Below are 144179 nucleotides of genomic sequence, written 5' to 3' on the forward strand. Positions count from 1 at the left end.
GAATTTTTTTTTTCAATCTTACCACAAATGTTTGAATGGCATTCCTTCAACAACATAAAAAAAAAAAGCAGCAAAAACTGTTTTCAACATTGATAATAACCAGAACTGTTTCTTGAGCATCAAATCAGCATAGAATGATTCCTGAAGGATCATATATATATATATATATATATATATATATATATATATATATATATATATATATATGTATGTGTGTGTGTGAAATTATTTATTTCAAATATAGCCTTCAAATAATGTCAGATGAGATTTTACATTTATTAATGCAGCAATGGGTTGCAGTCTGGGATGAGGATTTGGCCTGATAGTTAATGATTAAACACAAAGGAGGGTCTTCCCCTCGCAGACGCACTGAGCTGCTGGCCTGAGGGGGGAAACACACACACACACACACACACACACACACCACAAAGCAACATGCGCTCTCTGCATTCCTCCAGTCTCTTTGTCCAAACTGCATACATTAAACGCTCGACGGCACATCCTTCCCGCAGACAGATGCGTGTGTAGCGCCTGCCATGACAAATTATCATCTAGCATTGAAACATCATTCTGACTGGAGGGCGTTAACAGGACGTGTTCTTATGCGTAATAAACATGCTTCAGATGGACATCATTTGGCGTTGAGGTTTGCGTTTTCAAGACGAAAGCAGTTCAAACACGAGTGGATCCCGCGCTCTGTTCTGTCAGCAGCCTCTTCACCTCATAAACATGCCTGATGCTCTCACAACCTTTTCTAATTAATAATTCAAGAACAGACGCAAACGTAGTCAACTGCGGGTCAAATCACAGTGGGCTTATGTTTGGGAACCATTAGGGGGCCCAGCTTGTTTGTCTTCCTGTTCACACTTGAGTTTTGTCCATTGTCCAATTCGCAAATGAATCGTTCTTTTGAACCGATTCTTTTTAATGATTCAGTTGAAAACATTCCAAAAAATTGGAGTTTGGGACAATATTGTTAACATTATGGGGAATGCATAGTATAATTATTAATTACTTCCAGTTATTATTAATATTACAAACTGTGCTTAAGAGTTTTAAGAGTCTAGTGATGCTTATAAACAATACAGTATACAGTAACATCAATTGTAAACAGCAAAAAACGTCTATCTTGGGACAACAATTTGATTAGTGATTGTCAGAACATTTTTAGATTATAAGACAGTAAGGAATTTGGTGATGGGGAAATTTTTTAATAGGCTAATAGTGGATAGGCCTAATAACAAAGCGAGAAATATTTTTTTTCTAAATTTTGGTTAAATTTCACGGGCAAAAAATGTCCATTGTCTGTTGTTATTAGTGTAGCAATAGACACAGAAGTGACTTCACCAAGCAGTTTTTTGATGGTCAAGGCGGCAAGACCAGTTGAACCTGTTGTAAAATTGTGGGTAAATCATTCTCTGCACGTGTAATTCCTGTTTGTTTGTGTGGATTCCTAATGAAATTTTGAAATAATTAAAAATTTGCTGAACAACAGAAAATGTAATTGCTCCTGAAAGTCGACATGAAACAAAAGTTGCAAAAGTCTTTTCTTCTCTCTAGTGACACACTGTATATCCAGTGAAATATAGGGGCGGGGCTTAATCTTGTTGAATTGGATGGTTGAATCGTTGTGGTTTGCTATTGGTCAGTCTTATGTAAATGATATATATATATATATGTGCAGGGATAAGAATTGTATGATGCTGATATTGATATTCGGATTTCATCAAAATATCTTCATTTGTGTTCTGGAGATGAACGGTCTTATGGGTGTGGAACGAAACGAACTTAATTAACAACAGAATTTTCATTTTTTGGTGAACTATCCCTTTAAAGGTGCAGTGTGTGATTTTTAGCGATATCTAGTGGTGAGGTTGCGAATTGCAACTAACAGAAGTTACTGTGGCCGACAGGAGATGTCCTCGTCTGAGACAGCAGAGAGTAGCCAGTTAAGCAATGAGGTTTCTTTACAAAGATAAAGTAAGAAATTATGTTTACTTAATTATTCAGTAAAACTAAACATTATTGTGAATATTATTGTTACTTGTTCATCATTGTGTCAGTGTTTTATTCGCTGACTTTTGCTAGTTTCTTTGCACGAAGAACAACATAGTGACGAAACACGTTTGTCCATTTAGGGCTCCTGTAGAAACATGACGCCGCAAAATGGCGACTTAACATAGAGGCCCCGCTGTGTATGTAGATAGAAACTGCTCATTCTAAGGTAATAAAAACATAACAGTTCATTATGTAATGTCTTTATACACCACTGAAAACATAGTTTTGTATATAAAAGGGTATTGCAATTTCTGTCAACAGATCCTCCTAAATATTACACAGTGCACCTTTAACAGTTCTCAAAAATGACTCGGAATCGATTATTTGAGCCAGTTCACTAAAACCGTCCGAACTTACCGATTCAATTTTAAATGAATCGAATTCCCACCCAGAATTTCCCTTTTCTACAACTGCTACTGCTAGGCTTCTGAGTATTATTTACATCGATAACCCTACTGGACGAGCGTCGCGTTGCGTCATAAATATTCATGAGGCAGGACTGGCACATTCGGGCTCCCAGGCGGCCCCGCCTCCCACTATTCTCAGCGTCTCTCTCTCTCTCTCTCTCTCTGTGTGTGTGTATGTATATATGTGTGTGTGTGTGCGTTTGTGTGTGTGTGTGTGTGTGTGTGTGTGTAAACTCCTTGAGCATTCACGATCGCCTCTAATCACTGATCTCCAATCAAACACCGAAGCCAGCTTCGCAGAAACGCGGCAGAAAACACAGATAATGGAATATGCGTTTTCCGAATCTATGGCAAATGAACACTGATGGATTAATTGGGGAATAATATACACCCATCGCACGGTAAGTTGTTTGAGGAGGTCGGAGGGGTGAAATGATGAAGCATGTGGTAGTTGTTGCGACCTGCTATTGTCTCGTGCGTCCACTGATATTTTGTGTCCGTTTTACATTTGTTGGCAAGGAAACGGCGTGATTTCTTAAACCTCCTTTTATTTAGATATCCAAAATAAATGCGAATAAAAATGCGGTAATGGTGTGTAATAGTAAATCATGTAGAACTTGGGTTGTTCGGACACCTAGTGAAAGCTACATGCTGGAAACAAGTGATCTTCTCATACGTTCTTGAGCTTCATCTTCATGATGATGATTGACACTTGTCCTCATGGCATGATGCATCAGCTATGTAGAATTCGCGTTTAAAATGCACTACTATGGAAGTTTCAAAGATTTTGTGCTTTGGCAAACGAAATAAGTGATGTGAAGACTTGTATTTGATGTTTAGATGCATTTGACATGGTTTATCTGGTTTGTCATCTGGGGTGTCAGTAATGCTGGCCACAGATGGCTCCACATAAGCTCATCGGAAAATGCATTCAATCAGATACACATTTTGGACAGAACAGCATAATTTAGTGATTTGTGTATTGATTCAGGGTCTCCTGCAGAATTTTTGGGATCTTACTGCATGCAAAGAACAGAATGCAGGACTGTAGTATATTCTGAAGACATGAAGTGGTCACATGATGGGGGAACCCTCACATTAGTGGGCAACACATTGCATTGCATGTTTAAAGGATGGTCTCTGGTTGCTGTGGTTCCCCAAATTAGGGGTATGCTAACTTGAAAATGCATGAAATTAAAAGTGATTACATGTATTTTGTGTGGATTTGAGTCAGCTTTACTCTCGCTACCTAATACTGGATTAGTAAATTGATAGAAATAAGGTGTGTTTATTGTATTGGTAAAATATGGGTGTTTTTGAATTCAGTTTGGGCAAGTCTCGGTTCACTGATTTTTTTTTTTACAAAATTAATCTTGTGCATCGGTCCTACATGAATAAGTTAAACAAACATAATTTGTTAATGTAACTTCAACATCATGGAATTAAGTTATTTTAAGTGACCCAATTAAGTAGTCTCAAAGTGAAATTTATATGGCTCCCTGACATGATTCAGGATTTCAGGCATTTGATTTCATATATATTTTAGTGTCACACAACTAAATATATAAGACTGTATTAGCTAGTTAACAAACTATTAGCTAGAAATAGCACATTAGCATCTTAAATGCTAATCAATAAATGCTCCTTCAGCAAAGCAGTTAAGAAACTATAGCAGTATCAGTCCACAGCATACGCAAATGCTCTTCTCCACAATGGTAACCCAGTGTAATTTAAAAGGTTCTAATAATTCCAACATAATTGAACAATAATACAAGTCTTCCCTTTTTCTCATCTTGTTAAAAAAACACATAAAATAACACTTCATTTCAACATTTACTCTCTCTTGATTCAACCATATTCAAAGCAAGCTGGGAACTAACAAGCACCACCCAGTTTCAGTTAATGCAACAAAAATCATTCATGTAATCCCAACACAGACAGATTAAGTAAACTTAATTTTTACATATATTTAAGTGGATTGAACACAATTAAATAAAGTAAGGACAAAATTTATAGCAATTTTGTTGCTTTAGCTCATTTTAACTGAGCAATTTGAACAAGCAGCAAAAATCTTTTTTCAGTGTTGGTTATTCAACCAAATTTGTTTGACTTTTTTTGTGACATGGTAAGATTTTACTACTATTTGTTGTCAATCCGCGTTCACGACTCCGCAGTGACGCTGCTGACGTATGACGCTGCTGATGTAAGACGCTGCTGACGTGTTATCTGGTGTGCCCGAGCTTCATTTACAGTCTGAGGGAGACGCACGCTGTATTCAAGCTATTCTACATTGTTTGTATTTTGGTATTGCTATATTTTTTTATATATTTTTAATGTCAGCAGCGTCTTACGTCAGCAGCGTCATACGTCAGCAGCATCACTGTGGAGTCGTGAACGCGGATTGACAACAGACCCTGAAGAGAATACAATGCTGAATAAAGTCGTAGTTTTTGTTATTTTTGGACCAAAATGTATTTTCGATGCTTCAAAAAGTTCTAACTATCCCACTGATGTCGTCACATGGACTACTTTGAGGGACAGAAAGCTCTCGGACTAAATCTAAAATATCTTAAACTGTGTTCCGAAAATGAACGGAGGTCTTACTTGGAACGACATGAGGGTGAGTCATTAATGACATAATTTTCATTTTTGGGTGAACTAACCCTTTAAACGAGTGTTCTACTGATACGCTTGTTGCAAAGTTTTGACGAGTTTTATAGACTTGATATTGTTTCTTATTCAAAAGTGGTGAACCCTCCCCGCCCTAAAAAACCCCAGACAGCACCCCCAACCTAAAACATCTTCCTGCACCCCTGGTCTCAGTTCTCTTCCAAAGAACTCTGGTGCGGTTCGACTGAAATATGAACGTAACCTGGACATCTATCTATCTATCTATCTATCTATCTATCTATCTATCTATCTATCTATCTATATATCTATCTATATATATATATATATATATATATATATATATATATATATATATATATATATATATATATATATATATATATATATATATATATATATATATGTATATCACTCTCACCTAAAGGATTATTAGGAAGTTAGGAACACCATACTAATACTGTGTTTGACCCCCTTTCCCCTTCAGAACTGCCTTAATTCTACGTGGCATTGATTCAACAAGGTGCTGAAAGCATTCTTTAGAAATGCTGGCCCATATTGATAGGATAGCATCTTGCAGTTGATGGAGATTTGTGGGATGCACATCCAGGGCACGAAGCTCCCGTTCCACCACATCCCAAAGATGCTCTATTGGGATGAGAGATCCCAATAGAGATCTGAGATCTGGTGACTGTGGGGGCCATTTTAGTACAGTGAACTCATTGTCATGTTCAAGAAACCAATTTGAAATGATTCGAGCTTTGTGACATGGTGCATTATCCTGCTGGAAGTAGCCATCAGAGGATGGGTACATGGTGGTCATAAAGGGATGGACATGGTCAGAAACAATGCTCAGGTAGGCCGTGGTATTTAAACGATGCCCAATTGGCACTAAGGGGCTTAAAGTGTGCCAAGAAAACATCCCCCACACCATTACACCACCACCACCAGCCTGCACACTGGTAACAAGGCATGATGGATCCATGTTCTCATTCTGTCTGCCAAATTCTGACTCTACCATCTGAATGTCTCAACAGAAATCGAGACTCATCAGACCAGGCAACATTTTTCCAGTCTTCAACTGTCCAATTTTGGTGAGCTTGTGCAAATTGTAGCCTCTTTTTCCTATTTGTAGTGGAGATGAGTGGTACCCGGTGGGGTCTTCTGCTGTTGTAGCCCATCCGCCTCAAGGTTGTGCATGTTGTGGCTTCACAAATGCTTTGCTGCATACCTCGGTTGTAACGAGTGGTTATTTCAGTCAAAGTTGCTCTTCTATCAGCTTGAATCAGTCGGCCCATTCTCCTCTGACCTCTAGCATCAACAAAGCATTTTCGCCCACAGGACTGCCGCATACTGGATGTTTTTCCCTTTTCACACCATTCTTTGTAAACCCTAGAAATGGTTGTGCGTGAAAATCCCAGTAACTGAGCAGATTGTGGAATACTCAGACCGGCCCGTCTGGCACCAACAACCATGCCACGCTCAAAATTGCTTAAATCACCTTTCTTTCCAATTCTGACATTCAGTTTGGAGTTCAGGAGATTGTCTTGACCAGGACCACACCCCTAAATGCATTGAAGCAACTGCCATGTGATTGGTTGATTAGATAATTGTATTAATGAGAAATTGAACAGGTGTTCCTAATAATCCTTTAGGTGAGTGTATATATCTATATATATCTATATATTAGGGCTGTGACAATAACGTGTTAATTTCGATTAATTAATCTGAGAAAAAATAACGCGTTAAAAAAAATAATGCAGATTAATCCATTCCATATTGACCTTTGAACCTGGAGCCGTTCTAGCCACCATTCGACTGTAAAATGAAGGAGGGAGACGAGAACGCGCTGGCGCTGGCGCTGCCTGGATCATTGATTGGAACATTTACTTATAAAAAAAACAGCCGGCATTTCAACGTTGATTCACTGGTGAACGTAAGGGACCAAGGTCGAATCAATGTTGGATTATGTTTCGATTGTGCAAAACGAATCAACGTTGAAATCGTGACGTTGTTTCACCGTTGATGTCGTGACGTTGTTTCATTGTTGATTTCGTGACGTTGTTTCACCGTCTCTTCTTTCAATATGGATGAATAAAGATTGCATGTCGACGTATGAAAAAACAAAAGTCTAAAAATACTTTCTAAAACAGATGAAAAACATCTCAAACTTTATATTGCAGCATTTTCGAAAAAAATGATAAAAACCTGTAAAGCAAGTGTAAATAATGTTTATAATTTAATGTAAATATTAAATGTATAATTTAATAATGTTCAATTGTATTGTATTGACTATTTGCTAGGCACAATTATTTCAATGCTCACCCTTTGAACATTTGAACATTATTTCAATAACATGTTCAACACAATTATTTTTAATTGATTGACAGCCCTAATTTATATGCAATTAAAATGCGATTAATTTCGATTTATTAGTTACAAAGCCTCTAATTAATTAGATTATTTTTTTTAATCGAGTCCCGGCATGTCCACTGTGAGAGACATAATCTAAAAAAAAAAAAAAATCCAGAAATCACAATGTATGATTTTTTAACTATTTATTTGTATGATACAGCTGCAAATAAGTATTTGAACACCTGAGAAAATCAATGTTAATATGTGGTACAGTAGCCTTTGTTTGCAATTACAGAGGTCAAAAAGTTCTATTTTGGTCTCATCTGACCACATGACTTTCTCTCATGACTCCTCTGGATCATCCAAATGGCAAACTTAAGACGGGCCTTGACATGTGCTGGTTTAAGCAGGGGAACCTTCCGTGCCATGCATGATTTGAAACCATGACGTCTTAGTGTATTACCAACAGTAACCTTGGAAACGGTGGTCCCAGCTCTTTTCAGGTCATTGACCAGCTCCTCCCGTGTAGTTCTGGGCTGATTTCTCACCTTTCTTAGGATCATTGAGACCCCACGAGGTGAGATCTTGCATGGAGCCCCAGTCCGAGGGAGATTGACAGTCATGTTTAACTTCTTCCATTTTCTAATGATTGCTCCAACAGTGGACCTTTTTTCACCAAGCTGCTTGGCAATTTCCCCGTAGCCCTTTCCAGCCTTGTGGAGGTGTACAATTTTGGCTGCGTTCACACTGCAGGGCTTAATGCTCAATTCCGATTTTTGGAAAAAAATCGATTTTTTTGCAAGGCCGTAGTGCTGGGCGGTTTGACCAAAAATCCACATCACGGTTTTTTTCTAAATTAAACCGGTTTCACGGTAAATGACGGTGTTTTTTTTTTGTTTGTTTTTTCAAGCATGATGGGTGTTAACCACATTTTCTACTGAGTGAGAGAGGAAATACTGCAGTAGATTAACTTATAATGCCCTATTTTATTGTCATGAGTGAATGAAAAAATCCACACTAATATTAATAATACAGGTTTGCAAGGCTGTTTACAAAGAGGTGCCAGCAGGACGCGCTTTAGGAGCGGCAGAAATAATGGTTTCCCCAGCAACGCTGCTTTATCAGGAAAGATAAAGAAAGATTCAATCGTAATAACAAAGAAACTTTTCTAAAGACCGTCAGTTCACTTCAGATATGTTCATACAGTATAAAAACACGCGCGCCGCGAGAAAAAAAAAAACACTCTCACCCCCACACGGCTGCGACACGGCTACCGGAGCTGATCGCGCCCATTCTAGTCAATGCTTGTGTTTCAGATCGAAGCTTCCCAAAAGCAGCTCTCCGCGCCGCTTCGCTAAATATAGGCGCCTAGTCTATTTTGACGCACGCGTGTGGAGGACGGAATAAAACCTTGTCGCAGACGTGTGTTCTGTGTTGTAAATGAGGTGCGAGACAGTGTCGCGCAACGCCGCGTTCCAATTAAAGCGACATACACCGGTATTGCGGTTTATTAAAAATTCATATCGTAACAAAAATAAACACCGGTATTCGGTTTGAACCGGTAAACCGCCCAGCACTACAAGGCCGTTCACATTTCCAATTAAATGCGACCTCTTGTGATCTCCTGTGTGAACGTGAAATGACCCAGAAGTGACCTGCATGCGCAGAAGAGTACTCAACGGTCAACTACGTCACTTGTTGTTTGCGGAAGTAGCTAAACTTCAACTAGCTGTGATTCACTCACATACACACACACAAAACACACGAGCGTGCGCAGCGACCGTTACACAAGAGCCAGACAGCAGCCGCTGACCTATCTAATATCAGCACAAACAAGTTAACATAACGTTAGTCATTGGATATATAATGATGCTGGCCGTGGGCTTTTTTTTTTTTTTTTTTTTTAATTAACGGGCTCGTCGAGGTCGACCCGTTCGGCAGATTTACCTCAGCTCGACGAATATGCAGTCCGTTTTCAAACCGACGACTACTTCAACGCAGAATTATGACATTTGTTGCGGATCAATGACGTGCGGGTCGGATACATGCGACCTGGCCGTTCAGACTGAAGTCGCATTTCAAAAGATCGGATACGTATCGGATTTGGGACCACATACCCAAGTGGCCTGGGTCGCATTTGAAAAGATCGGATCTGTGTCGTTCAGACTGTCATGAAAAGATCAGATACAGGTCGCATAGGGGCAAAAAAATCGGAATTGGGTCGTTTCAGCCTGCAGTGTGAACGTAGCCTTTGTCTCTAGTGTCTTTGGTCAGCTCTTTGGTCTTGGCCATGTTAGTAGTTGGATTCTTACTGATTGCATGGGGTGGACAGGTGTCTTTATGCAGCTAACGACCTCAAACAGGTGCATCTAATTTAGGATAATAAATGGAGTGGAGGTGGACATTTTAAAGGCAGACTAACCGGTCTTTGAGGGTCAGAATTCTAGCTGATAGACAGGTGTTCAAATACTTATTTGCAGCTGTATCATACAAATAAATAGTTAAAAAAATCATATATTGTGATTTCTGGATTTTTTTTTTAGATTATGTCTCTCACAGTGGACATGCACCTACGATGACAATTTCAGACCCCTCCATGATTTCCAAGTGGGAGAACTTGCAAAATAGCAGGGTGTTCAAATACTTATTTTCCTCACTGTATAAGTGAGGAATATATATATATATATATAGGATATATATCCTGCTCTTGGAGCAGGAGAGCTACTCCGGCTGCTACTCGCAGTAGTGTTGCCATCTTCAGTTCAGCGACATATTTCCCGCCGCACGCTCTCTGTCCGCTAGTGCTCGTCTGTATTTGACGCAAGTGTTTGTTTGTGTCTGAGTGTGCACGCACTCATTGGGATAATTGTAAACGCGCAAACACAGACAGAAAAGACATGCCATCGTGGAAATAAGGTAAATAACATATTACTTAAGGGCTATTTAGTTTTTGTAATAAAATAAAAAAAATTAATCTGGCGCTTTAAAGAAAATCAAATCAAATTTACTTGTCCTTCAAGGGGGGCGGGGGGAGCCGTTAGGAGGGCGGGGCGCCCCCCTTATATAATGGTAGGGGAAACACTGTACTTAATATTTATTTATTTACCGCTCATATACTAAATATGTTTTTGAGCTTTTTGGAGCAAAAAGTCCACCGTTGTCTGTGATTTTTGCTAAGTAGGACATCTTCTGTCATTCCTTCAATTCTCTCAAATCACAGGGAAATGATAATGTTGTTGAAGCCACATCGCCAACCCTAACCCTAAAATCTGATTGGTTGATAGGAATTCCTGGACAAACAAGGATGTTGATGAGCATAGCCTGTCCTAGGACAAGGAAAAGCCTACAGAGGGATTCATTTAGTAACATCTGTACATGTGCGGAGAACACATGGCTGATAGACGGATTCAGACTGCCTGCGCTATCAAAGAGGAGATAGTTCCTGCTCCTGGATTATTCATGGCAGTTGTGAAGAAATGTCACAATTTTCTGTGATAAGAGAGCTTACAAATATGATTTATATTGGTATTTATCTGCATTTTTCCCCCGAGAGGCAGTTAAAGCTGCTGTGTGTGATTCCAAACATTGCTCTGTTTGTTTGATCATCCTGACATGTTCAATTTTGGCTCATCCGATGGTGGGAGTTTGAGTTGGGACAAACCGTTTGTTGAACAATAGAAGAATGTTTTCTTGTCTGATGTTTCAGAAATTTAATTTATGATGTGATTGAATGTATATAGTCACCACTTTCAAACAACTACAGAACTTACTAATATTGTCCAAGTAATTGTATCTAATTTATAAGTTCATTAGATGTAATGGTAGTGTTTTTCCATCTATCAGAAGGCTGGTGTAGGGTTTCCAGAGCCGTAGAAAAAACCTGGCAATTTAAAAATGGAAAAAGTCACAAAATTCATAAATGTAATAAATGTTTTTGAAAGAAGTATCTTCTGCTCACCAAGCCTGTAATTTATTTGATCAAAAATAGAGGAAAAATGGTAATATTGTGAAATATTACAATTTTAAATAACTTTTAATCAAAGCTGAATTTTCATCATCATTACTCCAGTCTTCAGTGTCACATGATCTTTCAGAAATCATTCTAATATGATGATTTGATGCTCGAAACATTTCTTATAATCAATAAGTTGTGCTCTTCATATTTCTGTGGACAATTTTTCCAGAATTCTTTGATGATTAGATAGTTCAAAAGAACAGCATTATTTAAAATATTAATCATACAAAATTTATTTTCTGTCACGTTTAATCAATATAATGCATCCTTGCTGAATAAAAGGACAAAAAAAAACCAAAAAAAACACTGCCCACACTTTTGACCGATATTGTGTGTATATTATCTGGACTTTATATAGACTATTGCGTGGATACTGCAAAACAGCACAAAAATGCAGCAAATATCATGTCATTTGTTCAGTCAAAAAGAAAAGAAAATATTGGGACTGCCTAAACCTCTTTCCTGAAGATCTGATGGTTCAGCAAATGTGAAGCGCCACACATGATGAATGCTAACTTCAGTGGGAACATCTGTGAGACTGAGACGCGTGCTGTGTTTGAGCACATTGTGTTTGACAAGGGCTTATTTGTAGATTTACATTTGGAAAGTGTCCTGGCAGGGTATGAGCAACATGAATATATAGACATCTACTTGATTGTTTAGTTGTAAAAGCACCGTTTAATTGAAACTGCTAAGAACTGTGCCAGGTCAGATGTCCGTCAGATGTGAAGTCGGCTGGAATGGAGAGAACAGGAAGATGAAGAATACTGAGATCCGCTGTGACCCTTTTCATTCCTCTGAAGTTTCTTTCTGAAACTCTGTCCAAGTGCTGTGGTTAATTCTCTAATCGGAAACGCCTCAGTCAAGATTTTAATTACCCAGCAGTTGAAATTTGAAGGAGAATCACGGTTTCCCCGTAGAACAACTGCGGACTTTCCTGTGTGCAAGTAATGGATTTTCTCCGTCTGTTAATTGCTGGTGGATTGGAAAAAGGATATAGCGCAGAGCTCTTGAAGTGTTTGAAGAGAGAATTATCCACGCGAGACGCTTTGGATTTATGTTTTAGTTCCAGAGAACACATTTAACTGAACTCTGCTTGACTGCGCTTCATTTGCTCATTTCTGTGCTGGCGTTTTTAAAACGGGTTAGATGAATACTTAACCCTTCAGAGTTAAAAACATAATGTAGTGTCACAGTTAATATACAGTATGTCAGAGCGCTGCTCCATGTACATGCTAACAGTAGTTTGTAATGTTTTCTCCTGAAAATGTGAGTGGCGTTTCCCATTCAAGGCTTTCTAGGGAGTTGTGGGTGGTTATTAGGTGTTCTGTGTGGTTCATAATGGTCACTAGGGTGTTGCTTACAGCATTAGCATTATTGTTCTGCTTTCTAGGGTAGCATCTCTTGACCAAATTTCCATACCTAGTAGGGCTGCATGCCATTTAAAAAAAAAAAAAACTGACATTGCGATATTTTGTTTTTCTGTAGCTATATTTCAATATGAAAATACTGGAATTTTCACCAGATAACTTGAATAATATTTGTATAGAATTATCCACAAAATAAATTTCATTGATTTTGTTGGGAAGCTAATTTTTTTTTTTTTTATGAAAAACTTGTGTGTTCACACTTTTGGCTCATTCTTTACAAGAACCAGCTCAAACCCCTTTCAGTTACTATAAAGTGAACTGAGTCAAAGACTTTAGATATACAGATGGTGTATATCTATTTTTATTTTTTTTTTAAAGTCAGAATTTTTTTTGTCGGTTGAGTTGATTGAGTTGACCAATGAAATCGGCTGTGGGGTGGGTTTGCGTATGAACGAGAAATGTTCATTAGAATTTATTCCATTCTGAAAAATATTGATAAAATAATTCAATGATACAATTGAATAAAATTATTTGTATTCTATGTGAACATGCAACATCCAAGTGAAACGGATTATCGGAAGAGAAAAAAAGTAGGGAGGGGGGCTTTGTTGTTGATTGGTTGGATGCAGATTGCTGAATGCGCGCTTGCTGTGAGAAAGGGGCAGAGTTTTTGTGGACGAAATGATTGGAGAAGTCCAGGACAAGTCACCATAAGTCTGTCGTTTACCAGAAGTTACAGTTATGACATTTTGATTAAACATTACGGGGTCAAAAAAGTAAAAAAACAATATGACGGATGAATTGTTCACAATAAGATCATTAAGGCCACATTTACACTGTAGGTCTTGATGCCCAAATCCGTTTGTTGACTCTATTTTTATTTTATTTTTTATGACCAGCTGGCATCTTCTTCTTCTTCTTCTTTTAAAAGTGACCCATATCCAGGGCCAGATCAGAGGCCTTTGGGCTCTTAAGGGGCCCTTTATCCACAGAACTATTATCTACATTCACTCAATCCTCTTAATCACAAATTGCAAGTTATCAGCCTTTATTTTGCAGGAATAAATGCCATTAACAAAACATCCGAACCAATGAAGATTGTGTATTGTGCATCTTTTAGCAAAACTTGTCTTTCTGTATCTTAATGAATGAAGCTATGCTTCATATAGAGAGATAATAATATAGATTGTGCTTTTTCTTTCCGTTTGTTCTGTCTCAAACACAGAGCTTATCGACGCCACTTCTTGAAATGAACTTTTGCATGTTTTGTGATTAGATGTGGACTGCGGTCTTGAACTGAATGTGACGAGTCCGGTGTGCGATACCTGTGAGTTGCTAGATGGGGTGCGTCTTGACACTTCTCTGGACACATGCATTCAAAGCAAAGCGATAAAGTGCAATTTTAAAGAGACCGTCAACTCATTATAAAATGTGGTTGTAATTTTTTTCCGGCGTCACCATGCATTAATGCGGCCCTGCCCATATCTGATACATGCATGTACACAATACACTTTTCAGACTTTTACCTTCTGGAAGGCGTTACAGTCTGGTTAAAACAAGATCTATGAAATAGCTTTTTTCCAATAGCTATAAAGACTTTAAAAACTATTTAATTTTATAGGTTACCTCTGTTCTTCTCTCTTGTGTATTATTGAAACTAAGTGTAAAATTATGATTTAACAGTCTTTGTTGTTGTTTTGTAAAGCATTGTATTTGGTACCTGCAATTCTTATAACACATTGCGTATACATGTTGGACGCCTTATACCAGTAAAACAACCCAAGGTAGTCATTGTAGCCAATCAGAGACATATGTTGAGCGCGTGAAGACGATGGCCAATCAGAGACAGATGTTGAGCGCATGAAGACAATGGCCAATCAGAGACAGAGATGTTGAGCGCGTGAAGACAATGGCCAGTCAGAGACAGAGATGTTGAGCGCGTGAACACGATGGCCAATCAGAGACAGAGAGGTTGAGCGCGTGAAGACGATGGCCAATCAGAGACATATGTTGAGCGCGTGAAGACGATGGCCAATCAGAGACAGAGATGTTGAGCGCGTGAAGACGATGGCCAATCAGAGACATATGTTGAGCGCGTGAAGACGATGGCCAATCAGAGATGTTTATGAATTCGTTCAACAGCACTCAAAATGCTAGAGGGAAATCCTGGTATCGTCACATTTTTTTTTATATTTCAGTACCGACTTGTACCAAAGTAGGTACAGTACTTTTGACAACACTAAAGAGTTGACGTCATTCGCCACTATCGCTTTTTCAGTGTATTATACGACTCGCATTGACAGGGATATCTGATCTGTCTGCTTACATGGCAGACAAAAAGGCACATTTTTATCGTATCTGATTCATATTATATTTGTTTCTTCATATGAATGAGGCCTGAAACCATTCTGAAAATATCGGAATCCATGTGCTTTTTTTCCTGCTCACACATTCGTGGGTCATATCCCATCTGTGCCATATGGGAGGAAAAATCAGAATTGGGTCACTTGAACCATATAATGTAAATGCGGCCTAAGATGCATTTAGAAAATGGAGGAATTTCCATTTAATGCCGACTTTAAGCTTAGAGTATCAAGCCGTTAGCTTAGCAACATGCTAACACTTGTATCTTTGTTGAAATCAATAGCATCTAACGCACATGAGGAGCACTAATTGAGTTTTTCTAAAGAGTTTGTGCCTATGAAGAGCGCTCAGTTCAGCTGTGAACAGGAGGCAGCTTTCTATGTTTTGCAGTCTGTGTCTACCAGTTGGTGCTTCATCATTTATCTGAGCTGGGCCTCATGAACCCCCAGTCCATTAGTGGCTTCTGACTGGTATCACATTACACTGATGGCAGTCAGAGAGACGTTGTGCTGGAGAAATGTCACAGTTTGTCCCTCGGGACAGTGCTTGGATCACAGGCTCAGATACAGTACACATGAGCTGGACAGATGCTGTGTTGGCTGGGATGGACACAGCCAGAGGACATTATCTGACATCAACATAGTTCTGGAGGATTTCCTACACATTCATGCAGATGTCTTGCAAACAGCTAGTTTGTCTTATATGGTATTTATGCATGCGGCATCTCATTTTGCTTTTCCTAAAGGATGAAATAAAACAAGCTAGCTATTTTTATCTCTTTTTTTGAGCACATAAGCAAAGGAGATCAAGCCTGTTTTAAGTATAAGTAGGGGTGTTTGCTAAGGCAAGCATTACTATTAATATTGTTCATATGTTCAGTTATTGCAATACAGGGCGAGCACATTAAAATATTTTAAGGGGCATAATGAAAATGTATTAGAATACAAAAAGTACACTAGGATTTAAAATATTTACACACACACACACACACACACACACACACACACACACACACACACACACACACACACACACACACACACACACACTATCTTGCCGATACTAGTAAACTTTTTATATTGAATAATGTGTTAAATGATGTTCTTAGTCTCAGCCCAAACAGAAACTACAGTTTACTTTGAATGAAATGCCCGATATAGTTTAATAACCAGGAGAAAAAAAAATCTTTATGCATAATGCATGACTTTTAAGTATAAACAAACCTGAAATAAACTTGAAATGTCTATGCTTTACTATTGCTGGCTTCTCTTTAAAAAAAATAAATAAATAAAAATAAATGATAAAAATAATATGCAGTGCACTCTTGCAATCATCTGCTATATATTACAATACAAATGCCATAAAGTAAACATTGTTATATTACATCATCAGCATATCATACGCAATTTCTTGGCATCCTTTTAAAGTTTAATATTTTAAAGTTTCAAGTTCAATGTTTTATTGGAGAAATATTAGGCTACGTTGCATTATTGAAAGTGAAAACACTTTCAATAATGCAACGTACCTTAATATTTCTCCAATAAAACATTTTTTTTTTAATTTTTTTTTATTTGCACAAATTAAAAGAAAATACAACACCAAGGACATACTAATGCATATACAGTGCCGGAGAAGGCAAAAAGCCAGTGTGGCTTATCTAAAGCCTCCACCAAAGAAAGATAAAAAATAACCAAAGAATGCAAACACAATATAATACAACTCATACAAACATTAATAAAAAAAAAAAACCTTTATTAAAACACTTAAATTAGCTCATGTCTCAGCATATATTAAATTGTTTATTAATATTACTTAACATTACTTAAGACAATAAATTAAAGTTACAAAAATATAACATAACTGCCTTTTTCATTATACAGATATGAGTTTAGTAAACTTATAATTCTGTGAACGAAACCAATTTAGTGGCATCCCCAGTATATTTTACATTCTTTTTGTAGTTAAATTTATGAGATATAATACCGCTAAGATGACAATTGATGCACTTGATTAGGATAATATGATTATTTAACCCCCCCCCCCAAATATGAATGTAAGACTAATTTTGTGTTCGTGATTTTAACACATAATGGCATTTTTTTTAAATATATAATTTCATACACATTTTTGGAAGTCTGGTTGTTTTTTGACAACATTTAAAAATCTTGTACTAAAACTCAACTGTTTAAATGTACTTAACATGGGGTGATTTTTTTTGTGTGTGTGTGTGTGTGTGTGCGTTTGTAAAATGCTGTGTTGTTATGTTAAAAGGGGCATATAATACCCATTTTTACAAGATGTAATATAAGTCTATGTCCCCAGAATGTGTCTGTGAAGTTTCAGCTCAAAATACCCCACAGATAGTTTATTATACCCTATTGTAAATGCCCATTTTTGAGTGGAAGGAAAAATATGCTGTTGCTTGTATCTTTAAATGCAAATGAGCTGCTGCTCCCCACCCCGCTTTCCAGAAGAGGGTGGAGCCTGTGCTGTTCGGCATACTCTGCCAAAAACTAAAACATCTGTTAGGTTTTGATTACCATCTCTATCGCGGTCATGCTCACGTGATATTGCAGTTCTTCATCATCATGAAAGTTTATTATCTGCATGCGTTTTAAAGTCCGCACAGAGAGCTGGATGTCAGATGGGAATAAGTCTGACATCTTCCCTTGAGTATTAAACTAAGTTCTTTCACGTCTTATTGCGCATAAACTGTCAAATACACACAAGGATATGTCAAAAACACACAAAGTTCACATAAACACAGACATGTTTGTGAATGTAAACAGCAAGTAAAGAAATTTCATGTGTATATTAGATCTGTGTATTAAAGTGAAAGCAGCGTAATATACAGTACCTACTGCTATATATGCTGTATTTATGAATCAAACAACAAAAGAAAAACAGAAAATCACTCACTCCTCTTGATTGAATAACTTTAGTAGCTTTAAAAAGAATATATTTCTTCGGTGAAGAAGAAAAAATGCTGTTAAATGCTCTGGCAAGGAGATAAACATGGCGGACTGTGTACAACTCACTGAGGGCGGGGTCTGTGGTAATAGGGCGGAGTCTGTCAGCAGTTGTGGGCATGGCCTAAGCATGTGTGACATCACAAAAACTATAATCTGCAAATGGCTTGTTCTGAGACACTGCTTATGTTTTATGTGGATTAAAAAAAGAGGAGTGGGTGGATTTTTATCATTATAGGATGGTCATGTACACAAACTACAGACACACATTTATGTTCAAACACCATGTAAAAGGGAATTTTGCATAATGGGTCTACTTTAATGTGTTAACGTGAGTATTGAGGAACTTATAGGCACCCCCTCCAGCTTGTGATGCCATTAGCGACTGCCTAGTTTGCCTATGCCTGGAAACGGCCTGCTATACATGAGTGATGGCTCAAATTGTGTGGCTTGTTGAAGAGAGGGGTTCTGATGCTAATTCTAATGCTAAGCAGTTGGAATTATGGATGATAAAGCAGAAAAACTCATATACTTGGTCTGAAGGAAGGACCCCAAGCGATAGAGACTTGTGGGTGGACTCTTTCGACTTGGGGCGGTAAACAACAACCTAGCAATGCTCTAACATCCACCCACAATACCCTACAATAGCATCATTGCAACAAGTTTGGCACAGGCAAGTGCAAATCCTTCATACACATACAATAGTAATGTGTGCAAGTGAAGAGGACCAAATGACCACAGATGGAAATCTGAGCTACACTTAAGTTGAAAAAAAAAATTGCCTTTAGACACTTTGGGTCTAATGAATAAATATCTAGAAAATGTATGAAATTAGTTATTCTATTAGTTATTCGCAAACATGTCATAAATGCTGACAAAAGCCCTATTTTTTTTTTTTTTTTTTTTTTTACAAATTCTATGTTTTCAGTTTTATTTTATTTTTGCATTTTGAAAAGTATGAAAAAAGCAGTTAATTAATATAAATTAAGAATGCACGATATATATCGGCCTCCGTATCGGTATCGGCCAATATATGTTCATTTTTAAGGTTATGATTATCGGCCCAAAAAGAAAATTTGGCCGATATTTTAAAGCCGCTAAATAATGTATTATTTCCTTCAGCTGAGACACTTCAGATGCACACTGTTCGCCATGATGCTTTTGAATGGCTTGAAATATGACTGTAATCACTTCAAAAAGGAAAATACAGTAAAGTGCAACATGTTCTGTCAAATAGGCTGCATAAAATTATAATGAGAACATTATAATTGTGTGCTTGGGACATGGCTTTTAATGGTGAGAGTTTTGTTTTTGTAATCAGGCTTTCAAAAATTATATAAAATTTGGATTTAGATTTATCAGCCAATTTATCGGTTATCGGCTTTCAAATATAGATTATCATCGGTTATCTGTATCAGCCAAAATGTTCATATCGGTGCATCCTAATATAAATACAATAATGCTGCATTTTTATTTTTATTATTTATTAAATAAAGTGTTTCAGAGCTTCACAGCATATTTCAAAACAAAACATTGCATTATTCTTTTTTTGCCAAATAAAGTCCCACACAGCACAGCAGAGCTTCAAAGTAAAAGTAAGACATGGAAAAGTATTGGATAAAACTTAAAGTGATAATTATGATAGATAGATGGATAGATATCCATGATAAAAGTGCATCCCACACGGCTAGTTATTTTAGTTGATAAAGTTTTAAATAAGGATATTTTTCTTACACAAATGCATCGCTTCAGTTCAGAAGGCCTTTATTATCCCTAAGAGGAGCACTTTAATCATGGATAGATGCACTTTGATGGACTTCCAAAGACATACACCCATTCAATCCCATTATAAAGCTTGGAAGAGCCAGGACATTTTTTAATATAACTCTGATTGTTTTTGTCTGAAAGAAGAATGTCATATACACCTAGGATGACTTGAGGGTGAGTAAATCATGGGCTACTTTTCATTTTTGGGCGAACTATCCCTTTAAGGAACAGTTTGATGAATGCAGCTGTTTTCCATCAATCAGAGATATATCAAGAGACAACATCTAACTAGTTGGCAATGTAAGACTTCAAGCCTTGCTGTTCTGACAATGTGCTTGCACTTTGTGAAGATGGACTATTAGGGTTTAGCTTCTCCTGAAGGTGTGTTTTTGATTTTAAGTGGCCATCATAGATCTTCTTTCAAGTCCATTCAACTGTGTTTTGATAGGACTTGCAGAGCAGTTGCTGTCCGGATTCATAGAAGTCCTTGGGATGCTGCTCTGCTCCTACCTTACATTTCAGAAGGCTTCTTTGACAAGCTCTCAAAATCCAGGTACTGTGAAATGTATTCATGTAGCACCAGTCAAAAATCCTACAGTACTTACTTGCTCGGGCGACATATTTGAATATATGATTTGTAGGACGTTCTTGCTGTCAGTGAGTCTTGCTGTAGAATGAAGAATACGCTCTGAAACTCGAATCATACGATCTGACTTTGTTCAATTTTTTTTGGAGTTGTAGGTAAAATCTCTGCAAGCAAATTTCTCATTTTTATAGCCTACCTGCTGTTGTTATTATATGCAGAAAAGCTTCAGTATATTGGTAATTAGTAGGGATGCACTGATATGAAAATTTTGGTGATACAGATAACCGATAATAATTTATATTTGAAAGCCGATAACCGATATATTGGCCGATAAATCTAAATCCAAATTTTATAACATTTTTGAGAGCCTGATTACAAAAACAAAACTCTCACCATTAAAAGCCATGTCCCAAGCACACAATTATAATATTCTTATTATAATTTTATGCAGCCTATTTGACAGCACATGTTGCACTTTACTGTATTTTCCTTTTTGAAGTGATTCCAGTCATATTTCAAGCAAATCAAATCCATCATGACGAACAGTGTGCATCTGAAGTGTCTCAGCTGAAGGAAAATAATACATTATTTATCAGCTTTAATATATTGGCCAAATGTTCTTATTGGACCAATAACGATAACATTAAAAATGAACTTATATTGGTTGATACCGATACCGATATTTTTTTGAGTACATGTAACGCTATCACTGCAGGTACACTCACTGTAACTGTAACATTGGAATTGCTCAAAGCAAAACAATACTGTGTTGTTTCGCCACAGAAATCAGAAGGGAGAAAATTGTTCATTTAAAAGTTAAATTGAATGTATAACTATGTAACAAAATATCGTGGTAGTAGATGAGGTTTATTTATGTGGATATGTGGGTTGTTTCAGAAGAAGCGATTGTTTTACCAAAATATATTTTTCCACTCTTATTCCCAGGTGTCTTGAAAGCTGTGAACAATTTGACAATGTCCATTGAGATGTCAAGCATTTGACAATGTCAAGGTGAATAAGCGACGCTAGCAGTAAGAAATGGAAATGCACTATTCCAGATCTGCTAGATTTGAGGGAAACAAGACCCAAGTGGCAAGTGTTGGCAAGACCGTCACGTTGACGGAGGTGTTGGACCTACAGCAAAGTCAGTTTGATGGAAGTATTAGTATCATGAATCATTGTCTGGGCCCGAATGAAAGGATGTTTAGTATTGCATTGATGCAGCAATTCAGCACAGGCTAAAGTGTGATCAGGGCTTCAGTTTTTCCAAGAACAGCAGATGGAGAAATATGTAACTGCTCCATGACAAGAGCATATTTATTTCCAGGAATGTTGGTTGGTTGTTTCTTTGAGTGACCATTATGGGGTGGAGAAAATTCAGGACTTGGTAAAGCCTTTCATGTGTGGATAGATGGGTAAACAGGGATGTCCATAGTATGCTGTAAGAAAATTTCAGATTTAATCCAATATGTTATTTGTCCTTTCTTTGTAATTATTTGTGAAATTAAGTAGTAGTTAGTGAGTGAAAATTTTGTAAATCCCACACCAGGATTCCTCAAATCTGGTCCTGGAGGGCCACTGCTCAAACCCTGATCAAATTTACTTACCTGTGATTTTCTAGTAATATATATATATATAATAATTTATTTATTTTTTTTTTTTTTTGCTTGCTCAGGTGTGTTTGATCAGGGTTGTTATTTTCCACCTAAAAGATGGCACTTGTTTTGATGTTTTGATATTTTGATATCTAAAGCAATGACGTTCAGACATGTTGAAATGTGGCTTAAAGTCGTCATGAAAGGGAAGTTGCGATTAGTCTTTTCTTCCCTATTGTGACGTATGTCTCGGGCTGTTTCGGGGGCAGTTTTTTGGAAATGGAGCATTGGCGGTGGTGTCTAAATACATTTTAGGCCATTGTTTATTCAGAAGAGAGGTGGCAGACTGAACAACTTCACATGAAGCTCACGAAAGTACAGGAGCAGCACAAACATTTGTAATACATTGAATTATGATGCAGTAGTTCATTGTGAATGTGTGTGATGTGTATTTGCTCTAGAAATCATATAGAGGTACTCAGTTACAGAGTCTCCATGGAAAACAATTGGCAGTTCTGATATGTGGCTTTAAATTTGCTATGGAAAGAGTTTGGATCCTAAACTCGCTGGTCATTGTCTCAGCCACAAGAGCTTGACCCACCAACTACCTCCTGTCCTTTCAAATAGGATGGAAGTTTACCTCAGGTTGGTGGAGACTGTTGATTTCTTTGCCACTATAATGGAATTACAAAAACAATAAATGATTTAAAACAAGTTCCCCAAACAGTCTCCTAGTCTTCCATCGGTTAGTCAAAGGGCCCATTTACACCGTTAGTCAAAGGGCCCATTTACACCGTTAGTCAAAGGGCCCATTTACACCTGTCACTTAATGCTTTTTTTTTTACTGATCTGGGGCCGTATTCACAAAGCATTTTATCTTACCAGTAGGAGTACTCCTAAATCGCACTAAAAGATTTTAGCTAGGAGTTTTCTCCTAAAAGTTATTCACAACGCCTTTCAGACCTACTCTTAGTAAAGAAAAATGACAACTCCTAAACTAAGAGTGAGTCTTTGTTGCTATGGATGACGTCATTACTCATGCACGAGCTTGACTGAAGTGACCACCTTGATTGGCTGATGATTGTAACGCGGGAATGATTCCAAACACCTCCCCTACGATGATGAGTGACAGGTCTGAGAATGCGTGCGCTACACAAGTAGTGTGAAGGACGGAAGATGATGAATAACTGAATAAATAGCCTAAAGGAATAAAGAGTAAGGCAAAACAAATTGCCTAGTAGCCTAATGAAACATATGGATTGATGCAGTATCTTTGCAACATTATTGAGTTAATCTGTCACTATATGCCTCTGCCTACATTTGCAAAGAGAAGAACATTTTAATTTGATTCACAATGAAACGTTACAATTAGTTTACATGCAATGAGTAGCCTAGTTTTGGTTGTTGTTGGTGGCGTTATTGCATCCCTAGTTATCCCTAGTTCCCTCGCGATTGAAGCTCCTGTAGCCGCCGCATACGCATTTCAAAACATCACAACGTGAAATGCCACAAAAAGCGGTTTGTGAATAGGTCTCAGTGAGTTAGCAGTCCTCTCGACTTCTTTTAAGCTGTCCCAGGCTTAGGTGCTACTTTAGGGCTAAAATGCTTCGTGAATTACTCTTAGTCCAAAAAATTAGGAGTCCTAAAGTTACGAGTGACGCCCATTATTTTTAGGAGTTGCACCTAAATTCGCCAGTTAGGAGCTACTTTTAGCCTTAAAATTCTTTGTGAATACGGCCCCTGATTTGTTAAAATGGATCCATTTGCAAACAAAATCCGATCTTAATTTCCAATGCTGTATGCAAATTTAACTGAGTTCACGTCAACCAAAGCAACAGAAATGAGCTTCATTTTATCTATCATCAGCTAATTTCAAGATCAAAGACCGTAAAAGGAGATAGAGTGGTATCAGCACTGGTAAGATAATTTAGTTTAATTACTTATAATGAAGATAATTGTGTGTTGAGTGTTCGCATCTTACTTCCAGTTATTATTTGCGGCAGTTTGTGCTTTGGCTGGCTGAAGAGATACTCATCTGCTCGTCTCGTTCATTTTTTTAACATTTTGGGAGGAGTAAAATTCACATATGTGGTTTCAACAACCAGATGCATTTCCACTTGTCCAGTTTCGTCTGGAATGGGTTTCAGATCACCTCCTGAAGTGGTTTGAGCGTTTCGGAGGGCATTCACACCTGGTCTTTTCACGACCGGATAGATATCCCAACAGAGGAAATGCATGAGGGGACCGGGTGTAAACGGGTCCAAATATTTCCACCCCAAACCTACGCCATGTGTTCAAACGGCTGGTTCAAACGTTCAACCAGAGCAACGTTTAGATAGTGCCACAATGCCAGTGTTTAGACTTTTCTGAGAATAAACTTTAATGTCTTACTGCAGATTAAGCTGGGATAGGAGAAAACATTTTGACATAAAAATAATACACATTTCTGCTTTGATTGCTGCCCTAGGAGACAGCACATTTGCATTATACATTTCCTGTGTAAAAATGTTTCTGTGTGTGTGTGTGTGTGTGTGTGTGTGTGTGTGTGTGTATGTATGAATGATGTATGAAAAGAAAATCAGAAAAAGTGTGTTTGTTTAACCTTGTTTTGCTCTAATGAGAATGTTGCACAGTTAAAGTCTTTTATCTGTCATTGTGTCTTTGTTCTGTTTCCTTTCCACTGACTGGATGCCCTTCAAGAGCCTGAAATCCTCAAACTCTTTCTGGCTGCTTTTTTCAGGTCCTCGGGGTGTTTGTTGTGAACTCATATTTGTTTTGGTTGTGGCATATACTGTTTGTGTATTCCACAATTCATTTTAAGACACTCAATTGCTGTGCAATATTAGCAGTTTAGTCACTCTCAGTCGCACAGTTTTGGTCAGAATACCACAATTTAAGTAGTCAATTCAGTAGAGCTGTGAAGTTTTGAAGCCATAAACCCAGAGGAGAATTAGCATTTCTAAGACACGGGTTTTCTCAGGAATTTCCTTACAATTTAAAATAATTGTTTTCTATTTGAATATATTATTTAATTAATATATTGCAATTTATTCCCGTGATCAAAGCTGAATTTTCAGCATCATTACTCCATTCTTCAGTGTCACATGATCCTTCAGAAATCACTCTAATATGCTGATTTGATGCAAATTTTTGTGTAAACTGAGATTATTTCAGGATTCTTTAATGAATAGAAGTTCAAAACAAAATGATTATTTGAACACGTTTGTAACATTATAAATGTCTTTGCTGTCTCTCTGATCATTTTAATGTGTTATTTGCTAAATAAATATATACATATGTATAAAGTTTTGGTTTCAAACTAAATAAAAAAATCGTACCGCACCAACATTTTGAACAGTAGTGTACAAATTTTGTATTTTAAAGATTCTTTCTCCTGTTTTTGTTTGTGCATTTCACAGAATGGTAGTAAATTCATGATTTTTCTTAAATGCTCTATTAATTTTTTATTTTTTTTACTTCCTTCTCTTTTAGATTGCCAATTGTGGAACTTAAACTGAATTGATGCAAAATGGCTTCAGATAATACACACCGTAGTTACTCCATCATACCATGCTTCATATTTGTAGAGGTAAGTTTCTTTTACAGCCAAAACGGTAATATTTAACTGCATTTTTTCCCACTTGCTATCATATTCTATTCTCCATTTATTGTGCTGTTCCTTACTCTCTGATACGGCTTTAAGACGCCCTTTCTTTTCTGAAACTGGCTGGAAATTTAATTTAAATTTCTGTCCAATCCAGTTTAATCACAGGGAACTGTGTGTCAGCACTTCAAAGCGCTCTTCTCCCTCCGCGAGACGAGTTGTGCGTATCTCCCAGACAGCACTGTTGGGTTTGTGAGATGAACCGCTGTGCCATTTGCCTGAACATGAGAACATTGGATGCCAGATATCCAGAGCTGTGTGTTGCTGATACTGTGGAAAAGTATTTAGGACATCCAGCTTTGTTCTACAGCAGAATTATATGCTAGTATGGGATCATAAACCATGTGGTGGAGTTGAAGCCTAGTGGTCAAATATCTATTTTTTTTTTAAAGCATGCAAGGGTTAAGCAATGAACTGTCATCACCATTGGATCTTTGATCATGATGCCTCGGGTTACTCATGGAGTGCTGTGCAGTTGGGTTTAAAACAGCTGGAGTTGTACTACCTATACACACTCACATTCATCTCAATGGCAGTTGCTTGGCTGGATCAGGAAATATTGAATGCTTGTCAAAAGGATACCTCTTTCTCAACGGACAGTGGGTTAACGTCAACCGTGTACTGTATACATCCTACTTACCTGAGTACATACTGTATACTCGCATAAAAACAATATTATATAGCAAATCTATCTCACAGCTCTGTATATAAATAGGGATATATATATAAAACTTTATAACCACATATATCCAACTTTATTTGCATACATACAGTACAATCCCATAAAGCGATATATACTATATAGCAAATCTCAACTATAATATATTTTAACTTTATTATCACCCAGCTATAAGTATGGCCAACTTTATTGGCATTTATAATATCTCAATTGTTTTATCGCTTACATCATTGCAAAATGTAAACTGTATCATCGCTCAGCTCTAATCTGCTAAATGTGACTTTAGGGCATGAAGATATTGAGATTTTATAAACATTGACGTCATGATTTTCTGTAAAGCTACTTTGAAACAATTAGCATTTTCTCAGTTAGTATAGGGAGCTATTTTTCTTCTGTTGCGTTGCCCCTAATGTGTGGGGTTGCTCAGGGCTCAATTTTGGGACCAGTTTTGTTCTCCCTTAATATGCTTCCATTAGGAACAATTTTTGATAAACATGGCATTCATTATTCATTTGTATGCTAATGATTCTCAAATGTATCCTCCAGTGAAACATGGAGAGCAATTTTCTATCCATTCTCATTATGAATGTCTGGCTGAGGTGAAGTAAAGGTTGGCAAACAGTTTTCTTCAGCTGAATGAAGTTAAGAGTTTATTCTATTTAGTAAAAAGGGATGTGTGAAGGACGTTAATGATCATCTGGGGTTGCTTCCAGGAAACAAACAAACAAACAAACAAACCCTTCAAGTGTAAAACCCTTGGTGTCATTTTTGACACAACTGTTAGACCCACCTGAAAAACTTAAAGCTGTGCTTATTTCATTTGTCGCTTTATTCCATTGTATTTATTTGTGCTATTGTTTGCAATGTGTTTATTTTTTTCTTATTTTATTACTGATTGTTTACTTGTTTTTTTTTTGTGTACATTTAGTTAAAAGTTTCAGATAAAGCCTCCCTGTGCTGTGTGTAAACTGTTGCAACATCATTACCCAAATTATAAAAAAAATGAGATGAAAAAAGAAAGAAAGAAAGATCAGCATCGCAGTATATGTGGCAGTTTTCCCTGTGGTATCAAAAATGGTATCAAAATATCAATATTTTTCAAGGTATCATTTCAAAGTTAGAAATTCCAGTACGTGACAACACTATTATTAATATTATTTATTATAATTTGTATTACACTTGCAAGAGTTAATCTTGAATTCATTTAGAAAAATATGCCACAATAATCAACAAATGATTAAAAAAATCCATGTACACATTTAGAGAGAGAGTAAAATAAATAAAATACCCGGCTCTGTAACAACACCTTGTGATCTCCGTGACTCTTGCACTCGAAGCCGCGTGCCGGGCTGCAAACCAGTGTGGTTTGGCCTATTAATAGCTTTTTACGTGTAGACAGAGAGGTGACTGGATCTTCTCAATGTGCTGTTGGTTTATATGCTGCATCAATGCATCATCTTTGTTGTGCTATTAGTTCATATCAACATCTTTTTGCAGTATTCACTTTCATTTTGTGTCTTAGGAAAGACAAGTTGCTGTCTCTCCTCTAATTTGAATGAGGATGGTCAACATCTACTGTTTAACGCAGGAATTGCACTTAGGAAAATTTTCACAATCTTCTTAGAATTTATCTTTTGAACTGCATCGTTTATCCTTTTGATCTTTCATTCAAAAAATTTGCAAAATTCTAACCTTTCATTGAAGTAAAAGCATTGAATGTGGGGGGGGGAATCACATTATGAAATAAATGTTTTTCTCCAAAACACGTTAGCCACAATTATTGGCACCCTTTTATTAAATACTTTTTGCAATCTCCTTTTGACAAGATACCAGCTCTGAGTCTTCTCCTATAATGCCTGATGAGTTTGGAGAACACCTGACAAGAGATCAGAGACCATTCCTCCCTACAGAATCTCTCCAGATCCTTCAGATTCCCAGATCCATGTTTGTGCTTCTCCTCTTCAGTTCAGCCCACTCATCAGGTCAGGGGACTGGGACGGTCATGGCAGAAGCTTCATTTTGTGCTCCGCAACAAATTTTTGTGTTGATTTTGATGTTTGTTTTGGATTGTTGTCCTGATGGAAGATCCAACCACGGCCCATTATAAGATTTCTAGCAGAAGGCATCAGGTTTTGATTTTTTATCTGTTGATATTTGATAGAATTCACGATGCCATGTATCTGAAGAAGTCCAGGACCTCCAGCAGAAAAATATGGCCACAACATTAAAGATCCAACGGTATATTAAATTGTACACATGGGGTACTTTTTATCCTTGTGTTCACCAAACCCATCTAGTGTGTTTGCTGCCAAAAAGCTATTTTTTTTTTAGTCTCATCTAACCACAGAACCCTGTGCCGTTTGAAGTTCCAGTCATGTCTGACAATTACATTTGCTGGAGTTTGTTTCTGGAGGAGCGAGGAGGATTTTTCTTGAAACCCTCCCAAACAACATGTGGGGATGTAGGGTTTATTTTTAGTTTTTTTTTTTTTTGGCTTTCTGACCCCAAGACTCAAACTAATCTCTGCAATTCTCCATCTGTGATCCTTGAAGAGTCTTTGGCCACTCAAACTTTCATCCTCGCCGTGCATTAAGACAGTATAGACACACGTCCTCTTCCTGGCAGATTCGTAACATCTTTAGTTGATTGGAACTTCTTAATTATTGCCCTGATGGTCAAAATGGGGATTTTCAACTCTTTAGCTATTGTCTTACAGCCACTTTCTATTTTGTGATGGTCAACAATCTTTTGCTACGCATCAGAACTATATTCTGTGGTTTTACTCATTGTGATGGATGATTAAGGGGATTTGGCCTTTGTGTTTCCTCATATTTAAACTCCTGTGAAACACGAAGTCATAGCTGGACAGTTTCATGTTCCTAGTCACCCTGGTGTACTAAAAAAGGTAAATATTACTGGGAATATACTTCAGAGATATTTTACTCGTAAAAAATTCTAGGGGTGCCAATAATTGTGGCCAATGTGTTTTGGAGAAAAACATTTTTCATAATGTGATTTCCCCCCACTTTCAATTCTTTTACTTCAATGAAAGGTTAGAATTTTGCACATTTTTTGAATGAAAGATCAAAAGGATAAACGATGCAGATTTATTTTTTACAGCCAGTTTTGATCATATTTACCAGGGGTGCCATTAATTGTGGAGGGCACTGTATGTATGTGTGTGTATATATATATATATATATATATATATATATATATATATATATATATATATATATATATATATATATATATTTTTTTTTTTAATTCATGTCTCATAATCTTGAATCACAATAACTTCCCCTCCCTCTTGCAACTCTTCTCTTCTCAGATGATGAGGGCGGGGCAATAACCTGTCAATCACAAGAGATCCACCAATAGCAAACTACAACCATCCAATCAATTCCCCACAGACAAAATCAAAGCCCTGCCCTACATTTGTTCCAAAAGCCGTTTCACTCAGATATACATCACAATAGAGAAGAAAAGACATCGCAACTTTAATGTCGATCAAAAATACTCAATGTTTACGTTCGCATGGTGAGCTTCATGATGATTAATGTCAGAATGTCGCATTCCAATATGTGACAGAGAAATGGTGAGCAATTGTAACTCTTCAAGTAATCATCCATTGCTAAGAGCACAATCTGATGCTTTACTCAGCAAACACCACTAAACTTGTGATAGTGACTAGAGATATAGAGTCTGCTATTGCATGCTTGTAACTTTTTTTGATTTTTAGTTGCCAACTGAGTGTGCATTTGAATGACAGCTAACTTCCCCTTTTAGTGCCGGTGATTCTTTCCTTTTGTGACTGCATAAAAAAGAGGGATTTCACATTGGCAGCAAAGTGCCAGACCACTTGCCAGATGGTGTTCGAGATAAATAAAAATGTGCATCTATACTAGTAGGTTCTCAAACAGACTACAGTTGGGACTTTCATGCAAAGAGAGATGAAATGCACTTGAAAACACAGCTTGTCACAGAAATTCCTTTTACGGGGCGAACCCTCAATTCCACAGCGCTTTTCACTAAATGGACGTGTGTGTGTGTGTGTGTGTGTGTGTGTGTTTCTGTTCCTCTGCCTCTGGATCTGCTTGAAGCTTTCAAGACACATCAGAGACGGAAACTAGGCCACACAGAAACAATCATGCAGTCTAATGCTTGCTTAGTGAAGATGTGAAGGCGCTGAGAAATACAGTCATGCGTTCAGTTTCTGTAGAGAGATTATTCCTGCGAAAAGGCTCTCGATCTGAGAAGCGTATCCAATATGGTGACATATGCCAGCTACCTTTCTCTTCCAGCTACTGACTGTGCAGGAACTGGACACTGGCCATCTTCTGATCATGTTGTTCCTGTTTATGTGGTCAGTGATTTGGCCTGTTTTTCACTGATCAACAAATAACAAGGCAAACGAGCAATGAATAATTGGCTGCCACTACAAGATCTTGTGTCTAGTACAAATAAATTGGTGGGGTTTTCTTGGTTATAATTTTTTGTTAGACTGACTTATTTGAGGCAAACTCCACATCTATCTTCACCAGTAATGATGACCGTGTACCTGGACCACACCACAACCATCTGTTGACCTATTTTCAGTGTTAGCTCTCATCAAAGTAATATTCAGGCATGCAGGCTAGAATTATATAACGCATGCATAGTTACTGTGTTGGCTTCAGAGGCAGTTTCATGAATTTATCAAAAAATCGATGTTTAACCATGATGCATCACACACACCTTCAAGACGAATGCTACATTTGAGCAGTGTTTGACGACTTTGCGATGAGACGGCATAACTGGACTTGCCAGCGGACCGGTCTCGTTGCACAGCTTATGAATTTGTTGTTCTGGTTGTTTTGAAATGCCCGAGCAAAGTCTGTCGTCAGAGTGGTTCAGTGTAATTCCCTCCCAGAACTGTCTAACACGACTGCGTTCTCGAACAGCAGCATCTGCCTCCAAAAGCAGGATAACTTTATTGCGTTTCAGAGCGTTGTGCTCTGAGGTGCAAGTCATTTATGATATATGAAATTGTTATATACAGTGGCTTCTCCTGCAGCAACTTCCATATTTCTTAGTGATATTTAGCACCAGGAAGTGATTTTTTTTATTTTTTTTTCTCTTCGAGTCACTAGATGAAAACGGTGCTTTATTCGCAAATGCTATAAGCGATATTCCAATTTTGCACTTAAGTTAAATTCGCAATGTCGGATGGAAACATAGATGGTGACTGAATTTTCCAGCAATCCATGTTTTTACTGTTATACGGTAGGGGGCGCTATTACACATCTTCTGGATGAGTACACAATCTCCGGGTCAAAATACATATGAAGAAGAACAATTTTCTCAGCATTTTGTTCAAAATGTTGCTTTTTTTTTATTAAACTTACCCTCATTCAAGTAATAAAATTAATAAAAATAAAATGGGTTTTGTTATTTAAAACCAGCAGCTCTTTTCTTTCTTTTAATATATTGCATGTTCAGGTATAGACCTTGTCTGGTCAAGTGGATTTACTTAGAGTTAATGAAAGTTATCATGAGCATTGTAATGTTTGAAGCGGATGTCATAACAAATGCCAGTAGACCGGGAAGATTTTAAAACTAGCGGTTCATTCATAAATCCATAAGATCTTCCCTTCATACTGTGGAAATACAAACCGTAAGACAGAACACAACGAGGGCCAGGGCTACATAAGGTCTATTCATACAACAAAATATTCTGAGGGCCATGATCATAGTTTTGTGAAAATTATCAAAAATGTATTGATTGATTGACCAGTGCGATCTATATAATTCACCTGGGCATTGTGGGAACTGCAAGTAGATAATTGAAATTAAATTTGCTCACCATTTTGTAAAGTTCTATGTTCAGTAGGAAATAAAAGGCAAATAACGATTTGCTTGTGCGTATTTTACGAGTAAAATAAATGATTTTGTGCAGTGAATTATTGGCTGCTGAGAGTATGAGACTTGTGAAATTCCAAAAACTTTTAGAAACTTAACACCCAAACCATCAAGACTGTTAATCACATCTTTTTTTTTTTTTTTTCAGCCAATAGGTCAATGACGTGACGTACACATTTTTTTGCCTATATATATATATATATATATATATATATATATATATATATATATATATATATATATATATATATATATATATATATATATATATATATATATATATATATATATATATATATATATATATATATATATATATATATATATATATATATATATATATATATATATATATATATATATATATATATATATATATATATATATATATATATATATATATATATATATATATATATATATATATATATATATATATATTTTTTTTTTTTTTTTTTTTTTTTTTTTTTTTTTTTTTTTTTTTTTTTTTTTTTTTTTTTTGAGGGCATCAAGTAAAAATCTCCACATGATACTAAAGTCCTGATACCATGAAGACATTTTTGAAAAGAAACCTTTTCTGATGGAAAAAAAAAAATGGATAAAACTTTTGTCCACAAAATCAAAGTCATGTGCTGCAACTACATGTGGAAAAATAGACGATAATTTGACCTTTTGTGTATTTTAGTGAATGTATGCATTATATAACAATGCAAAATATTGTTTTATAGTCAAAACTAATTTTGGCTCGCAAATTTTGGACCCTGCCTTAGAGACGGCACTTCTCGAGGTCTGCTCCCTGTTAAGAAACCACCTATTCCCCTATAACATCAGACACAATTAATTATTCATCCTAAAAGTCCAGCCACAAAGTGCTGTGCTCTCCAGCCTTCCACTACAGCTTTGATCTGTAGTTTTGTTTCTCTCTGTCTGTCTGCAAGAATAGTTGACATTTTTTAAAGCTGATTTTTTATCTGCAAATTAATTGGACAAACTAAACTGAGAACCTAAACAATGTTTGAATGGTTAACATTATCCACTTTTCCACTGTCAAGCCAAACCATTTCTTTGCTTAATCGGTTTCGTTTTCCACTGTGGGGCTGATGACAGAGCTCTTTCCAATGTAATACAAATGCGTCAGTCGTTGCCTTGTTGAGTCAAGCGCTTACAGACTGTATGAGATGTAAATAACAACCCTGTTAAGGGAATGATCAGGTATTGTTCTTGACTTGTTTACTTTGCTCAAATAGCGCGCTCTGCCAGCTAAACAGAAATTGGTAGCCAGGCAACAGACAAGTGACCAATCCTGAGTGCCGATGTCACTACACGCATTCTACCAGCAGTTAGCCAACCGTGATGGGAACGCTGGGCCGAGAACGCTTTGTAAACATGCCGAGCTTAATCAAGCTCAAGTGGAAATATAAATAGAACCTTTCCTTAGCGTTCTTGGAACCGTTCGGCCCGGTGGTGGAGAAACGGCTATTGTAGGGCTCAAGGTAGAATATGGACTATCCAGCAAACTGTGGAAGTCAGTAGGAAACTGCATCCTGACTTAAATGTTTCCCCCCAATGAACACACTGAAAAACAATTGTGTAGAAACAATTGTCACTCAGAAATTGCTAGTAAATCTCGCAAACAATTACCAAGAAATGGCAAGTAACAGAATAAATTAAACAAAGTTTTAAAGTAGAAAAACTGAAATATTATTTTCTTTGTAAAAAAAAAAAAAAAAAAAAAAAAAACTACTCCGAAATATAGCTGCAAGCAGTAATTAAGTAAGGGATAATGTAGAGCGAGGCGGTTGTTATAGCGAATACAACCCCGACAGGCTGATCGGGACCCCGACGCGAAGCGGAGCTTGAATCAGCCTGAAGGGGTTGTATTCGCTATAACAACCGCCTCGCTCTACATTATCTCGCTTATTACATGGCTACCCACCAAATAAATCAATAATTTGACACAAAATATTGATTTAAAAAGGAGTTTATTGATTTAAAAAACGATTGTATTGCTTCCGCTAAAGAAAATAGTCCGTTCCGTCTCTACGGTTAGAATCCTGCGTCCATAGCAACGCTCTGTTTTTCATGGCAACGGTGTGTTATACTTAGCAGCGGTCTGATATCAAGAAATAACAGACTGCATTCTACATTAGAATTCAACCAAGCCATGTAATAATGGGTTTTAAGCGTTTTAAGGCCTTTACGTACATATGTAAAAGGTATTGTTTTATTTAGCTAGGATGCAACTAGATGGAAAAGACAATTTACAGCCAAAACAGACAATTTAATAAGGAAATATGTTTTAAAACTTTTTGATAGTTATTGAGGTTGAGCCAAAAAGTCCGCGAAAGGACTAGTTCGCGAAAGTAAATTTTTTAAATAATCTCTGATATTTAGTGATATAACAGTTTGATTGACAGTGGCACAAAGTTGCTCATAATGAGGAGTTCTACCATGTGTTATGAATGTCGAGGGCATGTGCGAAAAATCACACGATTTACAATCATTTATGCACTCGAAAAGGTGCCCCCAGTGGCCAATTTCTTTCGAATTTATCACAGGCATCTAAGGCTACTTTGAACATTTTGGCGTCCCGTCACGGGCGCCAATAGGAATTTTGACTTTTTTTGATAATTATTGACAATCAGGTTCCAGATAATCTTTATGTACTGGATTGGTTCCAATTAGGATTCCAAAATACCCGAAAATTTTGCCAGAGTGACGTTCGAATCCAAGATGTGTGTTTTGTTGTTGGGCCAAGGATTTCAACGATATAAGAAACTTGAGCCTACACCGACAGTTCAGGAGGTATGAGCGGTTCGTACTTTTGCTGTCGCTGTAGCGCCCCCTTCAGGCCGATTGGGGCGAGCCTTGGTGATGTTGTAGATGCGGTGGGTACTGACATCCCTCAAAGTTTCAAGTCTCTACGATTAACGGTATGGTCTGGTCGATCACTTTTAGGGGAGAATGCTGATCCTTGGAAATTCAATCAATTACTATAGGGTTTCAGCGCTACGTGCTTGAACCCCTAAAAAGCATTTTATTACAGTGAACCTTCCAACATCAACAAATAGTCTGCTTTATCCACACTATTGTAGACCGCTTTCAGCATGAACTGCATGTATTGTGCTGTCAGTTGATACTCAATTGCGTATGATTTCAAATGCATTGCGTCAGAAGATGCAAGAATGATAAGAGGATTTCTGTTCTTTTAAACCCCACAGAGAGTCAGAGATATACTGTCAAACTGTCTCAGTTTATTTGTTATTTTCATGGAAGAACGTAGTGAAGCTGCTCAAATCCAGGCGTATAGACATGATTGACACCTGCTCTAGAAAAATGTTGGCGGCCTTGACAACAAATCTGAATACTAAAAACAGCAAATGCTTTAAGTGCTGCCTGTCTAATTATTTGTACGAGAGTTTAGGACAGGCCTACTGGTGAACATTTTTGAGGAGACGTAATTAAACCATTAAAATAAATGAGCTGAGTAAACAGCTCTCTCTTTTTCCACAAGCACTCATTAAGCCCAGAATCTTTAACCCAAAAATGGAAAATGCCATTTTTTATACTCTATTTCATGTAATTCTAAACTTTTATGCTGTTATTTATACAAAAGGAGAATTTTGGATGATGAAGGTAGTACCAAATAAAACTATTTTTTTTTACACCCAACTAGTCTGCTCCTCCACTAAACCTCTGAAATCTCATCCAGATTCAAAAATGATTTTGAATTTAATGAATAATTACTTATGACTCATTATGGTTATTGTATATGTCGTAACTTATCACAAAGTGCTAAAAGCAAATGTCTTTACTATGACTTATGATCAATTTAATGTGTCTTAGCTGAAAAGTATTCACAAAAATTTGTTGGTCACAATCAACTGTCATATGTGGAAAAGAAGAGTGTGAATATTCTTTTCTTTTTGTGTGTTTTATAGAAACCGCATTAAAGTTTGAAACAATATAAATAAACAAAAACATAATTTACATTTCCTTGTGAATTATTCCTCTAAGCATGTGATCGTTCTTATCTTCTGAAGTCTGGACACATTAGTTAGTAGGTCATGTCTCTTTGAATATTTTATTGTTTGTGAGCTTCTTTTGATGTTTATTTTAGCAAAAATTATCATTATGCAAATATTTTTTTTCTTTTCATTTGCTTTAATTTGTAACCAGCAAGAGCTATTTCAATGAACTACCCAATTAACAGAACATATGAATAAGTTGATGTCAAAGTTGAACACAGGTTCTGTCTCCATTGTGTCATTAGTAAGAAAACAGTATTTTTGCAATTTTGCATTTTAAATGGATTGAATCTTTAAATTCATAGGAAAAAAAGATGATCAGTTATTATAATATCTGCCTAATCTTCAAAAATAGGCCTTGTTTGATCACGCAGTGTCAAGCACACTGCCACACTGTAAACTATTTTTACAGCACACATTGCGAAAATAGAGTGAATCATCTCCTCATGTAATTGTTTTGATGCAGCGGTGAACAGAATGATGAATCATGGTTCTCTGAAGTCGTTCATCATGTGTGTTTTAGGGCCGTGTCCCACTGAACCGCTGGTGTTGTAAGTTGGCTGACTGGTCGTGTTTATGATGCATACAGCCTGTTATGATTTATTCTGGTTGTCTGGAACAGCTGTAGTGTTTGGTTTTAGATTTGATCTGCTCTGGCTGGAAGTGAAGCTGATGGGATGTGCTTTCGTATCTATAAAACCCGGGATACACCAAGCGGATGTCAAAGAACTAGTGGCGACGAAAGCTGACTGTGTTGTCGCCTCTTGTCGGCTGGGTCTCGGTCATAAAGCTGCGCTTGAACACACCAAAACGACTAAAGGCGACTGTCAACTAGCACAAAAAACTCAAAAACGGCCCTATGGCTGACCGTCGGCTGGGTGTGGACTGGATTTTTGCCATCTTTCTGAGGATATGTGAGTGGTGCTTGTCCACAGTGCTCGGCTGTTCTGAGTGGTTGTTAGTGTGTTGCGAGACGGTTGCTAGGGTCGTCTGGGTAGTTGTTAGGTAGCTTATTGCTGGTCCAATCGAAAGCCTATCCAGTCTCAGTGATTTTTTGTTTTGTTTTGTTTGTCTATTAAAGAGATTCACTCGAAATTGTAAATTCTATCATTATTTACCCACCCTTAGACCGTGTGTCCACCAAAGCGTTTTTATTCGCGGCTGGCGTGTTTTTTCAATTGTTTTCAATGGGAGCGCCGCGTTTTTAACCCTTTATGACCTACCATAGAACAGTTCTGCCAGAGTATATCTTTGTATTTTTACATGCTGTGCTGTCATTCTTTTGAGCATTTTCATATGCCATACATCAAAATAATCCTTACTCTCCCAATTTGAAGGCTATATTTGTAATAAATCAATAGTATCTAGATAAATATCTCAAAAGTGCAATAAACAAAAGGAAAAATTAAAAATTCATTTTTTTTCCTACATATTTTATTCAATACAGAAATTTGATAAATGCCAACCTCAAACTTGTCAATGTGAAAAACGTGCATAAAACAATTTAAAACTATACAGAATTGATTTGAACTGTTTACATTAATTAGTTTCTAAGATAGTTTCACTCATTTGAAGGTCTGTACAAATTGCGTAATATGCGTTTACAAATACAAAAGAAAAACAAACAAACAAACAAAAAACACAAAAATGCATTGCATATCATTTCTTTCTTTGGCTGCATACCTGGCTTTCTTCCTGATAAAACAATTTAAAACTATACATAATTTATTTGAACTGTTTACATAAATTAGTTTCTAAGATACACTCATTTGAGTCTGTACAAATTGCGTAATATGCGTTTACAAAAACAAAAGAAAAACAAACAAACAAAAAAAAAAAACACAAAAATGCATTGCACGTCATTTCTTTCTTTGGCTGCACACCTGGCTTTCTTCCTAGGACGGATCTATTCCTTCAAGAAAGTCGGCTTCGTCCTTGAAACGGAATCTGGAGCCGATAAGCAGACGGACAGTTCATCTTCATCGGACGCAATTAGTATTGCAAAAAACATCCGCGTCCGTGTACTTTCGTTTAGACTAGACATAATGCTACGTGCGCGCGCGCGCGCGTGTGTGTGTGTGTGAATGTGCTTGCATTTGTAAAAGTGTATTTGTGACTGTGTAAAGGAGAAATAAATGATAAAATGAAGCAATGATAAAAAGACAATAACGAAAAGAAAAAAACATACCGGTACAGCAAATGGGAGTCAAACGCATGGTCAAATGACGCAGCTTGTGACGTCACAACATGTGACAACCTTTGGGGTCATAGTGCACAGAACGTGATACGTCAATGAGCATCGGAAGACGTAACTATCAATCGCAGATCTACAGAACATGTGTGCAAAGACGTGCAATGCATTTTTGTGTTTTTTTTTTTGTAAACGCATATTACGCAATTTGTACAGACTCATTAGTGGGTGAAAAGAACGCAACAGGAGCATGTTGGAGGCTTGATCTGAACATGTTACATCTCTGGTTTGGTATGCAAAAAGAATTATTGAGCTAGCGATTTGGTTTCAGTTTCTATAGGCTCTTTAACAGACACACGCAAACGAGAGCGCCGGCGCTCCCGTCGGTTTTTAAAGGGTTAAAACGCCATGAGCGTAACGAGGCGCTGAGCGTCTTTTTCACGCTGAAGCGCTGAGCGTTCGGCGGTTTTTACTGGTCGCCGAGAGTTGAATAATGTTCAACTTTTGGTAAAACGCAGCGCTCATCAGGCCGTGTGTCCACCAAAGCGTTTTTAGCCAGCTGAAAACGCTAGGCGCTCTGCTACAAACGCTCAGCTGTGGGCGCTTGAGAGCGTTTTGGCAGCGCAGCGTTTTTTCAGTTGAGACGGTTGAGACCGAGACACTGTTGTTATGATACGGAATATCCGCGAAAGTCTTACTATCTCATTTCACACATATTTTGTTTCTGTGTTGATTCTATATTAAAATGTAATGTATTTTCTCTGGCTCTTGATTTTGTTCCGTTATTATGCTTGTTGTCATCTGTTGACGTTGTACAAGCAGAATCATGTGGCGTACGCGGTTGGTCGGTGTGGTATTAGTCCCGCCCCTCCTCCACTGTGATTGGTCGGTTGGGTAAAAAGTGACAGTGATGAGCGCAGCGTTTTACCCAAAGTTGAACATTCTTCAACTCTCGGCGACCTGTAAAAAACGCCGAGCGCTCGGCGCTTCAGCGTGAAAAAGACGCTCAGCGCCTCGCTGCGCTCATGGCGTTTTAAAAACGCGGCGCTCCCATTGAAAACAATAGAAAAAACACGCCAGCCGCGAGTAAAAACGCTTTGGTGGACACACGGCCTCACTGTCACTTTTTACCCAACCGTCCAATCACAGTGGAGGAGGGGCGGGACTAATGCCACACCGACCAACCGCGTCCGCCACATGATTCTGCTTGTACAACGTCAACAGATGACAACAACAAGCATAATAACGGAACAAAATCAAGAGCCAGATAAAATACATTACACTGTATTGACATTTTAATATAGAATCAACACAGAAACAAAATATGTGTGAAATGAGATACTAGTAAGACTTTCGCGGATATTCCGTATCATAACAACAGTGTCTCGGTCTCAACCGTCTCAACTGAAAAAACGCTGCGCTGCCAAAACGCTCTCAAGCGCCCACAGCTGAGCGTTTTTAGCAGAGCGCCTAGCGTTTTCAGCTGGCTAAAAACGCTTTGGTGGACACACGGCCTTATGTCGTATTTCCTGTAGTTCCCACCCCCCATCCCATCTATACAATAAAAATCAATGGGATTCAGTGTTGTTTGAACCCAATATCTTCTAAATATCTTTTGTGGTCAGCGGCTGTTTACTGAGTGAAAATAGCGATAGATTATATTTACACTATGTAAATAGCAGCATTTTCTTTCCAATAGACTGTATAGATATAGTTAGATGCTATTTATACTTATAAATAGTGGAGGATATTGTTTGCACCTCAGTGTTGTTGGACATTAAACGTATTCATTAATAACATTGTAAATGATTATATTTATTACAATTATTAAATGGATGCCAACTTATTGGAACATTAAATCCCTCCCTAACCCTACTCGTTAAACACTTGAATTGTTAAACGCACATTAGACGCTTTATCAACTTTTAGAATATTTTCCTAATTTTTTTTTTTAATAAATGCCTTTCCAATCTGATATGTGATGGGAAAAGTATGAAAGCTTGTTTCCGCCACAGAATGAAAAATAAACAACGTAATTGTGACTTTTTATCTCACAATTCTGACTTTTTATCTCACAATTCTGACTTTTTTTCTCACAATTGCGAGTTTACATCTTGCAATTCTGAACTTTTATCTCATACTTGATATCAAGTCGCAATTGCGTGTTATAAACTCAGAATTCTGAGGAAAAAAGTCTCTAAGTTCCTTAGAATTGGACTCTATAACTCCCAATTGAGAGTTTATATCTCACAATTCTGAGAAAAGATGTCCCAAGCACACAGTTCTAATGTTCTCATTTTATGCAGCCTATTTGACAGAACATGTTGCACTTTACTGTATTTTCCTTTTTTTGTGGATTCCAATCACATTTCAAGCAATTCAAAAGCATCATGGACAACAGTGTACATCTGAATTGTCTCAGCTGAAGGAAATAATCCATAATTTATTGACTTTAATACATTGGCCAAATTTCCTTATCGAGCCGCTTACGGTAACATTTAAAAATTAATATATATCGGCCAATACCGATATGGAGGCCGATATATCGTGCATCCCTAGAACAACATGAGGGTAAGTAAATGATGACTGAATTTTCATTTTTGAGTGAGCTACAGTATAACTCTGGTCCTTCATTTACTGTAAAGTAAAGGGGATTTTTTTTTTTTATTATTATCCACATGGCAAATCACAAGTCCGACTGCTTAGAAGAGTAATATCATCGGTCCTTAGCAACCCCCATGATTTGCACCATCAGCACAAAAATACAATGCAGGACAAAACCTAAACCTATGAAGCTTAACTGAGGATTTTATGGTCTGTGGTGGAAGACAAGTTTATCTGTGAATAATTTATTCACCCCCCCCCCCCCCTAAGAATTTTCATTTTTAGATGAACAATTCCTTTAAAGCAGCTTGGTATCCATTTTGATTTGGCTATTGTGTCGAGGGTGACATTCAGATGCTGTATGTGGTGGCAGTTTTAAGGGCTGATGACACAAAGTAGGGCTGCATGATTTGGGCATAAAAGATCTATTCTCGGTAACATTGCGATAAAAACAAACCTTTTTTTTGCTGTAATTGTTTATAGGGCTGCACAATTTGTCAAATGTTGTGATTTATATATAATAAAATGTATTAAGAAAATAAAAGTACTAAAAAAAAAATGACTAAATAAAAGTACACTGGAAACACCATCATGAGCTGCTCACGGGTAAATGAACACAGTATCGCGCTTCACTCTGAAACACGCAGCACATATATTTTTTTAATCAAAAGGCATCCTTTGTGATTTGATAATCGCACTAAGATGTATCTTGATACTGGTTTTATTTTGATTAATCGTGCAGCCCTAACACAAGAGATGCAAGTTGGATTCTAAATATTAAGGAATTCCATCTATTTGTCTCATTTTTTTCTCTTTCTTTCTTTCTTTCTTTTCCATTCACTATGGCAAAACTTGCATGCTACTCTTACTATTTCTGCAGGATGTATACTATGCAAAATATGCAAATAATCTATATGCATGGAATACCCGGATGACCTGCTACAAAATGTGCAGAATAAATGTACATGCTCCATAAAACTGTACTGTATCCCATAATGCAATGTCCTCCATAAACTATGGTCAATGAGCTGTAAGTAATTACACATTTTAATATGTCTTTCTTTATTGGATCAAATAAAAATGTAAGACCAGATGTCACTCACAGACAAGGTTTTGTCAAAATTGTAGCATGGTACTGTTTGTAATGCCTACTGCTTAGTAGACATGCAGTGATTTCAGATCAGTATGTAGTAAGCAAGCATCTCTCTCTCTACACACATTCTGTCGGTCTTGTCCTATTTGTTCCCGTTTGTAGTCGCGCACTGCCCTCTGTAGGAGAGCTGAGGCAGTGTTTGTTTTGTATCATGCTGATTATTGCAGTGTGTTGGGAAATGATCACGTGTTCTCAAGGACTGAGCTGTTGATTAGTGTATCCAGCATAAAATCACTTTAACAGTGGAACAGATTTGGTCTTAATCATCCCCCCTTTACGCATTAAAAATGTGATGAGTGTGTTGGCATGAGATACTAATGACTCTATTGTATCAAAGACATGAGAAAGAACATTTAGTTGTTGGCCAAAATTGTACTAAATTTTACAATTGTTGTTGTGCAAATCTTTATTAACAATGTATATTAACTGTATAAACGAACAAAGCTTTGTTTTTGTTTCATTACTCTTGAAAAAGAAGTGCATTTAATTGTGTTGAATGTACTTTATATCTTAAAAGTACATTTAAAAAAACTGTACTAGCAGATAATATAATATTAATGAAATACAAGGCCACTTTCATGACTGTTTTTTTTAAATACACTTTAAAATGCATATTGTAGTTTTAAAGTTTAATTTTAAAATACATTTTTAATCATGTTTTAATCTTTTGTCATACTTTTCTTTTGTGTTGACTAACATTCTAAAGCACATGTAAAGTACTTTTTTAAATTGTGTGTTATTTGATATTACATTAAAAGGTAAAAGATACTGTATTTAAAAATGACTAAATTGAAACTTTATCATTACAAATGTTTAATTAAAAATAAATTGAAAAACATGACATTCAAAGTTCAATAGACATAATGTTATATTTTAGTTTACCATAAATGCTTGTCAGTACAGTAACTTTAACCATATTTCAAATATAACAGAAGTAATAATTATGAAAATTATGATGTCCCACTTAATGGGTCAAAAAAGCAGTCTAAATTTCAGCTAATTTCATTTAATATAAATGTAAACTATAATACATTTTAATTTAATTGCATGCAATTGTCTGAAAACATTACATTTATTTTGCATTTAAGTATATTCTTTTCTATATTATTTTTATTCCCATAAGTAATTTTATTTTATTATTTATTTTATTTTTTGCAAGGTTATCGCTTAGTCTTTCAAATGAATTGTCATTTTAAATTACTAAATATGTTAATATTGGCTCTATCATGACAATATCAAATTGACATAATACACAGATGGAATGACATATTTGCAAGTGCAGAAAATGAAAAGAAATAGACTGGACAATAAACTGAGCAGTTTCAATAGGGTCCTCAGTTGCTCGGGCCCTAAAATTAGACCATGTCGGAAATGTTAAAACTCAGTCCATGAGAGTGACGGATATTACTTATTTGTAGGGCAGCCTTTCCTTCCGCCATATAAAAGCCTGTTTAATAAGCTCTAGGGAGAGATCTTGGTGTTGTTTGTAGTGCAGTGTTTTTCTGGATTTTCATCTTCATGGGATTTGCTCAGAGCTCTTTGTTGCAAAGCGCTATTAAGTGTACTGTGTTCAGTCCTTAGGGTTTACGTGGTTGCTGTGGTAGTTTTGAGCGGTGTTGTTTGTAAGGCAATTTTTTTTCACATGGATTTGCCTACATTCATAATAACAATCTTGTGTGAATTGAAAAATATTTATGTGGAGAGAGTCATGAGTGTATAGTACAGACCTTTTCAGCGCTGCGCTCTCTGCGACTTCCGGTCTGTATTTTCACAGCGATATTGCGTATTTATGAATGAACGGCTCGTTTTAAAATCTTCCCGGTCTACTGACATTTGTTAAGACATCTGCTTTAAACATTACATCCCTCATGATAACTTTCGTTAACTTTTACATTTAGTAAATCCACTTCAAAAGCTAATTACTCCTGGACAACAAAGCCATAGGAATACAGAGCGACCACAAAAACGGAAGTTCAGAGACAATATTCTAAAGATGGCGGCGCCCTCGTTTCTCTGGCGCATAAGGTCTATATAAGTATATAAGTAAAGCAACTATTGCCACCTGCCAGCGTAGCCACATGGTAACGCTAATTAGAAAATCCACGCCTACAACAGCGTATTCTTCAAATTACATTTAAAGCCTCGTTTTTGTCAAACAATTCGAAAACTGTAAAGAATGTACCAACCCAAGTAACATTAACTGTTACTTTGCTAACTTTATTCTTACCTTAAGGTCAGTCCGCGTGTTCCTCTTCGTTTGGAATGCGAGGGGTTTCCAGACCAACAAAACAGGAAGTGGAGTAATTTGTTTGTACTGAGTAAATAAAACATGGTATTGTTTGTCATGTGTGTGTACCTAATAAGATTGGCTGGGATTACTTAGATTAATTTTGTAAAGGAAAAAAATGCACATTGTCTTGTGTTTTGAACAAATGCAGATTAATTAAAAACTAGATATATTAATGTAAAGATTCAAACTTAACATTTTATTGTTAATATCACACATTTGAATTGCATAACATTTACATCCACTCAGATTTATTTTTTTCAGTGCTACAGACTAACATTTGAGAGCAGTACAACCAGTGCCTCTGAGTTCTACAATATTTATTTTTTATTTTTTTATTGCTTATTTTTGGTCAAGAATTTGTAAAGAATTTTATGAGCTTATTCTACTCATCACATTAAAATAACATTTAGAGCTTTGAAAGTGCTGGAAAAAGTATCAAGCACTTGGAAGTCCTTGAATTTCACTTTTTTAAAAGGTTGTACAAACCCTGAAACTACTTCATAGATTTGAGTTATATTAATTGAATGGACTTAGTACTATTAACTTTATTTACCCATGTTATCTTAACAATAAGTTATTGAGTTACTTGGACACAAATCAAATATTTTTTTATGCTTAAATTGTTTGAGTTGATAAACTTAAATGATTTAAGGCAATTGGTTTCCTCAAACGGTTTTACAGTGTACAGTAATCAAGTAAAAACATTAACTATTTCTGCCACAATACCATGGTTACAGTTAGCGTTACTACATTAAATCCATGGTGATTGTTGGTGATTTATGAATTGAAAAGCCTTCTATAACTCGTTCATGGCACAATTTTTCTCCTGGTTTCCACATCAGCTCTGTTTAATCTGATATGATTTATAACAGATAATTCTGCACTGAATTTGAATGCTTCCCACTAGATCTCGCTACGATGTTATTAATGCTGCGGTGAATTAAAGCACTTTCTCACGGGATCTCCAGCACGGTGTAGTAACGGTATCACGGCCCGCGAGTAAACCTGTTCTGAGCTCGAGCTGCGCTCTCTATTATTGCTCCAAGCTGATAAACTGTTGACGCTGCGCTGCTCAAACAAGAAGTGCGCTTTTGTTTCCTTTACCGTTTGATGTTTTTCTTATGCAACAAAAATGGCAGCTCTAATCAGTTACACTGTAAAAAGTGATCAGTTGACTTTACTTACATTTTTTTTTGAGGAAACCCGCTGCCTTAAAATGATTAAGTAAATACAATTGAAAAAAATAAGTAATGTGGATTTTGATATTTCCAAGTTACTCTGGCAAGTAAAAGTTAATGAAACAAAAGAAAATGTGTTGTGATAACTAGTTATTTTAAGTTGGACTAACTTAATCTAATCAAATTGCAATTACTTAATTTCAATCTACTTTACTTAAAACTAACAAGTTTTTTTGAGTTCTGTCTACTCAAATTGAGGAAGCTTGTTGCATTGAAAAAAATAAGTACCCCAACTTATCGTACATGAGTACTTTTAATTCACTTGTGACTGATTTGATGTAATCTCATTTTATTAATTTCTTTAAAGGCCTTCACAAAAATTGTAGGCTATACAATTCTTAAATATAAAATTGTTCAAAACAACATTGTGTTTATTCCTGTACTTCCATAAACCGCACAAAAAAAAAAAAAAATCTCTTCTCTGAGAATAGATAACATTTTAAATTGTCAATCTTACTTTTAATTTCAATATATTCAGAAAAGCAAAAATTGTATTCAAAGCTACATCCCCCTTTGACTAAGTGGAGAAAGCACTTTTTCCACATTAAAACTCAGAGGGGCGGTTTCCCGGACAGGGTTTAAATTAAGACAGGAGTAGGCCTTAATCTAGAATAGTTAATCGTGTCTTAAAAAATGGCTTTCTGTAACACAGATTAAGTACGGATTAGTTACACCTGGACTATGGAGTCCTGAACTAAAATAAAAACCAGATTAATTTAAAACCAACTGTGCTTAGCATGATAGAGGTTGCCTATAAAACATGGAATGAACCAAGAAAAGCTTAAAATTGCATGGAACTGAGAAGCAAATCCAAGGAAACAATGGAATCAGAAAAATCACCTAAACAAGAAAATTATTTTAAGCAAGCTAAATAAACTACACACACCAGCTATGGAATAAAAGAAAAGAAATTACATACATAGATACATACATACATAGATACATTACATACATACATACGCACATACATACGCGCACACACACACACACACACACACACACACACACACACACACACACACACACACACACACACACACACACACACACACACACACACACACACACACACACACACACACACACACACACTACTGTTCGGGGTCAATAAGATTTTTAATGTTTTTAAAAGAAGTATCTTCTACTCACCAAGGCTGCATTTATTTGATAAAAAAAAAAAAAAAAGTAATATTGTGAAATATTATGACAATTTAAAATGACTGTCCTTCAGAAATCATTCTAATATGCTGATTTGATGCTCAAGAAACATTCCTTATTATCAATGTTGAAAACAGTTGTGTACAAATTTTCAAAATTATAAAAAAAATGAATAGAAAATTCAAAAGAACAGCATTTATTTAAAATAGAATATTTTCTAACATTATAAATGTCTTTACTGTAACTTTTGATCAGTTTAACTCATCCTTGATGAATAAAAGTTTTTGATTTATTTTATTTCTTTCCTCCAAAAATAAAATTAAAATTCTTACTGACCCCAAACTTTTGAACGGTAGTGTTTAATGTTACAAAAGCTTTAGATTTCAGATAAATGCTGTTCTTTTGAACTTTCTATTCATCAAAGAATTTTGAAATTTTTTTGTACACAACTGTTTTCAACATTGATAATAATCAGAAATGTGCATCAAATCATCATATTAGAATGATTTCTGAAGGATCATGTGACACTGGAGACTGGAGTAATGATGCTGAACATTCAGCTTTGATCACAGGAATAAATTACACTTTACTGTATATTCACATAGAAAACATCTGTTTTAAATTGGAATAATATTTCAGTATTACTGTTTTTGTTTGTTTTTTTAGTCAAATAAATGCAGCCTTGGTGAGCAGAAGATACTTCTTTTAAAAACATTAAAAATCTTACTGACCCCTAACTTTTGAACGATAGTGTATATATATATATATGTGTGTGTGTGTGTGTATCCAAGTAATACACGTGTCCACTTTGAAACACATGTTAATCTGAAGTTTAACCTGCCTCCTGGTAGGTTTAATTTAAGCCTCGATTTAGTCCTGGAGTAACTCTAGTCTTCCTTTCAGGAAATCAGCTTATTAAACTCTGGACTAAACTAAATCTAGGACTATTTAAAGCCTTGACCGAGAAAGCAGATTTCTGTTAATCTGGTTCAAAGGGCAATTTTAGTCTAGGATTAGGCTTAATCTCTGTTTGGGAAACCGCCCCAGAAGGTTCTGCTGATGCTGTAAAATGTTGGCACCAGTGCAACCACAGCAAAATTTACTCGTACCAGCAAGAAAAAAGGTCACAGTCTGGAGCCCTGCAATCAAACTGATATAAAAATGGATCTATTTAATCTGGATTAGCCACATTTAAAGCCATTGTAAAGTAGCCAATATACACAGATTTGTAACTGCATATAAGTGGAATACTTTGAAAATGCACAACACTCATGGCAATCTGTAACTATTTTATGTTTTATATTTGGCTAATTTGTATAATGTTGTCATCTCATTTGTACACCCCACTGATGATTATTCTTAGGGGTGGAACCTCATGTACACTTTTACAGTTACATATAAATCACCTGAAATTCATACAAAAATTCATACAAAATTGTCACTCCATAAAATAGTTTCTTTCTTCACATGAGATTCTTTTAAAATGCACCAATTTACAACATTGCTGCTCAACTGTAAAGGACTACACTTCATTACCTGACTTAAACACTGATCTGTACCCGTTCAGGCCGAATGGAAGTCAAGAGCAAAGCACGAAGCTCAAGAAATAGAGATGGTAAACAAACACTCAAATTGGTGTGCATGCCACAATGGTGGAAAAGACTTGAATAATTACACTGGCCAGCTGGCTATGTAACAAAAATGTTTGCTAGCGCTAGCTGTTAAAATAACTAGCTAACAACACTGGCAAGCTAGATAACATTGAATCCTGTATCTAACAAACAAGCTAATACTACTTCCCTCCAACTCGCATTGCAGCACTGTTCCGAAATCCTTTCAAAGTAATGTAGCTAAAGACACTAAATGTCGCTAGATGACTGCGGTAATCATTCAGTACCATGGTATGTATCAAAGCAATGTAGCATAGGATTGCTACCTAATATTACCTCAAGTGCTTTTTTGTAAGGCTGTCTATTCCAGTGAAGTATTAATTTTATACTTACCTTGAATAACCCTTATGTTCCACCTATAGTTTGAGGCTGATTTTCTGAATTCAGCTACTAAAAGAAAAGTGCCATGTCAGTGAATAGCGACTGTAATTGGGTTAGACGTGCTTCCTTTCCGGCACTGTATGATGCCCTTATGTTATCGCTTAAGGCAAGCATGAGGAATCATGCTACATCGCTCATGAAATACTAATGAGGTGCTGACTCAGTACATTGAGTCTGAAACAACACAAACTCAACATTGCAGCAGAGTATGAGAATTGCAGTAATTCCATATTCAACCTGCTTTCAATATGCTCTTCTTCTGTCCTGATATGACTTCTGATGTGGTGGTGTGGCCTATGATTTGATTTAGAGGTTGGTGTTGTTGCCTAGTGGTTAAAACAATTTCATGCACTTGCTGGGGAGAACTATGGGGCAGCATATGAGTAAGAATAATGTTGAAACAGAACTTATTGCAGTAAAGAATTGTGTACTTAAATCCCATCGTTCATCTTAGACCGTTTTCAGACTTGTTGATCTTTGTTCTGAAACAGGGACTTGAAGAATTGATTGAAATGATTCTCATTTTGATGAACCGATATCGATTCTTAAATCACAAGAATTACTTTTTTTCTATACTGTGATTACATCTATAATTACACTTTTGAGACTTCCCTTTCACCTTAACCCACCCTTAAACTTCAATAACAGCAAAAGTGTTTTACAATACCTTAAAGGTAGACTGGGTAAACCCAGCCTGATCTGCCGGCGATTTGATTTCGCCCTGCAGCTCAGGCTGGAGACCTGTACTTTTATCTCTGCTGCTTCCTTTACAAATTTGTGGGAACCAATCACAAACCGGCTTATCCACATGGCGCACTATTGGCGGGTTTAATCCTATCCAATCCAATTCCAAAACCGTTATGGCTCTGTCCAATTTCTTTTAACCTCTCGACGATGCTCAATGGCTTCATTTTAGCAAACAAATCGCTCGAGTGGGTGTAAATACCACTAACTTTCATGTTTTGTTTTTTTGCATAACCTGCATAAATCGCTCGATTCCATCGCTGCTTCTGCAAACCGCTGATCAACACGTTTGGTTATACATTTCCTGCTTGGAGTTTTTCGCGTTGCTCTGGAAAAAAAAGTATGTCACCCGGATCGTTGGTCTGATTGGTTGAAGGACTATCCAATTGCGTACGGAGTCATTTGATCTATGCCCGTTGATCACGCCTCTTGTGCAGTAGAAAATACAAAGCAGAATCCCAGACTAATGTTCAATCTTAAAAGATTGAGCTTGGTCTGGTGATAGCCAGACTACCTTAAAGGGTAACTAAATCCTAAAGGGCCGTACACACCGGGACGAATATCGGTACGCGTTATTCGCCAGCGTTTTTCAGTGCGTTTTTTGTGTTCACACCCAAGCGATTTCGCTGACGATGAGCCGAGTGAACATGCAAATTCATTCCCTGACATTAGATGGCGCTTAATTTAAAACAGAAATACTCCATAACAGTTCTCTTTTATCAAGATTTTTGTAGTCGCTGTCGCGTTTGTCATATAGTTCTTCATGTTCCGACACCAATGAGACCAACAGCTCTACATTCATCTTGCCTTGCATCTTCCTCGTCTTATTTCTTCCCGGCAGTCTAGACGCTACTCGGCATATATCTTCTTCGCCGTTACGTATGTGTGCTCGGCAAGACCGTTTTGTGTTTGAGCGCCCGCAAGTTGTGTTTTACTGTAACTTCAGAAGCTCCAGACACGTGAGTAAAAGCGCCAATCTCATTGGTCGGATAGTTTTTGAGCAAAAAAACGAACCCGAGGCGTTTTTTTTAAAAATTACGCTTTTACGCGTGCCGTTTTTCGTGTCGGTGTGCACACTCACATTGGCGCCCATTGTTTAGTCACGAGGCATTAAACGTCAGCGAATATCGCGCGCAAAATTTGTCCCGGTGTGAACAGGCCTTAAAACAACTTTTTTTTAGTTAATGATCTGTAAGACTGGGGCTTTATTAGTGCTGTTTATTGATTCAAGTAAATTTTTTGACATTTGGGTATAAAGTGTTTTAATTCTACAATATATGGTGTAAAAACGAGTGGTGCCCTCTTCAGGTTGAACGGTGGCTACTGCAGTTGAATTTTCCTATTGGATGTTGTGGTACTGCGTGACGTAAGCAGGTACCAGCTCACCACGCCCTTGCCCACAGAGAGACCGGTCTCAGGTGCACGCCTCCCCTCTGCTGGGCTCTGCCCACTTTTCCAGCATTTTTCAAATATTGCCAGTGGGTGGAGTCAGGCTTTGACCAGGGGTTGAGTTAGGGGTTGATAGTTCACCCAAAAAAAAAAAATTGTCAACATTTACTCACCCAGGGTGTTCTAAACCTGAGCTTCTTTGTTCTGTTGAACACAAAAGAAGATATTTTGAAGAATGCCAATTGACTTTCATAGTATTTTTTTTGGTAACTTTATTTTAAGGTAACGCATTTACACATTACTACATGTACTTACTATAGTATTAACAGTAAATTATGCATAATTACAAGTAACTAACCCTAAATCAAACTCTAACCCTATTCATAACTATATAGTAAGTAGGCTACATGTAGTTAAATATTTCTCAGTACTTATTTGAGTAAGTACTGCTTCACAGTAAAAAAAGGTGTAACCATTTTTTTCATACTATGGAAGTCAATAAAAGCCATGTTTCCACCACAGGAACTTTACCCAGGAACTAGGAACTTTGGGGTGGTACTCCGTGAGTTTCGACCACAGGAACCAGGGTCTAAATTAAGTTCCGTTTAAAAATGTCCCCCTCAGAAAGTCCCTGCTTGTGAGGTAGTACTTTTTCAAAGTTCAGGAACTCTCGGGGGTGGGACTTGGCGCTGAACATGCTGATTGGTTGACTCCACGCAGCATTTCATTTCATCCACCATTTTTAAAAATATTTTGTGGTGCGTGGAGTCCTACGTCACCGGACTAATTTGCCTAATCTTCAAGTTACTTTAGACCACGGTGGGAATGCAGAAAGCAACAGATCTGGGGGAAAAAAAGTTCCTTGAACAAATTGTTCCGGGTAATTTCGGTGGTAACATGGCTAAACTGTGCCTTCAGCTGGACTCTCTGCAATGCTGTCTCAAATATTTCATGAAAGGCCCTTTATGCAACCCTGCTGGAAATGAAAGAGGATACAAATATGGCTTCCAAGTGGGGCTAATGCAAACAGAAAAACAGATGGACACAGCTGCTTACAAGAGGTTTTCCAAGCGGAGATGAGACCAATTTTTGAGAAGTGTCGGTGAAATCTCGACAGATACTTATGTTAAGTTTGTTTCTTTTTGTTGTCTTTCCAGTTGGTCATCATGGCCGGGACGGTGCTGCTGGCGTACTACTTTGAATGCACAGACACGTTTGGGATCCATGTGCAGGGCTTCTTCTGTAATGATGCTGACCTGATGAAGCCGTACCCCGGGCCGGAGGAGACAAGCTTCATCCCTCCTCTCATCCTCTACTGCGTGGTGGCAGCGGCGCCCACTGCCATTGTGAGTAGACATGGCTCAAGATCATCCAAGACTAGTCCTCCAAACTAGTTAACTGACTAGCTAATTACTGAGGTCTACTTTTTTTAGTTTTTTTTTTCCATACATTTTGGTTCTTAGTTTAAGTAAGTCATTTTAAGGTTGAGGTAGAGGTAATGAGGTAAGGATCAAGTTAACTAATATTAACAAATTAAACCTTATTGTAAATTGTTACCTTTTAAATTATTATTTTTTTCTTCAATAAAGTGTATGTTTTCTTGTATGTGTTGGACATGAACACCAGAGGGCACTGCAATACCAACACACACAAATACTACATGCATGCTTTTTTGTGTTATAGTGTAAAACATAAATGGGAATTAAATGTAATCTCCAGAGTGGGGTTTCTGTGCAGTGGCCCAGATCCTTTTAATAGGCACATGGGCCATAAATCATCAACCACTAAAGAAAATTAGAGTGAAATATATTTAATTTTTGCTGAAAATGATGATCTCAGTTTCACAGCCTTTGTTTGGGCCAAATGTGCTATGAAGCTGTTAGGAGTTATACAGATTAGACACACCATGAGGATGTGTATAATAATTTAATTGTACATTTTATCAAGAATAACTACAGTCCACCGCTGAAATTTAAGTCATTATTCTTGACGTGCTGTATGCTGAAATGAACATATTTAGTGTTGATTCTTGTCATGATTCTGACTTTGGTTTGGTCAGTCAGTCTCCAAAAAATGAAGGAAATTAAGCTTTTATTTTTAAACTGTTATGATTTATTTTCCATTCTGAGGTTATTTTCACTGCAGAAGAAAATGTGAAGTGTGTTTCCAGAATCTGAAGCTCGGGTGTTTTGGGTGGGCGGTTACTGGCTCAAAAACCCACTGTCAAGTCTCTGTAATATTCATGTGAGGTTTATTGCTCGTTTTATTGTTGTCCAGGCAAAAATCTGATGGTCTAAGTAACACACCTCTCCTCAACAAGCCTCATGATCTCCTTAGTACATAAATTAAATCAGTACAACAAATACTACTACCATACTTTATAAACATTTTATTTTTATTATTATTTGTGTTGTTTTTTTGTAATTGTGGTAGGAGGAAAAAGTCAGCGTGAAATTGCAAGAAGTAAAGTTACTGAGTTTATTCTGAGTTTACAGCTCACAGTTCATACTTTTTTTCACAAATATGATATATAAAGTCAATAATATAGAGAAATAACCCTGCAATTGAATTGCGAGAAAAATCAGCACTGCGAGACATAAGCTGGGAATTGCGAGGGGGGGGAAAAGTCAGAATTGTGAGATAAAAAGTTGTTTTTTTAAATTAGCTTTTTTAATTTATTCTGTGGTGGAAACAATTTTCCGTAGATATGCATATTGTAAGTAAAAAAAAAAATATTTATTTTTGCATAATTTTATATAACAATTGATTTATTATATGGCATATGGCTCATGATAGCTTTGATGACATTCAGGTTGAACATGTATAAATCTATATCCAACCTGTAGGTTTCTTGTACTCTTTTCAAACAGTTTTGGACATTCCTAGTGTAGTTATTAATCTTTATAACCCTGCCTATATCTCAAGCAACGGACTGGAGTTTCATCTGTACTGTACTATTCTAAGAGATGAACACTGCAGTCCAATTCCATCATTCCCAGCACAGAAAACAGCTTTAAACAAGCCAGAGTTTTACTCTAGAGATAAAAAGAACTGCAGCAGCTGCATCTGGTCTTGATTTTTTTTTTTCCCCTCCTTGTGACACAAACTTTATTTCTCCTCTGTATGGCAGAAAATAGAAAACCTCTTGCATTTGGTAACTTGAGAATTGGTCAGTGGCTGAGTAATATCTGACTTCAAAGTGGCCTGTGAAATGCTGTATCTTTTAGGTGAAAATTCCCCAAAAGGCTCCACTTTTGTCATTATCATTCTTTTCAGCTCAAACACACTTCCTTTTTATGCAAATTTATTCCATGAACAGGTTTTTCTTAGTAAATTCCGTCTTTTAACTTTGCTATTATGTTTTATGTTTTGCCGTTTGTATAGAGACGTACACATGTGCAGTGTGACTGATGCTGTGGGAAACATGTATCCAATTTAGCAAATCTACTTTATTAAACTGTCAAATTGAGATGTTTTTAAGTTTCGAAAAGAGTCTACACTATTTATATTGATTTTCTCATGATATATGTTAATGGATATGAAACTTGTATAATTCCTTTGAAACCTTGGGTGAAGAAAATGTACATGCAATTTTATCATTGACGTTCCCAGCATAGATAAATAAATAAAACACATTTTTGTGTGAGGAACAGAAAATTTATTTAAAGTCAGCATGAAACAGAAGTTGCGATTAGTTTCAATTGATTAGTTCAAAATGGCATATTTAAAAGTTTGTTTTTTTCTTCCTGTGATTTGTTTATTTATTCATGCCTTAAGTTAAAATAGCTTTAATGTAACTACACCATTACCTCATTTAGTAAACGTGGAACCATGAATATTCAAATTAGCCTCGCCTCCACTCACTCACACCAGCTTAGAGATCCACTCAGTCAACTCTACTGAGCTAAACCAAAATCCCTTTCTATATCTATAGTCTTTGGGTAAATGCTGCATATGGCAAGTGGAAATATTGGTTTAATTTAGCCATGCATGTTTGAACCAGAAACTGATTCAGAAGAAGAGGAAGAGTTAATTATACAGGCTTGTATGCAAGTATGTATGTAGGGGTTGTGCCGATGGAGATAGTATCGTTTATCGACGATAGTCATTCTTGATGATTTCACCAGGAGTCCGCTGAAGTGTTTGTTTGGGTTCTTGGGGTAGTCCATGTTGAATCCAAAGAAGTTAACTTGAAGATGAAGTTGCCGGAAGAAGACAGGAGAATGTTGTCTCAAAGAGATTGAGCGAAGATCTGAACTAATCAGACACTCTTAAAGGTCCTATCAGTTCACACCCATTTGGTGAGGTGACCAACCAAAGATGACTGGGAGAAAGTTTTTGTCCCATCTGATCCCCGTTTGCATGTTCATTCTGGCATGGAGAATTTGTGCAGTCTTTACACAAAAGTATGGTAAAAATATCATGATGCAATTTATCATAACATATTGTACACCATTGATTATAAAATCAAAAGAGCATTCTTTTGATACCAAGAAAGAGGGGATTTGAAGACGTTAAAGCAGTGATACATCATCTTTGGATATCAACATTTGAAGTTACTCTAAACATAACTAAAGAATCATAACTAGGCTAATAAAACATAGGGACATGCATAAAATACAGGAGAAATGCTATAAACATTTGGGAAAGTTTGTGGGTAAGAATGGAGTAAATTTCCTTGTGTATTGGAGTTTATCTCTATAGTCTTTGACCAAATGGCTCATGCCGTCTGGTCTGCTGTGCTGTCTTTAAGGGTTGCAGGCACAGTCTCTTGCTGAGATCATTCAGGAGAGCAGAGGTGATAACGGCCTTTGAAGAGAACTGGTTTGAGGGGGAAGGTTTTATGATGTCTGGAGCATTTGGATTAAGTCCATTCGTTACAGGCATTTGGTTCTGAATGATGCACTTTGTTGTAGCCAACACAATCTGCTATTTTGATTATGCATAATTAAGGATGAGATTTTAGAGATTTGAGGAAAGTGCGGAGAGAAAAAAAGAGCTGTGTAAAGATTCTTTGAAATGCTACTATTGTGTGCCACAAATAAAAGAACAGCTTACGGGTTTGGAACAACATGAGGGTGAATAAATTATGACAATATTAATTTTTTGGTGAAATATTGCTTAAATGTGTTTATAATATTTGATGTTTATGCCTTGAATATTGCTACTTTTCATCAAATGAAATCTGTGCCAGTTGATAAAGTATGAATTTCGTTTGCACATCGTCATTATTATTACCATTAGTGCGAAACACCATGTTTAGTCACAGTTGGCTTAATACAAATAATACAAGGGCGAAGTGAACTGATCATTAGAGGTTCACTCAATTTCACGGCACAAAGGACTTCTAAAACCTGATTTTGCTCGTAAAAGGAGATAGAAACTCTTAGTACAAACTCTTTCAACAAAGAATTTCTAAACATGTCATTCTAACATTCACAATGTCCCAGAACATTACCTTGAAACTTCCAAGAAATCATCACAGTTATGATATCACGATGTGACTGCCCACATTTATACATTGTATACATGCCCGTGTGACAGTTCAGCGACCCGTCCTGATATACAAAGTTTTGAACTGCTCCTGTTTTCACATGTGAAAACAGGACCTCACAGACGACTGCCTCTCATATAAACACCAACATAAAGTCCAGGCCTGGTCATCTCTCGTCACGTACTGTCATCACTCCTCCTTTTATCCTTCCGGATCTCCTTCCATGAGACTTAAGGCCATGTGGCACGCAGGAGACACTCATTAGCACTCACGCTCTGTTCCCAAGGCTCTCGGCCCCGCCCTGCTTGCCACATACATGTTGTGGCATTACTGTCAGGTCCATATCTTTACTGTGAAAGTCTGTTCGCAAAGCTTGCGCCAAAATTGCGACTGATTTACCATATATAATCCACAGTGAAATGTACCAAACAAACAAATAATTCTAGTACTGAGACGTTTGCATAAATAAGCACTCCCCAAGCATTAGGATCCTTGGGAAGGTAATGACATTTTTGTCTTGCGATCCTGTATCTCCTCTTCTCTCATCTCACTAACGTGTCAGTGGGTGGGGCCAAAGATGTGATGTAGGAGTAGGCGTTGATCTGATTCCCCAGAGGTGGTTTTTCGTTGCACTATTACGTCATAATGTGACAAAATCCGAAACTAGTCGACTTCGAAGCTTGGTTTCAATAAAAGCTGTTTTTGGACTGAGGAACTGAGTTGCCATGACCCCTTTAAAAGTACATTAGCAGAAACTAAATGATGACTACACTTAGTTAGACTTAGATTGAAATTTTGAATGATGTCAGTAGCTGCTTTTTCACTGTCAGGCCAAACCATTCTTGTTTGCTTAACCTAGCCGATGCGGATATGGTTTGATTTTCCACTGTGGAGCTGATAACAGAGATCTCTGGAATGTAATACAAATGTGCCAGTCGTTCCCTTTGTAACGAAAAAGTTTACAGATGGTATGAGATTTTAATAGTGACTGCGTTATGGAGGATGATCAGATATTTCTGTTTTAAACTTGTTTACTTTGCTGAAATAGCGAGCTTGGCCAGCTACAGAGAAACTGGCAGCCAGGCAACAGACAAGTGACTAATCCCGAGTGGTGATGTGACATCACTACACACGTTCAACCTGCGTGTTCATTTTTGGGGTGGTTTTCATTTAGTGCATGTACTTATCTTATCCACTGACAAACCTATTTTGACACTTAAGCCAATGCAGATTATTTCTTAATGGCTGATTAATCAACTTGGCTTAATACTAATTATATATTAAATAGAATAAAAATCTAAGCAAACATGACTAGTAATTCTTTAGTGAGCTCTCAGAAGTAAAAGTACAACACAGATCCCATGCGACACGCATTCGAACAGCACAGTTCAGCATGGTGAGCCAACCGTGATGAGAATTCTGGACCGGGAATGGTTTGTAATCGTGCCGAGCTTAATCAAGCTCAAGTGGATAAATCTGGAACCGTTCCTTACCGTTCTGGGAACTGTTCAGCCCGACATTGGGAAAGTGACCATTTACACCAAAGTGTGCAAGACAACTTGAATAACATAATGACTTAAGAATATAGTTCCTCCAATTCAAGTAATGAGCAAAATCCCCCCAAAATATAATAGACATGAATCTCACATTATGCATTAACTGCTTAAATCTATTTTTTTTTTCTGTCTGTAGATATTTGTTGGGGAGATCTCCATGTATATCATGAAGTCCACTAGAGAAGCCCTAATAGCCCAGGAGAAAACCATTGTGACTGGAGAGTGCTGCTACCTAAACCCTCTCATCCGCAGAATCATTCGGTTCATTGGTGAGTCTTCTGTTTTCATTAGTATTAAATCTGTATCTCATTAATGTTAAACATTTCAGCTCAGTATTGTTTGGGTCCAGTATGGATTTTCCAGTTGTCACAACTGATGGCACCATGGTGAGATAATGCATAGTTGGGATTTTTGCTAATGCAATGACAGTGATTTCTTATAAATAAAGGCAAAACAAAATGCAACGTTTATTATAATGGGTTTAAGGGATGATTGCTGTAAATTTCTTGACATTTTTGTTTATCATTAACACAAGTTAATGATAAACAAAAACATTAGTCTGCAGTTTTCTTATTGAATGTTAAAAATTATTCAAATATGTTGAAGTAATTTTATTCTTAACATTTGAAAAAAATATGTTATTGGTGTTGGCATTGATAGTACTTAGTAAAAATATGATGTTAAACACATATCATTTAAAATAGACTTTGGGAACACTGTGTAAACATATTTATGATTACAAATTTGAAAGGGTGATGAAATCCTAAACTTAATTTTTCCGTAATTTTAACAGTTATGTGTGTTGAACATCATACCTTCCTTTAGTTTTAATAGTATGAGAAAACTAGTACATTTTAAGCTTTTTTGCGTTATTTTCATCTTCCGGGTTCAAATTTGTCTTCGTGTCAACATCACAGGATCGATGACTCAACTAGTGTTGTCAAAAATGTCAATAATTCGATATGTATTGTTACTGAAATATCTATAATTGTTACAATACTCCTTTTCTGCAGTATTGATACACAGAGACCAGCTGCTCTGTCTTGCTCTCTCTCTCTGACGGCGAATTGACATACCTTGCATTACCACAGGTTTCGTGCTCACACCAAAAGCATGCGCACCACTGAAGCCGCTTCTCAAATTGAGTGGCTTACTGCGCTTAAATGGTCAAATACACACAAAATTGTGTGTTTGACCGTCTTGGCGAGTATTCAGTTAAACGCAGTCAGTTTTGGAACTTAAATAGTTGAGAAAAATAACGCTTGTTGTGTAACGGTATATTGGATCCATGCATAATCTCTTAAAGTGACAGCAGTCTAATAAATCTGCTGCAAAAGAGAAAATCACATTTGTAGCTTTAACTGGAAACATTAATATGTATTTAATTTTACAATGAAGAATACCCAGTGTTATTTTACATTTTATTACTTTAATAGTATTTCTGAATACTGAATACTACAGTTAGACCCACCTGAAAAACTGTTTTACACTTTCTATTTATTCTATTGTATTTATTTGTGCTATCATTTGCAATTTGTTAATTTGTTCTTATTGTATTACTAACTTTTTACTTGTCTTTTTTTCTGTAAATTTAGCTCAGAATTTCAAATAAAACCTCCCTGTGCTATGTGTAAGCTCTATAATTATGAGATAAAAATAAAAATATCTGTATGGCAGTATATTATGGTATTGAATATCAATGTTTTTCAAGGTATCTGATCGAAGTTGGAAATTCCAATATTTTGACACTGCTAGACTCAACATTGTGTCTCATAATTAATAATGAGACTGCTTGTGCTTATCTTATGAGAAGATGCCTTGCTTAATTATTCATGACAACATGTGTTGACTTCCTTTGACAGACGCTTGAGATTGCATACAGAACAGTGAGATCGCATACAGTAAGCAAGAGATGCATTAATGAGGCAAAAATTAGTTTTTGCTTTGTAAGTTTCTGCATCACACAAATTCTCTTCAGTAGATCCTGAGTCTTTGACACAAACACGATTCATCCACACTTTGAGAGTAACCGGTCTTTACAGCTTATAAAAATGCCACAAAATAAGCCGAAAAAGTTATACATTTTCAATGCATTGCAGAGTACGTATGCGAATGGTTGTGCGCTTATTTGTGCATTACATTATAGCTGTCACAGGATATGTATTTGACATTTTGGCCAATGCAGATTATTTCTTATTGGCTGATTAGTCAACTTGGCTTATGATACAAAAAAAAAAACCCTAAGCAAACACCACTAGTAATACTTTAGTGAGCTCTCAGAAGTAAAAGTGCAAGACACATCCAATAAATCTTTGACTTTGTTAGGTGGTATGATTTACCTGGAGATTTTAAAGTAAAACCGCAGAGCTGTGGCTGTTTTATTGATTGGGAACAACACCACCTCCAAAACACATCAATTTTAAATGTTTTCTATACAGACATAATGAGAGACACAATCAACAAAACTTTCTATGAAAACTTCCACTCACAGTTTTTCTTTTATGCAGTCATATTTATTTTAGTACACATTTCCATGTTCCCAACCAAGTGCTTGATGTAAAATGAAAGTAAAAGCATGGGGAGCACTTGATTTAATGGATGTGATGCATAATGTAGTGGAGATTCTGGTAATGGTGTCCTCTGAGGCTTGGGATTGCAGTGATATGGACCATCGTATTGCAGCCTTTTTACAATATTGAGCAATTGTGGCTGGACAGAATCCCAGCACTCTTTTCTTTTTTTTCACTCCAGCGGTGGTCTTGTTTTCAGTAGCTCAACTTTTTGGTCATATAGGATCCCTTCATACTTTAAGAGGCACCATGTATTGTAATCTAGTTCACTCCAAGACACATCATTTTACAGTGAAACAAGTGCCACGGTAAAGTCCACTGTCGGTGAGTTTAACAAACCCAAGTGCAGTTAAAGAGAGAGTTCACCCCTCAAGCCATCCTAGGGTGTATATGACTTTCTTCTTTCAGACCAACACAACACAATCGGCAACACAAAAAAAAAATGTCCTGGCTCTTCCAAGCTTTATAATTGCAGTGACTGGCCGTTATCTTCATGTGCAAGGTGTCTTCTTCTTTGACGGAGTGACTTCGGTTACGGCCACTGAGTGGCAAAAAGCCATTTGTTTTCAGCGTGAATGCTGCGAAAAACCCACAAAACATCTAAAACGGGAAAGAGCTTTGCGATAGACTGTACAACTAGATTTGACAAGAAATCTGAGGTATATTTTTACAGACTGCGGAAGCAAATGGATCGCTGCAATTCACAGAAACAACTGGACTCCAGGCAGCGAAAGGTGGATTTGCAGTTATCATGTTGTCAATTTGCTGAATTTAAGGGTAAAATCATACCTTATATGTTGTATTGTTATAGATTGTATTGACAACTCATCAATTAAATATTTATCGTCGTATATTCTGCATAATTGGATGTTTTTAAATAAACACTGACAACAAACTACAAGTTGTAGTGCTGGACGATATGATGATATACTTAGATATAAGTGATCACCCGGATTTAGACCTACTGTACTTATATTGTATTTGTATAAAGCGTTCACAGGCAAATTTGCTTTGTATTTCCCCGGCGTCGAAATCAGGCACATTTAAATGTCAGGAAAAACAATTCCTGGCTGCATGCCAATATTCATGGATCACTGGATCTTTGGTAAGCTGTAAGGAACACTATATCGAGTCCAACCTTTAGTTTAAACTGGTCATCGTTCGTTTTACTGACGTTTTCACAGTTTCCCCTATTAAATCCAGTCACACAGCAGCTCTTTTGCCACTCAGTCCAGCTGAGGGGTGTGTTCTGGCGGGAAAGTGACGTCAACGCATACCCTCTATAGTGCACGATACTGAACTGAGTTCTCTTCCAAGTCTTTTTGTACTTAAACGGACAAATACACACAAAAAGATGTCAAAATATCCCTGTAAACACAGTCGGTTATGTCTTAAGCATAAACATAAACAGTTGACAGAGAAAATACATGTAAAAGTATATTGGATCCATGCAGCTCTTAAAGTGACAGCAGCCTAATATTACTGCTGCCGTCTCTGTTAATCAATCAACAAAAGACAAAGAGAAAATTCACTCACTCTTCTTGACTGAATAACATGTTATTACAGTTTCTGTACCTGAATAATACCTGGAGAACTTTTAGTTTATACAATAATAGTTAATTTCAATAGTATCTTTGTTCAGTTGTATTTATTGGAGTGATTGCTAATTTGTTTATTTGTTCTTTTTTTGATGTTTACTTGTATTTAATAATGCTTGAAATTTAGTTAGGCTGGTTGTTTTTGCTTTGGTATTTTAAAACCATAGGCAAAAGTTCCTTGTATAAGTGTTCTTTAGCCGTGGAATTTTGTACATGGTATTCAGCTACAATGAAAAGACTTTGAACTAATGTGAATGATATGATATCTAAGTTTTTTTTTTTTTTTTTTTTTTTTTTTACTCATTGGAATAAAAATTAGGAATCCATAAGAATTGGAATTGATAAGCAGAATCACAATTGGAATTGTTAAAATTCAAACGATACCCAACCCTAGACAAGATCACATGAGGGAAACAGGGAATCACATGAATCCCAGTAAAAGACATGACATGATAAACACAAATTGAAAACATGAAACAAGAACCAAAATCTAGCCCGACATGACAACATGTTGGTTAACATTTTTTTCCTTGCAAGGTCACAAAATCATCTGGAAAAAAGTCAGACTGATAGAGTTCACATAACTAGAGGACATCATAATTACATGCATAAGATGTTAAGCTTAGTAGAGTAGTTTTGTTTGTGCCAAATGGTGTATGCAAATGTAGCTTTTGCTCTAGTGGGCATTTGTAATTACATCTGGATGAAGATAAACATAACAATGTTCCATCAAGACTGCATTGGTATTCATGGGCGTCCTCCAAACCCTTGTCTGATTTGCTTATATTTTCAGAGCTTTGATTGGGAGTAACAAGCTGAATATATTTTTGCCTTTTTTTTTCTTCTTTTTTTTACCGCAGGTGTCTTCGCGTTTGGCCTGTTCGCCACCGATATCTTTGTCAACGCCGGCCAGATCGTGACTGGCAATCTGGCACCATATTTCCTGAGCGTCTGCAAGCCAAATTACACTGGGTTGGATTGTCGCTTCAGCCACCAGTTCATCGCCAATGGAAACATCTGCACTGGGAACCAGGTGGTCGTGGAAAGAGCCAGGAGGTCTTTCCCATCCAAAGATGCTTCGCTCAGTGTCTACTCTGCCGTCTATGTTACTGTAAGACACTAGTGTGCATCCTAAATAGACTGTGGTTGCGTAGTTTCATTTGACTTTTATGTGTTGACTTGATTTCAACTGGCCCATATTTCATGAGTTGTTAACTTTGAAATTGAAATTTGCTTTACACAACCATGTCCAGTGAAATAAAGTGGCAAGCGATAAGTCTTGAAATGCCTGCCACTGGAAACTTGAAACATACTAAATTGTTTGAATACGTTTTATACAGGGAAAACAAGGTGAGCTACAGGTGAGATCTAAAGAATTTATTAGGTCCCACTATATTATATACTACTATGTACATTATGACATTTAAATTAACCATTTTATACAATGCACTTATTGTGTACATACATGAATTTACATTGTACTTATATTTAATATTATTTGAATGTAATTACAGCTGTAATTGATTTCTGTGATTACATCTAACAGCACAACATAAACACAATAAGTACATTAAACTTAATAATTATTTTATTAAAAAAGTCTATAGTAGTTAAAGTTGCCTAATATAAAGTGTGACTGTTTATTCTTGTGCAAAGTTGATATCTATATAGAAATATATATATACATACATACATTATTAATATACACAACTAATATGTAATGTAAATAAACTATTAATACTCACAATATTCTATAAATGTTATCAAAATAAATTAAACAATGGCATGTATCCTTCAAATATTTCTCAATTATGTAAGGTCATAAAAATAAAGAACAATGGAACAAATCAGAAGTAAAACAATAATAGAAGATACAAATGTAGTATTTTGCTTGATGTTTTTCACGTGTCTAACATAATTATTTAAGTAAACATTTTAGTAAATAAAATGAAAATGCAATACAAATACAAAAACAACAAAGTACAAACGTAAAATACCTAAAATACTTAAGTAAATGATTGATTTTATTGAATAAAAAAAAAAAAAACATTTACATATGTATTTACTAAGATCACTGACATTACCATACAAAGGCAATTAGTGTAACTACACATTTTGTCAATTTATTTTATTTCTCACTCTCTCACTGATTCCTGCCTTTAATGCGTTTCATTTGTTTGATTAGTGATGTTGAATTGCCAAGGCTTGTGTTTTTTTCTTTATCTCTATTTCATGGGTATGAGAGGTTATTTACTCGGATTCTGTTCCTTATAATTGGCCATAATTTCCCTGAGGTGGAGCAAGCGCTGTGTGTTTATTTAAGCTGAATCTCCTCACAGTCACCTGCTGCTGCACGACAAATCCAGTGAATTAATCGTCTCCTTAACGAGTGTGTGTGTGTGTGTTTGTGTGTGTGTTTGCCTGTTTCAGATGTACATCACAAGCACCATCAAGACGAAAAGCAGTCGTTTGGCCAAGCCTGTGCTTTGTCTGGGAATCATGTGCGCTGCTTTCCTCAGCGGCCTGAACCGGGTATCAGAATATCGCAATCACTGCTCTGACGTTATTGCTGGCTTCATATTAGGAAGCTCCGTAGCTCTTTTTCTGGTGGGTTTCATAGTTTGCTGTCATTGTTTAACTCAAATAATTAAAAAAATCTATATTTTCTCATTTTTAAATAAGTATTTTATTGTCTCTGATTGTTTTTTTTAATGCTCCCCTGTATTGATATACAAAATACAATATTGTGCTCTGTAGCGGTTTACTTGTATATGAAAGATATCTTTAGTAAATAACATGATGCATCATAAAATAAAAAAAATATTACTTTTGTTGTCATGATGCTTATTTTCATGATAAAATATTTTGATATGCAAGTATTTGGATGAACACTTTTTTTAACATTTCCTTTAAACTTTTTGTTCATCAAAGAATCCTGAATACATACTGTATATACTGTATAAGAAGCAGCACAACTGTTTTCAACTAATAATAATAATCAGAAATGTTTTTTTTTTAAGCAGCAAATCATCATATTAGAATGATTTCTTAAGGATCATGTGACACTGAAGACCGTAATAGCTGTCACATGATTCTCGGCTGCTGAGAATTCAGTTTTGCATAACAGGAATAAAATGCATTTCAAAATATATTAAAGTAGAAACCAATTATTTTAAATTGTATTTCACAATATTACAGATTTTACTGTATTTTTGAAACGCAGCTTGTTTCATAGACATTAAAATATCTTACAACTCCACGTTTTTTGAACGTTATTGTACATTTAGTATTATTAATAATAATCGTTAAGCTCCACCACATTACCGACCAATGCTAACTTAGTTTTCTGTTCGCCATATTTTTTGACTGAAGTATTACTGAAAATCTTCCCTTCCACTGTAACTTTCAAAATCCTTAGGTTTCACTTTATTATTTATTTCCACAAATACATTTTTTTTTGGATCAATTTTATTTTTATTTTATTTTTATTTTTTTTATATTGAGAAATTTTTTCAAGACTTTGCTTTAGTCGGTATGATAACCATCCCAATCTTCAAAAAGTTCATTTCTCATTGTAGGGAATCTGTGTAGTGAACAACTTCAAAGGGACCCTCTCCACTCCTACCAAACAGAAGCAGGAGGATTACCGCGGTCTTCCCTTGATGACATTCCCTCGTGTGGAAAGCCCTCTGGAGACTCTCAGCGCACAGGTCTCAGCTCAGCACAATCAGCTCTTGCTATTTTACACACACTCTAAAAATAATGTGTTGGCTCAACAAAAAAAATTTTACGCAACAGTTTGCATCAATGTTTTTGAGTTATGACAACTTTGAGTGAATTTATGTTCAACCAACAAGTTACATTGAGTTAGAGGAACTTAATAATTTGTAGCATAAACACAGATTTTTAAGTTGATTACTCAAAAAAATTAAGTCGTTTCAACTACTAGATTTGTAGCCCTGGAACCATTTGACTGTATCCATTTCAGTTCAAATCAACAGCTATCACAGCACATGCTAACATAACTTATTTAACATGTATATTTAATGAACAAGTTAGATATTACTTGTCACTGGCATTAGCGCAGTCTTTGCTTATAGAGTCAATGTAGTGTATACCTTCATGTATCTACTCTTCAGCTACAATGGTAACCACAAAAACTTCTACATTACAGAATTAAACTCAAACAGATCTTTCCCTTCACTAAAAACAAATAAATTAACACTTCATTCCAACATTTATTATCCTTATCCAGTCCTATGCAAAGCATACTGGGAACTAGAAATCCACTGCCTAATGTCCAAAGTTATCAATACAATTTCATTACGTTACTACAACCTAATAACAAAAAAGGCGTAAAAATAAATAAATTTGAGTTTAAATTACAGACTATATTAAGTTGATGTAATGATCAGCATTATTATGTCAACAGACCTCGATAAAATAATGTTTGCAACTTAAAAGGATTCATTAAAACAATAAATTAGTAAATTACAATAAATAACTTGCAACCATTCGTTTATTTAAGTTTTGGTAACCGGTCCCCTGAATTACTTTTTAGAGTGCATTTTTAGAGTGCATTTTATAATAACTTGCATTAATAAGTAATTTCTTTAAGGATGTCGGCATCGTTAGAATGAGATCATGCTGATATTCAGTACAACAGCATGAACGTAATGTAACCGTTATGTAAACAATCATTTAATATAGAGTCACTTACATTGCAGGCACAATGTGGTTTAGTTATTTTCACTTCGCTAACATGTCGCGTATATCAATATTTGCTGAGAAAAGCCAGCAAATTAAGCTAAATTATTATTATTAATGACTACATCATTGTGGCATACTAGTAACTTTCCATATCCATTATCACTGACTTTCAGTCCACAGCAATACGTTTTGCTATCAAGATGCTTTGGTTGAGTTAGTTGTTCACACATGACAAGTTCTGTTTTGTCTGCAATTGCTTTATTTCTATATTATTTATTCTATATTATATTTTTTGTTGTTGTAATTGCTGGTATATATAAATATGCAGACTGACATTTTTTTAGCCATTGTGTCATGCCAAGCTGTTTTTTCAGTGTCTTACGCCATGAGCCATGTGTGAAACTTTTCAAAACTCTATAGAACCCAATAACCTGCATGTTTTTTATCAAATTTATTACACAGTTTTCTAATACACATTTTTCTTTTAAACATTTTTAGTTAGTTAGTTAGTTTTATTTTAGTTTAAGTTAACTATAATATCCTTGGTTCCGAGACTAAATGATGTATAAATTGAGAGGGATCTGATAACGTCAGGATATTACACAATAATTAGTGATAAATTAATTTAGTAAATTTGTAATCATGAAATATGTATTTCCTGTATTTACCTTCAGCAGTATTCCCAACATAAGTTTCAATCTGGCTGGAATATGCCGACTGAAATTTTAGGCCCCACCGCAAGTTGTTCCATTATTTAGCTCCTATATAAAAACCCTAAATTGCTTTGATTTTGCAGTTTGTCCATTTAAGATGCATTTTGTCACATTATACAGCAGGGAGTTCCAATGCTGCTTCATTCCGACACTGTTTTCAGCAGGGAATGTCTTGTCAGACGATTCTATTGACAGCCAGCCAGTGAAAAACCTGGAGCGCCTGAGCAACAGATGTGGGTTAGAGTAATCCTCCTTTGCTTTGGACACCCGCTTAACACCCTAGAGCACGTTAGAGCTGGCTATGCAAGTCACTGTGTTTGGGAAACAAGGAAAATCATGTGTTCAGTCACGATCTGGACAAGTACAATAATTGAAGGAAATGGCATTGAGAAATTACACGTGTCTCTCTGGTGTTTCAGTTAAATGCGCCTGATGGGTAATAAGCATTTAAGTGACAAGCCAAATGTGTATTACCGTCTGCAACGGCACAGCACGACTCTGAATCCAATTTTGTTTGTCTTTCAGAACCATTCGGCGTCCATGACTGAAGTCACATGACTAAGGGGGCAGCACAGAGTCACTTTCGCTTCACCTCAACACTTCTAGGCACAAAAAGTTTTTTGTACTGTGGCATACTGTAAAAAAAAAAAAAAGGAAAGAAAGAAAGAAAAAAGACAGTATTATGTTGTAACTAGTTGTACCTAGAAGCAGCTGTTTTGTACATTTTGTATAAGAGAGTGCTGTAGCTTTCCCTCATAATGTCAACACTGCTCAATTCATGTCCAGATTTCTGCCTTCTTTGTCATGTTTTACATCACAAAGTAAATATATACAGTCTATATATATAATGTAATTCAAATATCGATGTTGTTATGTGGTATTTGTACAAAGAATGATTTTATTTAGATTTTTTTCCTGTACATTTTTGGACAAAGATCATTTTGTATTCTTTTTGTTATCTGTATAAAGCATTTTGATCGACTTTGCCTGCTGATTTTCCAGGAATGTTTTTGGTATACCTATTTTTTGGTGTGAGTTTGAAAGAAAACCTGTTGAATTGTTACACGTCGTTGTATCGGATTCTCTTCGGGCATCTTTGAATGGCCATGTACTCAGCATGTAATACACAACACTGTTTGAATAACCTGTTATTCTCGACTTGTGTTTTGTTTTTTCTTTAAAGTTGGCATTTCATTTGAAATGCTAAATATATTTTCCTGAGTAGTCTGTCAAATAAATAGTCTGTAGCTGAGTCCAATAACTTGAGTTGGCTTCATTTTCAAGAATGTTAATATAGTTTGTGAAAATTATGTGATGACAAGAATGCTTTTAATCTTATTACTACCACTTTAGTTAAAAACACTTTTTTTTCAGCCAAGTGGTGTTTAAAGGTGTCCTATTACACATTTTTTTTGTACAAATTATTATTTTTTAATACTTCTGCTGCTGTTTGAGCATGATGTCTGCAAAGTTACAAAGCACAACATTCCTCAAGAATGATGTATTGGTTTCTAGTAAATGCATACATCTCAAGAAGACAAAAAAAAACCCATAAAATATGAACTGATATACATATACTGTACATGTTTTGCAGATCAGATACAATAATTTTGGCCCTCTAGCGGTTGAAGCAGAAAACTACACGTTTCTTGCGGATGAACATTGTTTTGGTCATTACGTGAGTAGTTCGACTCCTGCGCGGATTAATCTGAGGGCTTGATCGCTGTGCTCATGGTTACATGCTAATCTCACCAACGACATCAAGACTCATTAAATAAAATAATTATACAAAGACGGATCTTAAAATAAATATCTCTTGTGAGCAGGTAAGTGTTTTGATTTAAAAAAAAAAGTGTTTTAAAATAACATTACAAAAGTTTGAAAATGCTGACATTAGACATAATGATTGCAATTAGCAATCATTATGTCTGACTAATTGACACAATTAACTTGACCATTTTATAGGCAAATAGACCAGAGTAGAGATTGACATTGTTACCAACATAAGCATTGTTTTGTGAAACAAGCAATGGACATCAAATCTGATATGCAAGCTAATTTCTGAAAAGGCAAGACAATGTTGATTCGTTTTTTTATCACAGTTTTGCTTTTGCCTTTTGCTCATTATTTAAATTGTTAATTTCGAACAAAACTGTACATTATGTAGCTTTAATAAACCCAAGTTAATTTAAATGCTATATTCAAATTATATCTTTTATTGCAATCCAGTCTGCCCAGTACCTTAAGAAGCTTCATAAAGCTTCAATAAAAATTGGTCTTCTACTGTGTGGCTCTCTGGGCAAGACCCATGTGCCTAAAATAAATGTGTGAGGTGGGAAAAATCCATTCCACACTCCTGAAAATTTTACTGTCATGAGATACAAAGTTTTCAAAAAGTTTCTTAGAAAACGTCTCGGTTACTGATGTAACCCTCGTTCCCTGAAGGAGGGAACTGGAGACGTAACGTCGACGTGACGACGTAATTGGGATCACTTCAGGGAGCCCTATCAACTTCGAGTGTCTACAGAACGAGCCAATGACCGTTGGCGTGCGTGAATGCGTCACGCGCCCCCGCCGCGCCGCGCGGGTATAAACAGGAAGCGGGCGCACGCACACATTGTTTTTTGCTGAGGAGCCGAGATTTGTGACGGCCATGCAGCGATGGTCAGCAACGGTGGCGACGGGACGTTACGTCTCCCGGTTCCTCCTTCAGGGAACGACGGTTACATCAGTAACCGAGACGTTCCCTTTCAGTCGCTCACGTTCGACGTAACGTCGGCGTGATGACGTAATTGGGATCCCATGGAAGACGCCACGGTTGCTGCCACATCCAGCGCCCTACGCAAGACTCTCAGACCCCCAACTGCTGGGGCGGAAGACCTGCGTAGAGGGAGTTCAACTGCTGTTCCATTATACCCCACACAGTGGAACTCTTGGAAAACACTGGGAAAGCGTACCTTTCCAGGGGAAAGAACGCTGCGGAGCCACATCCTGCCCGAAGGGAGGTAACATGTGGAGAATACACATATGGACTGGCCGAACTGGCAGTGCGACATATGGAATGTCACTGGGGTGGCACCACCCGAAGGGGAAGACACACCGGACAGTGACGGCAGAGCAGACTCTGCCAAGGGAAGACACGGGCTCACCGCAGGGAGCTGGTCGTGGAAGAATACACATATGGGATCGCCGCAGGGATCGCACATATGGACCCTAGGCTAGCACAAGTTACACAAGCATACGAGCACTAGGCCTGGCGTCGGACGCTCCGCAACGTCCGACTGCCGAAGGGGTGCGGAGGAACTCACAGGGTTTGCCAAGTGGGGAACTCGACTGGAGTAAAAAGCGCACGTATCCGTTTCTAGGAAGGGAGTGGCGCAGCAAGCCGACACTAGAGCGGGAACTTCGGTGTTACCGGCTAGTAGAAGCGAAACCGGCTCAACACGTAAGCTATAAAACCTAGCGAATGTGTTAGGTGTCGCCCAGCCCGCAGCTGTACAGATGTCTGTCAGCTGTGTGCCAGCGCCCAGGAAGAAGCGACACTCCTAGTGGAGTGGGCTTTCAACCCAGGCGGGCAGGGCACGCCTTGGGCTTCGTAAGCCAAGGCAATGGCATCCACTATCCAGTGGGCCATCCGCTGCTTGGAGACAGCCTTCCCTTTCTGCTGGCCTCTGTAACAGACGAAGAGCTGATCTGAGGTCCTGAGGCTTTGCGTTCTGTCCACGTACAGACGCAGAGCGCGAACGGGACAGAGAAAAGCCAGGGCTGGATCTGCCTCCTCCGAAGGCAGCGCTTGCAGGTTCACTACCTGGTCCCGGAAGGGAGTGGTAGGAACCTTGGGCACGTATCCGGGCCGGGGTCTCAGGATGACGTGAGAGTTATCCGGGCCGAATTCTAGGCACGATTCATCGACCGAAAATGCATGCAGGTCCCCTACCCTCTTGATAGAGGCCAATGCAACCAGGAGAACTGTCTTACAGGACAGGATTTTTAATTCAGCTGATTGCAGAGGCTCAAAGGGTGGCCTCTGAAGTGCCGAAAGGACCAGAGACAAATCCCAAGAGGGTATAGAAAGTGGGCGAGGAGGATTCAGTCTCCTCGCTCCCCTCAGGAACCTGACGATCAGGTCGTGCTTCCCCAAAGACTTACCATCAACAGCATCGTGATGTGCGGCAATAGCGGCAACATACACTTTAAGGGTGGAGGGAGACAGCCTTCGCTCCAGCCCTTCTTGCAGGAAGGAAAGCACGGCTCTGATCGAGCAAGATCGGGGGTTCTCCTCGTGAGAGGAGCACCAGTCAACGAACAGGTTCCACTTCAACGCATAGAGGCGCCTCGTAGAGGGGGCTCTAGCGGAAGTGATGGTGTCAACTACCGCAGGGGGTAGGTCACCTAGAACCTCCGCGTCCCGTCCAGGGACCAGACATGGAGTTTCCAGAGGTCTGGACGCGTGCCATAGGGTGCCCCGTCTCTGAGAGAGCAGATCCTCTCTCAGAGGAATGGGCCAGGGAGGGGCTGTCGCGAGGAGCACTAGTTCCGGGAACCAGGTCTGGTTGGGCCAATACGGCGCAACTAACAAGACCTGCTCCTCGTCCTCCCTGACTTTGCACAAGGTCTGTGCAAGAAGGCTCACTGGGGGAAACGCATACTTGCGTAGGCTCTGGGGCCAGCTGTGTGCCAGAGCATCCGTGCCGAGGTTCCCCTCGGTCAGGGAATAGAATAACTGGCAGTGAGACGTGTCCGGGGCGGCAAACCGATCTACCTGTGCGGTCCCGAAGCGCCTGAAAATCAGCTGGACCACCTGGGGATGGAGTCTCCATTCTCCCGGTAGCACCTGCTGCCGTGAGAGCTCGTCGGCTGCACGGTTGAGCAGGCCCGGAATGTAAACGGCACGAAGCGACCTCAGATGCTTCTGACTCCAGAGGAGGAGATGGCGGGCGAGTTGTGACATGCGGCGGGAGCGTAGACCACCTTGGCGGTTGATGTACGCAACGGTCGCAGTGCTGTCCGTACGGACCAGTACATGCTTGCCTAGTAGTAGCGTTTTGAAGCGGCTCAGCGCAAGACGTACTGCTAACAACTCGAGGCAGTTGATGTGCCAATGCAGTTGAGGCACTGAAGCTGAATGCAGACCTGAAGCTGCATGCCCGTTGTACGTGGCCCCCCAGCCGGTGGTAGAGGCATCTGTGGAGACCACAGAGTGCCTGGACACTTGTTCAGGAATGCAGGGACCCGACTCGGACGGCACAGTGGCCCGAAGTGGGGTCTGAGTGTGTGGTGCAGCACATACCTGCTTCCGTCGAAGGGCAGAGTGAGTGTGCGGAGGCGTCAGTGCGTCCGGAACACAGCCACTGCTGCTCAATGGCGATGAAAGAGGGGCTCGGGAGTGACAAGGCATGGCGGTGTCGTCGACTGCCAAGGGCGCCCTCTTGGGGCCCAGAGGTTTCAGAAATTGCTCTTTTTTTGAAAATGTGGGTACCACTGACCCGTTTGCACCGTCGCTTGCCTCCTGGTTTGGCAGCGGCCTGGACGGGCGGGGTCGGCTTCCTACGGCTTGCTCCGCGCTGAGGCCTGGATGGTTGCTGCTGCTGCTGGAGCTTAGCGGGAGCGGAGGACGCCGCAGAAGGTCGACCTCGGCGACGAGTAGACGGAGGGTCTGCGGCCGGCGGACGGGTGGGAGCAGCAGCAGTCCGCCGGGGCAGGATGTGCCGGATGGCGCCTCTGTCTGCTTCTGTGCGGCCGAGAACTGTTGGGCAAAACTCTCGACCGCGTCGCCGAACAACCCAACCTGGGAAAGAGGGGCATCCAGGAACCGATATTTATCGGTGTCCCTCATATCCGCCAGGTTAGGTTGAGCCAAAGATGGCGCTCCTGGACCACCAAGGTGGACATCGCCTGACCGACTGAACGTGCGGTTTCCTTCGTCGCCCGGAGGGCGAGGTCGGTTGCCACACGGAGCTCCCGGAGGAGCTCTGGGTCAGAACCACCCTCGTTCATGTCCATGAGCGCCTGGCATGGAGGGCGGAAGCAGCCTGTCCACAGGCCTTGTAAGCCTTCGCCGTTAGACCGGACGAAAACTTACAGGCCTTGGACGGGAGGCGTGGATTACCCCGCCAAGAGGAAGTGGACGCCGGACACAGCTTCCGGAAAGAAAAGTACCGGGGCAGCGCACTGAGAACCAGCACGGCCCGCCCAGCGAAACCAATCGTCCAACCGAGAAGGTTCGGGACGTGGTGGAGGGTTCCACGCAAGCCCAACCTTCTCGGCGGCCCGGGAAAGCATAGCCGCCCATTCTGGATCCGTCTCGGACAACGCTACACGCCCCGAGGGGGGCAACGCAGCCGAGTCTTCATCTCCAGAGGACTGAAGCTCCCCCTCCGATGCTGCGATCGACATCTGATCGTCAGCCGGAGCCCCAAAGGAAACGGTTGGTCGTTCCGGAGAAGGACCAAGACGTTCACTAAGGAGCCCCAATGGCGACAGCGCTTGTGAGGCGTGAGGGGCCCGCGGAGGATGACTCGACGGGGAAGCCCTCACGGTAATCCTCAGATCACCCTGGTCATGCACCGAAGTAGGTCTATTCTGCGGTGCAGAATAGACACTAGATCGGGGCATAGGCGAGGGGACTGCACCTCCCTTGAGGTAAGCGAGTCTCGATCTAAGCGCTGCGATAGTCATATTCCCGCAATGGGAACATGAACTATCCACAAAAGCTGCCTCAGCATGTTGAATGCCCAAACACGAGAGGCAACTTCTGTGGCCATCTGCTGGCGCCAGGGAACGACGGCATCCAGAAACGCACAAGCGGAATGACATCTTGAAAAAGACGCAGGGTCATGCTTGTGTTGCTCTTTTAGTAAAAACAAAAAAGTTTGAAAAATACTCTCTCAGTGCTGAGGCACCCAAGGGTAGCCGCGGTGTGAATAAACGTTACGTCGAACGTGAGCGACTGAAAGGGAACTGTGGAACCCAGGAACTGCATACCTGCTATATGTTATCGGAAAGAAATAAAGAAAATAGTGCTTCTTAGCAAAAAAGATTAAATGTAATTTTCATGTTGGTTATGATGAAAATGAAAGTAATGAATTGTTTTATAAACTTATTGGGCCTTGTTTTAACGATCTGAAACGCAAGTGTCAAGCACAAAGCGCAAGTAACTTTGTGGGCGGGTCTTGGGCGCTGTTGCTATTTTCCCGGCTGGATAAATGACTCTTGCGCCAGGCGCAAATCTAAAAGGGGTTGGTCTGAAGTAGCTTCATTATTCATAGGTGTGGTTTGGGCGTAACGTGAAATAAACCAATCAGAGAGTCATCTCACATTCCCTTTAAGAGCAGACGCGCTTTTTCCATGGCGGATAGCTATTGTAACGGCGGATTTGCCAGGCGCGCGCCAGGAGCGGTTCACAGCCAAGGAGAGCAACGCTCTCATCAGGGACGTTGGGGATGGAGAAACCCACCCAAATTAACTTCGGTTAAACAAGCGTATGATAAATTGGGTAAATGTGTAAGCTAGATGTATGCTTTTATAATAAATTGTCTATCTATCTATCTATCTATCTATCTATCTATCTATCTATCTATCTATCTATCTATCTATCTATCTATCTATCTATCTATCTATCTATCTATCTATCTATCTATCTATCTATCTATCTATCTATCTATCTATCTATCTATCTATCGTAATAATGTATGATTTGCAAAAATGAAAACTGCTGCTTCTGTGTAGATGAGAGAATCAAAGTGTATGCGCGTTGTGCACACGCTACATTGATTATGGCCAAGCATGCGCCCTTAAAATATGGCCAAGTCATGCGCCACTGACTTTAAACTATTTTTTCCTGATTAGTGGCGCAATTGTTTTCTAAACCTGCAAAATAGCATGAAGGAACGTTTGCGCCGGAACACGCCTCCTTTTTGCGCTGAACCCTATAGCTTTTACTTTATGCTTTTCTGGCCAAAATAACTTTCAGGATTGCAGTCTTAAATCCAGCAACTGCTCTTTTCATATCTATCACCACCACCTTTGTCTGTCGTTTTTCCTCCAAGCAATAATAGGATTATTATGAAAAACGTTCCAGCATTATAGATGGTATTAAGCTTTTGCTTGAATAGCTCTCTTCTTGATACACCAGTGCTCTGAACAGCCGTCAACTGTAAATTTTCCAGAAAGTTTCTCTTTTGAACTCTTGGAATTATCCAGTTGAACAGCTACTAAAACATGACCCCATTCTTCATCAAGTAACATTAATGATGTGCTTTTAATGAACACCACACTTTAATGAACAACATTGAGCACATGGTTTACTCAATCTACTGATGAGAAACAACTCATCGGATCTTGAACTCTTTGAAAGTTAACTTCCCAGTGAATGCAGGTTTCACCTGCCCTCTTCACAATAGATCTATATGCCAAATAAAATACATTTCAGCAGAACAGTCTGTAAAAAAGTTTTATTCTCCAGTTATATGGGCGAATAAATAACAAAAAGTTGAATACATAGCAATACGTTTGGAGTAAACAAATCATTGCCCACCAGCATCAAATCCTCATGCCAGCTGTGCGTTGAGTTTGAGAGAATTGTTTTCTGCTTCAGGGTTTGAATGACTTGCAGTCATTAACGGACCAATGAATCACAATGTCAGTAGATCTGTGATTTAAAACAAAAGTTATCCAATCTGACAATGCCAAGCAAAGGCATTAACAGAGGTTTAAACAAGGAATTGACAAACTTTTTCATTTTGAGGTGAACTATCATTCTAAAGTATTATAGCAGTGTTTTTTTTTTCTGTCAGAGAAACACAATCATGTTACTTAGAGCCTGATTTCAGTATCTTCAGCCTCAAGTCATTATTATACAAAGAGAATGAAAAGTTTACTTAAATCTCTAACAAATAACTCGAGGGGTTTAGATACAGACAGTTCATGCACGAGGGCTCTGAAGCAGCAGTGAGCTGTAGAAGGGTTAGGAATAGGGTGGTTTAACTATGCCACAGAGGAGCCATCTTTGCCTTCAGTCTATGCGATAATTAACATCTGCTGAAAATCATATCTTGCCTGCTTGTGTTCTTACGGTCTTTGAAGCACCATAAAGTTTTACAGAATAAGACTTGTATGCATTATTATACATACAGTGGCACGAAAAGGTTTTTGATATTTGATATTCTCTTTTGATTTATATTTGGAGAACAAAATGGTTGTTCATTTTCAAAATGAAATGTTGCACAAATGAAAACATTTAAATTAAAATAGTTAACATAGACTCCCTATAATTAACCCTGTGAAAAAGTAAATGAATATTTGTAAAACTAATAACTGGCTAGACAGACACAGACATCCCCATAGATTCACTCTGCCAACACTGCAGTTTTTGGAACTGACACATTTTCTGGAACTGACTCATTTTCATCATGTGTACTTAATTTAGACTTAAAATTTAGATATTTTTTAAATTTAGATATATTCAAAGTTTTGTTGTTTAGTGGTAAATATTACTGTAAAGAAGTTTATAGTTCAGGGAAGGAGGCGGCGGGAACCGCCGAACATTCAACATAACTTTAATGACAAAATAAAGAAATCACAAAACGAAAGTAAGGTGGCAGCCCCTCATGGATAACTGCTGCATAAACAGAAACAAAGCAGCAACACAAATGTCCCAGGCCTTGTCCTCTCTCATCCTTCACTGTCATCACTCCTCCTTTTATCCTTCCGGAGCTCCTCCGTGGATTTCAAGACCGGTGTGACTCGCAGGTGTCGCTCCACGCTCTTCTGGCCTCGCTTCGCTCCCACGGCTCCCTGCTCATCACATATACCCCATCGGCCTTCGCAGACTGCGCTTCATGGCCTTCATGGTGGCCGCAGTACCTGGGGGTAAGTATAGACGAAGAGAGAGAAAAGGAGAAAGAAGGATACAGAGAGACAGAGGAAAGAAAAAGAAGAAAACAAATCTTGGTCCCGGTCCTTGGTCCTCCACCAGCTGGGTGAAATCCTCTGCAATGGTGGTGGCACTGGATATCTCTCTGTGGACAGCCCTTAACTCCACCGTCTTCTGACTGGAGGCGACCACTCCTTCCATCTCGGTATCCGGCAGTGAGTCCCGCTCCATTCTGCCTGCTCTTCCCCATATGGCGGACAGGAGCAGACCCCATCAAACTGTGGCGACTCCTCTCGCTCCTTCTGATGGCAGCCGTCCCTCTCATGCTCAAGCAGAAAGCAATGATTTCATCCATCCCTCTCGGCAAGTCACTCCTCGATGGCACCACAGATTTCCCACAGCAACAAGGGCTCTTTGACAGCGCATTCCTCCTTCCTCCCGTGTTTCGGCACCAGTGTAGCCAAGTTCAGGGAAGAAGGTGGCGGGATGGTTGAATGTTCAACGTAACTTTAATTACAAAACAAAAACAAAACAAAAGCGGCAGCCCCTCATGGACAACTGCTGCCTAAACAACAACATAAATATCCCAGGCCTGGTCCTCTCTCCTCCGTGGGACTCGAGATCGGTGTGACACATTAACGATCGCTCCACTGGCTTTGCTCCGCTCCCACGGCTCTCGGCCCCACCCTGCTCATCACATACACCCAATCGCTCTTCGCTAAACAAAAACAAAACAACAACATAAATGTCCCAGGCCTGGTCCTCTCTCATCCTTCACTTAAAAAAAAAAAAGGAACTGGAAATGTTAGTTGGAATCAGAATTGGAAACCAGGACCATTAATTTCCTTATGATTCCTATCATGGTCACACCAGATCTCATCCAAATTAATTCATTATATTGAAAAATACACTTGAAACTAATTTTTGAAGATTTGAAAGCAATAAATCTCACACAAACATATCTCAAAGACATTTTAATTTATAGAAACATAACCATTCAAGGTTAACAGTGTGTGTTCAAGGTTAACTCTTTCTTGTTACAACTCCAGAGACAACGGCGTGGCTTTCTTCTTAGAATCAATATGCAGGAGACGCTATCATACATCACAGTTTGACACCTAAAATAAATGTCATTTTGACACATGAATGTCTTCCCTTTAGGCAGTTATGCACTGTCTTTTTCTCGTCCCCACATAAAAACAAGGTATCCTCAGAATTTAACTTCTGGGAATACAGAAATACACACTGCTTATATCCAATTTGACTTCCTCTGTCCCTTTTTCAGGTTCTGTTCAATGAGGAATAAAAAATAATAATAAAAAAAACGAAATAAAAAAGGACTTCAGAGAATGTGTTGAGAAAGTCTTGCTTCCCTTAGGAGCCGCAAATTGAAATAATCACCCAGTAGGCCCAAGCCTTTGAACAATGTAACCAATAAAACTCCAGCCATATTTCCCACAAGTCTAGGACTCGGTCGAAGTCTCTGTCTTCTGATACTGCTCCAGATCTTTTTTCTTCTTCATGGCAAGCTGCAGTTGCTTTTTGATAAGCTGGATTTGTGTTTCCAGATCTGTCAATTCCTGTACTATTGGGTTCTGGGCAAGGCCCAGCAAGTCGGTTCTTCCGTTAGATGTGGCCTGTAATGGAAGCTGTCTCTTCTCCTGTGGGGACAGCAGTTCTTTACAATGTGAACATTCCAGGTCATTTTGTTGTCCCTCTTGGTTGGACAGTTTTTGCCTGTTGCTGTTGGAAGTTCCCAAAGAGTTCCATGGCATTTGTTGGTTGTTTCCAACATTGCAGCTTAGTCAGGACAAGAATGATATCACAATATCAGTATATTAATACACATTTTAGGAAGCATGTTATGCAAAGTAATAGTTGTATTCATTTACTCAAACTTATGTCATTCCAAATCCATATGACTTTCTTCCGTACAACACAAAAAGAGAATTTTTGAAAGAAGGGTTGCACTTTTCCATGCATATGCAATAAAATGAATTTATTTTTTACTTGTGTGCTATTTTAAGTGTTCTGAAGGAATATTATATCTTTGGGTGAGAAACTGTCAATGAAAATCTTCAAATCTAACCTGGCTTTCCTTGTCGTGTTCATGAGAAATGCAGAAATCATGAATGAATTGTTCTTGTGGGTCAAATCTTTTAATGAACTGCCTGATCTGTTTCACAAAATTGGTCTAATAAAAATCAGAACAACAAATAATGCCTTCAAAAGACTTATACTAATATTGTAGCACACAAAAAAGTGTGAAAGCTCCTATTTATTGTAATTACAAGAAAAAGACGAACAAGAACATTCTTCAAAATTTCTCTTTGTGTCCTGGAAGAAAGAATATCATATCGATTGCAGAGTTAACTAAAACTATGAAAAAACTTGTTTGTTAATAGAAATAAAGCTGATAAAGCTGAATAGAAAATGTTTACTTAAATTGAAAGTAGCACAATTATCCGAGAATGACACTACTTCAGGACTTGAATTCAATGTTGCTTGAATGCTAGACAGTATTTAAAAGCAGTTTACCTTTTCTCCGGTTTTGCAACAGTCTGTAATTTGTCTTCTTTGAAAGTCGGGTTAATTGCTCGATGTAATCTCTGAAAAACAATTAAATTAAGTATTATTCAGGGAAGAAGTGCTGAGAATTTCAAAGTGAATAAATGAGGAACATCATTCCCTTACTGCTACAACGTGTCACCAAATTTACATGTAATTATGTTTAATAAAACCAGCCTATAACTCTACAAATGCACATACTTGACTGGTGTGGAGCCAGTACTTATAATGTGACGACTCCGGTATTCTGGGTATCAGCCAGCGATGGACAATGTGTTCACCCAGTGTGGTGAGGAGAGACAGGGCCACTCCAATGCATAGCATGACAAATAACCCTGAGAAGTGCTTTATCCCCATCTGTAAAGTCTGGGAATGACAACGGAAAGTCAAGGTTAGAAAAGAGGAATAGTTCACCCATGAATGAACTTAAGCATTTAGTCACCCTCACAAAGAACCCCTTATTATTTAGCAAAACACAAAAGGAGATTTCTGCACAACTTAAGTAGCCAGGCATTTTTATTGGCAAACAAACACACACACACACACACACACACACACACACACACACACACACACACACACACACACACACACACACACACCAAATTATAGCATCATAAAAGTAGTTTAAATGACTTGTGTGCTATATTCCAAGTCTTGTGTGTGAGGAACAAATCATTGCCATTATTCTCTGAAAATGTTCCTCTCCAGCCAATCTCTGAAATCCCTTAAACTAAATTGAGCGAACGATACATTTCTGATTGAAGAAAGAAAATAACGCATGATTATGAGGGTGAGTAAATCATAACGAAAGTGAGATCTGAAATGTTTCAGTAGGATAAAATGCTGTTGGTTGTTAAATGTAAGTTTTAAAAGTAGCTGTATTTAATCCTACTTGTACCACAAGTTGTTTTTCTTTTGAAATAATTTTAATACCTTTATTCACCAAGGACGCATTAAATTGACAAGTGACAGTAAAGACTTTTATAATCTTACAAAAATATATATTTAAAAAAAATAAGGATCTTTTAAACTTTATTTATATCAAAGAATCCTGAAAAAAGTATGCACATTTGAAGAATATAAGGCAATGAATATATTCAAATAGAAAACAGGTATTTTAAATTGTAATAATATTTCACAATATTACTGTTTTACTGTATATCTGATCAAATAAATGCAGCCTGGATGAGCATTAGAGACTTCTTTCAAACACTAACACACACACACACACACACACACACACACACACACACACACACACACACACACACACACATGCACACACACTCATAAACAAATGTCAGAAAAATGATTTAGTTGATTTAGGTTTTTTAGTTGCAGTCCTAAAAAAGACAGGCCCTTCCATAAGTATCAATATCAATAAAATATCAATCCTTTATTTTAACAGCTTTATTGAGTGAACATCAAACTGAATGCATTTCTGATTTTCAGTTTGTATCATGACTTACCTCTGTGACTGCAAAGCTTCTTTTACCACAGGGTACCACCTTGTACCACTTATCATGTAGCGTGTCCATAAATCCATCAGATTTGTACTGACTGACCAACTCAGAGATATTTGAAGTCAGAGGAGAGTTCTGTTTGAGCCCAATGCCATAGCCTGTGAACAGAAGGACAATGTTTTATTTATTTATTATTATTATTATTATTATTATATTAGCTATTAGAGCAGCATGTGCACAATAGTTCATTTACTCTGTAACACATAAACAAATACCAAGCGAGTAAGAAACGTTAATTTACTTGCCTTCAATTGCAAATGGCTTTCCCACTGTCAGCATTTTGCAGTCTGCATCAATAGACACTTCATAGTCTAAAAGAGCTTTGTCCATTATAAAAGCATCCAGCTTTTGGGGATCATCCCTGGAATAGTATTAAACAGTTTGCTATTATACAGTGACACACAGACAATATTTGCTGCATTCAGGTTTTTTTTTTTTTTGTTTTTGTTTTTTTTGGATGTACAATATCATGTAGTCACAATCTGAACTTTTGATCGTTGAATCAGTCTATTAGTCCTGAAGTCCTCACAATGAATTAAAACTACTAGAACCAACTACCTATTCATCCTCATAGAAGGGAACATATAAAGTCTATAACCTGACTTTACTACTAGCAGTTGCATCCTTGTTTATCCTATGCAATTCAAAATGTTATCTTGCAAAAACACGTGTTGGATTGATTGAAAAGGAGAGACCTTGCTAACCTTCTTAGGGAAATGTTGCAAATTTCATCTACTTCTCCTGAAATCTATTCATTCTGCCCTGCTTGAAGGAATTATACACTGTGGCAATATTTTGGAGTATGTGGTCTGATTTGAGGGCTGCATCAAATCATATCCTGAAGGTTGTGGAAACTCAAGAGAGAAGTTTCAGACTTGCAACAGAGGATACGAAAGGAGGAAAACTTCTTTAAAATTGAGTTAAGTGTGGCCTGTCGAACACTTATGTGACGTCTGAAAACTCTTGCCATTGACTTATTTGCTTTGGTCATTCCTACAATTAAATGCACATGTATTACAGTTTTTCTCCATTGGTTTAGCTCATTTCTTGAAACAGAAATTACATTCTCAAAACTCTAAGATCATTTGGCAAAACAGTCTTACAGTTCAGCACAACACTATAGCTCACTTGCAAAAGCTCATATCTCTCCCAAAACTGTTCACTCATGCTTCAAAACTAAATCTGTTTCCCATATAAAGAGTCAGTGCCACGAAAATGGCAAAGATCCTTCTCAATTGCTTTGGCTCATTTCTTGAAACAGACCGGACGTTCTCAACACTCTTGGTGCTTTTGCCAAAATAACGTGGATGGTTCGGCACAACACCATGGTTCACCTGCGAAAGTTCATACCTCACCCAAAACAGTTTACTCGTGTCAAAACTAAATTTCCTTCTCATTTAAACAGTCAGTGCCCCCAAAATGCTTCGTCCCTTTGGCATTGTGTAAGCACTGCATGTCAAAATGTTTAGATGTTTTGTCACAATGGCAGAGGACCATTAAAATATCCCTCATGTCCACCTTTCAGTCTTAGCCCAGTCCTTCATTGACAGTGGTTACTGTACTGTTTTTTGTCTAGCTAACAGAATACAATTGTGTATAAAACTGAAAAAAAAAAAGAAATAGGATTTTAGGATAAGAGTAGCCTCCAAGGTTTGACATCACACATTGCACTCATACTGCCAAGGAAATTGTATCATTCACACACATAAAGTAACTTCCATACATCAGAGTAAAAAGAAAATGTATACAGCATAATATACTGTAATATAAACACACAAACAAAAAACAATGAAAATTTTATGCAGGCTACAGTGCTGTAAATAAAGCTGGAGTTTTACAACTAACAATTCTTCACCGGCCACCGTCCTCACCCTCCTCATCCACACGCTGCTGTCTGTCTGGCCACAGATTCTCGTCCACATCACAGCGTATATTCTCCCTTGCGATGCAACGAGGGAAGAAACGGCGTGCATGTCGCAACCATCCCCTACACTGATCTCCTGTAATATCCTCACACGCAGCGTCCATTGAATGGAGCAGGGACCTCTGATCTTGAGCCCGATGCTCATACACTCTCCACCTCCAAGCGGACAAATACTCCTCAATAGGATTGAAGAAAGGAGAGTAAGGTGGTAGGAACACCATGACCATCCTTGGATGAATAGTGAACCAGGCCCTGATGAGCGGGCCACGGTGGAAATTCACATTGTCCCATACAATGACATATTGTGGTAGGTGAGGCCCTACGAGACCTCTCTCATTTTCAGGGATCAAATCAAAATGCGGTCCAAGAAGATGAAGAGCTTCTGTGTATAGTATGGGCCAAGACTGGGGATGTGAGTGGGGATTTCAGGATTTCAGGATTTCAGACTCCACACCATTCTCAGATATGGCAGCACACATAGTTATATTGCCCCCTCGCTGGCCTGGGACATCCACCGTGGCCCGGTGGCCAATAATTTATTTATTAATTAATTAATTAATTAATTTATTTATGAACATTTATTAGAGGATCAACCCCATGAGATGAAACATCTCGTTTTCATGGGGGTCCTCAGGATCATGTCCAAACAACATAGAACAGCAGAACAACAGAGTAGATACAATCAAATAAAAGCAAAAAAAAAAAAAATCATAATAATAATCATAATAAAAAATCATAATATCTTCATAATATTATATGGTATATATATATGTTCTTGACTAATTTTGACAATTGAACAGACTATTGTGCATGTGATGACTTACACAATGAAATGACGCTGACACGTTTTGGAGCGAACAACCATTAGACTGAGAATCAACAATCAGTTTAGATCAACAAGATCTATTCACTTGGAAATTGTGCTAAATGTAGGCTACCTGTACTTAATCATTTGCAAAGATGTACTGAGACATTGAGACATGTACTTAGACATTTGCAATTTGATGAAATGAATGAGAAATTCAATTCTGTTGTGAACAATTCGCCTTTGGCTAAGCCACACCCTAGAATGTAGATTGACCAATCACAGCGCAGCCAAGAACGAACTCCGACAGAGGTCCGACACTTTCTCACAGCGCTCCATTGACTTTAACGCAGGCGTCTCATATTTTTGGTCTCGGCAGGCTATTACCGTCGTAGTTTTATCAAAAATATGGTTAAACGTTGTGCCTGGGGCATTTGTAACACAGATACGCGTTTCCCAGAGAGGTTGGAGGGGGGTGTCCGTTTTGTTCCCTTCCCAAAACCGAAGTCAAATCCTGACAAGTGTCGTCTTTGGATTAAACTGTGTGTGTGGACGTCCTCACAGTCAGCTAAACCCCTCAAGGATCAACAAGCACACTTGTGTGTGCTCTAAGGTAAATTTTGCTTTTAACCTTACTGTGAAGTTATACTAGTTAGACAGTTTTAAGCTGTTTGTTTTAGCTAACTTTGTTATTCAAGATACGTTGTTATTCAAGATAGGATAACGTTAACGTTATGTGTTTGTATCTTGAATAACAAAGTTAGCTAACATCCAGCCGCTAGTTAAAACATACAATCCTTACTTAACTTACGTGATAACTAAACTATCGCTAAGCTTGCTTGCTACTAGGACCTTGATTCTTCATTAATTAGGTAGAGAACCGAAATCATAACCTAAAACTGTTTAACTAGTATAGTTAAAAGCAAAATTTACCTTAGAGCACACAAAAGTGCGCTTGTTGATCCTTGAGGGGTTTAGCTGACTGTGAGGACGTCCACACACACAGTTTAATCCAAAGACGACACTTGTCAGGATTTGACTTCAGTTTTGGGAAGGGAAAAAAACGGACACCCCCCTCCAACCTCTCTGGGAAACGCGTATCTGTGTTACAAATGCCCCAGGCACAACATTTAACCATATTTTTGATAAAACTACGACGGTAATAGCCTGCCGAGACCAAAAATATGAGAGGCCTGCGTTAAAGTCAATGGAGCGCTGTGAAAAAGTGTCGGACCTCTGTCGGAGTTCGTTCTTGGCTGCGCTGTGATTGGTCAATCTACATTCTAGGGTGTGGCTTAGCCAAAGGCGAATTGCCAAGTGGTTTGGAGGTTTGTCCATGTTGTTTTGAGAATGTCATTTCTGTTTCAAGAAATGAGCCAAACCAATGGAGAAAAACTGTAAAAAGCCCAATTGTACAACTTGTTGGCCATAACTTCTAAAAAAACAATGACAACAACAAAATAGGATTGTGTATGTATAGAGAAAGTATCAACAAATAAAACATGTTTTCTTTGAATATATAGCTATAACGGCTGGACGGCTAGATAGATAGATAGATAGATAGATAGATAGATAGATAGATAGATAGATAGATAGATAGATAGATAGATAGATAGATAGATAGATAGATAGATAGATAGATAGATAGATAGATAGACATAATGAGAGAGAGATAGACACAGACGATAGATTGAAAATAGACAGACAGACAATAGACAGATAGATACATAGATATAGACAGATAGATAGATATAGACAGACATATAGATAGACAGACAGATAGACAGATAGATAGATAAATAGATAGACAGACAGATAGACAGATAGATAGATAAATAGATAGACAGACAGACAGACAGATAGATAGATAGATAGATAGATAGATAGATAGATAGATAGATAGATAGATAGATAGATAGATAGATAGATAGACAAACAGACGATAGATAGATAGATAGATAGATAGATAGATAGATAGATAGATAGATAGATAGATAGATAGATAGATAGATAGATAGATAGATAGATAGATAGATAGATAGATAGATAGATAGATAGATGTGCTTATAATGTGCTAAATTCCTGCAAATAATTATTTACTATAGCAGTTAATTGCTAATTAAGAAAAGTTATTTTGTTATCCTAGGTAAATCAATCAATCAATCAAAAATAATAATAATTGTGACTTCTCACAAATGCAAAAAGTTTTCATCTCGCAATTTGGACTTTATCACTCACAATTGCCAGTTAATATCAGAATCAGTATTGTGGGATAAAAAGTCACAATTAATACCTAGGATATCAAAATCAACTGTGGGTGGTAGATCCTTTTTCTTAAGCACCCTAATATGCGAGAACATGCTTTACACACAGCTCATTACGCATGAAAGAGAGGGAAGACGCGTTTGCACTCGGGTGCATTCATTCATGCTGTTTGTGGAGTTACAGTCTGACAGCAAGATTTTTCAATTATTGATTCAATCTGTTCATCTGGATAAATTACTTTACTCATTTAACCTGCATGCTAATAAGAAATTTAGCACATTATAAGCTTGGAACTTGTTGGAATGAGTAAAAGTATGAGCAATATTTACAATCCTGTGCTAAAATTCAGGCCATAAGTAGACATATGCATTTATATATTTAGGATTTATAAATATACATTCTTCCTTATACAATATAGACTTATATCTTAGACTTACAACTATATATTCAGGAATACGAGTAGGGATATGCGTTTTTTCACAGTTCAAACATCAGTCAAACAAGTCTATTCATTCCTAGTCTTGTCCGGTGAAACCACATGGATTTGTACAACATAGCAAGAAGGAAAAGCCATCTAAAGAAGGACATGGTAGAGGGCATCCAGTGAATTAGTGCTGCTTCAGTGGTCGATGCCACTCTGCAATAACGATTACGACTTACTTAAGATGATCTATTCCATCAGGGGTTGTAGGGACATTGTATCGTCTCATGTATTCATGCATCTCTGGAAAGCTTTTTTTCACATAGTCCTCAGCGCTGCTCTCCCGAACAGTTCCAAAGCGGAAACCTTGTGATGGATGGTGGAGCTTGAAAAGCAAGAGGACCATATTCAGCAACCAGCAAGTATATTTTTAACCTCTTAACCATTTGAAATACACAAGTTACTCTTACCTTGGGATCATGTATACCTGAGAGTTGCTCATAGGTTTTCTCACCAACCATTACAGCAGCGAGATTAGCTGTGTACGTTGATAGGCAGAACAAACAGAAAATGGCCCAGAGGTTCATGAGGAATCTGCCGGTCCAACACTTTGGCGGCTTAATGGCGGCAGTCCTGCCGAATAAGATTGAGTAGCAAACGTTTAGCGCAGAGGAGAAAGAAAAGACACGCTCCCTGTTCCTCCCCCTTGGGGTCATCCCGAAAGGGCTTTTCCACTCGTACAAGGTCAGGAACACGGCCGTCAGATGTAAAGACACAAATATTCCCAGCCACATACTCCAGTGCAGAGGCCACATGAAGGCGCCAATGGGTGCAGCAGTATCCATAGTCCTGACAAGGATTCCCAGGCTGGTGGAGAAGAACGGGCTGGTGAAGTCAATGACCTGACTGCGTGCCGAGTTGATGCTGAAGGAAGTGACAGCCAGATGTGCAGCCCCGCTCATGAGGTCCCCGACCAGCCCCGACCAGCGACCGCTCTTGTAAGCTCCGTATTTCCCATCTCCCACAATGTAAAGGTCAAACTTAAACCCCATGTCCTCTGCCAGCTTCTCTAAAAGATCAATGCAATAGCCATAGCAACATTTTTTAAACTCCATGGGCACGGTGTCATTGGCACTTTGCAAACCCTGAAAAAGACTTTCCAGCAAGGCTGTGTCGTTTGTTTGGGGGTCAAGGCACAGCTGGCCAGCCGGGCACAAACCTTCTTCATCAACATCTCGGGTGAAGACAAACGGGTGTTCTACCAGGGTGACGACTCGCAAGTGCAGACGTGAGGAATGCCGCCAGTCTCCCCCTGGCAGAGACTGTCTCTTATTAGGCCAAACACCGTAATCCATTACCACTTTGCCTTGCTTCCAGTTGCCGAGACGCGTCCACATGGGCTTGCCTATTGGGTCATGCTGTAGATTCCATATGAAGTGATGGCTTTCAGAGATGATGGTAGATTCCTCTTGAACACTGATGTAGCCGCTCAGGCCGTCAAACAACGTGTTGGCCATGTATCTGAAAATCAAGAGAAAATAGATTTTATCCAATTCAGTCTAATTCTAAAGCAAATACAACGTCAAATCAAAATAAAACTAATTTGCTTTTATGACAAAACGCCTCTGATCCAAAGGCCTGTTCACACCAAGGGCTATAACTATATCTGTATCATTTTAATAATCATTTTATATGAGAATAGCAGAGTCCACACCACAACTATAACAACACAGAGAAATTATATTGCTCATTTTCAGAATCATTTTTCCCAGTTGAGGAACGATAAAAGCTTTGACAGCAAAATCAGAATCCATCTAAAGGGGCTTTCGGGTAGCATCGGGTAGTTCTATGAGCTTAGTTCTTGGAAGTAGCCACCAGGGTGGTTCCCCGAGAACTAATGGTTTCCTTAGGAACCTGGTTGCATTCGTAGTACCATCAGTAGGAACTCTTAAGTGACTTAAGTCAAGCTTGTTGTTGTAACTTTTATTTTGACTGCACGGCAGACCTTTATTTGACAGCGCTCCCATTCTCTGTATTCATTAGTTTACGATCTGTCTAACAGTCCTGTCTAAAGCTGCGTTTCCACCGATATTACCCGGAACAATTTGTCCCAGGAACTTTTTTTCCCCTAGACCTGTTGTTAGCCGCGTTTCCACCGCGGTCTAAAGTACCGTGAATAATTAGGCAAATAGTCCGGTGACGTAGGACTGCGCGCGACTTTACAGTTCCCACTGGATTTCATCCTCTGAATTTAAAGGGGTCATATAATGCCATTTTTGTACAAGTTAATATGATTCTTTAGGGTCTAAATGAAAAGTTTGTAATATACTCTAATTAAAAATTCTCATTAGTATTGTAAGAAAACACTAATTTTACCTGGTCAAAAACAGCTCTGTTTTCAGCACGCCATTTAACCCTCTGGGGTCGACAAACGCGAAGAAAATAAACAGGGTGTGCTTTCTGCCTCCCCGTCGCGGTGAACTTTTTTTTCTTGAGCACGTCTATAAACTGAAACCAAACTCAGTGAATACTTGTCACACATTTATGAGCCATATACCTTTATAAACATTTAAGTGTGTACTTTTAAATGATCGGATTCAAACTGAAAACAAATATTCTCTGTTTAAGTAATTTGTATAAAACCAACAAGATGTCCAGCTTCTCAAACGCTTCCTCATTATTTTTAATTTGACCACGCCCACGCGCGCAAAAGAGATTCACATGCAAATCTCCACATGGAACGCGAACGCACTCGTTACCTCAAAAACTAAGCACGAAAAAACTTCACAAGTCTTTGCTTTTCGTCGAGTTTGAAAGACACGCCGTGAGCTTACATTGGATTTACCTCAGAAGAAGAAGAACGCGATTTGAAGACAAGAAAGATGTAAGGTAAGAAATTCTTACATATTAGTTTGTTATTGTTGCATAAATTTCACATTGCAGTTGAACTGTTGCTAGATGTATGTTGAATATTATAATATTTAGACCCGTGTTTACTGTTACTGTGTTTGTGGATATCTGCTCAAACATAGATATGTATATATCACACATATCGACGCTTCGCGTCGGGGTCCTGTTCAGCCTGTCGGGGTTGTTATTCGCTATAACGACCGCCTCTCTATACATTATCCCGCTTATTACATGGCTACCTACAAAATAAATAAATAATTTGACACGAATTATTGATTTAAAAAGAAGTTTATTGATTTAAAAACGATTGTATTGCTTCCGCCAAAGAAAATAGTCCGTTCCGCGTCCATAGCAACACGCTGTTTTTCATGGCAACGGTCTGTTATACTTCGCAGCGGTCTGTTATCAAGAAATAACAGACCGCATTCTACATTGGAATTCAGCCGAGCCATGTAATAATGTTGCATAAATTTCACATTGCAGTTGAACTGTTGCTAGATATATGTTGAATATTATAATATTTAGACCCGTGTTTACTGTTACTGTGTTTGTGGATATCTGCTCAAACGTAGATATGTATATGGTAACCATAATGTTTCATATTTTGGATCATGATCGCGTTTGAATGTATCATATTTTGGAACACGATCGCGTTTGAAAAGCAAAACGCACCAAACGGCTTCATGTTTTTACTATTATCTCATTTCATATCATCACAATGAATGGAAAAATTTGAAGTAACATATGATAATCAATATATTTTTCTCTAGCTTAGTTGTTACTGAAATCTTTTGGAAGATTTACAGGCTGCTATAGGTTATTGTTATTATTATTTTATGCAGCACTGCGCATAGCCTATGCCTACAAGGCACAACAAACCTGGTGTTCATTATACTATATATTGTTGGAAACATTTGTGTGTGTGTGTGTGTATTCTGTGAATTTTAAAAAGCAATTTTAACCAGAAAAATCTAAAATTTATTCCCAAAATCGTGCAGGCCTTTCTCTTGATACAGTGCTATGCATAAGTTTAGACACCCATACTAAAGTTGACTAAAAAGAGGAATAAAAAATCATCTTTTGGAAATTGAACTTAATGCCTTAATTTAAAAAATTAGGAAAAATCCAACCTTTAAGGACACCAATTTTCTTTGTGAATGAATAATGTATCGTAAATAAATAAATGTTCTTCCTTAAAATACAGGGTGCATAAGTTTGGACACCCCTATGTTAAATTCCCATAGAGGCAGGCAGATTTTTATTTTTGAGTATTTTTTTATTATTATTTTTTTAGGATACTATGCATCCTGATCAAGTTCCCTTGGCCTTTGGAATTAAAATAGCCCCACATCATCACATAGCCTTCACCATACCTAGAGATTGGCATGGTTTTATTTCATTTAGCCTAATAGCTAGTTTGATTTGCATTGAGAGATGATCTAATGGAAAGTACCCCATGCCAATCTCTAGGTATGGTGAAGGCTATGTGATGATGTGGGGCTATTTTAATTATATTTTAATTACTTATGCATAGCACTGTATCAGTATGTCCACTTTTTTTTTTTTTCAGGGCCCAGATGCCACTGAGTCCTGCTGACTTCAACATTCACATGAGTCTCTGTACATGAACATGGTAAAGTGAAAATCAAACACCTTGGAAAGGAAAGGTATGTACAATGTTTTTAGGAAAGGCACAAAGGTATCTGTCTTTGGATCACCGTTTTCAATAAGTGTTTTTTTTTTTCATTTGTTTTGTATCTTTGGATTATGTTGTGTTGTAAATAAATCCAAACAATCAAAAAGCCATTCTTTTTTAAATCTCCTCATTCTTTGTGCAAGGTTGCTCAGAATGATAGGGCCTGATGGCTCCTAATAGGGTCGTTAGGGGAGGGTCTTTGTCTTTCTCAGGTGTGAAAAGCTTACATATTAATGACGTGATCACACCTCCCGCATAGAGCGTTCTCACACAAAACACGTCACACAAATTTTAAATCAATATATTGTCTTATCTGAATGAGCTGTCAGGGCGATTTTCACATCGTTTTGGAGCAAATATTCTAGGCTACATGATACAATTTTCAAAAGTCTTGTGAAGAAATAATCAGTATGGGTTTTATGGCCTTATTTCAGTGAGATTTTTTTTTTGTATTTTCACAAACCACGCATAAATGTCATTATCTCAAAACTACAAACTTTTACATACATGCTGCTGATATATTATTGTAGCAGAGTTTGTGCTGAATACAGTGTAATCAGACTTTAGCCATGAAAATGTCACAAGTAACAGAAATAAGCACAAATGTCAGAGCATGTCAGAACACCTCCAGGGCCCAGAAAACAGCTCAGACCCCAGAGGGTTCAGTGCATGTGTCTTTAAATGATAATGAGCTTTGCTCACCCCGCCCCTCTGTTCTGTGGGGCGTTTTGACACAACACGCGTGAAGTGTTGCCTTGACAACAGTTGAGGGTATATTTTGGAGAAAGAATGGCAGTGGGAGTCTCTGAGGAAACATCTGTGCAACCACATCAATTTGAACCGGAGTCGGACCCGGAACAAGATGACGGCCCCGAAAAAGTTTGTCAATTAAGGCTCGAACAGGACATTCTGAATGGTTGGTTAACGTAATGTCACTTTGATCTATCTTTGTATGTACTGGCAGGGTAGAGTGTTGAGGTACGAACGCTATGTGTTTACTGATGTATACGTTAGTTCATTGACAGATTGATGTTACAGCTAATGGTCATGAAAAACTTTTTTTCCGGTAAATGTAGGCTACCACTGCTGCTTCAATGTATGTAATGAGTGATTATAATCAAGGTATTAATTAATCAATATTTCTTCCTTCTAAATATCAAATGAGTTGAATGACTTCTCTAGAGATTTTACTTTGTTATAGAAGTTACCAGTGTGATTACTGAAATGTTCTTTTCATGTATTCTTTAATGTCTGTATTTGATATCTGAATGCAGTAACAGTACTTGCTTATTTATCCCGGCTTCCAGAAATGAAATAGGGACTTGTTTTGTGTTTGAGAAAGGTCTCCAACGTATTAAAACATATAGGGGTCACTGAAGCCAATAGTTTAAGGGACCATTTCTTTGTTAAAGCCTTACTTTCCAGTTAGACTAAAGTGTAGCTCTCCTTGAGAGAAAGAACGCATTATCTTGATGTTTTGAGAGGACCCTCCTGTTTATAGTTAGAGCCTGGCTAAATCCAACCTTGGAAAAGCTGTGTGTCGGTGTGTGTGTGTTAGTCTTCTTGGTTACAGGTTAAGGAACCACTGGTATTATTGGAGTTGTTGTTCTGGACATGCTGGCGGCCAGCAACCCAAATCTGCCAGCTGGAAGGTCACGACGATCCCAAGTTCAGGGTCCGAGTGTCAGCGGCATAATCGATGGAGATATGCTTCAGTCTATCTGTATATGTGTGGAAAATTACTATGTTTATCTTTTTCTTAGCCAATCAGAAACTGCAACCTGAAGCAAGGACATAGCTTAGACCTTGGTGAAGGGTATAACTGCTGTGATCTTTGTAACTGTAAGCGGGGCGGCCTATGAACTGCTGTGTGAGTCTTGAAGCTGACTTCTACTGATGAAACTGCAAACTATCTTCAGTAAAACTTTTCTTCAATTATTTATAATTCTGACTCCGGGTCTTCTTTCAAACATCTTGTCCTTGGGTCCCAAACAATATATATTATATAAAAAAAATATACAGCTATATAATCTGTGTTTACATAGCTTTTTTAAAAATGACGGGTGTTGGTGTTTTCGCGTGCGTTCGGCCAATCAGTGTACACTAACGTCACTGGTAGTTCCTATAGTGCTGGTTTAGTGCTGTCAATTAGTTCCTCCAAAAGGAGTTTCTAGAACTAAAATCGTTCCTAGTTCCTGTGGTGCGAATACACCAAAAATTCTGGTACTTCCACCAGCAGTTCTAGGAACTATGAAAAGGATCCTCCGGTGTGAAAGCCTCTTAACTTTAAACAGCTCGAGGATTTAAAGCAGCAGACGACATAGCAGTGTGTGCTTACAACAAACAGAACATTGTCATGTGTTGGTGTGGACGCGTATGTAGTTGCCTTTATTTTGCATGATACATCCAAGAAAGATACTTACACTTAAAATACCACAAAACACAAGGCCTAAGCCAACTTGCACTGATATATCTTAAAATATGTCAGTGCCATTGTTTTGTCTCAAGATGCACACCAGTAATGTATTTTTCTAAGGCATGTTTATAAAAGCTACTTAAATATTCTAAATGAACCAAGGCCTAGTCTTGGCTCAGGGTGCTTTCACACTGGCTGTTTAGTTGGGAACGGGGCACGGATCGCATGAAAAATCGCTAATGTGAACACTGTCATCTGGACCCGGGTGCGCACTGGGGTACCGATCCCGAGACTACCTGGAGGAGGTGGTCTGAGTTGGGTTGCACTCGAACCGTGTTGTGGTTCACGTGAATGTGTAAGCAACACGGACTCGGGTGCGCACTTGTTCAGGAAGAAAAGTGACCTGCGCATAGGTTTTGGCTGATTATGATGTATTTAGTTAAATAAAACGCATGTAAGGGATGATAGTGATGATGATTTACTCTGGATACGAGCAAGAGTGAGCCTGCAGTGTATTCGTGCATAGCGCATGGAATCAGGACAACAAATTAATGGAAATCCACTGTCTCTTCAAAAGAGTTTGTTTGCAAGCAGCAGAAAACCACCTTATGCGTCTCACAGACACACACACACACACACACACACACACACACACACACACACACACACACACACACACACACACACACACACACACACACACACACACACACACACACACACACACACACACACAGTAAACCTGTGTTGTTCACTCAGCTGTGCGTAAGAGCACCAAATTAATAAAAAAACTGGAAACAATCACGCTTGGGCTCGGACCGCAGCGAACGAGCACAGTGTGAAAGCACCCTAAGCCCTGTCTGTGAAACCTGGCCTTAGAGTAAATAGCTGCTTTCTAATAATGAAGCCCAATATTTTATAATCAAATTAAATCCTGATAGATATAATTTAAGTCCGACCCTACATTATCTATAGTTTGGGCAGTAAATATAAAATGGCATTACTGACTTTCATTGACTTCACTTTCCCGATGCATTGCTGTTTCTGTCACATTTTTGTTTTAATGAGATCCTTATTTTGGGCCATATAAATACTGCTCTAATTGCAAAATATAAAATTGACTATATCATATGAAATGCTTAAAAGATACTGCCCCTTAAATGGCTCCTATGTAGTTAGCTGCGTTTTCTTAACATAAGCATCACAGCATGGCTTACTACTTTTCTTCAAAATGTAATTTTTAAAATTAGCATTTATCTGCAGATTGACCATCTCAAATGATTAGCAACTTCAGTAAATTCAGTAAGATTAGTAAACTGTACTATTTAGCCTTCTTGACTGACCTTCCAATTTAGGGAAACGGTATTGTTGTGTATTTTTCTCTCTTCGATTTAGAGGTTTTTTTTTCCTGCAATGGTGTGGCTAACGGTAACCCTGTTAAATCAGTAATGATAGGAGTGCTGAGCATGTGAAATTTAAGCCCTGAGGCAGTTTGGTTAGAAGTTGGTGAAGTTGTTTCCTGACAGTGCAGTGTTGGAGAAAACACTCTTGATATGCTGTCTTAAAAAGCTCTCCTCGGCTGTGGATGAACGGGATAATCCTTATAGAATATGCAGACGTGCTGTATAGTCACTAGTCACAGATTATCAGAATTCTGACATGGTTCATTTGGTCTGTCAAAAATGGTCAAATTTTACATCATGTAAAAACGAACCTTTCTGAAAGGTTGGTGGAAAGTGAGAGGGTATCTCTCTTCCTACTTTCTCTGCTGCCTTCTAAGACAGCATTCGAAATGAAATTGAACCTCATAAGTGACTGATTTGGAATTATGGATTACTACTTCCTCAGCAATTATGTGTCTCGTACATCTCGTACTCCTTAAAGGGTTAGTTCACCCAAAAATGAAAATTCTGTCAGTAATTACTCACCGTCATGTTGTTCCAACCATGTAAGTCTTTCGTTCATCTTCGGAACACAAATTAAGATATTTTTGATGAAATCTGACAGAATTCTGACTCTTCCATAGGCTTCCAGTGTGACCGAAACTCACCGGCCCAGAATAGTTATTAAAACATCGTTAAAATAGTCCAAGTGACTCCAGTGGCTCAATCTTAAGTATATCAAGCGACGAGAATACTTTTTGTGCGCAAAAACAAACAAAAATACCGACTTTATTCCACTATTCAATTCCTTCTCTCTGGGCCTCGTAGTGTTTTTGCGTAGCGCGTCTGTGTTGCACGTCATCACGCAACACACACATGACCTTCTTCGGCCAATTGTGAGCCTACGTGGTGACGTGTAACACAGACGCGCTACGCAAAAACACTACGAGGCCCAGAGAGAAGGAATTGAATAGTGGAATAAAGTCGGTATTTTTGTTTGTTTTTGCGCACAAAAAGTATTCTCGTCGCTTGATATACTTAAGATTGAGCCACTGGAGTCACTTGGACTATTTTAACGATGTTTTTAATAACTATTCTGGGCCGGTGAGTTTCGGTCACACTGGAAGCCTATGGAAGAGTCAGAATTCTGTCAGATTTCATCAAAAATATCTTAATTTGTGTTCCGAAGATGAACGAAAGACTTACATGGTTGGAACAACATGAGGGTGAGTAATTACTGACAGAATTTTCATTTTTGGGTGAACTAACCCTTTAAGTGCAGGAAACTTTACTTCCAATGGAGTTTAGTATTAGCATGTTGCTAAGCTAATGATGTGACACTCTTATAAGCATAAAAATATTAAATATTTTCTTTAACTAATCTATTTTAGTCATTTGAAACTGACACAATGCATTATGAGATTGTCTTCTCTACTCATTGTAAATGTGATGTTCTCTAAGAATTTGGCCGAAAGAATGTACACTCTTATTTTTTTTATTTTCACAGTGATGCCTACAAGAGCAATTTTTGGTTCCCCAAAGAACAGTTCTTGGTTACCCAAAGAAAATATCTATTTTGTTTAGTTCTTAAAAGAAGAATTTAATAATCTAAAGAGCATTTTTCCACTATAGGTAACCTTTAGTGAAATGGAAAGATCCCATGGCAGTTAAAGGTTCTGCATGGAACCATAGAGGCAAAAAATTACTTTTTTTGTTAAGAGTGCAGCCCTTGTATTCGGGGCATGCCAGTCATGCTATTTAAATAACACAAATATTACAAATACAACATCAACAATACCTGGACAGAAAGGTTCCTGATGTGAGATTTTTAGTCTCAAGTGTTGCCATACAGTTTGTGATGCCAGGAATCAGTGCCAGCTCTGGAGACACAGTGGCAGCTGTTCCCACCGCCCGCGCCACCAGCTCCAAAGCATCCTGGACATAATGATCCAGTGAGGGCTCACCCATACGACCATGTGCAAGAAGACCCAAGGGTAGCCCCTCTGTCCGTAATTCCTCCACGTTTTGAGAGTCTCCTATAATCCAGCGGTAATCAGGAAGGATCAGTCCAAACTTTGCAATGGTGGTAAAGATTCTCCGTATATCCCTGATGTCACATCCAAAGGTCACTATAGTAGATGTTGAGTCTTTGATGGACTCCAGTTGACCTTGAAGGGACGTTTGAAAGTCACTTTTGGAGCTGCTGTTGGTGGATATTTTGAGAACTGTGCCCAGATGAAATTTGGAGCTGTTATGGAGCAAGAAGACAAAGTCTGAAATGTTCATCTGTTGACACATCACCAAACTGACATCATACCAGTTATTCATGGACAGCAGGGAGAAGATGAGATCTGCTTGAGGGGTTTGAGGATTTTGCATGGCCATCTGGAAATGGAGTGGGTTCTGTTGGGAAGAAACAAATGAGGATATCATTACAGAGAAATTTGTGTAAGGATGGATCACATTGGTCAACAATCCATCATCAATTGGTCAATAAGTGTATATTATTTATACATGTTAGCTTTGAGGTCGTCTATATGATACTGGGATTCTAAAAGTTGTTGAAACTACCCTTTAGCAGACACACATTTTTTGAATTTACAATCCCTTACTTTTGGGAAAATTAACCAGAAATATTGATGACTTATCTTGCACTACACTAATTGAGAATGTCCCTGCACCTAACATCTGCCGCTGACAAGCAAGAATGAAATCATAAGGTGCATAACAATTGGCATACTTATGCCATTTTGTAGTATAAATAGTTTGGGAAGTGTGTATGCACTCAACATTAAGAAGTGCACTTATTTAACTGGAAAAACAAAGGTGGAATGTCGGACACATTTGGACAACTGTTGCAGCCATCAGACTCAGATGCTGGATGACAAACATGCCATCTAAATGTCATATACTAGACAGTAGAGTGCATAGTGAGTAGTTTAAGTACATTGTGTATATAGTGTATAATTTGGGACACAACAATGGTTCATGGCTGTGCTGCATCAAATCATAAGTTCAATTCCCAAGTCTCACCCAAACCACCCAGTTTCAATAGAAAATATGTCAAGGCAAGAAAGACATCAAACAATTTCATAAGCCACTTTTAACATGCAGACGGGTTGTATTTAGGAGTCAGATGAATCTAAAACCTAGCCTGCCTAATTATACTTGTGTAATTATATATATATTTTTAAACAGATTGATCTACTGCTCGTTCAGGCAATTCTCCATTAAAAAAAATGGGCCAAGCCAAAACTGTCAAAATATTTAGTGGTCTTTTAATGGTCTTAATCATTTTAATCACAAATCACTGGCCAGGAGATTAGAAAGAATTGCACAAAGACTGTAGACAAAGTAACAGCACAGAATATCTTTCTCCAACTTGCAGATAGCTTTTTACTGGAAGAAGAGTCAGTGTTGTTCCACTCGATGTTGATGGCTTCAAACAATGGAAGCTTGTTTCCGCCACAGAATAAAAAATAAAAAAGGTACTTTTTATCTCACAATTCTGACTTTAGTTCTTGCAATTGCGAGTTTATATCTCACAACAAGCATTCATATCTGTCACGTATAACTAAAGAAAAACTAAAGGAGAGGACTCAAGTGCAGAAAGAATATTTATTAAATAAAAGAAACATGAAATGAAACAAAAACCCTCAAGGGGGAAAACATGAAATAACCAAAAATACAACTACAAAGCAACATACCGGGGTTTCACGGGAAAGCGGGAGACGTAAACAAGACAACGATCCGACACAGACTGCAAACACAAAGGAACTTATAAAAGGGACAAATCAGGCAGGTAATAAGGAACAACAGGTGGGGCAAATGAAACCAATAATGAGATAACAAGGAGGGTGGGGTCAAACAGTGACAGGAACACAAACACCACATGTGCTACACAAGACAGGACAGGCATGTGACATTACCCCCTCCTTAAGGAGCGGCTACCAGACGCTCCACAAGGGACGGGAGGGACAGACCAGGGCGGGACGGGAGGGACAGACCAGGGCGGGACGGGAGGGACAGACCAGGGCGGGACAGGGGGAACGGGAGGGGCGGGACAGGGGGAACGGGAGGGGCGGGACAGGGGGAACGGGAGGGGCGGGACAGGGGGAACGGGAGGGGCGGGACAGGGGGAACGGGAGGGGCGGGACAGGGGGAACGGGAGGGACAGACCAGGGCGGGACGGGAGGGACAGACCAGGGCGGGACGGGAGGGACAGACCAGGGCGGGACGGGAGGGACAGACCAGGGCGGGACGGGAGGGACAGACCAGGGAGGGACAGACCAGGGCGGGACAGGGGGAACAGGAAAGACAGACCAGGGTGGGACAGGGGAAACAGGAAAGACAGACCAGGGGGGGACAGGGGGAACAGGAAAGACAGACCAGGGTGGGACAGGGGGAACAAAAGAGACAGACCAGGGTGGGGCAGGGAAAATGAACAGTTCTGGAGGCCAGGGTGGAGCCGAGAGTCCATCGGACGGCCAGGGCGGAACAGAGAGTCCATCGGACGGCCAGGGCGGAACAGAGAGTCCATCGGGCGGCCAGGGCGGAACAGAGAGTCCATCGGGCGGCCAGGGCGGAGAAGACCCCTCGGGCGGCCAGGGCGGAGAAGACCCCTCGGGCGGCCAGGGCGGAGAAGACCCCTCGGGCGGCCAGGGCGGAGAAGACCCCTCGGGCGGCCAGGGCGGAGAAGACCCCTCGGGCGGCCAGGGCGGAGAAGACCCCTCGGGCGGCCAGGGCGGAGAAGACCCCTCGGGCGGCCAGGGCGGAGAAGACCCCTCGGGCGGCCAGGGCGGAGAAGACCCCTCGGGCGGCCAGGGCGGAGACGACCCCTCGGGCGGCCAGGGCGGAGACGACCCCTCGGGCGGCCAGGGCGGAGACGACCCCTCGGGCGGCCACGGCGGAGACGACCCCTCGGGCGGCCACGGCGGAGACGACCCCTCGGGCGGCCAGGGCTCAGGCACAGGAACTGGCACCACCGGCTCGGGCACAGGAACTGGCACCACCGGCTCGGGCACAGGAACTGGCACCACCGGCTCGGGCACTGGAACTGGCACCACCGGCTCGGGCACTGGAACTGGCACCACCGGCTCGGGCACTGGAACTGGCACCACCGGCTCGGGCACTGGAACTGGCACCACCGGCTCGGGCACTGGAACTGGCACCACCGGCTCGGGCACTGGAACTGGCACCAACGGCTCGGGCACTGGAACTGGCACCACTGGCTCGGGCACTGGAACTGGCACCACTGGCTCGGGCACTGGAACTGGCACTGGAACTGGCACCACCGGCTCGGGCACTGGAACTGGCACCACCGGCTCGGGCACTGGAACTGGCCCCACCGGCTCGGGCACTGGAACTGGCCCCACCGGCCCAGGAACAGACATATACTCAGGAACAGGCTCAGGAACAGGCTCAGGAACAGGCTCAGGAACAGGCTCAGGAACAGGCTCAGGAACAGGCTCGGCGGCAGCGACGACCATCTTGTCCGAAGACATAGGCTCAGGAACAGTCTCTGGCTGGGCAGACGTGACGTGAACAGTCTCTGGCTGGGCAGACGTGACGTGAACAGTCTCTGGCTGGGCAGACGTGACGTGAACAGTCTCTGGCTGGGCAGACGTGACGTGAACAGTCTCTGGCTGGGCAGACGTGACGTGAACAGTCTCTGGCTGGGCAGACGTGACGTGAACAGTCTCTGGCTGGGCAGACGTGACATGAACAGTCTCTGGCTGGGCAGACGTGACGGATCGCTGAGGTGGTGCAGGCAGTGCGAGCAGGATCACCGGAACAGGGACCACCGGAACAGGGACCACCGGAACAGTCACGGAGGGAGTCTTCCTCTTCCTCCTCCGTTTCGAGACCACTGGAACTGGGGCCACTGGAACTGGGACCACTGGACTCGGGACCACCGGCACTGAGGCCACCGGAACTGGGACCCTCTTCCTGGCCTCTCGCCCCTGCAAGCGAGCGAGACCCTCCACCATAGCCTCAAACGTACAGCCATCATACGCCCTCCTGAGAACCCAGTCCATGGGCTCATTGAGTGCGTAAAAGAAGAGGTCCTTTAGAGGCCCGTCATTAAGTTTTAAACCCTCCGCCGCTCCAAGGAATTCACCCGCGAACTTCCTCAGGTCAGCCCCTTGTTGGCGGAGGGCACTTAGTGTCTGAAAACGAATAATGCGATCGTAGTGGGGGCACGAGACAGGAGGGCCTGGTGGGTGTCGTGAATCTTTCTGCTGAGTCCTTAACATGGTCGGATCGTTCTGTCACGTATAACTAAAGAAAAACTAAAGGAGAGGACTCAAGTGCAGAAAGAATATTTATTAAATAAAAGAAACATGAAATGAAACAAAAACCCTCAAGGGGGAAAACATGAAATAACCAAAAATACAACTACAAAGCAACATACCGGGGTTTCACGGGAAAGCGGGAGACGTAAACAAGACAACGATCCGACACAGACTGCAAACACAAAGGAACTTATAAAAGGGACAAATCAGGCAGGTAATAAGGAACAACAGGTGGGGCAAATGAAACCAATAATGAGATAACAAGGAGGGTGGGGTCAAACAGTGACAGGAACACAAACACCACATGTGCTACACAAGACAGGACAGGCATGTGACAATATCAAACAGTTCATGAGTAATTGAAAAATGTCTCCCAGTTAGTTTGAGTTTAATGTGAGACCAAATATTCACTATATGGTTAAAATCTGTACTCTGACCAGGCCAAAACATGTTCTCAAGCCACTTCTTGGTTGCCTTTTCAATTTGTCTTGTTGAAAAATAACATCTGATCATTCCTCTTTAGATAAAAACTTTTAATTTGTGAGAAACAAGCCATTTTGCAATAATCTCCTGTACTCTAAAGCATTAAATGAATATACAAAGTGAATTTGCTCACCCATACCAGCAGCTAAAAAGGCTCTCCACACAATGGCACTCTTCCTCCATGCTTCACTGTGATAGAGATGCATTTATTATTATACACTTCCCAGCCAAAACGAAATTGCTTTTTGGATTTAAATAGGCGGATGTTTAAGAGTCAATGATTGGATCAGTATTGCTGTGATTATTATGTTTCTAGCATGTTATATGTTTGGCAACAGTTTTTCTAACCCTAATTGATCGAGTAGCTTTTCATTTCTTAAACAACCATGTAGGAAGACACACCATGGCCATATTTCAGGATGACATTGTCAAGAGTCATCAGGCTCAAACTGTGAAAGAATGGTTGTGAGGGAGCATGAAGAATATTTTTCACACATGAATAGCGACATCTGAGTCCAAATCTTAAATTCATTGAAAGTCTCTGGGATGTGCTGGAGGAGACTTTACAAAGTGCTGGACTCTTTCATTGACAATACAAGATCTAGACCAAACATTGATGCACCTCTTGATGGAAATATCATCACAACATTTATTTCTATTTAGAGGTGCATATATTTTTGGTCAAAAATAGACCAAACATAATAATCACTGCAATAATGATCCAATCATAGACTCTTTGCCGATTTAAATCTAAAAAGCGATTTATTTGTTGTTGTTGGTCAAGGCAGTGTATTTCTCACCAGCTTTTCGAAGACACCACTGGAACATCACCATGCAACTTGTGTTTTATTGTGATTCATCACTACACACACACACACACACACACACACACACACACACACACACACACACACACACACACACACACACACACATATCTATATTCTAGCCAAAAACTTCCAAAACTCATTTCCTGACCAATAATATTTGGGCTTTGCACATCTTTTCCTGACTGCCAAACAAAGGGAAGGCATGAGTTTTAGGTCCAACAGATATTTATCGTAATGCATGATTTGATGGACTGTCTCCTTCTGTTTGCAGATTGAGTTTCTGAAGTGGATTCTCCTTTGGGGAAAACAAATATTTTGATTTTCAACATGATGTCCAATTGTGCAATTTTCTGTCCCTGAAAACAATTACTTTAAGCGGCCTCTGCTCTTGTTCAATTTGTGATGCATTGAAATATAATTGTATCTAGAGGGGCAAAAACTTCAAAACTAATTTAAAGCATTTGAAACTTGAAGTCCTTTGAAAATAGTCAAATCGGGTCTGATTTTTGTTTAATTTTTGTTTAGCATCTCCATGCTATATTTCACTGCATCATGCTACTTTAAAGACAAAGGCCAGGTTTCAGGAAAAAGTGGCTTAGATTAAGCCAGGATTAGGCCATGGTTCAATTAGGATATTTAAGTAGCATATTTTATACATATTTTATTTACATATTTTAAAATATCTCAGTTAAAACAGCTTAAACATGCATTTTAGTCTGGGACTAGGCTTAAGCCTTGTCTGTAAAACAGGGGGGAAATGTATACAAATAGCCTAAATGATTTGATTTTCATTTCAGAAATGTTGCTCAACATTCCTGTACCAGTTTTGCTTTGTGGCAGGGCACATTATAGCAGCATGGGCACCCTAACTGGTCTGCGGCTATGCAGCCCCATACGCAACAAACTGTGATGCACTGTGTATTCTTGCACCTTTCTATCAGAACCAGCATTAATGTCTTGAGCAATTTGAGCTACAGTAGCCCGTCTGTTGGATCGGACCACACGGGCCAGCCTTCGCTCCTCACATGAATCAATGAACCTTGACCGCTCATGACCCTGTCGTCGGTTCACCACTTCCTTGGACCACTTTTGATAGATACTGAGCACTGGCCCTTGTCAAACTTGCTCAAATCCTTACACTTACCCATTTTTCCTGCTTCCAACACATCAACTTTGAGGACAAAATGTTCACTTGCTGCCTAATATATCCCACCCACCAACAGGTGATGTGATGAAGAGATCATCAGTGTTATTCACTTCACCTGTCAGTGGTCATAATGTTATGCCTGATCGGTGTATATGAGATGTGAAGAGAGCTTCTAAACATTTTCCCACTAAGTACATTGGAGATTCAGCAACATTTATTACATGAAATCTGGAATCTCATTGTTTTAATTATATAATAGCCATTAATAACATGACATTGTCCTGCAAAGGAAATCAAGACCTTAAAAAACCCTGGCAGATGAAATGCTTAGCGGAGCCGTTTAATTTCCCCTGGGGCTGCAATTATGTGATGGCAGAAAACAGGCTAATCAGAATTGATTAAGGAAAAGCTGTCCAGGGATTTATTTCAAGATGTCTTAACGAAGTCAGACTTATTTTGAGTTGTCATGAGATCTCAATGACTTAACCAGTGGGAGAGCAATAAGTACCACTAACAAGTTAAGAAGAGACACTTAGGGCCCTATTTTAACAATCTAAGCACATGGTCTAAAGCACACAGCACAAGTCCACTTTTGCTAGTTTAACGACAGAAAAAATGGTCGGCGCACCAGGCGCATGGTCTAAAATGGTTGTCCCTATTCTCTTGAGTAAATGGGTGTGTTTTGGACGTAACGTGCAAAAAACAATCAGAGTGTAATTTCTCATTCCCTTTAAAAGCCAGTTGCACTCACGCCATGGCGGATTAGTTATTTACTGGCGGAATTTGCAAGCGGAAAAACTGAACGCTTATTTTTATGTACACAATATTAATCTTTTACATTGTATTCCTTTTATTGTTAATATTTGGCATGTTTGTGTGCTGCTGTGTGTCCCTGTGTGAGTTAATAAGCAGAGTGTACGTGCGTTGTGGACCCGCCTATAGGCTCATATTACTAATGTGCCCTTTAAATAAAAAAAAAATAAATAAATACTGCACCACTGACTTTAGACCAGGTTTCAGTTGGTCAATGGCGCAGTCTATTTCAGTTCCTCAAAATAGCAACGCACCAACAATGCGCCTGAACACCTCGTTTTCAGACCAGCAGCCCATGGGCGCACAAAGGGGCACAAATGCATTTGCTATTTAAACAACGTGAAGCAGGACGTGAAAATGATAACTGCGTCGGGCTGAAACTAGCAAAAACGCTTGCATCGCACCTGGCGCTGCATTGCACCAGGTGTATGATAGGGCCCTAAGAGGTTTTGAGTGGCTACATCATCCGGAATATGTTTTATCTTGAAGGAGCCTGTGATTTGCAAGCTGGGATACAGCCAGATATTACCACTGTGTCATAAAAAAGCACTGGAGGGTGATGCAATTATGTGCGTTTCAAGCAGTTTTGAAGATGAATTGTTAAAAATGGCTGATCTGATAAACCCCAGTTCTTCGGGCCAGTGGAGAATAGCTTGTCTTTTCAACCTTGAATCCTTGTTCTGAAAGGTATTCCGAATGACAAATGATAAATCAATCAAACGGTGTAAAATAATATAGTTGTCATTATGGTCTGATATAGGCGTGTTTGCTTGTTTATAACAGGTTTATAAACACAACATACTTTTTATGAAGAAATCAATACATTTTAAATCAGTAAACCTTCAGGAAGGAATTTAATTGTAAATTGTAAGTGGGCTACAAACCTTTTAAACGGTGTTAATCTTACACCGTTTACTTTCTCAAAATGAGATTATTATTTCCTTATTCTAGGATCTTGATTGGCACACAACAGGGACTGAAATTAATAGAAGCTCGTGGCAAAAATGCCATCAAAATAAACAAACATTCCCTCAAAAATTAAGTAATGCGGAAAAAAATGCCCCAATACGAGTCCCTACTTATATTTATAACAATATAGTTAAGCAATAAGCTATCACACGAGCAAGAGTGCTGTTTCCCCCTAAAAAGCATATATTGCAAATGTGATATTGATATCACAGTTAAATAAACAAGAAGTTAATAAACATTTTAGACAGATATTGTCTGTTTTTGCTTCTTCAACGAAAATTTCTCCAAACAAAGAGAAATCTGACAGGATAAATCTCCATGTAAACAAAGACCTGACCAGAAGATGGTGCTAACTTCAAAAGATCAGATATAAAACAGCTCAGCCCTCAGGGCGTTTAGCAAAATGCATTTTTACAAACACCATGTGCCACAGGTATCTAAATTTATGTTTTGTGATTCACTTGGTTAACTGTTTTGTGATAAACATATTCATTTAATAAAATATATCCAACCCCAACTGACCTCAATCACCATCAGTGCTAGTTCGATCCAGATACTTGTAGGCAAATGTATAGTGAACATTTGATAACAATCCTTAAAAAATCAGTTGCAATGGAGATATTTATGCACTAAATGTGAAAGATGCATCAAAATTTACCCTGGCATTTGTTTTACTGTTTAGTTTTTAAAAGTCACATTACAATTTCACTCACACCACCAAACACCACCTGTCATCAGACTGCAACTTACAAATATAAGCCTATAATATCAAATTTGAGAACATATGAAAACAGACATACAGTATGAAAATGTATTTTCTTAAAATTATGTATTTAATTAAACTGACAGGAGGAATATGCTAATTTAAAAAAAGAAAATATTTTACAGCTGTGTTATTTAAAATTGTATACATTTTCTGTCTGATGATGGTGACAATTCTTAAATAAGCGTTTAAAATGATTCTATTTTTTCAGTTCGTTATTAATATAAATTGAATCAACACTATTTGTAATAATTAGGCTATTGTACACGTTATTTTTTGTATCTGATATGTATTAAGTAATCCAAGGGAAAATACATTTTTGAGAAGCAAAGTGTAATCAATGAGTGCCATCACGCATTTATACTCTCCATGTTGCATAAACCCCAAACCCTTAAATAACTACTAAGAGTGTATTCATTAATGCTTCCAACGAATCCAACAATCCCATTCCTCAATTGCAAACATATCAACATGTTTCCTCTAATTCCACTAAAGCAGTTCACCAACATTGCAGCATTTATTTACATTTCTACATGAAAAAGAAAAAAGAAAAATGGTGCTGAATAAATTTGCAGCAGCATTTCCTGAATAGACAGTAAAAACATTATGATTTATTATGAACATAAACACACCTGACTCTGCCGTTTGAATACCTTCTGGACGACGCTGATGACTGGAATCTGTAGCGTTGAGGAAATAAATTCCAACTTCACCAGTTCGTCCCTGTTTTGTGGAAACGCGATGATGGCAGAAACTCCTTGCACGATGACAGTGTGGCAAACACTTTGCAGGAACGACACAGGATCGCCACTGGCAGATGTAGGCGACGAGGAAAAGGAGAAAGCAGGGAGTTCTCCAAGTCCTGCTTCCACAGCCATGACTAACTCAAGGGTGAGGTTGTAGGGTAAAAGCCCCACCACTCGATTGAGAGTCTCTGTAGCGAGTAGTACAGAGTCTCGAGGTAGAAACACAGCATCCGTACCCACTTGTTTGAGTGCGGTTTTACTTTTGGAGGCCTTGTGGGGGTTATTCGCTGAGCTTTTAGTCCTAATTCCCCTCCAGGCTTGTTCGTGCACACTTTGGATGACCATGTCCCACTCTTCCCGCGTTTCCCTGTCTGCATCCCAGTCCGCATCTCTCCCGCTGAGATGATCCTGCCTGAATACTCGAGGATGCAGGTGCAAAGCTCCGACTCTCACAGTGTGTCCGATCCTCTTTAGAATCTGACATGGTTGTGGATGCGCCATAGATGCTGGAGGAACAAGGATCATTATAAATGCGCTCGGCGCAAGTAAGGAGAGCCACACCAACCTGCCCAGCGCACCCCAAATCCAGGAGCCCGGCATTACTCCAAACAAGGCTCGCTTAAGCTCTGGAAACGACGGGATCCTCGTCCACCTGCGCGCCCGGTGGTTCCTGCACAGCGCTGGATAGATGATGGATCACCGGTGAATCTCCTAGACGCAGCAAAGTTACGCTCCTCTCCAACAGGCTTCTGAGGGATCGCCAGCAGTGCACATGTCCAACGCGGCTCAAAACACCCGTTGCTCATCTCAAAAGCGTTTAAGGGCGAAATATTCCCGTTGTGAAATAATCAAGAGGGTGTTGTTTTCACGCGCTCTCCAAAAACAGGCGAAAAGGCAGCTAACTAAAATGCAAAAGTGACTGTAAAACCACCAAAACGCTTTTGTTCTCCAAGTCAGTTTAAGGGGATGTCCAAGAATATAAAAGAAATAATTCAGTTTTCTATTTCTCTTTATTTTTGTATGCAAACCTTTATTCCATCCTGTTTAGATCACGGAAAATCGTGACGGAAATTACACGCAAACTATTCCAAAACAGAAACGAGCGTTTGAATGGCTTACATTACAGTTTAAACGCAGTGCAGCGCAGTGAAATTGTTCCAATAAACTCACAGAACGGCGCTGGAATAGTTCAGATTATTGCACTGGCTGTGCTGTGCGTTTAACCCGTTCACTGCTGCGCGGACACCTCTGCTGCTATAGACAGACATCAATCATAGATTCTGTATAGCATAGTTGATGGATTTAGATCATTATTATTTTTTTTAACATTAAATATCGGTCAGGTGTCATTAGCGTTTATGCAAATGTCCATCTAATATTTGCACATGATATAAGCATAAACAAAAATTAAATTAATGATTGCTAACCCTACATGCACACACATTTTCTCAAAAAAGGTCAATCAAAAACATAAACAAATAGAACACACCCATTCCAATTTGATTTTGTCTGTTTAGTACCTCTCACAAATACAGTTTTTTTTTTATTTTTTATAAATAAACATCTAAAGTACATTTAAAATATTATCGCACCAGTGAGCAAGTTAAATGTGACAATGTGGCAAGGAAAGTTGTTTATGCTCATGCTGATACATTCAGATGAATGGAAAATTTGTAGCATCTCCAATGCTCAGTCGCTAGCTGTTGATCTGTTGAATCTGATAAAAATGATTCTTATTGGTTAGGAAGTATAACCTCTGCCTCTCCCTTGAATCATCAGCAGCCGTGTCGTCCTATCACTGCACAGTCCTGACTTACGGCAGGAGAGGTTGGATAAGAGGAGGGGCGTGACACAAGAGCACTGCTGTCGGTGAGTGGTGAACAAGAAAAATCTGATGGCTGTTGTACCTCATCAGTCACCACTGCCATAAATCTCACACACACTGTTCCTCTGCTGAGACTGTGCTGCCAGCGCATTGGTTGCCAGATCCATGAATGTCATCGCTTAGACATGCTTTCTTCTTCAGATTTTGATACACACTGATGCATACGATAATAACACAGTGTCACGACCCAGGGTCAGGGAGGAAACATAAACAAATAAGTTCTTTACCAGCTATTATCATGTGCTTGTATCTTTATTCTTTTTTCTTGACATCACTCAGATTAAAGGCAATCTCTTCAGGATTGTGCAAAACCAAAATAATTAACAAAAGATGGTGCCAATTAAACCCACAACCACTAGATAACCTACTTGAAAATAAATAACAGCGGACTTCCTAGGTTAACTACACAGTAGAAAAAGTATTTACAATCGAAAATAAATGGCACCCGTTCCCTATCCTCTGTGGTGGAGAAACACAACAATGCCAAATCTATTCTCCCACACCCTCTCCAGCATCCGTGGGTTATTTCAAAGGATGGCAGTCTTCAGGTGACGAATCAGCAAGTGAGCCTCCATACGTCCAATTAGAGCGAAGTCTCCTAAGAGAGAGAGAAACAGAGAGAAAGTGTCCTTGGCTGTCACACTTAGGGTGCTTCTCATTTCTTATTTGTCCTCTTTTCCTTTACTCTCTTCCTTTCCTTTCTTCCTAACTCCACCCCTCACTAGGATGCGTGGAAAGAATGCAAGGAAAGAAAATGAGCATGGAGGAATAGAAGGAAGGCTTATTTGTATATTGGAATATTCTTTATCAATCAAGTGTCGCTTCAGAGCATCACCAGCTGTGCTGAAGGGATCTGCGCTTAATGTTGTTGAATTTGGTTATTTAAAGAAATTCGTAATAAATAATAATAAAACAATATGCCCTGTTGAAATATGCGAGATTTATGTTTATTTAAACTGCAAAGGTAAAACATAAATACAAAGTTCTGTCATGAAACTCTAGATGGCGCAGACTCATAAGTTCTTAACTCAATCTGCCTACAATCACGTCATTGTCTTTAGGGCACAGCTGATTGGTTCCTGCTGTATCAGTAGCCAATGAGCTCGCTGCTCAACATTCAGATTCTTGCCTATTGTTTGCTGTGGCAGTTTGCAGCGCGCCTTCAGAAACCCCACACCCTCCCCAGCTCCACCTGTCTAGATCTGCTACGGGGGTGATTTATGTGTGCTTTTGCAGCAGAGCATATCTTTAGCAACATGTTGTGTGTTTATTGGCAGTGGCAAATTACATACTTGCTCTGCAGCAGCAGCAGCGTGGCATCTATTCCACCAAGACCAAACACATTAACATTGTCAAACTCATCATTACCATGCCAAACTTTCTGAGAGTTGTCAAGACAGAATTAAAGTTATTGTGACAGACGTGAAGGGGGAGGAATTTTTTACGTGCGTCACGTTTTTCGACAAGAAAGTTTACGCATACCTGTGCATCCTCGCTAATCGCTCCTCTGGAAGTCTCACTCCTAGTTCCTCGCCTCCTTGTGGTGCAGTTAGAGAATTGAGACGTCCTTCAAGATGGCTAACTAAATAACGTTGAGAAGACGCTGCTGTCTGAACAAACCACAGGCTTACGAGAGGAAAGTGTACACCAATTACATAATACATGTTAACTTGATTAAAAAAAAAGAACTGTTGTTTGTGTAATTTAGCTGTAATAATATGACATTATTTGCGATCTCGAATCTATTAATCAGCAGAAGTTATTACTCCTCAACCTGTACATGACGCTATTAATGACAGTTCTACTGTTAAACCAACGTGGTTCAAATGACAGAGGTGTGACCATGTTATGGTTTCGGGAAACAGACGTGATTAGCGGGACAAGCTATTGTGGTGGTGAAGCAGTGAGTTAAGTCGTTGTATGAGTAACGCACCACTGGTCTGTTAAAACAAACCGTAAAAAACTGTATATGAATAGCTATTAGATCACCCTTTGAATATCTGGACCTATAGTCTTTCTTTCCTGCATGATCTGACCTTCTCCTCCCCTACATGACAAGGACACTATGCCCATTTTATCAGTTTCACATGCAGGACTGGATCACGGCCCTTTGAGGGTCCTGGAAAAGTCTTTTAACTGCTGCCAACAATCCTTGTGTTAAACCCTTATCATATAGTATGTTAAAGTCATCATAGGCCATATGGAATTTATGGAACACTGCAGTGTTTATTATAAATGATTTGTCCATGCACATCAATATTTTTAAGTCCATGTGTCCTTGCAAACATTAACTTCTCAGTTCCCCTGCAATAACATCTCTTCTCTGATGATGTGTGTCTCTGATCATAGAAATAGCAAATGACAATGTTGATGGACATAATGAAATCCCGCCCTACATTTTTCATAGTTTGAGAATTTGTTTCACTCTGATAGACATCACAATAGAGGAGTTGATCACCATGTTCATCTCATGCCGAAATAAATAAATAGGACACATGTTTTGGTAAGATAACATTTGTTGACTAAAAATACCTTACATGAAACCTCATTTAAATATTTGAACTCAGTGGCAGCTTGTGGATTTTAAAATGGAGAAGGCACCAATGCAACCTAATTGTGGCGATCTGGGGATCCTCTCCTGATGATTTTTGTTTTAACTGTTTTAAAATGGCTTTGTTGGTCACTTTATGAAATAAAATGTCAAGTAATGTCAAAAAATCAAGTAATTTACATCTCTGAGTTCGGGGAGGAGCAGCTGTGATTACGACTTCAGTAATATTTTATGGTGTTACAATGGTGAAATTACAGACAAGAAGTTCACATTCTGAGACATGAAATGAAATGAATGAACTGGGAATTTTATTAACATCAAATCAGCCCTCTCCCATTTTCCACCTCAAAATTTTGGGTATTCTGTGCTTCCCTTGAGCCGTCACTATTTGAACTAAGATTTTGGATGTTCTTTTTTTACTTTTAAGTGTTTTATTTTAGAATAAAGAGCCACACCGAATAGACATAGCATACATTAAACTTTTACAATTATAGGGCCAGATTTACTGAACAGGGGAAATTAGCGTGGAACTGCAATCCTATAAAAGTGCAGATGGGAGTGGAAAGTTCTGTGGATGATCTACTGACAATGTGCAAACTAAAGAACACAGATGCAGTTCATTTCCATAATGAGCATTGCAAATTAGCTCAGGGTAGCAAACAAGCAGAGCCAATGATAATCAGGTGCAGGTAATCTATAAAAACACAGGTGCAAAATTTTTAAATAACGTGGATCTGTAATTGATATGTTCGTATAACATCTTTCTCTAGTATTTCGAATAAATAAACACATGAGGAGAAAATAATGGGCTGAGCAGTGATGAGTTCAAAAGGTTCTACAAAACATTTATTATATATAAAACAAACTCAAGTAATCCACAGTTGGAAAGGAGGCAAAATAACAGCGTGTAGGAATGAAAATACCGACAACTGAATGGAGCCCAAGGATTAACTTTAATACACAAGGTGTATTTGACACCGGCTGAGGCTGGATGTTACCGATCGGCGAAAGTTGCTGCATGAAGTCGAACAAGTCATGACATGACCGCAGCAAACATGCCCAGTATGAAAACAGCCTCAGTCTGTTAAGTTTGATTGTGTTTGGGTTTGGTTTTCCTTGTTCCTGTTTTGTCTGTAGTTTACATAGTTACTGTCTGTAGCTGCATCCCAATTCAAAGGCCACACCTTCGAAGGCCATGAACAACGGACTGAGATCACTGTCCTTTCGTCACTGGCGCGTAATGAATTCTGGGGTAGGCAAGGCTGCGAAGGATCCATCTGTTGTATCCTTCATTTCACGGGAAATAAAGGCCACATTTCGAGGTTGCATCTGAAGGAGTCTTCGAATTGGGACAGCCTTCGTCGTGACGCAGTCTGCCGTTGAATGTGACCTTCGAAGGATGCAGCCTCTGAACTGGGATGCAGGATGTGTATTTAAACCCGTAGTTTCTGCGGTTAATTGTTCCATGTCGTATGAGTTAATGTGGTTGTGTTATTCTAGTGATTCTCCTACATTGTCCACTTTGTTTTTATTAAAGACTGTTTCTGTCCACTCCTTGTCTTTGAGCACTTCATACAGTTACCTAACGTGACACTTTGGTGTTCAGCTTCCTTTAGCAATCCTTTGGAAGCCTCTGGCAGTTCCTGCTCATCTGGTCTATAATCCAGCTCTGATCAAAGGCTTTTCCAACCTCATGGACACAGATCATCTCCTTTATTTGACGTTTTTGTTAATGAAATTCCAAATTTCCAGTCTAAATCATTCAACTTGTCATTCAGATAAATGGCAATTAAATACAACTAAACACAGGATGATTTCTACAAATCACTAACTATTTTTGATTCAAAAACAAGTGTGGAATGAATGAATGACATCCCAGTAATTGCCCTAGTGGGAAATCTACCATGTAGAGGGAATTAAACTCAGAGTGTAGATCTGCATCATGAGAGAGACGGGATTTCAACGGTGACTCCTTGACCCTTCATTGACAAGCCGCAGCAATAAATCTCATGTTCTCACTCCCCTCCTATCAGACTTAATTATGAGAGGGACCCAAGCACCAAGCATGACTGGTTGCATCCTCATCTTCTAATGCTGTGCTGACGCCTAATGTAGGTCATGAGAAAATACCATTGTGACCTGTTTATACACTATAGCATGGGTTATAAACTAGTGGGTCACAGTCCCATGAAATGGTTGATGAATTTTCTTTTTTGAATTTATGAATTTTTTTCGACCTGATCTCATGGGAAAAACAACAACTTTTTAACAGGGTAGAGATTCTGAATGAATTCATTTGATGTGATCTGTATTAAAACATACCCTTTTCCCCCTAAAAATAGCAAGCTTGAAGGTCCACCCCGAACCTCACACTGTCACGTTCTCATATGGTTTCTGTTATGGGACTCTTACTTTGTATTTTTTGTTTCCTGTATTTAGCTCTTATTGGGTTTAGTTTCTTATTGTGCTTGGTTTTTCCTGGTTTCCTTTCTTTCGCTTGATATTATGTTTGTTAATTTAGTTAAGTAAAGTAAAAATGCAGCATTTAGATCCTCATTTCCTCTTCCTTGTCTGGCTTCCCCGAAACACAAACCTAAACGTTACCATCAATGAGGTGACCTTCAATCAAAATGAGATTGTACAAATTAGCCAATAATTTGCCAACATGTAAAATAGTTACGAATTGCCATGAGATTGTGTTGCATTTTTTCCAATGAAAAGAGTCTGTTATGTTAATCATTTTGAATATTTTTAGCTAGTTTGTGACAATATTAATGAACTCTTTCGTCATCTGCATTTTACTTTTAAGTTGTCAATATATCAAAAGAAAGAAACAAGTGACCCTCATTACAAAAAAAAAATCTAGCCTGAATGTGGGCAAGTTTCATGAAAAAAAAGAACAAAATTACTTTTTGTCAAAGGTTATGTCTGATCAGATTCAGAATGATGATAAAAAAAAAAAGATGAAAAATGGAGTAGATCGAATCCTATACCTGTTCGTGGGTTTCGTCATTTTTCTTGGTAACGTTATGCTGTTTTTATTTAAATGCTGACGTTACCTTGTGCTTAAACAACTGTGATCTGCTCCTTCTGGTTTTTAAGATTTAAGAAGCGGTCACATTGTCAAGAATTTTCGTGTGCAAAATCCAATACTGTTCAGTACTGTTCATTTCATCTCTGTCAAACTGCAAAAACGTGATACGAATCATGCTTATATCAACGCTGTTCTGGAAATCTCATCTAAACTAGAAAAAAAAGGAAAATACACTGTGCTACAGCTCTACAAGAAATAAAAGTCTAGCCAAGTAAATGTACAGGTATTGATCAGGCATCTGTCTGGGTATACTTGAAAGATTGGCCAACAGGCCTGGCACATCTAGGGTTGAAGTAATTCTCGCTTATACACACTAAAAGTGTTTTGATTTGATGTTGTTGGTTCTTTTACCTTTTATCAGGGGAAAATGCATAAAAAAATGGAGAAGTAAGTAATTATACCTGTGTGATTAGATATATTAGAGCAAATGTGGCTTTGAGCAAACCAAGATGCATTTTCTTATCAAAGATGATCTATACCATTCAAATGTTTGGGGTTGAATGGGATTTTGTGTGTGTGTGTGTGTGTGTGTGTGTGTGTGTGTGTGTGTGTGTGTGTGTGTGTGTGTGTGTGTGTGTGTATTTTGCTCACCACAACTGCATTTATATGATCAAATAATATACAGTAATATTCACGTGTTCTACGTGCATATATTTGAAACTGTAATTTATTCCTGTGATCAAAGCATAAGAATTTTTAGCATCATTACTCCAGTCTTCAGTGTCACATGATCTATCAGTGTAATACTTTTATTCTTTGATGAAATAAAAGTGTAAAAGCAATGTAATGTCAATGTAAATGTCTTTATCCTCAGTTCTGATTAATTCAATGCATCCTTGCAGAGTATAATAAGTATTCATTTCTTTGAAAAAAATCTTGCTGACCCCAAACTATTGAGTGGTAGTGAATGTAATATGCTGTTATTTACTAATAATACAATCTTAAATGCTCATAAATTGTAATGTTTATATAGATAAGACGAGAAGCCTCATTCATTTTTACATGCCATTTGATGCCTCAGGTAAAAACAATCTATGTTTTTAAATGTCATTTCAGCAGGTTCATTACAGAAGATATGATCTGAGTGAAATAGTAATTATTTGATTTCATGACATTAACCAGACCAGGCACAGGTGCAACACCGTGCTCATATAATGTTTATGTTTTATTAGTGTATCGAAAGCCTTCTGTTTCTTGTCTTGATACCTTTTCATTCCCTGTGGCTTTAAACAACCTTTTCTCATCTGTGTCTATTTTCACTTTCTCCAAGGTCATTTCTTTAACTGTTCATCTTTTTTAAACACTTTTCATGAGAAAATTTACAGAATGACTTCTAGCTGATGAGATGGTACTTTTTGAGGTCTTTTTAGAAATGCACCCAAAATATGTTAATTTCTCTTAATAACAGACACTGTGGATTCAGTGAGTCTTTTTCAAAATGGCGCAGCAATGATTTGAATGAAAACAGATTAATATACATTTAATTATTTAGTAAGCCCACTTCAAGGCCAGCTGCTTCGTATGACTTTCATCCGTTTTCACAGAGATCAGATTCGGTTAATTCATCTTGCCAGGTTTGTTCTGTTTGAAGGTATATTATTAATTTATCTTATCTTTTTCAGAGATTGACATCTGATTCTTGACATGGTAAAAAGGTCTGCTCAGGTCGTATTTTGAACTGGAAATTGATGGGAGAATGCGAATTCTCAAAGAGTTTAAACACATGAACTCTCATTTGCAGACAGATTTCTCTCTGGAGGATGTCAAAAGTCAAAAGGTATGCCTGAAAACACGTTGCCGGTCGTTTGATCAAACAATTACACAGACAAGCCACAGTGATTTTCTAATCTCTGCTGCCCTGAAATTATGCTAATTTCTAAAATATTCAAAGCTAATTTGTGTGTAAGTGATTCATCCTCATTAGTAAGTCACTTTGGTTAAAAGTATCTGCTAATTGAGTAAGTTTTATTTGGTGTACATTTTTACCAGCTCTGATTTAATTACAAATGACATAACATGCCGTGTCTTAATTGCTGTAGTCTCAAAAGGACAACACACGTTCGGAGCTGTTCACATCCTTTGACTAGGAATTATGCATTTCTATGGCAAAACTATCAATGCCTAAATGAATCTGCAGCGGTCAGTCATTACAGAGGTCAGGTGGTATAAAAGTAGGAGCTCTAAGACAATTTCTTGCAAACCATAAGTACGGGCTCTACGAGCACGTGAACGCTTTTTACATCTGGTCATAACCACTGGCATCAACGGAAGAGGTCGCCCAACCCATTCCAGAAACATGTCTACATCAGACCTCATTCCAGTGATGGCAAAATCCTCCAAAGGACGATCCCCCCAAGGACAAAAAGGTCCTCTTCGTCCTCCACAAAACTGTCTAGAGGGTTGTTGAGAAGATTTCTGCTGAGTTCATGTTGAGTAGTGATATTTGATTCTTAAATGAATAATTATTTTAAGCCAGTAAGCGGTCGAGCCAGTTTACATTATCAAACTTTAGTTCAAGCAGATGCATAACCGAAGTAGCATGCATGCTCCTTGTGCAGCACCAAATGAGCCAATGAGCATGTCCAGAAGGGTTACTGAATTAAAGAACAAATTAAACCACCAGATACGTAGATACGTAAAGTCATTCCTTCATCTGATCGATTTGTGAAGGCAGCATAGATGTATCCTTCACTGCCTTTGATATCCCACAATGTGTTCCATTCTCCCATACACAAAATAAATATATTTGAAATATTTTTTCAGAGTATATTTTGGTATATATGCAAATATTTGAAATTGGCCCAATAAATATATTTCACACTAAACATCATATCTTTTTTGTTATATTTCAGAATATATTTCAATGTATTTGGAATATATGACACATATATTTTTGACACTTTTGGGGACCCATACAGAAAAAAATACATTGAAATATATTCTGAAATATAACAAAAATATATGATGTTAAGTGTGAAATATATTTATTGGGTCAATTTCAAATATTTGCATATATTCCAAAATATACTGTGAAAATATATTTCAAATATATTTCTTTTGTGTATGGGCTGTGACAGATGAGCTAAAAAATAAAGATGGCATCTGAAAGTTACGGATGTTGGTCAGTGTTTACGTAATACAGTTTTGATCGTTTTCCACTTTTTAGTTTATTTCTAGTGAGAAATTGCAATTATAATAATTAAATATCCGCTCTGTTATCACCAAAGCTCGCTATATTTTGCCATAGACCATTAAATTTTGATTCGTTCATTTCGAGCCAATTCTTTGATTTAATAAACCCGCCGGGATTCGGGACATGCTTATAGGCTCATTTGGTGCTGCTCAAGGAGTGTACATGCTACTTCAGATGCGCGTCTTGCATCATCAACTTGGAACTAAAGTTCAGTTTAGCTTGATTCGGCTTGACCGCTTACCTGCTTAAAAGAATGATTTGTTCAAGAATCGAATATCACTAATATTGAGCTGGCTGGTCATTCTGCCCCGGTTTGGGAAGGAGGCTGAAGGAAAAATGGAAAGGATCTATTTTGCAAGCAGTCTTCATTTAACATGATGAAGATCAAGACATAGAGAAAACAATCCAATAGGACAATTATAATAGCAAAACCATTTTAGAAAATGCACGTAAAGACAAAAACCAACAGAGAACTAAATAAACTGAGGACTGTACATACAGAGATAATGAGCAACTTAAGGTGAACCTAAATCAAACACTATGGCAAGTTGGCAACCAAGGACAACAGGAATCAAACATAGGGAACAAAAAGGTAGATGAAACATAATGAAACTAAAATCAAAATAAAAGTCTCTGGAACAAACATACAGGAATTATGTGGCAGCAGGCTTTAGGGTTAAAGTCTTCAAATTATGAGTAGCTTAAAGTGTGACAAATTATAGTGTAAAAGTAGCTTCTCAAACACTAATGCACTAACATGCCAAAATAGTAGAGTTAGATGATGGATTAAACCTCTTGTTTTATGTGATAATGGGTAGAGTGTGTTATTAAGGGATGCATGGAAATCCAATCCCTGGCAACACACTGTGATGATTGTAGACTGCACCATATTGTTCAGGTTGACCACTGGTCCACGTTGCCTCAAATCGCCTTCAGCATTGCTGCTATAATTTTGCTTTATATTGACAGTATTAAAATTGTGCTTATTATTCTATGTGTTTTTTCAAGACAATAGTCCTTTTGAGTCCCATTGTAATCTTTCTAACAAGTAGTTCTCTCAGAGATACTTGAGCATGAAGAAAGAGCACCTAAAACACCTTTTACCAAACTGTTTTTCTATTGCTGCTACTTTTCTTTAAGTTTCTTTAATTATTTGTTGGTTGTTGTCTTTTCGTACATTTGTAAAGCTGTTTTGATTTTCCTATTGGATTGTTTTCTCTAAGTCTTTGATTATCTTCAGCATGTTAAACAAAGAATGCTGGCAATTACATCCTCTCCACTTTTCCTCCATCGTCCTTCCCAAACCAAGGCAGAGCAACTGACTAGGGGTGCGTTTCCCAAAAGCTTTGTAAGCCTAAATTGATCGTAGAACAATTGCCACCATTGATCTCTACAATCATTTTAGGCTTACAATGTTTTTGGGAAATGCAGCCCAGCTCAACATTAGTGATGTTTGATTCTTGAACGAATCATTCTTTTAAGCGGGAAACCGGTCGAGCTGAATCAAACTGAATTAAACTTAGTTGCAAGTTGAAAACCAACAGCAGTTCATGAGAACGCAGATTGGGATTATGTGGGTCTCACCCAGTAAGTGCCAGAGCATATCCAATGAACTCCCTCTACTTTGGGCATACATGGACTTGACAGAGTTTTTCTCCTCACTAAGATGTCTCCCCAAGGCAAACAACAAGGCTCTTGGTCCTTTGACAAAGTTTCTGTCATTTTAGACAGAGAAACAAGAAATGGAGGTCTTCTGGGAACAAGTGAGTTCTCTGCATAACAAAACAGCTGTGCTCGAGTCAAAGAAGCATATCCACAAAACAACACTGATATGTCTTTCACACGTCACGCCAGACCCTCACAATACACTCAACCACATTTAAAACAACTCAGCTGTCTTCTGTCAGTTTTACATGCTAATTTATCAAAATTATGAACAATATGCTTATTTAGATAAAGACAGAGTATTGTCATTTGAATATCACATGCAACAAAAAATTTATTCGGAAAAGGGTGTTTAAAGGGGGGGTACAATGGTGTTTCATGTATTCAGAGTTGTTTACAGTGTTAAAGAGATGGATTCTCATGCTAAACATGGGCAAAGTTAAAAAAAAATATATTTTGGACGAATAACAGAGAATTTCTGTGCCGAAAATCTTACTTCCGTGTTGGTACAAGTTTCGGCTGTTTTTTTACGATCTTGGATCTAATGACGTAGACAAGAGTGGAACTCCTTATACTGTATGAGCATTTCTCTCGGAAAAGCTCGCCCGCACACACGTCGACCAGAAGAGAGCGAGACCGCGCACATCAACACGCTTCAACAGGAAATCATCGGCAGCCAGCGCTGCATAGGATTTGTTCAAGAATGTCTCCAAAAAAGTGTGTTCAGCTTTCCAAAGAACCCAGTGTTACAGGAACAGTGGATGCAGTTTGTTTTTCCGGGGCAGCAACGGAGTGTACCAAGTGCGGTTGTGTGTTCTGGTCATTTCAGTGACGAATGTTTTATTAACAAGGCCCAGGTCGACGCTGGATTTGCAAATCGTTTGCTATTAAAACGTAGAGCGGTCCCAGTGATAAAAGACCCCAGTCATGTAAGTACAACTGGATCAGATTTCTGTCTTTTGCTGGAAATCAAGCACTACCGCTTGACTCTATAGCTCCGCCTCCAGGACCTCGGCTTTTTCCGGAGAGAATCGGAAAGCTGTATTTTTCTTTTATGAATATAATGAAACTAAACACTTTTTGGAGATATTAAAGATGCACTACTACTCTATGTACTCAAGATTAAAGGGATACTTCACCTCTGGAAAGATGAATGTGTATTTAAAATAGGTCATTTATGTAGAAGAAATGTGAAGAAACTTTTTAATATGGAGCTTTCTAGACTGAGAAAAGCCAGAAAATGTATTTTTGGCTTATGTGGATGAAAGACAACAACTCCCAGAATGCACTTGCTTCGCTGCCCTAGGAGGCCACGCCTAATGGTAAGACAGCGCAGTTGAAAACAAGCTTAGGCTACCAGTGAGTCTCCGTGACGAGTCTGCCTGGGATTTCGGGATCGCCCAAAATGTTTCGGATTCGGCTTTTGCGTTCTACAGTCGCCATTCATTGGGCCCTATTTTAACGATCTGAAACGCAAGTGTCAAAGCGCAAAGCGCAAGTGACTTTGTGGGCGGGTCTTGGCGCTGTTGCTAGTTTCCCGGCGGGATAAATGACTCTTGCGCCAGGCGCAAATCTAAAATGGGTTGGTCTGAAGCAGCTTCATTATTCATAGGTGTGGTTTGGGCGTAACGTGAAATAAACCAATCAGAGCGTCATCTCACATTCCCTTTAAGAGCAGACGCATTTGTTCTAAAGCGGATTCCTATCATAACGGCGGATTTGCCAGGAGCGGTTCACAGCCGAGGAGAGCAATGCTCTCGTCAGGGACGTTGGGGATGGAGAAACATACCCAAATCAACTTCGGTTAAAAAGGCGTATGATAATTTGGGTAAATGTGTAAGCTAGATGTTTGCTTTTATAATAAATTGTCTATCTATCTATCTATCTATCTATCTATCTATCTATCTATCTATCTATCTATCTATCTATCTATCTATCTATCTATCTATCTATCTATCTATCTATCTATCTATCTATCTATCTATCTATCTATCTATCTATCTATCTATCGTAATTATGTATGATTTGCAAAAATGAAAACTGCTGCTTCTGTGTAGATGAGAGAATCAAAGTGTATGTGCGTTGTGCACACGCTACAATGATTATGGCCAAGCATGCGCCCTTAAAATAGCATATGAATAACATGCGCAACACGCCACTGACTTTAAACTATTTTTTTCCTGGTTAGTTGCGCAAATGTTTCCTAAACCTGCAAAATAGCACGAAGGAACGTTTGCGCCGGAACACACCTACTTTTTTGCGCTGAACCGCCCAGGGAGCGCAAGTTCATTCCCTAGTTTAGCGACGTGCTTCTGTGGAGGGAAAAACGCGCTTTGTGCGGGTGCAAAATAGGAATGATACATGCGTCGCTGTACAAAGTCAATTGCGCTGGGTGCAAGATAGGGCCCATTATGTTTACTGTGGTGAGCAGGACGAGGCTGCGGAGGTACGGGAATTTTCTTAGCAATGTTTAAAACGCACATCAACCGATTACTTGTTTAGCGTTCATGTAAACACTACATTCAGATTCACCGATCGGAATGAATTCAGTTAGATTGAAACGAAGTGTGCATGTAAACAATGAATGGCGACCACAGAAAGCAAAAGCCGAATCCCGGACATTTTGAACGATCTCGACGGCCGGACAAGTCCGGGAAAAGGAGCGTGGTAACCCCTACTTAGCTTTCTCCTACTACTCAGCTTTCTCCTACTATTCAGCTTTCTCCACAGAACAAGAGCCTGCTAGCTTAGCTTCCAAAGAAAGACGGCTGAATGTGTGTACATTCTGTGAGTGAGATCCCACCCTCTACGGGCGGGTTGAAAACATGCGGAACAGGCTGTAGTCTTTAGCCTCTGGCCAGAAAATCCTCCGATGACGTAAAATGACGATTTTTGCGTCATCGGAGGATTTTTTCCAAACAAAAAAATACATAAATCTCTCCTCTCAGGGGGATATGAGGGTGGAAAGCACGGTAATTCGAAAATACTACAGGTTTTCTACTATTACAAACAGGGCCGGCGCTAGCCATTTGGGTGCCCTAAGCACAAATGCTTGGTGGTGCCCCCCCCCCCACCCCCCACCAAGGGAATAACAACCATTCAGAATTTCTTAGTTAGGTTCTCTTTACTTCCAAAATAACTGCTGCAAATAAATAATTTTACATTAACAATGGCACCAAACATGAAAAGAAATAAATAATATAAAGGTTAAAATTATAAATACCAAATACCACCACAATTACTAAAAACACAGATTTGGAACAATGTAAACACAGAAAGTTAAAAGTGCAAAGGTCAGGCACAATACAATAATTATGTACATAATTTGACAACTCTGTGAATATGAAAATATACAAACACTGAGATTGTGTTTTTTTTTTTTTCTTCTAATTGCAGTTTCAAAGTTAAAAAAAAATAAATATATATTTTAGCCATGCAGGGCTAAAGCCCCGGATCTTTTGCACTACTATAGCGACGCCCCTGGACATGCATAGGCGTAATTTGCGGGTAGGACCACTTTTGAAACATCTCGCGGCACGAATGTACCAATACAAACAAACAAAACATCTCTAGTTAACCAGCAGAGCCTTCATTTAATTCGTTTTTTAAATAAGAGTCGATCTAGCGCTGAAATGTGTTGTTTTTTTAAATCAACTGATCAAAGTGCTCGTTGCCGAGCGATCAGTGGCGCGGATACTATGTTTGTTTCTGGCTCGCGCACAGCCTTCACTCAGACGCGCGTTTCAATCCGTTGTGGAGAGACTCTCTATTCGCTCCGGTACAATTAGAAAACAAAAAGCACAAAAAGTGTCCCTGCCTGATATACAACCACTAAAAAACATAATCGGTTTTGATGAAAAAAAAAAAAAAAAAACTATATGAGTGCGGATTAGAACTCAGAACCTCTGACACGCTTGGCAAAATTTCTACCACTAGACCACTTAAAAACACACATAGTTTTCGTCGGATCAACATATAATAGGCCTCATTGAACGACCACTTAAACCCAATATTAACATGCTTTAGACATATTTTATTTGTTATTTATACTAGTACCCTATTGTGATGATTTTTCACGACCCAGATTTTTTGGTGCCCCCCCAAGCACTTGGTGCCCTACGCGCAGTGCGTGATGTGCGTGTGCGGAGCGCCGGCCCTGATTACAACGCTTAATGCTAAATCCTGAAGTATCCCTTTAACATGAGATTAGGTGAAGCTGTGCATGTTATGTACCCTTTAATAAAAGATTAAAAGGTCAAAGTACTGATCTTTGAATTTCTACCAGAGACACTCAATGGTCTTCTGTACTTTTATTATGCAATAGACTTGCATCTTAGGATGAAATTTGTTTTCATATATAGTTTGTTTGTAGAGCTACACTATGGAATTATCCAGAACCATTTGAGATAGGGAGGACTAGAGCTAGTTGTCACACTTTTTATTCCAGTAATTTTTTGTTTTGTTGAAATTTGTTTTGTTGAAAAAGTCAAAAAATTGAAAATTGAAAATTTCTGTATTAAAGGGATAGTTCACCCAAAAAGGAACATTCTGTCATCATTTACTCACCCTCAAGTTGTTCCAAACCTGCATGAATTTGAAGAATGTCTGAAATGACAGAATTTTAGTTTATGGGTGAACTAACCATGAAAGCTTTAGTATAAGTTCTGCCAGGAAGACTCAATTGTTACGTCACTTTACCTTCTCTTCTATCCAATCACAGTCTAATACACGTGGTATAAAAGATTGGTACTTACACACGTTTGAGTTCGCAGATGCTGACGCTTCCATTCACCTCCATCCTCCCCACCACCTCCAAGATGGATCCCTCCCTCCATCCTCCCCACCACCACCACCAGGATGGTCCCTTCCCATACCTCACAGGGGGTCGGCTGCGCCCCTGCCTTTGTCTTCAGGCAGGATATGCAGAGTCCGGACCCTCAGATTGCGAGCTATGGACGGGGCCTACACCAAAGAACTTTATTGCTTGCTGGGCTGTTAATAAATGTATATAATTGTCACAGTATTTATTCCCCCGAGTCTTTCTGGTAAAACTTTAAGTATTGGCTACAGAACAGCTACTGAATATATCCACTGTTACTATCCAGGATCATCCAAGGGAGCATGTTGACACACTATATGCGTAAAGGAATATAAGGAATTGAAGAGACACGGTCATCTTCAAAACCCAAACAGGTATTTATTGAACAGATGTGTAATAGAGAAGTCAGAAATATAGATGGCTGATAATGGATAATAACAAAGTGCTTTCCTTTTACCAGGTAGCTTGGGATGAGACGATGACCGGTGAATGGCGAAGACTGGACTAGATGCTTGGGAAAGGTGGGTGGTGGAGCAGGGACCAGGTGAGGTTTTATGCATGTTTATGACAACTGTCATTAAGTGTCATTCGCTCAATTATGACATTTTTAATGCAAATATGACATTGTTTGAGATGTCTTTGTTATGACAACTTGACATAAACCAATGCATCATAACCTGTCAGTGTCTTGGTAATGACAACTTGACATTACCAAGACAACATAAATTGTCATAACTACGTCATAAACATGACATAGCAGATTAATTATCAAACTTAAGAAACCACTTAGCTTTATGGGTTAACATTACATTAAACTGTCATGTGGTTGGTTTTGACATTGGCTGTCATGAGGCCATTATAACTGTCATGAATATTTTTCTTGACCTCAGCTACACTGGTACAAATTTAATTTGTCATTAAAATGTTATAATGGCCTCATGACAGCCAATGTCAAAACCAACCACCGGACACAACATGTCCTGACCTTAAAAAGAAAAAAGAAAAATACTCTTCTTAGAACAATTCATCCTTACGGTTAAAATCTCATTTCAATATATAATGATTCCTGTCTTAATGTATGCAAGCAGTTTTAGTCTGTACTGTTCTTTATCTATAAAGCTGTTGCAAAGAAGTGATGATATAAGAGTTTGGGTATCTACCAGTTTTGTAAGAATAAATAAATCAGTCAATCTAAACTTGTTTTTTAATTTCATGTTTGACCTTCATTTCCATCTTTGAAAAACGTACTCGGTTACTAACGTAACCTCGGTTCTCTCTAGAAGAGGGAACGAGTACTGCGTTCGTAGAACGCTGCGGGAAAAGTCTCTTTTCACGAAATACTGAAGCAAAATTATCCTTAATTTTCATATTTGTAAAACGCATTGCAGCAGTGCACAGCCATGGCGAGACGGCTCGCTCACTCATTGGCTGTTCTGCGGCAACTGCATGAGCCTATCGAGCGAGGGCTGATGCAATATCAGACCAATGAGAGCGCTTCGCGCGCTCCTCGTCACATCCCGCCGAAACGGGTGTGGCCATCCCCTATAAAAGGAGCTCGAGTAGGCTGATTCAACTGGTTTTCATCGCCGAAGCGAACCAGAGCGAACCGCGCGCACGGCAGGGAACGCAGTACTCGTTCCCTCTTCTAGAGAGAACCGAGGTTACGTTAGTAACCGAGTACGTTCTCTTACGAGAGTTCTCTCGTACTGCGTTCGTAGAACGCTGCGGGAACCACTTGTAAGACGCCGTGCGTGCTGGGATGAGAAAACACCGACCACTGGAAGCTAGTCCAGGTATACAGTGCATAATCACCCGGTAGACTTCGGAGAGTCTGGAGGGGGGGGGGACAACCACCCTCAGATAGCTGCGTCCTAAGACGCGATATAACATCACATAGGCAGGGGGAGGCCTGGCTAATGTGGGAAATGTGGGTCTTACGCAAATTTTTGCCCAGATATATGCGCCCTTAGGCGCGAAACAGCGCCACATAGGCAGGGGAAAAACCTGGCTGATGTGGGAGATGTGGGTCTTACGTAATTTCGCCCAATGGATGCGCCCTTAAGCGCGATACAACGTCACATAGGCAGGGAGAGCCTGGCTAATGTGGGAAATGTGGGACTTACACACTTTCGCCCAAATAGGTGCGTTCTAGACGCGATATAACATCACATAGGCAGGAGGGAGCCTGGCTAATGTGGGAAAACATGGGTCTTACACAATTCTGCCCAGAGAACTTCGGCGGCGCTGTGCGTCTGCGATATCAGTGCCGTTTTAGACAGCTGACTCGAATACGCCGAAAACACTTGGCTTGCAAGTGCGGTGAAGTATTCGGTGGCGTTGTGCGCCTGCGAAATCAGTGTCGTGGTAGACAGCTGATACGGCTAAACCGAAAACAACCTGGCCTGCAAGGCGGGAACTTCTAGGTTGTAGAACCTTATGAATGTAGACGGCGAGGCCCAGCCCGCCGCCGTACATATTTCCTGTAAGGAAATCCCGCTAGACCAGGCCCACGATGAGGCAACGCCTCTCGTGGAATGCGCTCTAATGCCCAACGGGCACTGAAGGCCCTTGGTAGTATAAGCCATTGTTATGGCGTCAACCACCCATCTGGACAGGCTCTGTTTCGAAATAGCCGTTCCCTTGGAACGTCCACTGAACGAGACAAAGAGCTGCTCCGTCTGTCTGAAGGCAGCGGAGCGGGACACATAAGCTCTTAATGCCCTAACGGGGCAAAGACAGCTCGAGTCCCCTTCCTCGTTTGACCCCGGCAGGGCAGACAGGGAAATAACCTGAGCCCTAAACGGAGTGTTGAGGGATTTCGGCACGTAGCCGTGCTTAGGTTTGAGTATGACTTTGGAGTCATTGGGCCCAAACTCCAAGCACGTTGGACTCACAGAGAGCGCGTGCAGATCGCCTATGCGCTTCACCGAAGCGAGGGCCATCAAAAACACCGTTTTGAAAGACAGATGTTTGAGGCTAACAGATTGGATAGGCTCAAAGGGGGGGCCTTTCATGGCTGCCAAGACCGTAGAAAGGTCCCACACCGGGACTGAGGGAGGTCTGGGGGGATTCAGCCTCCTAGCTCCCCTGAGGAAGCGGATGACTAAATCATTCCTACCCAGTGACTGGCCTGGCGTTGCTGTCGAGCACGCTGCGATAGCCGCCACATAGACTTTGAGCGTGGAAGGGGATCTGCCCTTATCCAACAGCTCTTGTAGGAAGGAGAGAACCTCCGTCACCTCACAATCGAGGGGCGACAGGCCCCGAGCTGTACACCAGCTGGAGAAAACCGACCACTTCGAGGCATAAAGCCGCCTGGTGGAAGGCGCTCTAGCCTGAGTGATGGTGTTCAGCACTCCATCCGTGAGGCTAACGGGTAACCGTTGAACGTCCACGCATGAAGGGACCACAGCTCTGGGTGTGGGTGCCAAATCGAGCCCCTGGCCTGCGAGAGGAGATCTCTCCTCAATGGCACTGGCCATGGAGCGGAGTCTGCTAACTGCATCAGGACTGGAAACCAGGCTTGGTTGTCCCAGAACGGTGCTATAAGCAGTACCGGGCATTTCACTTCCCTGACTCGCTCCAGCACCTGAGGTAGGAGGGAGACTGGGGGAAACGCGTATAGCGGGCAGTGCGGCCACTTGTGGGACAGCGCGCTGTTGTTCTTTGAAAAGAACACGGGGCAATGAGCGTTTTCTGGGGACGCGAAAAGGTCCACCTCCGCTCTGCCGAATCTCCGCCACAACAGCCGGACTGTTTGTGGGTGTAGAGACCATTCGCCCGTGGGAACATTGTTCCTGGACAGCCTGTCTGGACCCAGGTTGAGTGTCCCGGGCACATGCACCGCTCTCAGCGAGCTCAGGTTGCGCTGAGCCCATATTAGGAGGCGCTCGGCCAGCCTGTAAAGGGAACTGGAACCGAGGCCGCCTTGGCGATTTATGTAGGACACCACGGCCGTGTTGTCCGAGCGGACTACGACGTGTTGGTCCTTGATGTGGGGACAAAAGCGCGTCAGCGCGTTGTGAACTGCTAGCATTTCCAGGCAGTTGATATGATGGAGCTTTTCTCGTTCTGACCAGAGGCCAAAGAACGGCCTGCCCTCGAGCAGCGCTCCCCATCCCGAGGTGGATGCGTCCGTAGACACCACTTTCACTCTCGAGGAAGTCCCCAGGCTTACACCTGAACGGTACCAATCGCCCGCCGCCCATGGTCTCAGGGCTGCTGCGCAGTCTTGATCGACTTTGAGGCGCAATCGGCTGAGTGCCCACGCTCCGCGTGGCACTCGCGCTTTCAACCAGAACTGCAGAGGGCGCATGCGAAGCAGGCCCAGCTGGAGAACTGATGATGCTGAGGCCATGAGGCCCAGCATCCTCTGAAAACGTTTGAGCGGGATAATCGCACCGCAGCGGAAGGACCTCGCTGCGTGCTGTATGCGCAGCGCGCGCTGTTGCGACAGCCGCGCCGTCATAGAACGAGAGTCCAGAACGATGCCCAGAAACGAAATAGTTTGGCTGGGGTTCAAGGAGCTCTTCGTCCAATTGATCGTGATACCAAGATTCTCGAGGTGATCGAGTAACATGGTTCTGTGCTCCACGAGCTGAGATCGTGATTGAGCTATGATCAGCCAGTCGTCCAAATAGTTCAGCACTCGCATGCCCCTGAGTCTGAGGGGGGCGAGCGCTGCGTCCATGCACTTCGTAATGTACGGGGTGCCAGGGACAAGCCGAATGGCAGGACTGTATACTGGTATGCCCGACCCTCGAAGGCGAATCTCAAGAATCGCCTGTGGCGTGACGCTATCTGTATTTGGAAATACGCGTCCTTTAGATCTATCGACATAAACCAGTCTTCTCGGCGAATGTGCGCGAGGATTTTGCTGGTTGTGAGCATTTTGAAACTGCGTTTCACTAAAGCTCTGTTTAGTCGTCTTAGATCTAGTATGGGTCTGATACCACCGTCCTTTTTGGGGACTAGGAAGTATCTGCTGTATAGCCCCCCTTCGCTTTGAGCTTGGGATACATGTTGTATCGCCCCTTTGCTCAACAGTTTTGATATTTCGGCGCGAAGCAGGTGTGCTACTTCTGAATTCACCGTAGTTTCGACGCGCGCTGTGAAGCGTGGAGGGCGCCGACAAAACTGTAGCGAGAAGCCTCTCTTTATAATGTCTAGCACCCAGTCCGAAACCCCTGGAAGCGCGGCCCATGCGTCTGCATGGCCGGCTAGGGGTTGGATGCGAAGCGCGCTCTGTTCGCTGTGCGACGGCGGCGCTTCGGGGCGCGCTAGCATAGGCGTTACGCCTGTGACATTTGAGGCGGGGAGCGCGCATAATACAGCGGGCAACACGCTCATCCTCGACCCCGCTACAGTGTTTATCTGAACGAGGGAGGTCTGAGAAGGTCTCATGGGACTCATGCAGCCTACAAGTGAACGTGGGCGGGGACCGGGCACGTTTACTGCTTTGGCCGCGCTGTCTGCTTGAACAGAGCGGGTGCTCACAGGTCCCGTTTTTACAGGGAGCCTGTGGCTTGCCAGACATAGCGTTTGTGGGCACTGGGAAGTGGGCACTTTGACTATGTTTGTGGCGCGATCGAACTGTGTCGATCTTATGAGTACGGGCCCTGTGTGCAGGGCTGTGCTTGTGTGTAGGGATGGGCACAGGGAAGTGGGCATCAACACTACATTTATAGCACCATCGGCCTTGGCCGGGACACCAGAAAATACACTCTTTTCGGGATTTATCTGGGTAGCCGTAAAAACGGCTTTTGTGTGCAGGCAAGCGGGCAGCTGTGCGGGCTTGTGCTCTGCTGAGAACGCTGAAGCAGTCGCAATTCCTGGGACTGAGACAGCGGTGCGCTTTGGTGAGGGCCCGGTCGCAACGGGGCTTACACACCTGCGCTTTCCTAGGCGTGCTAGGACTTCTTTGGGGCTTCCGGCTTCAACACAACCCTTGGTCGCGGCCCGCGGTGAGTGGGGCGGCGGCTGGTAGAGCGAGAGCGAGGGCGTGAGCTGCGCTGCTGTCGCTGAGAGGGGGCGGCCGGAGGCTGAGGCTGTGAGCTCCGAGGGGCCTGTTTCTCACGGCCCGCTGCGGAACTGGAGCGCTTCGGTAGGAAGTGCTTGAATGCCTGTGACGCTTTCTGGGCTTCGGAAAATCTCTCCACGAACTCGGAGAGAGAAGATCCAAAGAGGCCAGCGGAGGATAGCGGGGCGTCGAGGAACGCGTTGCGCTCTGCATCAGCCATCTCCGTGAGCGTCAGCCACAAATGCCTCTCGGCTACGGTAGCGGAAGCCATACAGCGTCCCATGGCTTGTGCTGCAGCCTTGGTAGCGCGGAGGGAAAGATCCGACGCGCTTCTCAGGTCCGTGATGCAGATAGCTTCAGGTCCTATCTCGTCCAGTTTGCGGAGGAGATCGCCTTGGAACACCTGAAGCGTGGCCATGGTGTGCAGGGCCGATGCCGCCTGCCCAGCGGCGGAGAAGATCCGCGCGAGCAGCGACGACGTCATGCGGCAGGCTTTCGACGGCAGCACTGGCTTAGTCCGCCGTCCAGCAGAGGGCGGGCAAAGGTGGGCTGCTATCGCCTGTTCCACCGGCGGCAGAGTGAGGTAGCCTCGATCCTGAGCATTATCCAGGGAGGAAAATGCTGGGGATACAGACGAACGTGTTCGTGCAGAAAAGGGAGCGTTCCAGGCCTTCGCCACTTCTTCATGAAGCTCAGGAAGAAACGGAGCGGGCTTAGACACAGGAGAAGAACGCTCACCAGGGAGGAAGCTACCATCAAGCCGGGTGCGCGAGGGGAGTTCCGGTGCAGACCACTCGAGGCCGAGGCTCGCCGCGGCCAACGCGAGTACTCGCATGAGCTCCCTCTCGATGCTAGCTCTAGCCGACGGCTTTCGGGCAGGAGGCGTGAGATCCGCAGAGCTCGCCCAGTCTTCACTGCCTGAAGCTAGCAGAGAGCAGGAATCCTTTTCGACCGACTCGACTTCAGAAACAACTTCCTCAGATGAAGCGGCGGCAGACTGCGGGCGCTGAGCATCAGGAAGTGCTTCGGGGGAAGCCGGTGAAGCTGGCGGGCGAGCCGGCGAGCTTTGTCGGGAAGAGGTGGGTTCCGGGGCCCGCTGCGAGCGGCGCTTCTTACGGCGCGGCAACGCGGCGGGGGGCGCAGGCTCGGAGAACTGTGCCAGGCGAGTCCGCAGAGTCGCCATCGGCAAAAGCTCGCAGTGAGGGCAGCCGCCGTCAGCGAGCGCGAGCGCTGCGTGTTCTTCGCCCAGACAGAAGACGCAAATAACATGGCGGTCTCCATCGATGAGCGGGGCTCGGCACGAGCCACAGGATGGCATCTTGAAAAAGACGCGGCTCTTTTAGGGGTGAGTGTTCGGGAACACTGCACACACACATACACAAAACAGAGCAGATAAAGGATATGAAGCGCCGGAAAGCGCAGCAGGTACGGCAGTAGAAGGCGGCGAGGCCAGCGGCTTCGAGGGCTCGTCCCGCTGAAAAGCTTGCCTCGACGACGCTTGCTTCTCCGTGATCCAGCGATGCGTGAGCTTCGCTGAAGAGATGAAAATCAGTTGAATCAGCCTACTCGAGCTCCTTTTATAGGGGATGGCCACACCCGTTTCGGCGGGATGTGACGAGGAGCGCGCGAAGCGCTCTCATTGGTCTGATATTGCATCAGCCCTCGCTCGATAGGCTCATGCAGTTGCCGCAGAACAGCCAATGAGTGAGCGAGCCGTCTCGCCATGGCTGTGCACTGCTGCAATGCGTTTTACAAATATGAAAATTAAGGATAATTTTGCTTCAGTATTTCGTGAAAAGAGACTTTTCCCGCAGCGTTCTACGAACGCAGTACGAGAGAACTCTCGTAAGAGAACTGTATGAACATCTGCAGTTCTTAAATTCACTTTGATTTTATTTTATTTTTGATTTTCAAAGATGGAAATGCTTCTGTTCTCTTTGCCCTTCAGACACCAGATGTCAATAATGTTTTAATTCAGACATGTGAATGAAGCAAAGAATCCCAAAACAGACCCACTGAACAACCAAGGCTGTGTTTTTGAGGGATGAAAACACCATTTTATCCTTGCAGTTTATTTTTGATTTATTTGATTTATTTTTTATTTTAAAATAAAAATCAGATACATCAATAGGTACTATTTTTAACGACTATGTCCCCTCTCCTGTCCCAGCAAACATCACAGAGCGAGAGTATATTCACAATAAAAATAAGCTTTTTATTCACAAAGAAATAAATAACAGGAAGCGTGAATTTTCAGGAGGGGTTCAGGCCAAAAATAATAAACAAAAGTGAATCTAACAAAAGGGGGATTCAGTTTAATTTACAGAACAGACAAAAACCCAAATAAAATAAAATAAAAGAGCCTCCCCTTACTCCCTAACTGACCAATAAACAGGAGAAAACAAAGATTCCAATTTCTTCTTCTTCTTCTTCATAAATGTATTTGTTGTTAATTTGGCGACCACTGGTTTATAGTAATTCTACGAAATACAGGAGCCACACAATCATTAATATTGAAAAGTGCTCTGTCGTTTTCGTTGGCGTATACAGGCAATGATGTGCTCATTTGTGGTATTGAAATGGGCTGTACTCCTGTGCTGTTGCAATCTGACTTTATCTCCGACCCAATTGTATCTGCTAAGCCTATTGTTAGCAACCAAATAGATGCCTTGTCACAGTTCCCCAATGCTTTTCCAGCATGTGCTGTAACATGCGCACAGAAAAATAAATTCAAAGATGTAGTGGATCTTTCAAATTCATTTCTAGTTGCATCGCCAGAGAGTGCAGAATGTAATTTGCTTGTTGAACCACAACCGCTCCCGTGTGATGAGTATTCGAGCGCAAATGAAATTCCCTTAAAAGTGGGTAGGGAACAGTTAATCGCTGTGCAAAAATCTGATTTAGCGAATGCATCAGTGCGGCTGTAGATAAAATGCCAAATCTGTAGATAAAAGTGTCAAATGTTTCGGTAGGCTATTTTTGGGACGAGGATGAGTTGATGCGCTGGTGGAAGCTGTTTAACTCTGAAAGTGATAGTGTTTATCAGATTGTTCTTCCTACCAGGTATCATTGTCAAATTATGAAGCTGGCTCACGTACATATATGTTCAGGATACCTTGGTGTTACAAAAACATATGACCAAATTTCTTGACATTTCTGATGGCCAAGCTTGAAATCGTCTGTGTCTGCATTTGTTCGGTCCTGTCACATTTGCCAACTTGCTAGCCATCCTAATTAAGTGATTCCCACTCAAATCCATTCCTGTCATAGGAGAGGTTTATCCTTCACAGTGTTGGTCCATTGCCTAAAGCCAAGTCCGGTCACCAGTACATCTTTACTATAATGTGCGCAGCTACACGGAAGCTGTGCCATTGCGCTCCATCCAAACAAAAGCCATAGTTAAAGAGCAATATATGCTCTATGCTCAGGTTACCTAAAGTAATTCAAACAGGTCAGGGAACAAACTTTACCTCACGCCTGTTTGAAAAGCTGGTAAACGAACTGCGGGTGGAACATGAGATGTCGAGCGTGTACCACCCTGAGTTGCAAGGTGTGCTCGAGCACTTCCATCAGACGTTAAAGTCGATGCTCCACACTTATTGTGTTGAAACAGGTAAAGACTGGGTGGATGGACTACCGTTATTAATTTTAATGGCCATAAGAAGCATTAGGGCAAATAAGGGCAAGAGCCCTTAGGGTTCAGTCCAGCCGAAACTTGTGTTCGGACACACAGTCTGAGGACCCCTGAAATTGATATGTGGACAGTTTATTTCTAAAGATCATTTCCGTGTACCGATTTTAGAGTACAGTAAGGTTCATATATATTCGGACACAGGCACAATTTTTTTTCCAGGTATTTACCAAAACATATGGATATGGGCTGAAAATGCACACTCTCAGGTTTAATTTGAGGGTATTTACATCCAAATTGGTGGAAGGGTTTAGGAATTACATCTCCTGAGAGTAAAGCATGAAAAAGTGATGCATTGGTGAACTCAGCAACATAAAAAGGCCTGGATGTCCACGGAAGACAACAGTGGTAGATGATTGCAGGATCCTCTCCATGGTAAAGAAAAACCCATTCACAACATCCAGCCAAGTGAAGGACACTCTCCAGGATGTAACTGTATGTGAGCCCATTTAGTTAACAACTCCATAATGCTTGGGAGTTTGCCAAACAGCATCTTGTTGAGTCCCAATCTAAGATGAAGTGCAGACAAGACAAAACAAGTGTTGTTCGCAATTTTCAACCAGGTGACTCTGTGCTTGTGCTTTTGCCTGTATGCAATTCTCCCATGCATGCTTGGTTTTTCTGGCCCATTTAAAATAGAGAAAAAACTGAGTGATACTAACTACACAGTTCTAACACCTGATCGATGGCGCAAAAGCAGCAGAGTCTGCCACGTAAATATGCCCAAAGCAAATGTTTCCAGAGATGTGCCTGATGTTAACTCTGTTGTTGACACTGTGTCTGCTGTAAATGTTATTGATTTGCCTTCCAGTTATGTCAGAGACAGATGGTTTATATGGCAAGGATGCTCAAGCCTTTTGTGGGAGGCTTTCAAACTCTGCTATTCTGGCCACCTTGTCGTCTCTTATCTGTCTGAGAATCAGCCTTATGATATTGTTGAATTGTTTAGTGATGTCCCTTCCCAGACAAACGTGTTACTGCATGACATCGAGGTGGGTCAAAGCACAGCAACTAATTAGCATCCATATCGGGTTAACCCGCACAAAAGTCAAGCTAAGAAACCCGAAGTTGAATATCTGGTGTTGCCAGTCAAAGTACATGGAGCTTGCCTTGCATACTTGAGCCCGAGTTTGACGGGCTCTTTTCGATTCTGCACTGATTTTCGCAGGGTGAATAATGTTACCAAAGCTGACTCATTTCCTCTCCCAAGAATGGAGGAATGTTTTGATCGAGTAGGTGACAAACTCAATCTCTTAAATGGATACTGGCAGGTGCCATTGACACAGCACACTTCTGAAATCTCCGCTTTTGTCACACCAGATGCATTCATGCAATATGCGGTAATGGCTTTCGGGATGCGCAACGCACCTGCCACATTCCAACAATTAATGCAGATTGTGTTATCAGAGGTACACTACTGTGAAGCCTATCTAGATACACACCCTCAGTTCAGTCATGAAGCACTTGGCTGAAGCGTCTTTAACACTCAACACGCCAAGTGGGAATTTGCCAGGGCAGTGGTGACTTACCTCGGTAAACTAGTCGGGCAGGGTCAGGTTAAGTTGAAGTTGAAGCCGTTGCTAAATTTCACCCATTAATAAACGCGAGTTGCAGCGTTTCCTGGGAATGGCTGAATACTACAGCGGATTCTAGGAATTTTGCCACAGTGGTTGCACCCCTCATTGACCTCTTACGTACTAAGTGAAAATCTGTGTGGAACGAAGTATGTGAATCCACCTTTTGTACCGCTAAAGATTAATGCTCCAGTAATTTCTGCCCTGAATTTCGCTCTACCTTTCAGTCTGCAGGTGGATGCGTGTTTTTATGGTGCCGGTGCGGTGCTGATGCAAGCAGATAACGTTGGTATTGAACATCCAGTGATCTACTTAATAAAAAAATTACCAGATGTCAGAGAATTATTGCACTATAGAGAAAGAAGCTTTGGTGTTACTGCTGGCCATCCAACACTTTGAGGTGTATCTAAGCTCTGGTGATTGCATTGTAGTGTACACAGATCACAATCTTCTAATATTTCTGGCTCGCATGTCTAACTCAGCGAGTTATGATTTTTGTAATCCAAAAGATTATTAAAACATAATGATTTAAAATATACTTTAAAGTTAAACTTGTATAAAGTGTATTTAAGTGTGCTTTGAAACATGAAAGTGTGTTTTCTTTAAATACACTTTTAGCCTTTTATTTAAAGGTGCTGTATGTAGTTTTTAGCGGCCTCTAGCGGTGATGTTTCATATTGCAACCAATAAGTTTACAAGCGCGTGCTCTTACGCGTGCTCGAATTTATGAGCGAGCACTGTGGGTACCGGCCAGACTGAGACGCAACCGGACGTAACACACAAAGCATACCACAACATGCTGGAAACTCAGGTAAACTCCCACTGCAACGTTACAATAATAGGCTACTTTTATCAGCTTGACCTTTGAACTAATGCTCCATGTTCGTTCCATAATAAGTATGGAACCCTAGCAACCGTGCCGAATTCTGTCACTGCAAGCACCACTTCACATTTTCTTCAGGAAATGTACATTCTAGGTTTGTAGATAAGGTTTCTCCATTATTCAAATGCCCTGCCGATGTTGATCCGTGTTTTTTACCCGAAGTTCATCCGATTCACGTCTGGCCTTACGAGCTTCAGCAGAAAAAACTTTTTTGTTTTTGTTTTTTATCAATATGTGGAGTGTGTGTTGGAGTCTGTGTTTTGCTGGGCGCAGGTCGTTTCTTAGTGTTATCAGACATGTCTAAAGTTGCATGTAGTCATAAGTCCATGTCATAAGTTGCAGTGTCGTCGCTGTTGAGTGCAAAGTCAGTAGGCTAGACGAGGCGAGAGGCTCGGGAGCGCGCATGCAGGTGACGTCACTGGCGGTAAATCCGACCCGGCACCTTCACATAAAAATAAGAATACTTGCTTTCAGAGGAAATAGCAAAACCCGCAAAGTGGATAATTTTAATGTGAGATTACAACCCCTTCACACACAGGCAATAAAAAAAGGATTCGTTTTGGTAGAAAAGCTACATACAGCACCTTTAAATAATAATATATATATATTTACACTTTTTTAGATTTTAAGTACACTACCAGTGCATATTCAATAATATTTTAATTGCACTTGTAGTGTTGAAAAAATCTATTTTTGTAAATCACACCCCAGTGCAGACCTTGGAAATAATAGGTGGAATGGAATTGTTAATCAGCTGGGACCTTCCCTCCGGAACATCTGTCCTGAGCTCCTTGGTATTCCAGACAAGAGCAGACGTCTGAAGACAGGCAGACACATGGAAGAGATTATATACACAGTTAATAGGAAAAACAAATTTGTGATCTGCAGGTGTCACAGGCTGGCACATAAACATATGCACAGACACATACACACACGCACACTGACATCAAACAAGAGCGAGTATATACACTTCCACACTCAGATTTATTTCTGCCATAAACACAGATAAGAATTAATAAGCTTCAATAAGAGATAATAGGATTTTCTCCTATCAGGTACTTTAGGTTATTTACTGTAAAAAGGATCTGGCCTGCCAACCAAAGACTATAAATTCTTGAAACAAACAGGTCATCCCTTCTTTGCAGTACATTTTAAGTCTTAATATAGGACAATTTATTTAAATAATTTCTAGATGTAAATCATACTAGTTTTATTATATCACGTCACAATTAAGCAAAAGGCTGAATATTTTGCATGGTCGTTTGCTCTAAGAGAAATGAACAACAAAAAGAATGCAAATAGTTTTTTTACAAACATGTCCTATTAACGTATGGAAGCATTCACTCTAAAGCTAGTTAACATCAGACTGCTTTCATCTGCTAGTAAGCACTAAATATATTCAGGATGTGTTTAGTGTACAAGGAGTAATTGTTTAATTGTCATTCTAGGCCATTCTCTTTTGTCTCTTGTGTTATTGCAAGATTATGGAAGTAAGTTTGTGAATACAAATGTCACTTTTACAACAGGGATAAGAAAAACCCATGGTGCTGTGTCAGTTTATAATATGTCTTGTAGGAACAGAATGATTGTGTTACCCTTTACATGTCTTTGAAGCAGCGCAAGTATATTAGCTCTTAAAATCCTATTTGGACTACCTGACTTATGTCATTTATTTGATGACCTTTTGTATGGTATGCCAAGCGAAAATAATTAATTTAATAAATGCACATATCAAAGCACAAATAAGAAATTGAAAGGTATATAAAAGTATTAGAAAAATAACATTTTACACATAAACAGCTTGTACCACAAGTCGCATTAGTGTGACGTCAACTCCCCTCTTCGATTGATTGGCTAGAGGAGTATCTGTCAATCTAGAACTAGTGGACCAATGGTGACGCTTAAGCCCGCCCTAATTTACATGAAACTCGAACTGCAACATTTGGAAGAGCGAGCGCAGAACATAGAAAGAAGAGCGAAGAGAAAAACATCACAAGCGTACAAAAGAGTAAAATATGAGCAGAAAATGCAAGAAAGCACAAAGTACACAGTAATAAAACCATACTTTTTAACAAAGCATGACCATAAGTTTAAGTTTTGTGCAAAATAACTTTTAATGTGTTTAAAGTTTTTATTCATGCTTGTTATTTCTTTATTCACGCTTATTATATTTTGATCCGTGACCACGTTGTTTGCTATTCTGATCATTTTGCATTCTTTTTTTCAGTTTGTGCAATATATTTTTACATGTGTTTTTACATTTTTTGATTCACGCTTATTATTTTTTTATACGCGACCGCTATATATTTGGCGGGAATTTGATCCCATAGTAGGGTAGCTAGCAATAGCAAGCTAGCTTTGAAAGCATATGATCCCGCCCTTCCTTCAGTGATTTTGAATGGAGAGGGCAGCAGATTTTTTTAAAGTCGGAGCGTAATGGTTTTCATCCGCTCCGAGAGCGTTCCTCTATCGCTCCATCACGAGTGCAATTCATGCCAACGGCCCATAATACAACTGCATTTTTGGGAAGAATACACACGAGCTAGTTTGATACAGATGGATCTCTCAAATCAGAAAGAATGTGAAGGTTATGATGACGGCGATGGACATGAGAGGGAGGTTATAGTTCAAGGAATTTGTTTGTACCTTGTAGATAGGCTACTGAATATGATCGGATGAAAGCACATTTTAAACAGGTAGCACTTATTCACAAACGCAATCGCTCTTTCACTAATGCATTCAAACAAATGTAATCTTACAGTGCTACTTTATCTGTATCTGATTTCGAATGAGCAGAAATCTGTAACAAACGTAGCCACCAATAGATAAAATAACTTAAGAAAATGTACTGTTATTTTATCTTTTCCAAACTCTGCTGGAAAGTGTCACAAGAGACGGCACTACATGTCCTTATGTCTTAAAGCACTTAACATTACAATAATAATGAACGTAAAAACTTGCAGAGCTCTGACTTGTACCACCTGACTGCTGCAGATACAGGTTAGGATACAAGCTCGTTTTGGTTCAGGAGGAACTATGAAAGCTGGCTGCTGTTTGTTTGCTCTGTGACTGACGTCTGTCTATCTCTGCAAAGCTGATGACGTGTGATTTCTGAGCGAGCCGGTGCGTGGAGGAATGGAGATACATATGGTGACAGGCAGGTAGGACATCCTATCATTGCATTCGGACCAGTGCAATGATTGGACGAGCATTTTTTGGTCCTGAGACTTCCACAAAAGATACACTATTTTGTCAAAAGTTTTGGAACATCTGCCTTGACATGGATATGAACTTTAATGACATCCCATTCTTAATCCATAGGGTTTAATATGGAGTTGGCCCATCCTTTGCAGCTATAACAGCTTCAACTCTTCTGGGAAGGCTTTCCACAAGGTTTAGGAGTGTGTTTGTGGGAATTTTTGACCATTCTTGAAGTGCATTTGTGAGGTCAGGCACTGATGTTGGACGAGAAGGCCTGGCTTGCAGTCTCTGCTCTAACTCATCCCAAAGTCATGTTGGAACAGGAAGGAGCCATCCCCAAACTGTTCCCACAAAGTTGGGAGAATGAAATTGTCCAAAATGTTTTGGTATGCTGAAGCATTAAGAGTTCCTTTCACTGGAACTAAAGGGCCAAGTCCAACCGCTGAGAAACAACCCCACACCATAATCACCCCTCCACCAAACTTCACACTTGGCACAATGCAGTCAGGCAAGCACCGTTCTCCTGGCAACCGCCAAACCCAGACTCGTCCATCAGATTGCCAGACAGGAAAGCGTGATTCGCCACTCCAGAGAACATGTCTGCACTGCTCTAGAGCCCAGTGACGGTGTGCTTTACATCACTGCATCCCACACTTTACACTATTGCATCCCACACTTAACACCACTGCATCCCACACTTTACACCACTGCATCCCACACTTTACACCACTGCATCCCACGCTTTACAACACTGCATCCCACACTTTACACCACTGCATCCCACACTTTACACCACTGCATCCCACCCTTCACACCACTGCATCCCACACTTTACACCACTGCATCCCACGCTTTACACCACTGCATCCCACGCTTTACACCACTGCATCCCACACTTTACACCACTGCATCCCACACTTTACACCACTGCATCCCACGCTTTATACCACTGCATTCGAAGCTTTACATCACTGCATCCGATGCTTTACACCACTGTATCCGACGCTTTACACCACTGCATCCCACGCTTTACACCACTGCATCCCACGCTTTACACCACTGCATCCCACGCTTTACACCACTGCATCCCACACTTTACACCACTGCATCCCACACTTTACACCACTGCATCCTACGCTTTACACCACTGCATCCCACACTTTACACCACTGCATCCCACGCTTTACACCACTGCATCTCACGCTTTACACCACTGCATCCCACGCTTTACACCACTGCATCCCACGCTTTACACCACTGCATCCCACGCTTTACACCACTGCATCCTACGCTTTACACCACTGCATCCCACGCTTTACACCACTGCATCCCACACTTTACACCACTGCATCCCACGCTTTACACCACTGCATCCCACACTTTACACCACTGCATCCCACGCTTTACATCACTGCATCCGACGCTTTACACCACTGCATCCCACGCTTTACACCACTGCATCCCACGCTTTACACCACTGCATCCCACACTTTACACCACTGCATCCCACGCTTTACATCACTGCATCCGACGCTTTACACCACTGTATCCGACGCTTTACACCACTGCATCCCACGCTTTACACCACTGCATCCCACGCTTTACACCACTGCATCCCACGCTTTACACCACTGCATCCCACACTTTACACCACTGCATCCTACGCTTTACACCACTGCATCCCACGCTTTACACCACTGCATCCCACACTTTACACCACTGCATCCCACACTTTACACCACTGCATCCCACACTTTACACCACTGCATCCTACGCTTTACACCACTGCATCCCACACTTTACACCACTGCATCCCACGCTTTACACCACTGCATCCCACGCTTTACACCACTGCATCCCACGCTTTACACCACTGCATCCTACGCTTTACACCACTGCATCCCATGCTTTACACCACTGCATCCCACGCTTTACACCACTGCATTCGACACTTTACATCACTGCATCCGACGCTTTACACCACTGCATCCGTTGCTTTACACCACTGCATCCCACGCTTTACACCACTGCATCCCACACTTTACACCACTGCATCCCACGCTTTACACCACTGCATCCCACGCTTTACACCACTGCATCCCACGCTTTACACCACTGCATCCGTTGCTTTACACCACTGCATCCCACGCTTTACACCACTGCATCCCACGCTTTACACCACTGCATCCCACACTTTACACCACTGCATCCGATGCTTTACACCACTGCATCCCACACTTTACACCACTGCATCCGTTGCTTTACACCACTGCATCCCACGCTTTACACCACTGCATCCCACTCTTTACACCACTGCATCCGATGCTTTACACCACTGCATCCCACGCTTTACACCACTGCATTCGAAGCTTTACACCACTGCATCCGACGCTTTACACCACTGCATCCGATTCTTTACACCACTGCATTCGAAGCTTTACATCACTGCATCCGACGCTTTACACCACTGCATCCGATGCTTTACACCACTGCATCCCATGCTTTACGCCACTGCATCCCACGCTTTACACCACTGCATTCGATGCTTTACATCACTGCATCTGACGCTTTACACCACTGCATCCGATGCTTTACACCACTGCATCCCACCCTTCACACCACTGCATCCCACGCTTTACACCACTGCATCCAACGCTTTGCATTGCACTTGGTGATGTAAGGCTTGGATGCAGCTCCTCGGCCATGGAAACCCATTCCATGAAGCTCTATGCACTGTGCTTGAGCTAATCTGAAGGCCACATGAAGTTTGGAGGTCTGTAGCTATTGACTCTGCAGAAAGTTGGCGACTTCTGCGCACTGTGAACCTCAGCATGCGCTGACCCCACTCTGTGATTTTAAGCCTGGAACACACCAAGCCGACTGTCGGCCGTCTGGCAGTTTTCGTGCGTTGGCCGACTAAGTTTTCTCAGTGTGTTCCGCACGGTTCCACACCGTCGGCTTAAATTGGTCCTCGTTGACCTCACTGCTTTGTTTACGGTTTGTGTATCTGCAGCCTGCAGTGTCGGTTTCCCTTTTTGAATGACGAATATAGATTAATATATCTTTAGAAATAGACAGTTGTCTCATTTACACGCAGGTGAAGAACGCGCATTCTAGCTAACAGTTGGCTGTAGTTCTCTAGGTGTGTTCAAGTGCAGCTTTTTTCTCCGATGCGAGGCAACAACACAGTCGGCTTTCATCAGCGCTAGTTTGTCGGCGTCGGCTTGGTGTGTTCCAGGCTTTACGTGGCCAATCACTTTTTGGCTGAGTTGCTGATGTTCTCAATTGCTTCCACTTTGTTATAATACCACTAATTGTTGACGTGTGATATTTAGTAGTGAGGAAATTTCACGAATGGACTTATTGCACAGCTGGCAACCTATCACGGCACAACGCTTGAATTCACTAAGCTCCTGAGATCGACCCGTTCTTTCACAAATGTTTGTAGAAGCGTCTGCATGCCTATGTGCTTGATTTTATACAACTGTGACCACAAAAGTGATTGGAGCAACTGAATGATTTGGAGGGGTGTCCCAATTCTTTTGGAAATATAGTGTATATGTACATGTTTTAATATTTAGACCACTTCTATTTTTGATTGCTATCAGGATGGTAAGAGCGTTTCAATAAGTATAACAAAAAGTTTTTTTTTTTATTGCCTACCCTACCTTTAAAGGTGCTGTATGTAGGATCCAGCGGCCTCTAGCGGTGATGTTTGCAGATTGCAACAACAGTGCTCGTGCGCGTGCTCAAACTCAAGAGCGCGAACTCACTACCGGCGGCCACACTGAGACTTTCAACACAACGGAGAAAGCATCACACAACATGCTGGAAACTCATGTAAACTCCCACTGCAACATTACCATAATAGGCTACTTTTATCAGCTTGACGTAGAACTAATACTCCATGCTCGTACCATGATAA

General features: G+C 39.7%; 2 protein-coding genes across 3 annotated transcripts; one reads left to right on the forward strand and one right to left on the reverse strand.

Moving 5' to 3' along the window:
• The first annotated feature begins 2566 nt into the window (after positions 1 to 2566).
• plppr1 (phospholipid phosphatase related 1) lies at positions 2567 to 69101 on the forward strand. 2 transcript variants are annotated; one of them, XM_081353506.1, is made up of 9 exons: positions 2567 to 2866; positions 20382 to 20486; positions 25607 to 25703; positions 52362 to 52550; positions 58391 to 58523; positions 63283 to 63533; positions 64853 to 65029; positions 66001 to 66132; positions 68371 to 69101. In XM_081353506.1, the coding sequence occupies exons 3-9, from the start codon at positions 25644 to 25646 to the stop codon at positions 68401 to 68403; spliced, it is 975 nt and encodes a 324-aa protein (XP_081209632.1). In that variant the 5' UTR covers positions 2567 to 2866; positions 20382 to 20486; positions 25607 to 25643; the 3' UTR covers positions 68404 to 69101. The 2 variants fall into 2 exon arrangements, with proteins under 2 accessions (XP_081209632.1, XP_081209631.1); XM_081353505.1 differs by lacking the exon at positions 20382 to 20486 and having other exon boundaries at positions 2589 to 2866.
• A 10081-nt stretch (positions 69102 to 79182) lies between these two features.
• Positions 79183 to 108279, reverse strand: grin3a (glutamate receptor, ionotropic, N-methyl-D-aspartate 3A; the record flags this gene model as incomplete). The annotated part of the gene is made up of 9 exons (XM_081355313.1): positions 79183 to 79519; positions 80258 to 80328; positions 80489 to 80653; positions 81760 to 81911; positions 82059 to 82174; positions 87468 to 87613; positions 87699 to 88749; positions 97431 to 98035; positions 107566 to 108279. The coding sequence occupies 9 exons, from the start codon at positions 108277 to 108279 to the stop codon at positions 79183 to 79185; spliced, it is 3357 nt and encodes a 1118-aa protein (XP_081211439.1).
• Between the last annotated feature and the right edge of the window lie 35900 nt (positions 108280 to 144179).

Source organism: Scardinius erythrophthalmus, assembly GCF_964197995.2.
Source record: "Scardinius erythrophthalmus genome assembly, chromosome: 23".
NCBI lineage: Eukaryota > Metazoa > Chordata > Actinopteri > Cypriniformes > Leuciscidae > Scardinius > Scardinius erythrophthalmus.

Bases quoted from the DNA above. Each gene is read 5' to 3' on its own strand.
- plppr1 (XM_081353506.1), top strand. From the start codon at position 25,644: ATGGCTTCAGATAATACACACCGTAGTTACTCCATCATACCATGCTTC. The intron at 58,524-63,282 runs GTGAGTCTTCTG...TTTTTACCGCAG, and splicing joins CAGAATCATTCGGTTCATTG to GTGTCTTCGCGTTTGGCCTG. The intron at 66,133-68,370 runs GTCTCAGCTCAG...TTTGTCTTTCAG, and splicing joins TGGAGACTCTCAGCGCACAG to AACCATTCGGCGTCCATGAC.